Below are 140,428 nucleotides of genomic sequence, written 5' to 3' on the forward strand. Positions count from 1 at the left end.
CCCACGGCCCCGCTGCTTGCGGACACGGAGCAGAAGCAGTCGTTCCCCGATGGCACCTCCAAGGCAGTCCCTGGGAAAGCAAAACGGTGACCATTCTCATCTTGAGAAACAATTATCTCTGCTTCCTAACAGCGAAACACAGCCACCACTATTGTGCTGTTGGGATTGCGGTTACAAAGAACGCACCCCCTCTTCCATGGGCCTCTTTCCCTGCTGCAGGGCACAGTCCATGGCTGCAGTTGTTTTCAGGAGGGACGATGCATCCAATTAATCCAATCTGATTAAGGATAGAAGACAGAATTTGCGAATGACATTGACGAGGACTGTTTAAATTACCTGAGCCTTTACGTACACCCTGGTCTTACATCGTCCACAGCTGGCAGATTCGGGAACTGAGGCTCATAAGGGCTGGGAGGCAGCACAGGTGGGGTGTGACCCCACCACCTGGTCACAACGCCATGTTTCTTTCAGGGAGCTGGGAACGCAGGGACTGGTGGGTCAGCCCTGGGCAGCACCCGCAGCTCAGAGCCTCCCGGTGGGGGGGGGACCACAGTTGCAGGTCTGCCAGGTGACCTGGCGACACAGTGACCTGGGAATGCTTTGGTCCCTTTTAATTTGTTGTCTTACATTTATTTACACCTAAGAAGACGATGTCGACCCAAAACGAGACCTAGAGTCCAACGTGCTTGCAGTCCTTTCCAGAGCATCGTTCTGTCACTTGTACACACGCGTTTAACAAATACGAGCACAGACTAGAAGCCGCCCCACGCAGGGCGTCAGGCCATGCAGGTGGCAAGGCTGTGGTTCTGGGTGTCAGGCCAGTGGCAGGGTGTGGGCGGGGGCAGGGCCACAGAGCGTGAGGACGGAGTGGATGCCCCGCAGGCTGTGTGTCAGGAGCAGAAGGGGTGCAAGTGTGGATGACTGGGCCGGGGTTCATTCAGGAGGGGCTGGTGACGGAGAGGACGTGTGACCGAGGGCAGGGGTCACGGGCCTCCCAGGCCCTGGCTCCCAAGGTCAGGAAACCCTCTGGATGGGGGCGTGGGTGGGGTGGGGCCGAGGTGCACATGAGTGGCTGTGGATGGGGTCCTGGAGCTCATGTTCAGATGCAAGTTGTGGTCTCACGCTCCAGCCTTCTTGATCCAGGACGGTAAATAAAGCCATGAGTGTGTGGACCAGGTGGAGTGGACCAGGAATGGGTGGACCAGGCGTGGACCAGGCGTGGTGGGTTTTGACCAGAGCCCCCTCCACACCTTTGCGATGCTGAGAAGCGTGCATGCAGACCGTGTCTCTTTGTGTTGTGTGACCTGCACAACTGTGCTCTGTGCACTTATCCTGCCAATGATCCATCAGGCACTTCTGTGGCCACCAAGACCTCTAATGGAGGGAAATTGTCCTGTGTCTGCACTTGGACATACTCTCAACTCTGTGTCCCAGTCCCCAGCCTCACGCCAGGAGCCGTGAGCCTGTGCCTGCTTCCTCGCTGACCACACGGCCCCACCGGGGAGCCCGTGGGTGTAGAGACACAGACCTCTTGTCTGCACTGTGCCTGATCTGTGACCTTTGAATCTGCCTTAAAACTGAGAATCAGTATAAAACAAAACAAAACAAAACAAAACAAAACAAAACAAAACAAAACAAAACAAAACAAAACAAAACAGCAAAACAAGGCCTGGCAGCAAATGCCCAGCTGGATGGACAAAGAAGGAGAGAGAAGGTGACCCAGCCAAGTTTGGCCTCAGCCCAGCCCCCTTCCCTGGCTTGTTCTCCAGGAAGCTGGTTGCGGTCCTTCCCTGCGGAGGAGCACCGCCGGCCACGGGCAGGCCCGGCAGAGGGGTCCAGCTGAACCTCGTGTTGCTTGGCCGGTGGCCCCAGCAGGGAGCCCTGCTGTTCATCACCATTTGCAAGGAGATAAGCTGCCTTTTGTTAAGATGCAGGGGTGAGGATTTTGTTTAAAGGCGCGTTGTGAGAAATTGGTTTCGGTTTTCCTGCCAATGTTTGTCCATGGCCAGGGTGTGCCCCATGGCACAGAGGAGGCCCCGAGGAGCAGATCACAATTACGGCCATGAAATGAGCTAACCTCGGGTCACGATGTGTAAATAAATACCCAGGCCACGGGCTAGACCAGCCCTGAAGTGACTGAATTACATATAAAGACTTCATTCAAGACTTTCAGGGCGAGATTGCAAAACCCCCCTGTTTGCAGAGTCACTAAGGGAGTCCAGTAAACAAAACCCTAGGACGGCCTGGCCTCGGGCCCTCCACAGGCCTGACCACGGGCCTCAGGTTGTCCTCAGCCCAAGGCAATGTCCAGGGTGTAGAACAAGATGTTTTGGGGAAGAAAACGAAACACTGATTTTAGTCATCCTGGGGGAGGCAGACTTCTGGGGAAGAGCTGGGCTCCTGCAGCTTGTCCTGACGTGGGGGCCTTGGCTGTGCAGCCGCCACCGGGGTTCAGAGTCTGGACGTGCCTGTCTGCCCAGGACTCACAGTTTCTCTGAGAGTATGGGCGAATCTTAGAAATCAGGAGCGGACGTTCGAGGACTGGGCGGCAGGGAGAGGAAACCTGAAGATTTAAAGTATCTTGGGTTGAGTAGCTAAGTTTGCTTAGGATTTAGAGTCACCACCTTTAATCCTAAAAACAAGCTCTGTTCTGAGGACTTGGTCAGCGTTTGGTGTCCCAGGAATGACTTTTTAAAGGTCGAGGGGGTGGGAAAGAAGTGGTTCTGGAAAAAGGCCCATAAATGAGGCTGTCACTGGACGTAAGGTGCTCGCGGGGTCCATCCTGGGGACTCCTTGCGGGTGCTGACCCCTCCTCTCCCGGGCCTCTGCGGATGGTGCCCCCCCACCCCCCGCGCCCCTGCAGAACCCCGTCCTGCTCTGCTCCCACGGCCGAGGGGGCGGGGGTGGTGCCCTGGGCAGCAGCTCAGCCTCAGTGGGACTCAGGGTGCTTTCAGGCCCCGTCACCCTCGGGGGAGCAGCTCTGGACTCAGAGCCCAGTGGGCTGGTGACATTAACCGAGGGTCATGTCCTCGAAGTGAAGTTAGAGAGAGAATTAAGGACTTCTGATCCACGTTTGAAGAGTAAGAGATCATCCTTTCAGAAATCCATGCAGAACCTGTCACCACTCCGGGGCTTCCGCTTCCCAAAGGCTGTGATACAGGGCTTCTTGAAACACCGTTTTTGCATTTCTAGTTTACTTCTCCGCAGTAGATTTTTGTATGCTATATTTGAGATAGAAATTAAAATTGATGTACAGGATGGGAGAGTTTGTATTTGTGTCCCAAAATTTGTGATGTCACATGCATACACATTTAACTGAAATTTAAGACGTTATCTGTGTCTGTCTGGCCATTGGTCTGCCCAGCTGTTTGTCCATCTGGCTGGCTGTCTCATGTACACACACTCAAACATATTTGTAAAGTATAGTTTTCATCCTTTTAAATACAAAAAAACAATTTCACCAGCCACAGGCAAAAATGAGAAGAAGCAAAAGACATTTTTAGAATAAACTTTTTATTTAAGAACAATTTGGAACTTCCAGGAAACGCCAGAGTTGCACCAAGGCCCCGTGCAAATGAGTGCAGGTGTCACAACAGCTACCTTTGTGGGGAAAGGGTAGAACCCAGGCTGTGGCACCCTCCTTGTGGCTCTCCACCGCCTGTGATCTGTCTCCGTCTGTCCTTGACTTTTGTGACCTTGACATTTAAAAAATGATGGCTAATAATTTTGCAGACTATCCATCCATTTGGGGTGACCCAGAGTTTCCTCGTGATTAGACCTAATTTGTACGTATTTTGGCCCGAATATCAAAAGCAATGATTTTGTCAGGTGGCAACCAATGATGGTATTTCTCATTACTGGTGACACTGTCACCAGTCACAGAAGCTCTACACCAGCTTCCTCCACTGTGAAGTCTCTTCTGGTTCTCTTTGTAGCGATAAGTATTTGGTGTGGAGATGCCTTTGAAACTAAAGTCTCACCCCTCACCCATCGATGTTTCTTGCCGGAATAGCTGATGCCCGGGGTGTATTTTTAATTCTTCCTGCCTTTTTTAGCTGGCGTTCTTTCTGCTGCGAGGAAGTGCTTCCTCTTTCATGAATGTTTTTATTACTAAGGTGAGACCTCGTGGGTTCCTGTTTCAGTCCTTGGGCTGTAATTCATCACCATCACTTTTGTCCTGATGTTCAGACTGGCCCCCGTTTGGCCACTGAGAGCCCATCAAGGCAGCTTCCACATCCGTACAAAATGCTCCCACTTCCTGCTCACTTTGTGCTTTCCTGGCTCCGCCCCCAATCAGCCGGTTCTCCAGGGAGCCTGGTGCCTTTCAGGAGAAGAATTACACTTGGGGCCAAGAGCTGGGACTGGGTTTGGTCCTCACCACCGGGGGTCACAGTGTGTAGACCCTTTCTGTGGGCGGCATCATAGATCTGTGTCTACACACACACACACACACACACACACACACACACACACGTGCATATGCATGTCGTACCTTTCCTGCGTTTGTCAGCTTATATGGAAAACCATGAGCTATGCTGATGCCTCACCTTTCAGGTGTATAGCTGTGTCTACATTTACAAACTGTCTCAGTGAAAATTCTACACAGTGTGATGAAAACCTTGTTACCCAGTAAAGAAACTCTCTCATGGGTGTCATGGGTGGAAGGTTAAGAGGGAGAAGTTCATGACAGTGTTTTTCTCATTTTTTTGTTATATTTTGTACATTTTAAACCCCTCAACATTATTGCGTTTAGACAGTTAAGGGGCAGTTGCTGTGGGGAGAAGGGGAGGGTCTGGAGTCTGTGGGGCAGGTGACAGCAGTCAGGGCTGGACCTGAGGGGCCTCGGGGTCTGCTCGGATTGTCTATCGAAACACAACATTTTTCTCCATGGTCTTTATGGTTTTCGAGATTTTATGACCTAATTCACTAACACCATCGGGAGGTAGCACGTGTTATATACACACACACGAGAGCCTTTCCGAATCACAGGCACAGAAACGTACAACAGAGAGAGGGAGAGAGCTTAGAGCTTCAATTTGAAATTTAGTCTGAAACTGAGAGCAAACACAGAATTATAAAGCCAACTGGTCCACACTGAAGAGCTGTCGGTTCGCAGTGGGTGTGGGTCCTTCCTGGCCACCTTCAGCACAGCATTGGGTGCTAGACCCCCCTTTGTGTCCCTGGACACCTGTCAGGATGGACACAAAGCGCCCTGAAGCCCGTTACCTGGGGGTGGCGGGGCCCAGGGACAGGAGGGGTCAGATCCAGGTGGAGGGGCAGGGTCGTGGGCAGGCCGGGGTGGTGGGGAGGCGGAGGGGGCAGGCGTCTGTGGAGGCAGGGGGACAGGGCTGCTCATCCTGGCCTGGGGAGGGAGCAGGTCTTACCGAGTCCCTGAGGGAGCGAGGCGGTGAGGTGGCTGCAGTCAGGACATGGATGCGTTTGTGGAAACGTGCCCTGGAACACAAACGGGGAGGAATTTCTCAGGTGCCTCCAGGAGACAGCACCCGACCTTGTCATTATTTTCCAAACAGGGAAGATTTGTTAAAAACAGAAAACGTCTTCATCCTAAGTCGACTCAACATATTTTGTCCATTGATCCTTGAATTCTTTGCGATGCTGCAAACTACTTGTGATTAACTCTCTAATGTGAGAGTAGAAACAGAATTTGAAAAAGTCCTCACTGAATCTGGAGCAGCAGTCTCTCTGTTGAAATAATATTTTCACTTATTGAGAAATGTGTTGCCTCGAGTGAAAGGACCATAATTCGATGCAAAGCTGGAAGACTTGGAGGCAGCCCTTCTGCCAGGTAATGAAAGTCCGATCTGTTTTACATCATCCCCGATAGACCCCTCAAACCCCAGCACTCAGCACAGCTCAAGGTTCTTCAAAGAAAAACCACATCTCAGTGTATTTAAATTTCTGGGCCTACATTTAGCTATTCAGAAGTAAACCTGACTTCATAAGTAGCAAAGTCACATTTCCACAATATAACTTCCCTACCAGAAAGCTTTTCATCATTTTTCAAGGGATTTCATAACTAGATTAAATTATAGAAACTCTTGATTTTAGGCAGCTGAACTTTTTTTGGAAAAAGCTGCCAACTACTTTTACATTAGAGGAACTAGGAGCCAGACATGGAAGGATGAATTGGGAAAAGGATGATATGAGAGCAACTTCTAGTTTTAGAAAGGGAAAGCGTTTGTGAGCCATTCAACCTATGAGTGGCACTGACATCATTCAGGAATAATTTCTCATCTGCTGGCATTCGTGTGTCAACGAGAGGCAGTAGGTGCCCTCTCCCAGAGACCACCACCAGAGTTACGAATGGCCACTGTGGAGTGGGGGCAGCCCCGACCTGGCCAGCTTCATCCTGGTGGCCTCCCTGGAGGGCTGGCAAGATCTGCAGAGCCCTGTTGTTTCCATTGTGGAAGTAAGGATGCAGAGCCTCAGGGCTTGGAGGGGACCCGGCCCAAGTTCCTGGGCCCAGTGCAGGTATCAGGATGCAGCTTCTTACTCCCAGCTCAGAGCTCCTCCCACCCCTGGGAGTTTGCCTCTGGGAGGAAGACCCCTGACATTTGAAATGAGAAGATTTGTAACTGAAGATTTAAAGGAAAGTTTGAAGTAATGAAGGAAGAGATACCTGCCTTTCCCAGTGAGTGGGACAGACAGCAACTGTTACACTAGAGCAGAGAAGCAGGGATGGCGTTTCTTTATCTAGAACAAGGGCGATTCACGAATGCCCAAGAGGCGAAGTCTGCTGGCCAGCCTGGTGGCGGGGGTGGCAGGGGTGGTGGGTGGGAGAATGCAGACACTGTAGCCCCTGGGCTTCCTGCCCGTCTTAACCACAGGTCTCGGGTGAGGGTTGGGGAGGCCAGGTGCACATCAGTGGGAGGAGGTGGGGGTATACAGTCTGGAGGGAGCACCTGTATTGTGGTTTTGTGGGGACGACCTGTCTGGGCTGAGTAGCAGGCAGAGGACTGGCAGGTGCGATGACTGCAGTGGGCTCTGGGCGCAGGGGCTTCCCCAGCGTGTCTGGGCTGGCCCTGGAGGTCCAGGGCGGCCAGGGTGGCCCAGAGCGTGAGCCCCTTAGAGGAGGGGTTGGGGTGGATGTAACTGGGGAGATGACCTCAGAACTGGGGGCAGCAGTGTTGAGGACCCTGTCCTGTGTGGCCCTGGCTGCTCCTTCTGCAAGCACTCCCCGAGTGCAGCCTGGTCGCCGCCTCCTGCCTCCCTCCTGCTCCTCCTGGTGTGTCCAGAGCAGTCAGAACCCCCGCGGGGGGCCCGGCCTCCTTCTCACACAGAGCAGGCTTCACCCGGCTTGCAGCTGGCCTCCAGCATCTGTAATTGCAGGAAGGAGGTGGAGGTTTGGGTCTCAGCGAGGCTAAAGGAGATTGGCCAACTCTTACTTGCTTTGTCGTTCTCTCTTTTCCACTTTTACTACAAAATTGGCGGTGAATCTAGAGTGTGTAGGCAGAAGAGCCACCTTCCACAGGGCTGTGATGGGAATGGCAGCCAGGAATCCCAACGCCCCGGGGACCAGTGTGAGCGAGCCCACCATTGGTCTTGCAGGGAGTGTGGGGTGGACAGGAAGCACCCCCAGACTCTTCCAGGGGAGGAACTGGGCAGACAGCTGGACACCTGCCTGGGGCTGGGCAGCCCCCAGGTAACGGGAACAGAACCCCTCGTTTTCTCTTCTAGAGGCTTCCTTATAAAACCTGGTTACCGCTTGTTGGCTGACAGCTGATGGGCAGTTGGAGAAAAGATTCGCGGACACAACCAACCCAAGGTCGGCCCTGAGCTTTCAGGATTTTGGAACTTCCTGCAGAGCCCTTTCCAAGGGGTTCTCAGCAGAAAATTGACCTGACTGGTCAGTTATACTGACTTATTTGTGCATGAAATCACTCGCTCACCCACTTTTTATTTTCCTTTACATGTGCCCGGGGAGGGGGCAGGAGGCCAGGCCACGCAGGCGTGCCTCTCCCTCCCCATCCCCCCTCCAGCTGACACCTCCTCTTTCCTATGAACCTATTTTTCTTAGTACTATTTTCCACCTAGATCCTTCATTTTTAAAAAAAATTTCCCTTTTTCTTTCTTTCTTTCAAAAATGCATCTTTTCTTTGACTCTTCTGGAGTTCTTCACAGAGGAAAGCCAGGGAGACAGCAACATCTCTCAGCATGTCTTGAATTCTGGAGCGTTTCATTTTCTTTCTTTCCTAAAAATGTATTGAAAGGACAATAGCAAAGCTGATGATTTATTAGGAAAACGTACGAGTCACTTTTGGTGAAGGTTCCCACGGCTTCCTGTTTGATAAATCTGTGGGGTGAAGCGCTAGAGGAGAATGTTTTGTTAGTAATAGAGAGTCGGAATTAAAGGGCCGAGTTGATCCCGAGGAAATCCAGATTTATTTTTCCTCCTTCTCCCCACCCCCCACGAAGAGTTCGTTCATTATGGAAGTTCTTTGTAAAGTGATCTCTGTGTTCTTTTGAGCTTGAAATTATACTCAAATGTTCTTCTGGAATGTTTTCATTTTCCTTTAAAACAATAAATTTATTGACTCTCTGGAACTAACCTAAATTAGGCAGCATGGCTGGGGGGTGGGGGGGGCGGTGCAGGGGGAAGCTGCTTGGATGGGCTGTCATTTGCTTCAAACACCCCAAAGCTCCCTGGGCAGCTGTGACGTGGGCCAGTCCACCCTTTAAGTCTGAGGCTTTAGAGTTGTCCCTTGTGAAATGGGGGTAATGATGACATCGAATCCATAGGATTGTTGGATCTGTAATAAATGCCCAGCATCTAATGAGTGCTCAGAGCTCACAGCTGGTTATTAAGGTGGGGGGGAGGGAGGGGACCTACATGGTTCCCAAGGGAGGCATGCCTGTCACGGTGGGAAATACCGCCTGTCCCACTCCATTCCACTGTTAGGCTGTTTCCAAAAAACCAAAGTCTGGCTGAGATGAGATCTTTTGTCTTTATGTGAAGGTAGAAAACAGGGAAACTGGGACCAGGATTGTGATGAAGGGCGGGGCTGCCTTCAAAATCCTCTGCATTACCTCCACTGCCTGCATCACCTGCATCACCTCTGTTGCCTGCGACACCTGCGTCACCTGCATCACCTCCGTTGCCTGCGTCCCCAGCATAGCCTACATTGCCCGCATGGTCCCCTGGCAGCCTAGCTGGCCCCTGAGGGTGCGCACGCCCCACTGGGCGAATCTGTAAGCTGTAGCCTGGGCTTGGAGCTGCTTGACAGGAGGCCAGGTCCACGTGAAGAAGCTGAACTTCCTTTCCTCCTGCCGGAAGGATTAAAGTGCAGGATACATGCTGAAGTTCTCGAGACCACAAACCCATTCTCTGTTGCTAACATGATTCCATGTCTGAGCTTCCGGACAGTGTTCCCAACTTTGGCGGCCAATGGAACACATCATCAATACAGAAACCACGTTACGTGTTTTATTGTAATGAGAAAACCTTCTGTTTCCACAGAGACTCCTGGGGAAACTGGCAGGGATACGGCTTGTCTTTCCATTTGTGTGTCGTCTTCGTTTCCTTTCTTTAGTGTTTCATCAGTTTTCCTAGCACAGGTCTTTAACTTCCTTGTTAGATGTATTCCCAGGTATTTTATTCTTTTTGATGCAATTGTAAGTGGGATTATTTTCTTAATTTCTCTTTCTGATAGTTCATTGTTAGTGTATAGAAACACAACAGATTTCTGTATATTAATTTTGTATCCTGCAACTTTACCAAATTCATCGATGAGCTCTAGTAGTTTTTTGGTGGCATCTTTAGGATTTTCTGTATATAGTACCATGTCATCTGCAAATAGTGACAATTTTAATTCTCCTTTCCAATTTGGATTCCTATTATTTCTTTTTCTTGTCTGATTGCTGTGGCTAGGACTTGTAATACTAAGTTGAATAAAAGCGGTCCACTGTCACCACTTTTATTCCACAGTATTGGAAGTTCTAGCCACAGCAGCCAGACAAGAAAGGCTTTCTGTCAAGTTGTTTTCCAAAATGGTGCCACCATTTTACAACCCCACAAGCAATGTGTGAGGTCCAATTTCTCCACACCCTCACCTACACTTGTCATTGTCTGCCTTATTGTTTTACTATCTTTGTGGGTGTGAAATGGTATCTCACTATGATTTCAATTTAAATTGTTCTTATGACTAATGATGTTGAGCATCTTTTCATGTGCTTATTGGCTGTTCACTTGTTTTCTTTAGAGGCCGTCTATTCGAACTTGTCTTGTTACTATTTAGTTGCAAGATTTCCCAACTTCAGCTGCCAATGGACTGTCTCATCAACTCGGAAACCATGTTATGTAAGTAAATACATGTAAGTCCTTGATACAAGTTCCCTATCATATTCAGGATTTGCAAATATTTTTTCTCTCTGTGGGTTTTCACTTTTTGACGCACAAGTGCTTTTGAAGCACAAGAGTTTCCAGTTTTTATGAAGTTCAATGTACCTATTTTTTCTGTCACTCATGCTTTTGGGGTTATATCCAAATCACAGACGTCACAAGGAAAGAAAGGCACCACACGCTTAACCCAAGGTGCTATGTTTTATTCTAGGAGTTTTGTAGTGTTAGCTCTCACATGTGGGTCTGTGATCCATTCTGAGACAACTTTTGTATGTTGCATTGTAGAGATCCTAGTCTATTTTTTTCATGTGTGTATTCATTCAGTCCCAGCAGCAGTTGTTGAAAAGACTACTTATTCCCCCATTTAGTTGTCTTGGCACCATGTCAAAAACCAATTGACCATAGAGGTAAGGGTTAAATCCTGCATTTCTGTTCTATTCCATATTCTATATGTCTACTATGCCAATATCACACTTGCTTCCTTACTGTAGCTTTGCAGTACATTTTAAAATCAGAAAGTGTGATACCTCTAACTTTGTTCTATCAATACTTTTTCAACACTGTTTTGGCTATATTGGATCCCTTGCATTGACATATACATTTTATGGTGAACTTATCAATTTCTTAATTTCTTCAAAAATCAAGCTGGGATTTTGCTAAGTATTGCAGTGAGTCTATAGGTACATAATTTTACTTTAAATTTATTGGTATTTTTGAATTTTAAGTGTGTCCCTTGTAGACAGCATATAATTGGAATATTTTTTGTTTTTGATTCACTCTACCAATGACTTTCTTATGATTGGTGTGTTTAATCTATTTGTATTTAATGCAATTAATAATAAGGTAGACTTTACAGCTTCCATTTTGCTATTTATTCTCTTTATGTGTTATGTTTTTGTTCTTCTTTTTCTCCATTTGTTTTAATTATTAACATAATTTAAAACCATGTGGTCCAGAAATATACCAACTTAATTTCAATAGAATACAAAAACTTTGCTCCAGTATAGCTATATATCTTCCATTCTCCTTTGTGCTATTGCTGTCATATAAATTACATCTTTATACATTATAAGCCCATCAACACATTTTAGTAATTATTGCTTTATACAATTATCTTTTAAATCATCTAGTGAAGAAAAGATTTGCAAAATATATAGTTGCAAAAATATATTTACACTGTCTTTTATAGTTACCAATGTAGCTGACTTTTTTTTAATTTTTTTTTTTATTATTATTTTTATTTATTTTTTGGGGGGGTAGCTGACTTTTAATGTGCTCTTTTTTCTTAATATGCCTTTGAATTACTGTCTCATGTGTTTTCATTTCAGCTTGAAACACTTCTCTTAATATTTCTTGTAAGGCAGGAGTGCTAGTGACAAATTCTCTCAGTTATAGCTTATCTGGGAATGTCTTAATTTCTCCATTTGTAAAATTTTTTTTCATCTTTATTGGAGTATAACTTCTTTACAGTATTGTGTTAGTTTCTGCTGTACAACAAAGTGAATCAGCTATATGTATACATATATCCCCATATCCCCTCCCTCTTGAGCCTCCTTCCCACCCTCCCTATCCCACCCCTCTAGGTCGTCACAAAGCATCAAGCTGATCTCGCTGTGCTCTGTAGCAGCTTCCCACGAGCCATCTATTTTACATTTGATAGTGTGTATATGTCAGTGCTACTCTCTTACTTCATCCTAGCTTCCTCTTCCCCCACTGTGTCCTTAAATCTGCTCTCTATGTCTGCATCTCAGAAAGAGAAAAACAAATATATATGGAATATATATATATGGAAGTTTCCATATATGGAATCTTCTCCTTCACTTTTGAGGAATAGTTTTGCAGATGGAATTGAGTTTGCTAATTAGCTGATCTTAAAAGGGATTGTGAGCTGTCTGTGTGGGCCCTGTGGGATCACGTGAGGGGGTAAAGAAAAGGTGGTGTGCTGTGATGTAGGAAGGACTCCACCCTGCGCTGTGGGCCTCGAGGCAGCCTGGAGAGGCTGGAGCAGCCAACCACACCAATGGCCCCTAGGTCCTGTAGAGAGAAATGCAGTGCTGCCACCATCTTGGTTTTAGTCCAGTGAGACCCGTGTCAAGCTTCTGAACTACAGAAATGTAAGATGATAGATTTGTGCAGTTTTAAGGCACTGGTTATGTGGTGATTCATTATAGCAGCAATAGGAAACTAATACAATGGAGATGGGATAGGCCAAGTTAAAATGCCACAAAGCTCACTGTTTTTACTGAAATGTAGCCATTTTTCCTGAATAAACACTCCTTGGATTGTTGTAATCCTTTGGATAATTTCCAGAGTTCTGAAAAGGTTGAGTTTGCAATTTTTCCCAGTGTTCTTGCTGCTTTTATGAAAGAGTGGATCTTTGGAGGTTCCTGTTTGCCTTTCCAGAATTGCTCTTCTTAGGACAACGGTTTTAAAGTGGTGTTTGTTGAAGTGCTAGGAGGTCTGCAGGAAGTTTACAAAGGGCATTCATTACAGGACGCAGGACGGCCAAGAAAGACTCCAGGCCTTCATCCAAAAAGTTTAGCTTAAAGCAATTCTGTTTTTATCTGTTTAATACATTGGGCTTCCATTTAAATTTTGTTTGAAAAGTTTTTTTGTTTATTGAAAATAAACAATCAAATTTGAAAACTTGGTCCTGTCGCCCCAATTTTTCACTCACTTCTGGTAACCACAAATGAGATACATTAAAAACTAGTAGGAGGGTCACTTCCTCTGTGAGTCATTGGGTTGCTCTGAGCAGAGATGCCAACAGAAAGCTGGCTCCAGGTACGGGGACACAGACATGAGCAGGTCGCCCCGTGGAGCTGCCAGTCAGCCATGACCTGGAGACTAAACGAGGAGGTGCTAGGGCGACAAATAGTGACATGAATGGAAGAGGCGGGATGTCGGGAACAATGGTCGCATCCTACAAGGCTCTGAGATGAACAGAGTCACACGTGGAACATCAGGGGCGATGGGTCCACAGAGGTTTCGTGGTCCAGCCCCCAGCTTGCCCAGGCAGCTCTCTGTTTCTAAGTTCGTAGTGAGTGGCAGTTTAGCACAGCTCCACCAACTCCTGGAATGATCATGGAAAGCCAGACAGAGTCCATGGGGAGGCGGAGAACCTGCTGCTGAGGGGCTCGGGCAGGAGGGCTAAAGGCACCATCCTGGAAGCAGAGGTCTGTAGCCGTGAGAAATATAGGGCTGTGACATTGTGTTTCATCAATTTCACTCCCAGACCCATGTGAATTTCATTCTAATCAGTAGCTGTGTGACCTTGGGGCAACATAATTTAACGTCTCTGAACCTTGTTTCGTTATGCTGCAATACTTGCTTCTCAGGAGCAGGTGGGGTAACACACAAAAATCTGGGCCAGGCACACAGTAGGGCTTCCTTTTCCTATTGGATGATGTTTTGGTCAAAAATCCAATCACGGGAATTAGCTTCTGCTAGAAGTGATATAAAAATCCACAGACATAACGTGACATTATTTACGATCTCGCTCTATATCTAGCCATTCTGTTCAGATGACCATTTCTGGATGGATTTCAGGGTAGTCTTTTATTTTCATAAGAATTAGAGTTTGACCACCTGAAAATATCACTGAAATAAACCAACAATTCTTCTTCCCAGCGTGAGCCCAGGTGATGTTGGCTGGTTGAATGGTCCTGTGCTTACAAGGGGTCTCAACTGCGCCCCGCCCCACCCCAGGGACATCTGGCAACGTGTGCAGACACTTTTGGTTGTCACAGCAGGGTGGGGGGTGATCCCTCAGCGCTCAGGGCAGGAGTTCTTTGGTTGTGGGCGTCAGTAGTGCTGCTCTGAAGAAGCCCAACCCCAGGTCGTCTAAGTTAACGGAACCGGGCGCCTGTATCACTCGGCCCTCTTCGCTTCAGCCCCCAAAGCTTTCCACCTGCAGCGTCTCGAGCTCTCTGGACACCTGGGGAGTCTATCAAGTGCTCTGCCCCCTCCACTTTCCCGCAGCAGGTTGCTCAATTGGCACTAAGTCTCATTAATTGACTCTGTCTACACAGCAAAACACCTCCTCAGGCCAGATCCACGTGCCAGGTTACAACTGGGGGCAGGTCACCTTCCTGCCAGCTTCTCTGTCCTCAGCTGGTTTGAAATGGGTGTGGTTGAGGTAGAGAGAGACCAGAGTCCTTGTCTTCGGGGTCATAGGTCACAAGGAAGGGGTGGCGCTTATGATAAGGGTTACTTTCTTCCTTTCCTGTGATATCTTCTCCTCCCCCAGACGTGGACGGGTGAGGAACTGGGATCTTACAGCAGGTCTAGGACCTTCGTTCCGCCTCCCATCCGTGATGCGCCTGTCTGCGGGGAGAGGCTGGCGGAGGAGGGACCCTATCCCACATGGACACATGGACACGGAGGCCCAGCGGGGGCTGTGGGCAGTGAGGTGCCGACCTCGGGGAGCTGGGGGTGGGAGCTGAGGGGAGGGAGGTCAGACCGTGGCAGGAAGGCCCCCGGCGGGGGGTCGTGCGAGGACATCCCTCATGTCCCAGAGGGGCCCCGGGAAGGCAGGTGGGGGCCGTGGAAACAGAAGTGCAGGGGCACAGCCAGATGGCAGCCAGAACCTCGACCCGCTTCCCTAACCGCAGGAGGGGAGCAGAGGCGGGAGGGGGCCGCTCAGACCACACACGTGACCACAGCCTGCGGGTCAGGGTCCGAGCCTCCCGCGGCTGCGGTGAGGTGGTGGCCGGGGATGGGCCCCGAGGCTCGGCGGGGAGGGTGTGCCGGGCTGTGGGCACCACCCCGTCCTGCAGCCGCGGGCCCAGAGCTTCCGCTTCCTGTCGGCAGAGGCGGCCCAGCTCCTTGGGCCCTGAGACCCGCTGACGTCTCTAGGCTGGGTCTCAGCAGGATGGGGTCTCCTCACTGCAGAAGGAGCGTCCCACCACTTCCACATGTTCCGTCGGTTTGAAGGACGCTCCCGTCCCCCCACGTAGGGGAGGGGGCTGCACAGGGAGAGAAGGCTGGGGGCAGGGGCCCTGGGTCTGTCTACCACAGGGGATGAGGTTTTCAGGTCGGTCCTGCAAAACACTTATTGAATTGGATTAAATAGCAGCAAAGCGAGGGCTGAAGTACGCCCCACCCCCCACCTGCCTGGGGGGAAGCGGAGCGGGGACGGATGCCTTTCTGGGCAGAATCTCCTGCGCGGCCTCTTCCTGTCCCCTCCCCCCCCCCGCCCGTGTTCCCTGATGCAGGCTGGTGAGGAGCCCCCTCCAGGGCCTGGTTAGTCTTCCAGGGAATGTCCTGCTTTTGAAGGAATGTTAAGATTTCCTGTAATCCCATCCAGCTATGAACCTGCCTCCCCATGGAAACTACGGCACCAGAGAAAGCTTCTTTATCTGGACAACAGAAACACTCGGACTTCCCAGGGAACGTGGCTTCTCTTTGAGCTGTAGGGGATCAGAGGGGAGGTGAACTTGGTTAGAAACCACCACACAGAGAGAGGTTCTCTCAGGAGGAGACAGTCAGGGAGGACAGCTTCCGGTTCACAGCAAACACGTTCGCAAAATATTTTATCTGACACGAAACCGTTGGACCACTGCCCACATTGTCCGTGAAAGGTGTTTCTTTTTCAGTATTACTCATTAGAGTGGGGAGAAGGTCTATTAACACCTTGCGGAGTTACTAAAACCAAGGCAGACTGCGATTCCTCCTTCTAACCAAGAGGATGTGTCCCTGACTTTGGGCTTGCTCGTTCTGGGATGTGGGCTGGGGTGAGGGGTAAACCTTAGCTCTTCTGAAGAGCAGAGCAGACACTAGGGCGTTGGGAAGCATTTAAGCAGACCCTCACTCTGTCCCCAGATGCCAGTGCACAAGACCCACAGGGAAACTTGACGAAAACGTGGGTCCTGGGACCCCACCCCGAGACTCTGGGCCGCGTCATCTGCTGAGATGCTCTGGGATTTGTCTTTTGAACAAGTTCCCAGGCCTGTGTCTCGGGTGGTACAGAGCCATCCAGGGAGGAGGCTGGAAGGCTCACGGACGCGGCTGCGGGCAGGGAGGCTGGGTCGTCGCGAGGGGACAGCCCATCCTCAGACCTGTGTGCGGCTCATTGTTTCATCCTGACTCCCAGGAAGATTCCGTCTGATTTGTATTTTGAGGAGAAGAGGCTTAAAGTAGAATCTGAAGAAAGTTCCCAAGCTGATAGCTTTGCAAAGGAAAAGAATTTCTTAAATGTAACTATGATGCATTGATTCGAGGTCTGCATTGGTTCCTTGTGGGCTGGCAGGAGAGATGGGGCGGGGGGAGGGCGGGGATGGCACTGCTCCCCACCCCCCCCGGGTGGCCTTGGGGCCCCCTCAGAGGCTGCATCCTTGGACCCACTAGCCTGTCCAGCCAGCACAGGGCCCATGGGGGGCCGCCTTCCAGACCACCCCCCACCCCCCTCACCGAAGGCTTGTTGCTGAAGCGCTGGCAGCTGTGTGGGGCCGTCAGCGGGGGCCAAGACCCCCACTGGGCTTGGGCTGGGCTTTGTGTCCACCTTTATGTTCTGAAATGACTTTCTCCCCCCTCATTTGGTCTTAATTCTGAAAATCCAGATTTTTAACAGCAGAGAAGAAACTAGAAAGAACGAAATATAAATAATTACCATACTGGGTAAAGACATCATTCTGGTGAGAACTTAAATCAGAAGTTAGTTACCATTCTTAGGAAGCTGAAGAAAGCAGATTTGATGGGAGCAGGTATCTGAGCAATGCAAGTCGTTCCTTCCTGAAGCCTCAGTCAAAACGTGAAGGATGCTCCTGGCACCTGTTTGGACTGGACCGGCCCCACCAGAGATGGAGCAGGACCGGCGCAGGTCCCTGTTACCAGGTCTCCCTGCCTCCTCCACCAGGTCCCACAACCGCCCACCCCTCTTCTCATGGTGGGGGGAATCTTTCCAGAGTGACCACCTGCCAGGCTGGCCTCGCTCTTGGCCCCACCAGGCCCAGCTCAGGACGCAGGGCTGGACGAGGCTGTTCCTCTGATGTGGGCCCAGCACAGGGGACCATGCCTGCCCCCTCCTTTTGCTGCAATAATGCTTTGCTAGCTGCCAGCATCGCGGGCTGTTGCAGAGCCGAGATTCGAGCATGATTCCTAAAAAAGGATCCCAGGCTAGGCTGGGCGGTTCCTGCGGGATCCCAGGCTGTGTGGGAAAGTGTGGGTGCGGGACTGGCAGGGCCGTGAGGACCTGGCAGGCGGAAGCAAGGTCCAGACACGTCCTCGGCAGTCCCTGAATTGTATCAACAAAAAGGTTGGGGGATGTCCAGGCTGGGTGTATCCAATCTATATCACACATTCAATATGTGGCAAGACAGGCAAGCAGATGGGCTTTGAGAGTGAGATAACCTGCCCGTTCTTTAGAGAAAACTGTATGCTTTAAAAATAAGTTTTTATAGTTGCTATCAGCATGTGTCAGAAAACTGACGGTGGCGGAAATTTGTTTTATTTTGTATTACACACTTTTTATACTTAATAATATAGTTTAAATTCTAACTGTTTCCTTTTTAATGTGAGATTTGGAAACCTAGATGGTCGTTCTTTGTATAAAGATAATTTTTTGAGGCCCTCATTTCAGATTTGGTATGATTCTGTTGTAATGTGTGTGTTGGCAGAAATAATAGATGTTGATTAATTTTTATAAAAGAAATTAAACCGATTTTGCTTCCCTCTAAAAGGCTTAGGAGGATATTAAAGCAGGGCTTAAAATCCTCGACACTTAGATAATACTACTTCACTGTTAGTGGAAATCATTTCCTGCAGCTGTTGTGTGCGGCTGGCTTTTGTTTCAAATTAATGTTGATTATGAGCTATGTGGGAAAGATCTGGTGTTTTTTCTCTATCTACTGTTCTGAATCCTTCTTTCTGACACAACAAAATGGACTGGTGGCCAGTCCCAGTGGAACTGACGTGAAAGCGGCCACGGACTCTCAGATCTCCTCTTATCTTCACCTGGTTCCAGGGTAAATGTCCTGTCTCAGGCCCAAGTCTGATCACTTATTTTTGTGGAAACAGACTCTTCAGGTATAGATTTAAAGCATGAGGTATTTTTATGCTAAGGTTTTGGGGAGTGTGTGGACTTGGGGGTCCTACTTGCCCCGTGAGGGGTCCTTAGTGGAGCGGAGGCCCGGACGAGCCCACTGGCCAGCCTGCGGCTCTTGCCGTACAGCAGGTGCCCAGTAATATTTGTGCAACAACTAGCTGTAATGTTTGGTGGTTTCGTTCTGTGACCAGATGAAGAAGTTGAGAACTTTCGGAAAAGGGTGCAGTGAGCAGGCGCCCCGGGCTCAGGTCTCTGCCCCTGGCCCCACCCCTTCCTGGGCATCACCCTAGGGGAGGATTTCAAGGCATTATTGAAGCCAACCTTAGTGTCTTTTTCTTTAAATAACATACACATATATGTGTATGTATGCAGGTATGTCTATAACACATAAATGGTGAAACAGTTGTCGTATTTACATATTTCCTCCTGGAAAAGCCCACCGCAGGGACACGAGAGAAGTCAGGTGGCCCCAGCAGAAAAGGACTTGCCTCTTGTAGGCCTTGGAGGGTCACTAAAGAAATCCGAACGGATGACTTGGTTAGTTTAGAAATTTAACAAGGCTTATGTTCCCTGCTCCTATGACTCTACTTTCCAAAAGAACGCTTTAAAAAGAAATAGAATGGTGGACTTCCTAGGTGACGCAGTGGTTAAGAATCCGCCTGCCAATGCACAGGACACGGGTTTGAGCCCTGGGCCGGGAAGATTCCACATGCCGTGGAGCAACTAAGCCTGTGTGCCACAACTATTGAGCCCGTGTGCCACAACTATTGAGCCCGTGTGCCACAGCTATTGAGGCCCACACGCCTAGAGCCCGCGCTCCACAGCGGGAGAAGCCACTACAATGAGGAGCCCGCACCACAATGAAAAGTAGCCCCTGCTCGCAGCAACTAGAGGAAGCCTGTGTGCAGCAACGAAGACCCAACACAGCCAATAAATAAATAAAATAAATAAATTTATAAAAAAAAGAAATAGAATGGTCTAACCATCAAGTTTTTTTGTGCTTCTATATATTTTTTCATTTTATGAAACTATTAAATGTGATCGCTTTCATGCACTACAATTAATGAGGTATCTTGCCTCAATAAATGTTATTTCTCAGGATGGACTCAGGCTGCAAGGCTGGGCCAGCGTCCCAGCCTGTTGACAGCGTGAGAACGTTCCGGGGTGTTGGCTGGGACCAGGAGGAGCCTCACCTGCCGCGTCACCTGGCGGCGAGTCCCCAGCCCCTCGGCGGCTCCGGAGGCGGGGGAACCTGTTTATCGGGTGAGCTCCTGGGCAGGTGTGGACCATGCGTTTCCCACGAAGCCGGCCCGCTCTGTGCAGGTGGATAATTAGTTCACGGGGTTGAATTTGGCTCTGGCACCTGCCAGGCTTTGAACGCTCGATTCCCGAGGGCTGTGTGGTCACCGGGAAGGCTCTCGTCCTGGGATCACACGGGGTGGAGGCTCTGTTCCCTTTGAGTATGGAACAAACTCACAGATCCAAACTAGCGTGTTTCATGCCTTCCAGAAACACCCTGCGGAGGATGGACCCAGGATGGGACGAAGGCCCCCAGGCGTCTGTGCTGCTCCGAGGAGGGGCCCAGCCCGCCGTAGGGGTGGGGGTGCCGGGCGTGGCCCAGCCGTGCGCCTGCGCAGGGCTGTGCTTGCTTGTCTGACTGCACTGTGGCCTGTGGGGCATCCGTTGTCCTGTCAAAAGGCAGAAGAGTGTGTGGAAAACGCCCTGTTTGGGGAACGGTTTTTCCTTTCCTCCAAACTCGCGTCGCTCGGATGGTGGCTCAGCTCTGGGGGATGGGGGCCTCTGAACTGACCTGTGTTGGAGAGAACGTGCCCTTGCCTCGAGAATCCACGCGTCTGGGGCTTCCAGGAGGTCTCAGCAAGCAAGACGAGCCCTGCGTCAGCCAGAACGCCCGCCCCAGGCACACTCAGCCCCGGACGTGGGGCCCCGGCCGCCCTGGGCTGAGGGGTGCAGGTGGGGAGGGAAGGCCCTCTGGGGCCTCGCGGGCATGCGGGCTGCTAGGGTCTTTGGTTATTGTGTTCGAACGTGTGTTGGAGAGAAGGACCCAAGTGACATAATGTGATGCCTTTGCAGGCTGGCATCGGCTGAAACCCTTTCTGCTTGTAGGCTGTGAATTCCTTCGCTTCTCGGCGTTCCCGGGACGGCTGCATTATCTGTGTAAGCTGACCGGTCCCCACAAGCTGGCTGGGAAACAGCCTGGAGTAGAGCTCCTCCTCAAACCAGCCCCGCGTTTAGGGGCTTGGGCCCTTATCTTGTTTTGTTTTGGTTACACTGTGTTCTGTTTTTTAATAGCTGCGCTCTTGTGAGAAAAGCTGACATTTACTGAGATCCTGGGCTTCTACAGAGCGCCATTAAATGAATGACTTTGTTAAAATCTCATTAGGAAACCCGTGGAGTAAGTACTTTTTAATTTCCCTGTTCTAGGGATGAAGAAACCAAGGCTAAGAGACTTCGATGGCCCCAGGCCGCAGAGCCGGCTCGTCTGGGCCAGACCCCGCGTCTGGCTCCACTCCGAGCGGCTCAGGCTGGGCCAGGCCAGTGTGGGGGGGCTGCCCGCCGCCTGGGGACAACTCAGCCGCCTTTTCTATTCAAACAAAGCCGACTTCAAACAAACATATTCTGGGTGGATTTGATGCACATTTTTGATCCTCTCTGAATCTTTCTTCATTTCTTCATGAGACCCTGACGGAGGGGGCTCATTCCTGGTGGGGGAAGGGGCCCGTGCCCCGCCCAGCAGCTCCAGAAACCTCGGGGCTGGTTCTCCCGGGAGCGGGTGCAGAAGCTTTGCTCTGGGGCGGCTGCAGTGGCAGAACTGTGCCCCCCACCCCATTCCCCCCCTCCCCCCACCCAACGCACCTGTTGAAGCCTTAACTCCCAGAGATGGCGTGTGTGTGTGACTGCTCCTGGAGACGGTCTCTGCAGAGGCACCCCACAGGGGTGGGGCTTCAGCGGCGGGCTTGGAGGAGGGGCACACGTCCAGTCCACAGCGATGCTGTCCTTGGGCTCTAAGCAGGCGGTGTTGTGAGGATCTGGGTTGGGTTTAGTAAGTCTTGCTCAACAAACATGTACGAACCTCTCCACGTGCCAGGCGAGGTACCGGGTACCGGCAGACGAGGAGGGAAGGCTGGCCCTCCCCGAGCTCGTCCGCTGCGGCAGCCCCATCAGACCACGGTCAGACTCATCTCAGGCAGGTTAGTGACACCCGGGCCCCCCACGGCCCGCCTCCCTCTGGAGCCTGGTCCTCCGTCCCTTCATCAAATATGCGTGGGTGGTTTGGGTCCACGGGGCGGGGGGTGTTTCAGGCTGTCGTAAGGTCAGGGTCAGGGTCAGCGTCCTTTGACGAGTCCTGTAGTTTTGACCACAAGCCTCGTGTGGGGTGAGGGTCGGGGTTAGGGCTCCTTGGTGCAGAGCCAGGGGCCCGGGGTCCGACTGCTTGTCAGCTGTGATTCGGGCACGGACGGAACCCGCCCCAACACTTTTCCTCACATGTTAGGTGGGGACAAAGCACCTATCAGGAGGGTCATCATAATAAAATAACACACGAAAGTGCTGACATGAGGATGCTGGTGTGTGCAGTCACCGTCCCCGCAACAACCTCGTGAGTCAAGTGGGGCCTGGGCACCGGCCTGGTGGAATCCGACCACAGGGGTGGTGTTTGTGGGAGGAAGCGGGTGCAGGAAGAAAACGTTTGTTCTTGCTTTACCTTCCTGCTCTCACGATACACTGTTCACAGCTGGGGCGCTGGGGGCAGGGAGAACTTGGTGATACTCAGCACAGTTTGGCCAACCGCTAGAGGCTCAACAGAAATTCTGTGAAATACTTTCTTTTTCTGATTTCACTTTTCTTATTCAATCTTTTCCTTTTTTTTAATTTTTAAAATTTATTTATTGGCTGCATTGGGTCTTCACTGCTGCACTCAGGCTTTCTCTAGTTGTGACGAGAGGGGGCTGCTCTTGGATGTGGTGCGCGGGCTTTTCAGTGTGGTGGCTTCTCTTGTTGTGGAGCAGGGGCTCTAGAGCGCAGGCTCAGTAGTTGTGGTGCACGGGCTTAGTTGCTCTGCGGCATGTGGGATCTTCCCGGCCCAGGGATCAAACCCGTGTACCCTGCATTGGCAGGTGGATTCTTAACCGCTGCACCACCACGTTTTCTATTAAATCTTATGTAACTGAGAACTCAAACCAAAGTATGGAAAAGCCAGATGGGCTGTTTGAAATCCTTGTAGCTCAGAAATGCCTTTGTCCTCAAACTGAGGATTTTTCTAGACCGTTGGTTAATGGACAGAGTACCTCTGAGTATTTTGAACAGTTTGAAGGAAATCAGCCCCATACATTTACTTTCCTCAACAAAACAGACTTGCTAACTCAGTTTTCCATGTAAACCTATTCCCACAGGAGTTAACACCTTCTGTTTCTCCTGAATGCAAGCAATTCCACTATCAAGAAAGTAAAAACGAGATTTTCGCACGGAGTCAGCAGCTTGTACACATGGGCAAAAGGAGTCTCTCGTCCAGGGGCTGTGGGCACAGCTCCCCGATCCGCACTCCCAGGGCCTCGGGGGCAGGAAGGGCAGGGCTGCTGGCATCTGGGGCAAGAGGGGCAGGTTTGTGCCCTCAAGGCACATTTGGACAGTTGTGAAATGTCCAAAACTTGCCCTTGGCGTGTGCAGGGGAGATGCCAGCCCTGAGCAGGCCTGCTTGGGGTTCTGAGAACAGTGGCGAGAACAGACAAGATGGGCACCCTCTGTCCAAGTGTCAGCTGCACCAATGAACAGACAGAAGCGTGCAGGGCCGTGCTCTGGGGCTGAGACCCCCTGGGAGCCCCTGGGTTGGATCAGGGACCCCAGCCTCTTGGTCCAGCTGGGCCACGGTCACCGTCTCCTCTGGCACGTCCAGACTAGCGCGGCACAGCTGGCACCTCCTCAGTTTCTGACCATGTGTCCCCACCGGTGGCCCTGGAGTTGGCTGGGGCTTGTAGGGAAGGCTCCCTGGCAGACACCGGGGTGGCCTTTCAGCTGCTGTTTTGGGAGAGCCGGTTGGCAGGTGCCCGGCCCCCCGTGAGGGAGCCCCCGAGGGCTCCAGGCCTCAGGGCCCCTGGGGGGCCTGCTGGTCCGCTTCAGGCTCCCTGGACCAGTTACCCAGCTGCAGAGGGGGCTGTGGTGGTCCTGGGACCTGGGACAGCTGTGTTTGGGGGCGTCTACACCTCTGGCCCATGACCCCCGAGTTTCCCAGCCAGGGTCAGGGGCCTGGGTTGGGGTCAGGGAGGGATACACAGGGGAACCCCATCCCCATGCTCATCCTCCACCCTCAGTTCACACTGGGCCCCCCGGGGCCCAAGCCCCCACCTGTCTGGGGATGCAAGAATGCGGGGACACTAACTGTGGGGGCGGGGGGAGGCGCCCGGGAGAAACTAGAGGGAGTCTTCAGTTTAATTAAGAATCTGGAGGAAAGTTGGGCGTTTTCACCTTAAAGAGGCTTCGCCGGTGACCCTGAGGCCATGTCTCTCTCTCTTTCTTTCTCTCTCTCTCCTTCTCTATCTTTAACACGACAGGCTGCGGGGTCCCGACAGTCACCACATCTGTGTCTCAGTGTCTGTGTCCTTAGAGACCTGGACCTTGTTCAGGGCACCTCCTGGGGCCCAACCTGAGGGCAGCACCACAGTCCCCAGAGCCCCCTCTTTCAGGTGGTGTCTAAGGCTGTGGGGGGAAGAGGGGTGGGGAGGGGAGGAGGCCCTGGGAGGTGGCCCCGTGCCCCCCCAACCCCCAACCTGGCAGAGGTCTTCAAAGACACTGCCCAGCGGTGTACCCTCCCTCACAGCCTTACATTTCAAGAACAGCTGTGTTTTAATGAAACTTTAAACACATGGACTGAAAGTGAGGGGATGAAGCAGTGGGGAGGGTTTGAGTCCGGCGGTGGCGGGGGGCGGGGAGTGAAGGCCACCAGGATGCTCCTTGGAACCCAGTCCCAGAGGCCCCGCAGAGCAAGAGTCCTGCCCTCCCATAAAACCCCCCTTCCCGCAGGTTTCCAGCAGGTGGCTGTGACCTCGGGGTTACCTTGGGCTGCACCTGCTCCGTGAGGTGCCACGGGGTCAGGGCCAGGCTGGGGGTGGCAGCTTTGCAGGGCCCCTGGGGTCTGGGTGCTGGGCTCGTCCCTGGAGGTTCCGGGAGGCAGCGTCCTGACCTTCAGAGCCAGTGCGGTCCTCCACGTGGTCGAACTATCACTGAGGCCAAACTCTGCTGAGACACAGGAGTTTTCCTATTTTCCCTTGAATACACTCTCCAAAGTTTCAGTTGATGAGGCTCTGAATTGCCTAATGTGACTTACCTGACACTATTTTTCTATCATGTGACAAAAATGAGAGAGAATGAAGAATTCCAATTTGCAAATACAAACACAAAACATTTACATAATATGTTTTATAGTATATTAGACGTTATAGAAAACATACAATATAGAAACTCTTGATAAGAAAAAATGTAATGACTTGTTTTACCTTAGGGATTAAAAATTAGGGTTCTTTCAATCTGCTGTGGTTTGTCTAAAAGGCCTCATACCCAAGAGCACAAAAGACCCCAGATCTGAAGCCAACCCCTTGTGAAACTGCTGGGTGAGCTGTGTGTCTAAATCAGACACACCCAGGAGCCCCCGAGGAGGAACCAAAGATGAGAATCCCCTCAAGCCCCTCTTCCTCCTCCTCCTTTGTATTATGTCTCTTGTGAAACCATCAGCAGCTTTTCTGGGCAGCCAGTCAGCAGGAAGCAGAAGGAGTCGTTTGGGAACCAGGGAAGGAAAGTGTCCCTGTGATTCCTCCTTCGTTCTCACCCAAGAAGCGAGTCTGTGACGTGTCACTGTGTCACCGAGCCCCTCCCCACAAGCAGCCCATGGTCCAGCTCCCCAGACCCCCAGGGCCTGACCTTTGCTGGGAGCACGGGGCGGGGTGGGGGGGCCGGAGGTGTGGCCACAGGCCCTCCCGGCGCTGTGGAGGGACAGGGCAGCGGAGTCCGGGCCTCAGGGGCTGTGAGCGGCGTGGACGTGTCTCAGGGAGCGGCTGTTTTCAGCAGGCGTCGGTGGCCCTGCCTTGATGCCAGGGACAGTGTGCCTTTGTGAAGGGAAACACTGCACCGTTATGCAGACCGAGGGCCCAGAGGCCTGAGGATTTAAGCAAGCGAAAGAAGCTGCAGCCCCGGACCGGTGGCAGGTGGGGGGCAGGGAACACCCTGCTCCTCGTGGCCGGGAGGCCTGCCTCCTGGGGGTTGGCCCTTCTGAGGACCTCATCTGACCCTCTGTGTTGGGATGAAGACACAGCAAGGGCCAGGGCCTCACTTGGAAAGGACAGGCTGGCTGTCCAGAAGCAGAGCAGGGGCGCAGAGCCTTTGGGGGTCTTGAAGGGTTGTGTTTGGGTTGCAGCCACCCCTGGAGTCCACCCTCTGGGCCTGCGTCTCCCTGGGCCTCAGCCGGGCTTGACACAAAGGAAGGCCACCGGGTGCAGGGGACCTGGGTGATGGCTCCACCAGAGCTGCTCTGGCAGGTTGCTGGGCGCGGAGTCCGAGGCCCGGGTGTGGACACCAGCACCAGCTGTGCCACCCAGGTCAGGCACCTACCCTCTCTGTGCTTAGTTTCTCACCTCTCACCTGGCGTGGTGAGAGCGACTGCCTTGCCTGTTGCCGTGAGGAGGATGGAATGAGGAAATGTCGTAGCACAGCTGGAGAAGCGGGGCTGGGAGGGAGCTGGGGGGGGAAGGGAACTCCAGGCACCCGGCGTGTGTTGGGGGCAGTGGGGCTCGCCACCCCCGCCCCCCTGAATAGGGGGACGATTCAGACACTGAGCTCATCAGAGGAACACGTCTGCCAGGGCTAGGGCGCGCGAGACCGCAGTGTCATGGTGACACACGCCCAGGTTCCTGGAGGTGGTCATGGCGGGAAAGTCACGGCCACCTCGTGGCCCAGCTCGGCGCATGGTGTGCTCGCGGATGGATGTGGGGATAAGCAAAGCTCAGGAAATGAAAGCACTTTAATGTGATTGGTGGCTTCGGTAAATTGTTTCAAAATCACAGTAAAAGATTGAACCAGCCAAGTTCCCTATTGCACTGCACTGTCAACACCCCTCGTTCCAGCCCCGCTGGAGGGAAGAACATTTGCTGGAAACTGAGTTTTCTCTAAAAGCAAGTTCTAATGAAAAATGTACACAGGACACAGAAACAGCATTTATTCGTTTCCACTCTAGTTTCTAAATCCTGGACGAATGTTTTTGCTTAACTCAAAGGAATGTATACTATCTTGGAAAAAAATGTAAATGATGTCACTTTGCAGAAGTTTTCAAAAGACTGAAATTGAATGTGTGGTGATTTTAAGAGTTAGATGAGAGCAAATTAACAATGAAAGAGTTTAGATATTTGATGTTTCTTCAGCTCCTTATTAAAAAGGTAGTGCGTTCTGGTCAGGGGTCACGGTCCAGAGGAGAGGAGGGTCTGTCTGTGTCTCGTGTACGGAGGCCACGCGGGTCATCAGGTGCCATCATCATGTTTCCATGGCAACATGCACTTTCTAATCTCCCTGTGGCCATTCAGGACGGTCTAGTGTCTGTTGTCCCCGTGCGGCCCACCGGGCGGGGCTGCAAATATTGTGATGGTGCATAGCCTCGGCCTCTCGGCCCGCGTGGCTTCATGGACGGTAGGCCTGGGGACAGGGAAGCTGATGCGCTTGCTTGCCCGGTCCTGCGCCCCGTGGTGGGTGGCATGGCTCTTGGCGGGGGCTTGCATCCCTGCACACGTCTCCCCTTTTGTAGTGCTGTCACCATTTCAAGGCCCTGATTTGAGGTTTTAGGATGAAAACCCCAATTAAGGTTTTAGGATGAAACGTGTTTGGCGCTGAAGCTCTAGGATAAAGTGCTGTGTGCAGAGTGAACGCAGGTCCTGGTTCAGACTTGGTTTCTCTGCTGCAGGCCCCCCTGCCCCCAGGATGCCTTTGAGTCCACTCACCGTTTCCATCCATGTCACAGCAGCCAAGTGAGGCAGTGGACGGAGCCTCCGGGGCACAGCTCACAGGCACCTGAACCTGCACACAGGGTGGGCGGAAGTCCTCCACGGGGTGGGGAGCGGACACATGCTGTGTCAAGGACCCAGGGGGCCCGTGCTCATGTGCCCACGGCGCCCACATCCACCCGCTTTCCCAGATGCTCCGCGGGATCAGTCTGTCTGAGAGTCTGGGTCTCCTGTTTTCCTGCCCCTTTCTCCTACAACTCTGAGCACCGTTGGGAGCTCAAGTGACACCCTCCTGCAGACGGCTTTGTTCCAACACTTTTCACTATTTTCTTTGCATTGTGACCGCAGGAAGTAGGCTCTGGGCCTCCGTGTGCCGATGCCAGAAGGAAAGTTTGCTGAGCTATGTTTATAGGTCGTGTAATGGCTCTAGACGGGGAAGGGGAAGTGGCAGGAAGGTGGCACCGTTATAGATGGTATCTTTGTGGACTAAACCTCCGGGGGAAACCACAACACTGACCGCATGGGTGGGCCCGCGGACCACAGACCAAGAATAGACAGGCGACCGCTTCCTGACACAGAGGTTTGCCTGCTGGGGCCGTGCAGGGGGCAGCTGTGCACAGAGGTGCAGGCTCCACCTGGGCTTCTGTCTGTGCAGGACACCTGCTGACACCTGGGTTTCAGATTTCTCACGGGCGCTGCCGTGCACACACAGCAGGAAAGAAGACTTGGGGGCCCATCTCAACCCAGTGAAGGAGGAGGCAGCCTGGCTGCATCTAAAGAGCCCTCCAGGGACTTTCCCTTTGTCAGGAAACCAGGCCTTTTCTCCGTTCAGCCCCCGCCGCCCGTCAGTGTGTAGGATGCGTGCGCTGCTCCCTGGCTGGTGCTGACCCGCGTCCTGCCCGCGTGGAGGAGACACAGAGCGTCCCTTCCCTACGACCCGCCCGAGCCCGGACTCAGGGTCTCTATGCAGCCACCTTCGGCTGGAGGCGGGGACTCACTTCCCAGTAGGCTCACTCTGTGGATGACTTCCTCGTCTCTGCTCCTGGGGAGGGGTCCCTTCCGAGAAGCAGGAGTGCTCCCCCCCGGCAGACCCCAGTCCCCAGAGGAGGAGGAGGAAGTGAAGGTGTCCCTGGGCCTGGCTGCCAGGTCCATCTCCTTTTCAACTGTCTGCAGCACAGAAGAGTTAGGAGTAAAAACCTGAAGCTGGTTGCTTTCCAATAAAGAGATCAAACCACGTCGGCCGTGGAAATCCACGCCCGCTGCTCACTCATGAGCACAGTCTTCCCCTGCATCAGGCTTTCAAGCCCCACAGGGTGTGTCCCCGTGCTAAGAGTCTGAGCACCAGGCATTCTTTGTGAGTGAGACAGGAGGCATCGTCAAGAACATAACTGGGCTTACAAACACCTGCTCTCCTCCCCACATCCTGCGTGCAGGTACAAGTGAAATTTTCAGCAAGCACAGGTCTATTTCCCAACAGCCGCAACAGGTAAAAACTGGCAGAATTTCCTGGCATAACTTGCCCCCTAATTGTCCTTCTAGCTGATACCTGTTCTGAGTCGCTCCAGGTGGATTTAGGATAAAGCCCTCCTATGATCCTGCAACGACGAGGCATTCCAGTGGGCTTGCCTTTAAGCTTGGTGGTTACACAGACCATACAGAGGGAATCAGAGAATCACAGGCCAAGTCAGAGGAGGCTTCCCAGCACCCTGGGCAGAACAGGTGTATGCAAAGGTGACTCTGGCTCCCTGGAGACAGCGCCCGGGACCTGCAGGTCACAGCACGCAGCGAGGTTTTCGAGAGTGAGGTGTAAAATTCCAGAGGTTTGGGTTCAGTTCAGATAAGCACCCACACGTTTGTATCTTCAGTTGAAACCTGCCTGAAACATCTCAAACAGCCTGTTAAGTTGGGCTGGAAACCTTGCGGGACCTCCACTTCTCCTGAGACTTTTGGTGTTTCCTGTAAGAGTCAGCCCAGAATAGCCTTGCCAAGTCGGAGCCAAAGATGGAAAAGTAACGAAGCGGCGTCTCACTTTCTACCATCTCACTTTCCTCTGTGTTCAGAGGCTGTGCTCATTGGAGGGCTGGGGTGCTTTGTGCAGAGAGGAAGTCATAGCTCAGCCTGTAGGCTCCTGCTGGGCTGGGACTGGGCCCGCGCTTCCCCTAGGCCGATCCCCAAGTGGTTATTTTCATTCTGAGAGAGGGAAAATGTGGCAGGGCTATGTAGAGACCCCGATAGGTGCTGGGGGCCCTGTCTCTGGAAGTCGAGGGAATGACGGAGCCTGTTGGGAACTGGGTCAGTTTCCTGGAGACCCGGCACCTCCAGGCAGCTAGAAAGGACGGTGTCACCCATCAGGGCTGAGGACAGCAGGCCCTCGCCCAGCTCCTGGGTACTGTTAAAGGGAGGGAGAATTACAGCAGGGAAGCTGCTATCAGGTGCAAAGCTGGGTGATTGTCCTGGGAAGAGAGGCACCACGGTGCTTGGCCTGCGGCTCCTGAGACTGTCTCCGGGAGCAGAGATCCCGGGGGAAATGCCTGCCCGCACTCTCCTGCTTTCTCTGCGGAGAGTGTGGCCCTCCGTGCCTTGGTGGTGCATCTTGTCCATTCCTGGTCCCGACCCTCCCCTGGCCAGCAAGTCCTCCAGCCGTCGCGCCTTCTGTTACTCATTTTAATGCAGCATCCAAGTAATTTGGATAGACTTTCCTTGGAGGCCGTGTTGGACCACCACCCTGCCCCCTGGGCTTTCCCATCTGGTCTGGTCCTTCTGAGGCGCCCCTGGAGGGGCCCTGGTGGCCCCGTAGGGAGGCACGGTACTGCCGCGGAGGGCAGGCGGCACGTCCCTCCTGCGTGTGGGGAAACCTGCGGTCTGGGGAGACCTGGGTGGAGCCCAGGGTTGCAGGAGGAGCAGGTAGGGCTGCTGCTCTGCTTCAGAGACAGGGGTCTTCATCGCCTCCTGGGGGAATGCTGGCTTCCCTGTGGTCCTTAGCCCCTGGCTGTGGACAGATGGTGGACCTGAGAGGATGCCCTACCTGAGGACAGGGTTACAATGTCTGAAGTCAGGGATGTGGCACATTGAAAGTATCTGAAGAGAAGACACAGCCTGTGAGTTTAATTTCTGGCCCCCCACCCCGGGCTGCTGCCCAGCCACAGTCTCCCATGGGGACCCTGTGATGGGCTGGTGCCCCGTGGCCCCCCCACTCCAGGCAGCAGGATGTCAGAACTGTGCGTGTGAGAATCAACAGCAGTTTGCAGAGTGGAGGGTGGTTGGGGGCAGGGTGGCCGAGGAGGACAGGAGGGGCCGGGGGTGCAGGGACAGAGGCTCTCTCCAACGTGATGGGCTGGGGTGCACTTGTGAATGAAAGTCGTGATTTTTCAGATTTCAGAGACACCTGGTGGACCCACCGAGTCCTTCTGATGTACAAACCCCAGAGTTACAGACAGTGAAATCTCTCTTGTAAAGAGCGCTCCTCCTCTCGAGTTTCTCTGGGGCTGGACAGGGTGGGAGGGAGTCAGAGCCTCCCGGGGTCAGGGTCTGGGCAGCAGCGACCAGAGTTGGCTGGCATCCAGGCTCGGCTGTCGGGGATGCCCTGTGGCTGGACTCGGGGTCGTTCTTATCGATCACCTGGACTTGCCTTTCCCGTGGTGACGTTGACCCACCATGGGGCAGACATGAGTGTCCTGGGGTTGCCACGGGCACACCGAGTGCTTTACTGACAGTGGGAACACAGCCTCCGCCAGGAGGCCATGCGGGCCCTGAGGCCGGACTCCGGGAGGCGGAGAACGGGGACAAGTAAACAGACCCACAGAACGGCTCCTCTCTTGGTTTTGGTCCACGACCATCAGCGAGAGTAAGAGCCTTTCTGGTTTTTGTTGGTGTGGACCAGCTGTTCCAGAGATGCTAAGCCTGTGTCGTTTTGAGTCTCTGAACAAGATGGGTGAGCCAGGGCCTGCCTGTGATTCCCGTGTTGCTCTGGGTCCACAGGGCGGTGGCGGCCGGCTTGGCAAGGTAGTGCCCGACCCCCTAGCTTTCTAAAGCCCTATTTGTTTACCCTCCGTACATGGGTCTGTGCCCAGGCGGCTGGAGTGTGGTCTTGCCTCTTTTTGCTGGAGAGTAAAAAGGCTGATGTCGCGTGTTTATTATTGTGGAATTTTTCTCAGCGAAGCGGGAGAAATTCATCAAGATAGTTTGCTCTCAGGGGACAGAGTTCAGACGTTTCACAACATATAAATAATGGTCCTTCACGTGAGCCACTTATTCCATGTCTTCTTTGTTTATGGAGAATTTTCCTTATTGAATGATAAAATGACTAACGCTCAGTCTGTGGGCTCGATGTCCAACCCTAGATTCTTGACCTAACCTCCTGCGTCTTGGGGCTGAGAAAATTCCTTGGACGTGGTGACAAGATCTTTGCTGAGCCTCTGGTGCGCCCGCCCCACACCATGGGGCTCTGGTCAGGGCAGGCCAGGGATGCCCACCTTGGCCCGCCCTCAGCACGTCTGGCCCCTCATCTCAGGTAACAGCTATTCCACTGTGCACCTTGAATTTGAAACCTGAAGGGCCCCTGAGGAACACAATGCCATGAACTACTTTCTCCCGGAGAACCTTAATCCCAGGTCTTTTAAAACATACTGGCCGTTCAGTCCCTGACTTGGAGCTTCTGTTAGTTTTTCAAACATAACACCTCATACTTTCTGGAAAAGGGCTGTGCCGTGGCCACCCTCACCTCCCAGATTCCAGAGCCTGAAAAATCCCAGAGGTGCATCTGAACCAGCAGGGTCTCTCCCTGTCAGAGGCAGGCTGGTTCCCCCAGAATTTACATGTTCTCTCCAAAAATGTGTGGTATCTCTGTGAGTCAGCAGTTTTGCAAAAGTCATGATTTAATTTAACAATGTTGATTTTGTTTGCTCTGCCCACACAAGATGAACATTTTCTGAGCCCTAAAACAAAATTGGAGGCAATTTCCTCTTTGTCTTATTTCATTAACATTTCGGACTCAGATTTGGCATCAAGGAGGATGCCCCAAAAAGGCAGCGCTTTGGGCACAAGGAAACCCAGGAGGCATCACTAAGCATTTACATCTAAAGGCTCCGGATGTTAATTGACCTGTTATTTAAAAATGTTTTGGAGCCAATCAGATTTGGTCCCACTATTGCCAACTCCCAGTAGTGTCACTGGGCACCATCTTATCCTGGTGCCCTTACCCTGAAACACACAGCAAATCAGTCCACTCCCAGGGCTGGTCTGTAGCACCTTGGGGCACACAGTAGGCTCTCAGGGGGGGCACACAGTAGGCACCCAGCATTGGTGCACAGTAGGCACTCAGCGTGGGTGCACAGTAGGCTCTCAGCGTGGGTGCACAGTAGGTGCCCAGCGTGGGCAACCTGACCAGCTGTGGTGCCTGTTCCGCCCTCCCTGAGGTCACCAGATCTAGGAAATCATCCTCCAACATCAGCCCCAATGTGCTCACCATCAGTGGACTTTTCCTCAAGAAGGAAGGGAGGACGGGACAGCTGGATACTGAGCTTTGGGACGACACTCAGGGACCGGAGCTGGGCTGGGCTGGACTTGCTGACGGGCCATGGAGCAGAGGTCCCGCCCTAATCCACAGCCCGGGCGTTGGGGTGGGGGGCTCTGAGATCTGTCTACCTGGCTGGCTGACCTGGCACAGAAGCCGGCCGCGGAGACAGAATGGAAGGGCCCCTCCCCTCGTTTACCAGGAGGGAGGGGCTCAGAGGCTCAGGGCTGGAGGGTTGGGGGGATTTGTCCTGAGAGGCTCTGGGAGGGTCCAGAGACCTGCTTTCCCCACGATGGTGAGGAGGGGCCTGTGAGGAGAGTCCAGCGTCCTTGAAGGGCTCCCCCACCACAGCTCTGCTCTAAGGCCAGACCTCGCAGGGGGCACTGCAGCCTCTCAGCTGGGAAACCTAAAGGTGCAGGAGGTACGGGGCGCGTGGGGCGCGTGTGGATGCATTAGCCCGAACAGCGCTAACCCAGGCAGCAGAGCCCAGGAGGCGGAGGCAGAGGTGCCTGCGGTGCAGCAACGTGAACACATCAGTACTTAACGCGCTCTTGACAACTGTGAGTTTTGTGTGATGCGTGTTTCACCACCATTAGGAAGAAGTCATCTCGTGCCTGCATGGGAACCACAGGACTCGAGTGTAAGGAGTTCTGGCCACGGCCGCTGGGAAGCGGGTCCACACGGAGCCCCCACTCACGTGCCGCAGGGGGGCCGGGGCTGCTGGGCCTCAGCCGGTCTAAATAGAGCAGATTCACTCAAGGGAAAAAAATGAGCTGCAATTGCAGAAATTTTTCCTGAACACATGATTATTGTATTAAGTTCCCCCGAACCATGAGCTCTTATTACCGGAGTCCTTTGCCCATGTCTGGAACTCTATCTTGTGGTCAAAAGGGGAAAATTTTGTTAAAACGTTGAGGATATAGATTGCATACAGGGAAAAAGAGGCCAACTTTTAAGAAGTGTCTCAAGGCTCTGAAAAAGTCGCTACTCCTGACCCTCAGAGAGACCAGGCAGAAATCACCCTGTGGCCCTAGGCCCCCTCTTTCCCGGGGCCCCATTTTAAACTGCATGGCTTCAGGGCTGCAGAGGGGGCGGGGATTATAGCAGCATCCCGGGAATGCCTTTTCCCCTCTGCGATGATAACGCCAGGCCTGTTATTACGCTGGGCTCCGCCGGGGACTGGAAGGGCTGCTCAGAAGGGATGTGCCTCCAGCCAGGGGCCTTCGGAGCGCCATTCCCATGGACTTGCTGGAAACCTTCCGGAAACCGCATTCCTCTTCGGTTGGGCGGGTTGAGCAATGGGATCTCTCCCAGCCAGAGCGCTTCCCAGACCACCTCATCACAGCCTGGGAACGGAATGTGACCAGGACGGGTTAACTCTCTGGGCTCAGGGCTCTTTTCCAGGCTGGGTTTGCAAGAGAGGAAAGGAAGGATTTTTCTCCTGAGAATAGTGTGTCAGCCCCCGCGTAGTTCAAAAGATTCAGACTGTCTGATCTGGGGACGAGGGGCTGGACGTAGGCAGACAGTGACAGCAGCGCGCCCTCAAAGCAGCTGGAGCTGGCCTGGGTTTTAGGTAGGGCGGCGTTTGACAAGCGTCAGAAAAATCCACAGGACTCTGACCACCGCTTCCGGACACCGTCAGACCCCAGGAGAGTAACTGTGAGAAGAGTGAGGTGGTGACCCCTTGTTTTAAAATGCAACGGGAGAAAAAGGGATGGGGGAGAAAAAGAACAATTTTTGAAAAACAATGCAGGGATTTTGAATATTACATGATTTTGGATAAATGACTTTATTTTCAACAATGCAGTAAAGGGAGTCTCCACCCCACCCCATCCCACGCTGCTGCAGACGATGCCGGGAGGCCTGGGCACCGGGGGCGGGGGCTTGGTGGGCAGGCCTCCGATTCTATGTCGTTCTCATGCAATTGGGTGAGTGTCCCTGGGGGAGTTTGATAAGATGGAGGAGGAGCAGTTCGAAGCGGGGAGTCCCCAAAGGTCAGAGATGCCACAGGCTTTATTGCTTCAGGTGTGTATTGATCCAACTTCTATACAGTGTCAGTTACCGCTATTTCTCCCTGGAATGAAACTGTAAACTGAAATCATGTTAGGTGTCAAAGATTTCTGGCCCAGAAGTCACGGAGAAAGCCTCGTTAGGGCCTGACGTCCCCGCTGCTGTGGGCTTTTTGACTTTACCATCCGCTTCTTAGAGAAATAACCGGAGGTGGACCTTGTGTGGAGTGACCGAGTCCAGCACAAACTGGAAGGAAGGCGCAGAGGGTGGCTGCCTGTGTGTCCCCTGTCAGCTTCAGCCTCCAGCTTTGTCAGGTTCCGCAGGTCCTCCTCCATGTTCTGGAGTGAACGAGTACTTAGATTTACTCACATCTATCGATGTCTCGGTCAAGGATGCTTCCTGAATTTCTCTGGCTTCATTTCTCACCTTTTTTTTTTTTTTTTTTTTTTTTTTATTATTTTATTTTATTTTTTTTTTTGGGGGTACACCAGGTTCAATCAATTGTTTTTTTTACACATATCCCCATCATTTCTCACCTTTTTAACATGAGTCCTTTGGCGGTTATTTCAGCCGGGGCCTGTGACTTCACCTGAAAAAGCCTCTATTTGGCTCTCGCTCTCGAATAATAGTTTAGCTACTTATAGAACTCAGGCCAGTCATTTCCTCGCAATACCTTGAAGATGTGACTCTACTGACCATGGCGTCTTTCTTTTAAGGAATGTGCTCCCCATCGCAGCGACTCGGCTCTGTGGCGACTTTGGACAGTTTCTTCCTCTCCTTTGTCTTTTGAACATGGCTAAGCATGGTTCTTGTTAACCTTTCCAGATGGAAGTGGTGATATTCTTTTTTTTTTTTTTTTTGCTGTGTTGGGTCTTTGTTGTTGCACACGGCGCTTTCTCTAGTTGCAGTGAGCGGGGGCCACTCTTTTTTGCGGTGCGTGGGCTTCTCATTGCAGTGGCTTCTCTTGTTGCAGAGCACAGGCTCTAGGTGCATCAGCTTCAGTAGTTGTGGCACATGGGCTCAGTAGTTGTGGCTCTCAGGCTTAGTTGCTCTGCAGCATGTGGGATCTTCCCGGCCCAGGGCTTGAACCCGTGTCCCCTGCATTGGCAGGCGGATTCTGAGCCACTGCACCACCAGGGAAGTCCTGTGGTGAGATTCTTCCTCCTGAGTGTTTTCCTTTGGAGTTGAGAGCTCTCAGGGACTTTCTCTGTAAAATACTGTATTGCCTCCACTCTGCATGCCTTCCCTCCAGCTGCCTCTGATCTTGTTTTATCAGTGGAGAGATGACATCCGAATGCCTGAGATGAAACACAAACCGCCAGCGGCCCGGATGAATGAGAGGGAGATGTTCCTTCTCGCGTGACTGGGTATCTGGAGGAGGGCAGGACTGACCTGTTGGCTTTCTGCTTCATCCTCTGTGTGTTTGGAGATGCCAGCTCCGGCTGTGCCCGTGGCCACACGGGAGGAGCTGGGAGGAGCATCCTGGGAACTTCGGCTGGAAGTCCTGCTTCTGCCTTGTCAGAGAGATCTTGCCCCTTGGTCACACCTTCACTGAGGGGGGTTGGAGGGCATTTTCAGCCGGGCACATCGCAACCCCAACTAATGAGGACTCCGTGAGTGAGGACGGCAGAACAGGAACTGTGTCCTCGACAAGCACACCTATCCAGGCACGTTGGGGCCTGGGCTCCCGCTCATGGCAGACAGCACTGCTTTATGTGCCTCTCTCTACCTTGTTGTGTCTTCCTGTCCTGGGGGGCATCCTCAGACACACACGCATACTAGATCACTGATTCTTTCTTCACCTACATCTAGCATGGCTTAACCGTGAATTTTACATTTTAATAACTGCTTTCTTTTCCCTAAGAGTTCTGTTCTTTCAAGCTACCTATTCTTTTAAAGGATCTTGTTACCTCCCTGTGGATTCTAGTCTTTCTTTGAAATTTTTAAAATATTTTTAAAATTTTAAAATATTTATTCTATAGCTTACGTGAGAACATTGTTCTATTGCTTCAAGTCTGATGACTTGCTGTGGTAAATACTTTCTTGTGTGTTTTGAGCCCCTCTCACACTGAGGCGCTTCTGTCTCCTGCCACCCGTGTGGTCTCCACGGAAGGCATGTCCCTCCCAGCAGCCGTGTGCTCCTCAAGCCCTCGGGCTCCTGGACGTGAGGACGCCCGAGCACAAAGGCCCTGTCGTGCAGAGTCCAGGCCGTGCTGTGGGGCCGGGCGGGCTTGCAGCTCGTTTTGGCCCCTGTTTTGGGGCCCCCTTTCCCCCCACATCGCCCCCGGCCTGTGAGGATCTGAGCTGACTGGGGCACAGAGGCTGGGAGGCTCTCGGGGAGAAGAAGTGTCACAGAACATGGGTCCAGTGGGGTAATCTGGGGAACGAAGTAAGGATGAGGGACAGGAAGCTGTGAACCTAAGGGGTTCAGGACACCCTCTTGTTTAGGTCCTAAGTGCGGGGAAGCACGGGGAAGGATTAATGCCTGGAATTAAAAAGGAGCCACATTTCATCACTGTGACTCCCCGAGTCCCTCCGGGCCTGTGACGGTTCCCCATGCCCACCTCTGCTGTCCGACCGCCCCTGCGTCCGAGGAACCTGCTGGTGTGCAGACACGCAAGTCCGCAGGGCACGACCCCCTGCAGCAAGAGGCTTGGGGGCCTGGGAGGGGCCACAGCTTTCAGAAACCCCTTCACAGGGACGGTGCCCAGGCCAGGTCTGCAAAGACAAGCCCTGCCCCCACTGTGCTTCCTTGGTCCCTGCCCGGCCTTCAGCCTGGACATCTGCTGACTTCCTCTCCTTACAGAAATGAGATACACAATCTTTTTCTCTTAATGTTTACACGTACTATCTACAGAATTTATCCTATCTGTCTCGAGTGACTTAAAAAGCAAAGCAGCTGTTCCCTGGTGCCCTCTTGCGCTGCGTTACTCACTCTGGTTTTCTTCACCGTAAGAATCTCTAAGTCACTCAGCCTGTGTCCTTTTTGCCTCGTATTATGCAGATGTGGAATCATCTTAAAGTGAGAGAGAGGGAGAGAAAGGAAGAAAGAAAGGAAGGAAGAAAGAGAGAGAGGAAGAAAATAAGGAAGGAAAAAGAGAGGGAGGGAGGGAGAAAGTTTCCATATTCAAAACAGAATCCTTCCTGCTCCCCCGTCCCTGTGGGTCCATCACGTAACTAAGAAATGGGGTGACGCCTAGCTCTCTCTTCCTAGAAAACAAAGTGGGCGTCTGTGTTAAGGTTCCCCGCCCCCCGCTGCCAGGGTGGGGAGGGCGGGGGGGTGGCGGGGGAACAGCAGCCCTGAGGGCCTTGCTGGCAGTGAGTACTGACTTGCATGTGAGCAGGGTCTCACTCTGACGTCCGCACACGTGTCCTCAGGAGCTGCTGGGCCTGCGGGAGAGACGAGGGGGCTGAGCCTCGTATGGGTGACGCTCAGGAGGCCTGCGGCCGTTCAGAGGGGTGTGGCTCCAGCCATCTGTCCCCGAGAGCATCCTGGTTCCCCTTCATCTCCTCCCCACCTGTTCCACAACCCAACTAATTTCTTAAAAGAAAATTTGGGATTTCACGAAGGAAAACGTTTTACTTTGTATCCAGCTTACAATGTGCCTGCCACCTGCACCGGGAACATAACTTCAGAGCCATCTTTGTCTGACGTGCACGAGGTCGCGATGGGTCTTCTGAAGGACAGGAGGACGAGGGCTGTGTCGGCTGCTGGGAGAGGAAACAGCTCAGGCTCCTGCAGCGTCCTGGATGGACCTGGAGGCCATTGTGCTCAGAGAAGAAAGTCAGGCAGAAAGACAAGCACCTCACGTATACGTATACGTGGAAACCAAAACATACAGCAAACTAGTGACCATGAAACAGAAGCAGGCGCCTAGATACAGAGAACAGACCAGTGGTTCCCAGCAGGGAGGCGGGGCGGGCAGTAAGGGGTGGGGGAGTAAGAGGTACGAACTACTATGAGTAAAATAAACAAGCTATAAGGACGTATTGTACAACATGGGGAATACAGCCAGCATCTTATAACAACTATAAATGGAGTAAAATCTTTAAGAGTTGTGAATCACTATCTTGTACACCTGTAACCTATGTAACATTGTACATCAACCACACGTCAATAAAAACAACTCACACCCTCCAGCTCCTCGGCCTCGGGAGGGTGCAGAGCCCAGGCTTTGCGGGAGGAACATCTTGATATAAATGGAAGACTTCGGGCTGAGGAGACGCCGAGATGAAAGGAAAGTGAAACAGGAAATTCTAGCGCAAAGCTCTGTTCTCAAGTCCCATTGAAGGAAAACAGCTCAGTTAATGAGAGAGCTGAGCCCACTCCATCCAGTATTTATCTTGGCCGGACACCAGTCCTCCTCTCTGCAGAGATCGGAGGAATCTGGGGAACTCCAGTTACAGGCTGAGGCCCTACCTGATGGCTGCGACCACGCTGGGCACAGCCTCCGTTCACAGCTCATGAAGCAATTTCTTCCACATTCAATATTTTCATTTCGTGGTCCTTGAAAATGAAGCATGTTTTAATATCATTCTAGGCCTCACATCCAGCAGCTATGATCTCAGTCTACAATGAAGGGACTGGATTCTCTGTCGAGCTGATTGTAAACAAGAATGTCCTTCATTGCACTTTAAAAAAACATGACTTCTTTCTCCCCACGGGTAGGGACTAAGGCATCACTCCTAGGGATTCACTGAGCTGTCTTCTTTACCATGATTTTAAAGTGCTCAGAAGTACCGTATTGAACCAAAGGGAAAAATAATATTGTATCTTTGAAAAGTTTTTATACGCAATGAACCTCATTCCAACTGACCATCTGTAGCCTCCTGAAGTGCAGGTAGCAAACCGCAATCCTACGGTCCTGTGACATCCGGGGCTGTGAGTTAGAGTGACCGAAAGATTTTTCCCAAAGCTGCATAATGGGAGCTCTGCCACTAGAACCTCCTGTCTCATTTCACAGACCTCACGCCCAAGGGGAGCCCCAGCCCCCAGCACACAGCTGACATGAGTGGAGGAAGTTTCTCTATAAACACGATCCTTTAGAATTCTCCCCTCAGTTCTTGGTTTCTGTGTTTTTGTTACCAAACAATACAGAGATCAGTGGACAGAAAGTGTTGGTGACAAGAAGGCTGATTTTGACCGTGTGACGCGGCCCTACAAGTACCGGGACGTGGCCCAGGGCCAGTCCCCCTGTGCGGGCCCAAGTGGCCCGAGGATGAAGGCCAGCTCTTAGCAACGCAGGGATGTCCACACCTCCACCCTGGGGGTTGGGCTGGGGGGCTGCCCTCTGGCACCGCTGACAGCAGCTTGTCACCTGGAGGCCCCGGGGGGGCTGGTGTCAGAGACGCAGTGGGGGAGGAACTGAACAGGGTGCCCCTGCGCTTCCGGGGCCCTTCGTGTTGGGGGTGCTGGGCCCGTGCTGCTCCCGTCCCAGACGTCATCCCCTCGCGCGCGCAGAGGAGGGGCCGGCGACACTCAGGTGGAGCACCCGCCCCGGCCGCAGGGAGGCCCCTGCAGGACAGGAGGGCGGGGCAGGCTGGGCGGTGTCCTGGGAGGTGCCGGACGGTGGGGCCTGTGGGGAAGCCGGGTCCCCCAGCACTGTGGGTATTGCCCAAACCCCCCACCTCGGGGCAGGCCCTGGCTGCGGGGGGCGGGGGCGGCTGGCAGGAAATGGTGCAGCATTTTGGGGAGCGTGTGGGTGTGGACTTTGGCTGTTCTCAGTCCGGTCTCTGCTGCTGTGGACTGGCCTCTCTGGGTCTCATCTGTAGACGGGTGCGGCCCTCTTACACGTCACGCGCCATTCGTCCAGAGACGGCTGAGCCGCGCTCTTTCCGACTAATACGGAGGCTGAAGGTGCTGTGGCACCGCTCGAGCGCCGCACCTGCTCTGCTTACAGGGCCGGGGCCTCGGCTGCAGCCCCCGGGGAGGAGCGGGTGGGGGCCGGCCACCACGCCCACCTGTCATACGCCCCTGCAGCTCTCCTCCTCCCCGCGCAGTCTGCCGCATGTGGGTTTACTTACTTGCTGTCCCCTGACCCTGCTGGGCTGCGAGCTCTGCCCCACAACATAAGAGGTGTTTTGTCGGGATGCTCTGACGGGACCTTGTCCCAAGTAGGAGCTCGACAAGTACTTGCCGAATTTAAGTGGTTTGTGATGATCACTATACATGCAGAGGTGACGTGCAGCAAGGCATTGATTACCCAGACGTCTACGTTCAGGAACGAGTCCTCCGGAGAGGCCTCAGCACCTAGAAGTGAAAAGCGCTCAGGGTCTGAGGTTCAGGAAGAAGCTCCATGCATATAAAACTACTGCTTCTCCACCCAGCTTGATCGCAGGAGGCTGCTTCCAGGGGCAGGAACGTCCTGAAGCAGGTGTTGGGTCTGCTCCAGATGGGGGCACGTTGGCAGAGGGGTCTCCAATCACAGAGGACGTGGAGCGTTTCTGCTTGTGTCCTGGGCTCCTGGGTGGCATCTCGGCTGTGAGGGTCGGCTTGTCCCCCCCAGGTGCCACTCATCTGTTTCATTTTGTCCTGAAGAGGAAGAGTGTTGCCTTCAAAGTCCCACAGGAATATATTTCTTTTTAAATATTTTGATGTTACACTTTCACTAAATTCCTTAGATCACCTGTGTGGATTCTTTCCTGTTCATAGGTGGTTGCATTAGGAATACGGCTGTCTTTCCAAAGGAGACAAACACGTATTCATCCTGTAACAAGGCTCTGAGCCTCCGCCGTGCACGCAGCTGCTTTTGTGTGAGAAGACGAAGATACAGTGTTACCAGAGAACACGGTATTTTGGGGTCCGCTTCTCCTGTTACCTAGCACTGCACTCGCAGATCTCGTAAGTCAGCAGAAGGTGTCAGGGGCATCAGAAACGTACGTGATTCTGCTTTGTTTCTGGTGACCGAGAGCAAAGTTGGAAACACAGGTGACATTGGAGGAGACACCCGAGGTATGGCGGGAGCCGTCGTGGGCCGGGTGACAGCCCTGACCTGGTGCAGACGGGTTGGTTCGTTCTGCGCTGTCTCCTAATCGTCCCGTCCTGGTTTCCCCATTCCCCGCCCCGGGGAAACCGAGCGTCTGACTGTGACTCGGGGCGGCTGCTGTCAACCAGGACTGGACGGAGAGACCCGGGACCGGCCCGTCTGGGTTACGCATGTTTGTCTCATAGATTTTGACCCAAAGCACGTCCTCACCCTTGATGCAATTGTGGCCGCAACCCCGAGGGGGCCGCATCTCACTTCCAAGGCCAACTTGGTGGGATAGGGATTTGGAATCCGCCCCTCAGAGCCCTGAATTCTTTATTCTCGAGACACAGGCTTAAGGCGTAAATTAAATGCAGTGTGAGCCCAGGCTGTCCCTTCAGAAGGACATAACCGGGCTCTGCATCCGAAGAAGGCAAAGCCTAGGCCTCCCCACACTCTGACGACAGCAGTGTTAGAACAGGCCTGCTCAAGGGGTGGGCTTCTCCTCGGGGTGGGGGTACGGGCTTTGCCGGCCTCTCGCCCACAGCCCTCGGGGTGCACTGGGCTCCCGTCCTGGTCAGTGGGCCTGCCGGCTGTTTCCTCGGCTGTGCAGTTGTGGCCTTCCACACTGGTCTCGCCCTGGAAGCTATGAGGTTGGGGAAGGTCCAGGCGGGGCTCGGCCCTGTGCTGGGAGCACCCTGGGCTCTGCCCGCTGGGTCCCTGCAGCACCCCCAGCCCTGGTGGGGACCAGACGTCTGCAGGCTCTGCTAACATCCCTGGGGCAAAGTCACCCATGGCGGAGAGCCCTGTGTTCAGAGTGGGGGGTCCTCGGCCTCTCCGGGGAGACTGGGGTTGGGGCCCAGCCTGGCGTGCAGGGGTGGGGCGGGCGCGGCGTGTCTGTAACACAACCAGAATCCACAGTTGTTCACACTGTCTGGGAAGCAGTCAATGCAGTGGGTTTGCAGTGACCTTGTGCACCCGCAGGCGTGTGGGACGCTGTTCCCGCTTCGTGTGTACATGTGTCTCGTCCTTACCTGCCTCCCCCCACCCCCCGAAAGAAACTCCACAGAAGAGGATGCCGGTGGGGTAGGCGTGGAGGCGGCCACGGTGGGGTTTCCCTGAAGCCCGGGCATGTCTGCAGGGCCAGGCCCACCTCCCTCCCCAGCGCCACCCCCCTTCCAGGACGACCAACAGGCACGAGGCGGGAAGAGGAGGAGGGCAGGGCCCCCTGGGCTCCCTGTGCCTCTGCCAGTGCCCAGGTCTCTGGCGTGTGTGCCACGTGTCTGTCCACGGGTGCCTGTGCCCGTGTATCCTACCGTGTGCCCGTGTGTGTACACGCCTGTGCGTGGTTTGGGCTTGGCTCTGTTGGTTCCAGGCGGGCCTTCCCCAGCCCTGCGGGATCTGGACAGGAAAGTGCACTTGGGAACCACATGTAACTGCCGCTGGGAGACAGGGCTGCTTTGCAGAGCTCCTTTCAAATGGGTTTTGTTTTGAATCTACAAGTTCATTCAAATCCAATCACAGCAAACTCATAGATTGTGACATCATGCGGATTGAAACCGAGAAAGGGCTGTAGGGGAGGCGTTCTGCCAGACGTGCTCTGGCTCCAGGAGACCCTCCCCCAGCCTGCTCGGCTCTGCTCTTGGGCCGGGCTCCAGGCTGCACTGAGAGCCTCACTTCCCGGGACGGGTTTTCTCTATTTAACGGCGCTCAAGCCCAAGGCAGCCCTTTGTGACTACCTGTCACACTGACAGCACCATTTTATCTTCACACTAAAAAAGGAATGGTATCCTTCCAATTGTGGAGACACCTAAATTGTCTGCAGCAGAGCCGTGGCGGGGCGGGGTGGGGGGGGGGGAGGTGCGGGTAGAGCAGGAACTCAGGGACCGGCGCGTTGCTTATGGTTTTAAGTCTTTCTCAGCAACCAGTGAAGGTCTCAGCCTGCAGGGGCAGCCCCCACGCGCCCCCTGCACACCCCCCCGCAGGCGCTGACGTCCCCTGGCCCTCAGCAGACTGCAGGCCTCTTCTCGTCACCATGGGTGGGGAGGCGGCGAAAGGAAGGATGTACTTGAAGCCTATTCAGGGCAGGGTGGGGGGCATTCTGAGCCTCAGGCCATTTTGCTACAGGGAGGGCATGTTGAGGACATGAGGGCGTGAGCCCTGCTCCCCGAGGCTGCAGCGCTGCCTGGCATCCGAAGTGCCCTCTGTGGACAGGACCCCCTCCTCGCGGGCCTGCCTTGGGACTGGGGTCACATCTGACTTCTGGTGCGGAGTATTTTATGGCCAGAGAAAACCAGAACCCGCCTCCCGAAGGACACCAACTGTGGGTGTGTGAGCTCAGACCACCCGACGTGGTAGAATCGTGTGATCCCGTTAAAGGGTCAACAGAGAAGTGGCTTAGGAGTGGGACCCACTTTGCTTGTGCCTCAGTGTAGACACCGGTGAGCTGAGTTCCCAGGAGGCCCAGCTGCGCCCACTCCCCACACCGGGCCTCGCTGCCAGACCCCCAGCCGGCTGACCCCTGGTTGCAGGACAGCGGACACTCCCTGTGCTCCTGCTCCCACGCTGACCATCTGTGCTAAAGGGCTTGTCCCGTCCACATCCTCCTGATGTCAGGTTTCGGAAACCGACCTTCTCCTGGAAGACAGGCCGTCTCGAGATCTGCCTTCACGCTCAGCTCTCAGGTTGATGCCGAACGCGAGGACGTGCCAGTGAAAACCTGTTGGGAAAGGAATGAAGAAACAGGCGAGGATGAGTCCCGCCAGGGAGACAGCGTCCTGGCCGCTCCTGCCAGCGTCTCCGTTTGAAGAGGCGTGTCAGGATGAACCCAAGACTGGCCAGAAACCTGGGCACAGTAGAGACAGGGGTGGCGGGGGGAACACTTCCAAACACAAGGCACCAAACATTGGCACCATGGTCCAATCAGAGCACGTCGTCCGCTGCCTCCTCTTTCTCCCTGCTCCTGGTTTCCAGCTGCTTCCTGCAGAAGAGAAGATGCTCAGCCTTTCGAGAACTCAGCTTTACTTCACAGACAGTCACGGGGCTCCAGCCCTGCAAGGCACACACAACACACTCCATGAGAGACCCCGGACACCGTACAATCTGTTACAAAATTACACGAAGACTTGCGCCACAAACTCTGCAACCAACCACGCGATCACTCACGCCTCCGACGCCAGTGTCAGCTGCCCGCTGGGCCAAGGGTTGTCGTAGGCTGTGAGGACACACAGCTCCATGACTCGGGGCTCCGGTACCAGCTGTCCACCTGTTTTCCGGGTAGAAAGCCCTCTCCGTCTGGGAGGCCGAGCAGAGTCCAGCCAGGGCCGTGTGCAGGGCCGGGCCCGCTGGGAGAGCAGCAAGGGATGGCGGGTGGCCAGGGGGTTGGGGGCTTGGGTGACAGGGAACCCTCACCTGCAACCCCCAGCCAGTGGGAGGACAGGAGCTCAGCTCTGGGAGTGGAGAGGAGAGCGGGTGGAGCATTCGGATGTCCACCCTGGTCAAGGCCGTGGGGTCACTGGCCTGGGATGCACACTTGCTGGTGCGGCCCTGCCCTGGTGACCCTGGAGGCAGAGGAGGTGGGACTGGGCTGAGAGGACGTCCAAGTGGAGGACGGAGAATAATCTGCAGGGGCACTCATGTGCCTCATCTGGCTGAGAAGAGACCAAAAATAATGGGGAGACAAAAGGATGGAGAGACTTTGAGGGCAATCTCTTGAGTCTGAAGTGCCCTGAGACATCCGGAGCCACAGCAGCAGGAATGGGGCCTTGAGTTCTGGGAACGGAGACAAGCTGGAGACCAGCAGCTCCTTGACAACTGGCCATGGACTGGAGGTCCCTGGAGAGGCCATGGGGTCCCTGAGGAGGCCATGGAGTCCCTGGGGATGGTGTTAGACTTGCTTTGATTTTAAGGTTTGCCTAGAATTTACCTACCAGAGATCAGGGAGGAGTTTAAGCCTCCATCTAGGAGTCAGGATCAACAGAAGGACCATTGTCCAGAATGAGATCTCAGAGAGCTGTCCCCCAGGACACAGAGATCCCCGCAGGGCACAGAGATCCCCCCACAGGACACAGAGATTCCCCCCAAGGCACAGAGATCCCCCCAGAACACAAAGATTCCCCCTCCCAGAACACAGAGATTTCCCCCCCGCCAAGGCACAGAGATTTCCCTCCCAGGACACAGATCCCACCCCCCAGAGCACAGAGATTCCCCCCCCCAGGACACAGAGATGCCTCCAGAGCACAGAGATCCCCCACAGGACATGGAGATCTCCCCCAGGGCACAGAGATCTCCACCCCCCGCCCCAGGACACAGAGTCCTCCCCTAGGACACAGAGTCCCTCTAGGGCACAGAGTCCCCCCAAGGACACAAAGCCACCCCACCCCACCCCCCGGGCTCACAGAGCCCCCCCCACCCCCCCAGAGTGGGACCAGGCTGCAGGTGAGGCTGTGATAGGCAGGCCACGGCTCTGAGGCTGCTGTGGCCCTGTGTGTCTCAAGCGTGGGCAGGGCTGCCGCCCAGAGGTCTGTGATGGAAATCAGAGCAGACCCCTGAGAAGAGGAGGGCGTTAACCAACTCTGAGCCCTGGGCCTGAGTCCCATCCGGGGAGAGTGGTGTCAGCAGCCCCTGGAGGGTCAGCAGGGCTGAATGAGCTGAGCTTGGGGAAGAGGAGAATGTGTTTTCTTGTCAAGGTCCTGCATGTGCAATGACGACGAGAACGTCCCTCTGCAGCTGGGGTAAAGCACCTGAGGCCTGAGGAAACGTCAGGACCACAGCCTTAAGTTTAGTCTTCAGTGTTAGCTGTGCCACAGGATAACGGTGGAGGGGACAGTGTGAGGGGGCAGAGGCCAAGATCTTGCCTCAGGGTCTGACTGCCATCAGGCAGGAGGGGAGCTCGAAGCTTCAAAGGAAGGGCTGGGTCCACGGGAAGGGGTGTCCTTGGGCAGAGACAGAGGTGGGGTGATGGTGAGCTCCACACACAGGCTTGCTGGCCAAAGTGTGTGTTACGTTTGAGTCCTGAGTTCAGAGGAGACACAGTCATCCCTTGGGAGCCCTGGGCTGTGGGCGAAGCCAGCCGAGCTGTCAGGGCAGGTAGACACCAGCTCACAGGATTCTCCCGTGAGGCTCTCGGGTAACCTTTCCACTGATGGACGTCAAAGCTCTGTGTTAGGAAGGGAAAGTCCTGCTGCATAAAGAATTTTTACTCTTTTAGTTTCTATCTCAGAAGAAGGTGCAGATAGAAGTAAGTTTCTTTCTTTAACTTCCGGGGTGATCTCTGGGCGCCCCTGACGCACGCATGGGGGATGTTTTGGGCTGAGGGGGAGAGCATGTTCTTGATGAGTCTATGAGAATTCTTCATCTCTTGTCCAGTTTAATGTTATTTTAAAATAGTGTTTGTGTTTAATCGTTTTTTTTGAGATCTTGCTACCAGATTTTAAAAATCTACTGCTACAAGCCAAGATAATTTGCTCATATAATTGTTTTTGAAACAGATCTTATGCAAGACATTTTGTGCTGGTAGAGCTGAGCTGTGCATCTGCTGACTTGTGGCCAGACACCAAGAAGGACCCCAGCTGATTACAAAGTTGCACCCTTGCCAGGGACTGGATCTGAGGTCCATGTGGCTGTCCTCATGACTCAGAGGAGGTGGGACTCACTGCTCGTGGGCGGCGGGGCTGGCAGGGCGCCGGCTCTCTGCTGCTGAGATAAGCAGTTCCTCTCCAGCCAGCAACGTGTGCCCCCCAGTCCCCGGGGAGGGGCCCAGCTTCCTCTCCAGCACCCCCTCCCCGCCCCACTTCTTGGAGGCTCTTCCCTGGAAGAAGCACCATCCACCCTGGGCTTTTGTTGCAACCTTGCCGCTGGGGCCGCCCTAGCTCCTCACCATTGCGCTAAGTCTGGAGCAGGGACAATAAAGTTACTGAAAGCGGCCCGGGAGGCTCACCCAGACCCATCTCAGCTTGCGACGCTACACTTTCTTGGAGCCGTGAATCTGGCAAAAAGCAGGGAAAAAAGAGATTTTAATCAGAATTACCATCAAGTTAAAAAGAGTTTTCAGCAAGCCTGGCCACAGTCTGCTTCAAGCCGGTGGCTGGCAGGGACTTGTGAGAAAAAGAGCCTGGTTCCTGTCTTCTTTTCATTGTAACTCGTCAGCAAGGACTGTGCAGGCGGCCGGTGATCAGAAATACATGTTTAAGTTGGGTTTTGCACAATTACGTCCTGCTCCAAAGCACACTGCCTGCCCACTGGCCCAGCCCGGGTGCAGGCGCAGAAGTGGGGTGCAGGCACAGAAGTGGGGTGCAGTTTGGGGACTGGCCTCAGGGTCCCTGCAGGGCTGCGCTGGGAATCTGCCGCCCGCCCTGCTCCCTGTTCACTGTATTCTGGGAACACCACAAAAGCACATCTAGTTTCTTTAATTTTTTTCCTGGGGCATTTTATTCTTTTATTCCTTCTGCTCCCCCTCTTTCTCTTTCTCTTGTTTTTACAATCTCCCTGTAATGACTAATTGGCAGTGTTTCCCAGCTTTTTTTTATGTTTCTCTTGCTCTGGTTACAAGTCGTACTAACCCAGCGATATCCACAGGGACCAATAGACAGCCAACGTTCCCAGTGATATACTGCGCTCCCCTTTCTTTAAAGGGTAGCACATTTACAAGGAAACGCACACGGCACGGGGCCCACTCCCGGGGTCGCTGGCGCTGGGCGCCCGCAGTCCCTGTTCTGCGCCCCCTCAGCGCGCCGGCTCCTCGCGCGCCCGCCTCCGAGCTCCCCCTCCCCGTGCGCCCCCGCGCTCCCTCCTCCGCGCGCCCCTCCGCGCGCCCGCGGTTCCTCCTCCGCGCGCCCGCGGGGCCGCCTTGGTGCCCGTTTACTGCGCGCGGCAGCCACTCTGGAGCCGCCGCACATCTGGATGGAGTCAGGCCCAGCGCCCGGGCCGGCGCCCAGCCAGTCCCCACCCGCTGGATTTCCTGATGTAAACAGAGCAAGAACACAGCAACTCTGCTGAATGTGTCATGCAGCGCTCTTTATCTGCTTGGGGTCAAAACGGCGACTTAGAAAAACAGAAGCGTTGCTTTGAATTTAAACAGCTAAGAGCCAGAGCCGAGACTGGTCTGTAGGGGGGAGGGCGAACGCCTCCAGACCCACCTCCCGCTTTCGTGCCTACTTGTTCCACTTTATGGTAATTTGGGGGCTAATTTCATTATCTGCAGCCAAATTGGAAACAAGATGCCGTTTCTGGTAATGGTGCTAAAGGCATGTGTGAGTTTCTGTGCAGAGAGGAGAACGTTCCAACCGCGCGGCGCCTCCCCCGGTGCCCGGCGGCCCCCACCGCTCTGAAGGCGCCTGAAGACACTGATTTTCCCAGACGCAAGGCCCCTGCCCCGTTTCTGAGAGAACGGCGTTGCTCTCTGTCACTGAGCGCCGGCCAAGAATGCACTTCCTTCCTGGGTTCCCAGAAAGGCCCGGGGCTTGGGGCTGAAAGGACAGGTTGGGATGGAAGTGCTTCCTCTCCGGGTCCCCCGCGCCTTGCCCTGTGGTCCGCGCCAGGGCGTCTGGCTGGGGCCCGCATCTCTCCCCAGGGCTGTTGGTTTCTTCTCTCCTTGTCTGGCAGGCGAGGAGGGCTTCAGGATCTGGGGTCGTGAACGTTCATAAACTAGATATCAGCCAACTGTGAACCATGACAAAGTCATTTTGAAAAGATGGTAAAGAGGGAAGCTAGAAAATGATGCCAGAGCTTGTGTTGTCATCACCAACAATTAAAATGAAATGTAGCCGGTTTCCACCTCGGTTTCAGCTGCCGGGGCTGAAGATCTCCACGGGGGCGTCGTCCTCAGATCCTGGCCGCGCTTCCCTGGCCCCGAAGCAAGGACTCTCTTGCAAAAGTCTTCCAGTGAAGCCGAGGGGGAGCCTGTGCGCATGCCTGCGGGCCGGGCTGGCGGTGGGACCGCGGGCAGGCTGGGTGAGCCTGGGGGCTGTCCGGGTAGGATTCCGCGGGCAGCTTCGTGGGGAGGTTTGTCTCAACGTTTGAGGTCATCCGGCCCAGATGGTGGCTGGACGTCAGGGCGCTGGAATGTTGAAGGAGCCTCGGGTACATCGCTGTGCTTTGACTAGGCTACCAGGGCACTCCTTTTCCTCCCACAGACTGTATCTTGATGAATATGCCAGAAATTGGGCCAGAAACTGGACCTCGGGGAGAACCGAGGTCCAGTTTGGTAAGTTGGCTGTTAGTGGCTCTTTGGCAAGTTGACTGTTAGTGGCTCTGACTGGTGGTTTGGAAGGAGAAGGGGCCAAAACCCAGCGTGAAAATGAGGTTCCTTTAGAGCCTCCAAAGGCAAACGTAGGGTTTGCCCCACCCGTGCTCTCTTTACATGTGAAATACTGAGGGTAGGAATCTCCAGTGACCTCCTGTGATCACGGGGGTGTCCTGGCTCCCAGAGGTCTAGCCAGGAGCACAGGACCTCTTGGTTTAAAACAATTGCTTCGATGATATAAATGAATAATTATAGTTTGATGAAAGTTTGCTTCATTACTGTTTGTTCAATCTTGTAATGAACTTGAAGCAAACAAAATATTTTAACTTGAAAAGTTAATATTTTATGATTTTTTAATACATTTTATTGTTTACTGAAAAACACCCACTTTTTCTATGTCACTGCGCAATACTACTTATCTTGAAAATGTTGTAATAGAAAAGCTATTTTTCTATTTATAATCTTGATTTCTAATCTTACAACCTTACATATTAAAATGGGAAATCTAATAGTGACATGAAGATAATATAAATATTAAAAATCAGTCATGAAATGCAGTGCACATCGGGTTATTGAAATAAAGTGATTCAACTTAAAAAATTAAATAAAACAATTGTTTCTCCCTTTTCACACTGCTGGATTTTTACAGAAGAATCACAGGATAGGCAGCAGTTTCCAAAGAGAAGAGACCAGCACGGCCCCTCGTTTACTTGCCTGCTCCAGCCTCAGTTTGTTCATCTCTGATGTGGGATAACAAAATCTACTTCTCCAGGCTGGTAGACGTTAAACTAGGTCAGGTGTGTGATCAGTGCCTGTTAAGCAGGGTTACCACACAAGGGTTTGTTGGGAAGGCTTCTATCCTGCCATTCGACTTGGTGCTTCTGTCTTTTTAGTTCCTATCTATTATAGGCACAAGGACTTGGGGAGACATTTTGACCTCTTGTCCTTAAGGAGAGTTCTTCAGAATCTAAGGGAAACACCCACCTTGCAGTTTCTAGGGGCTCCTTGATCTCAAATACTTTGTTCCGTCATCAAACCCGTTGTGGACCGAGCATTCTGATTCTTAGAGTCAGGACTGGTTCACTGTAAGCGTGATCTCATCCGTGTGTTGGGCAGGAGGTCGTCACTGAGGCCGTGGCACCCCCTGATCACGCTTGTCACACCCTCCCACTGTGCACGGGGTGGGGGTGGGGCAGCAGGAATCTGTGTGTGTGTGTGTGTGTGTGTGTGTGTGTGTGTGTGTGCGCGCGCGTGCCCATCAGAGCCAAACACTCAGCACTGACCTCTCACAGCCAAAGCTTTTTGTCTTTAATTGGAATTTTCATTGAGATGGTTGCAGACTCACCTGTAGTTGAGGGAGCCCAAGTGCTCTTTACCCGTCTCCCCCAGTGCTAACATGTTGCAAAACCACAGAAGGATGCTCAGCTCGGACGTTGATATCTACACAACTCACTCACCTCACTTGTGTGACTGGCAGTCAGCATGTGTTTATTTGTCCTGCACATAGTGGACACCACTGCTGTCCCGACACCGAAACAGTTCCAGCAACATAGGGTCCCAGGTTGCCTTTTGTAGCCACATCCACTTCCCCTCCCCCTGCCCTCCCCCTCCTCCTGCCCCAGTCCTTGGCAACTGCTAATCTGCCCTCTATTTCTAAAATTCTACTGTGTGTATGACCCTTTTGGGGTTGCTTTTCTCACTCAGCATGATTCCTTGGAGATTCATCCAAGTTGTCAATAGTTTGTTCCTTTTTTTTGCTGAAAAATATTCTGTGGTATGACTATTCTGCAGTTTTTTTATCCATTCATCTGCTGAAAGACATCTGGGCTGGTCCTTGTTTTAGGCTATTAAAAATAAAACTGGTATGGACCTAGAGACTGTAATACAGAGCGAAGTAAGTCATAAAGAGAAAAACATATATCGTATGGTAACGCATATATGTGGACTATGGAAAAACAGTTCCGGTGAACTGGTTTGCAAGGCAGAGATAGAGACACAGATGTAGAGAACAAACATACGGACACCAAGGGGGGAAAGCAGGGGTGCTGGTGGTGGGATGAATTGGGAGATTGGGATTGACATATATATGCTAATATGTATAAAATAGGTAACTAGTAAAAAAAGAGGAAAAAAAATAAAACTGGTACAATATTTGTATACAGGTTTTTGTGTGAACGTAAGTTTTCATTTCCCTGAGATATATGTCGAAAAGTACCCTTGATGACTTGTATGTTAGTTTAGTGCTTAACTTCATGAGAAACTGCCAAATTGTCCTCAAGAGTGGCTGTACTATTTTACATTCCTACCAGCGGTGTATGAATCACACAGTTTCTCCACATCCTGGCCAACATTTTAGTGTAATGATAAGTGTGCAGTGACCTCATTGTAGTTTAAATGTTCATTTCCCTGATGGTTAGTGGTGTTGACGTCTTTTCACATGCTTGTTTGCCACGTGTATGTATATGCTCTTCAGTGAAATGTCTCTATGCTTTCTGCTTATTTTCTAATTGCATTTTTTTTTTTTTTTTTTTTTTTACTGTTAAGATTTGAAAGTCCTTTCTGTATTCCAGATACTGGTCCTTTGTTACATGCTGGGTTTGTCAATACCTCCTCCCCACCTATAGCTCATCTCTTCATCCTCTTCACATGGACTTTCACAGCGCAAAAGTTTTTAATTTTGATGAGGTCCAGTGTATCAAATTTTCCTTTTATGGGTGTGCTTTTGGTGACAAGTCTAAGAACTCATTGCCTAACCTTAGATCCTGAAAAGTTTTTCCTATGTTTTTTGTTTGTTTGTTTCTTAAGAACTTTTATTGAGATACAGTTAACAGACAATAAACTGCATATATTTAGGGTGTACAATTTGGGATCCCAATCTCCCAATTCATTCCCCTCTAACCCTCCCTGCTTTCCCCACTTGGTGTCCATATGTTTGTTCTCTACATCTGTGTCTCTATTTCTGCCTTGCAAACTGGTTGATTTGTACCATTTTTCTATATTCCGCATATATGCATTACTACACGATATTTGGTTTTCTCTTTCTGACTTATTTCACTCTGTATGACGGTCTCTAGGTCCATTCATGTCTCTACAAATGTTCCAATTTTGTTCCTTTTTACAGCTGAATAATATTCCATTGTATATATGTACCACATCTTCTTTATCCATTCATCCGTTGATGGATATTTAGGTTGCTTCCATGTCCTGGCTATTGTAAATAGTGCTGCAGTGAACACTGGAGTGCATGTGTCTTTTTGAATTATGGTGTTCTCTGGGTATATGCCCAGTAGTGGGATTGCTGGGTTATATGGTAACTCTATTTTCAGTCTTGCAAGGAACCTCCATACTGTTCTCCATAGTGGCTGTATCAATTTACATTCCCACCAACAGTGCAAGAGGGTTCCCTTTTCTCCACACCCTCTCCAGCATTTACTATATGTAGATTTTCTGATGATGCCCATTCTAATGGTATGAAGTGATACCTCATTGTAATTTTGATTTGCATTTCTCTAATAATTGGTGATGTTGAGCAGCTTTTCATGTGCCTCTTGGCCATCTGTATGTCTTCTTTGGAGAAATGCCTATTTAGGTCTTCTGCCCATTTTTTGATTGGGTTGTTTGTTTTTTTTGATATTGAGCTGGATGAACTGTTTACATATTTGGAGATTAATCCTTTGTCTGTTGATTCATTTGCAAATATTTTCTCCTTCTCCTATGTTTTTTTATGAAAGTTTTATATTTGTCCATTTTACACTTGTCTGTGATCCAGTTTGAATTAACTTCTATATGAGTCCCCTTCCCCTCCTGTCCAGTTTCATCAGTACCACTTCTTGAGAAGGCTAGCTTTCCTTCATGGAATTACTTGTGCACCTTTGTTAAAACTCAGCTGAGAATATTTTTCTGGCTATATTTCTGGGCTCTCTCTTCTGTTTCATTGATCCATGCATCTGTGATTTCTGATGAAACTTGATGCCAGGACTTCCCTGGTGGTGCAGTGGTTAAGAATCCACCTGCCAATGCAGGGGACTTGGGTTCAATCCCTGGGCTGGGAAGATCCCACATGCCGCAGAGCAACTAAGCCTGTGCACCACAAATACTGAGCCTGCACTCTAGAGCCTGTAAGCCACAACTATTGTGCCCATGTCCCACAACTACTGAAGCCTTCATGCCTAGACCCCGTGCTCTGCAACAAAAGAAGCCACAGCAATGAGAAGCCTGCACACCACAACAAAGAGTAGCCCCTACTTACCACAACTAGAGAAAGCCTGAGCACAGCAATGAAGACACAACACAGAGAATAAATAAATAAATAAATAAATTTATTAAAAAAATAGACAATGTCAAAGTGCTTCCTCCCACATTATTCTTTTTTAAGTTTATTTTACCTTTGCCTGTGCCTTTATATAACAATTTTAGAATAAGCTTGTCTATCTACAAAAAAGTCTTGCTAGATTTGGGTAGGGACTGCATTAAACTTATAGACTCACCTGGGGACTTGACATCTTTACTACATTGAATTTTCTAATCCATGAACATGGTATGTCTCTGCATTTATTTATGTCTTTTTTTCTTTCTTTCATTAACACTTTGTAAGTTTTAGCATACCCTCTCTGTACATGTTTTGTTAATTGTGTAAGTATTGTGTTTTCTTTGCAGTGATTACAAATGGTAATTTGTTTTAAATTTAGCTTTTTAATGCTCATTGCTAGTAGGTAGAGATGTGATTGATTTTTGTGGGCTGATCTTGTATCCTGTGACCTTGCTGAACTTACTTTTTACTTCTAGGAATTTTTGTGTAGATTCTTTTGGATTTCTATGACAGTCATGTCATACAGTTTAACTCCTCCTTCCTAATATGTATGTCTTTTATTTTTCTTGCTATTGCAGTGGCAGAACTTCCAGTGCCATGCTGAATAAAGGTGGTAGAGCCTGCCTTGTTCCTGATTTTATTGGGAACACATTCATTTTCCATCATTAAGAATGGTGTTAGCTGTAGATGCTAGAAGCTCTTTATCAAGTTGAGATAATTTCCCTCTATTTCTAATTTCCTCCTATTTTTGTCATAAACGAGTGTGATGTTTTATCAAATGCTTTCTCTGCATCAAGTAATATATTTTTTTCTTTTGCTTGTTGATATGGTGGAATATATTCATTGATTTTCAAATGCTGACTAGACTTGCATACTTGGAATAATCCCACTTGGTCATTTTGTGTCATTCTTTCTATACATTTTTGGATTTAATTTGCTGATATTTTAGTGAGGATTTTTGTGTCTAAGTTCATTAGATATATTGATCTATAGTCTTATTTAATTTTTGCTGTCTTTAGTTCTGGTTTCAGGATAATACTGGCATCAGAAAATGAGTTGGGAAGTGTTTCTTCATTTTTCATTATCTGGAAGAGATTGTGTAAGATTAGTTTTAATTTTTCTTTAAGCGTTTGGTAGAACTTTTCTGTATAGTGAAATCATTTGTCCTGGAGATTGCTTTTTTTGGAGGAGAGCAGCTTTTTAATTGTGAATTTAGTCTTTAATGGTTATAGGACTATTCAGGGTTTCCCTGGTGGTGCAGTGGTTAAGAATCTGCCTGCCAATGCAGGGGACATGGGTTCGATCCCTGGGCTGGGAAGATCCCACATGCTGTAGAGCAACTAAGCCTGTGAGCCACAACTACTGAGCCCATGTGCTACAACTACTGAAGCCCATGTGCCTAGAGCATGTGCTCTGCAACAAGAGAAGCCACCACAATGAGAAGCCCGTGTACCACAATGAAGAGTAGCCCCCACTCGCCACAACTAGAGAAAGCCCACGCACAGCAATGAAGACCCAACACAGTTAATAAATAAATAAATAAATAAATTTATCTAACAAGTGGTTATAGGATTATTCAGACTGCCTATTTTGTCTTGGATGACTTGGTGGTTTGTAGTTTTCAAGGCCTATTTCTTTAAAGTTATAGAATTTATTAATGTAAATTTATTTACAGTATTCCCTTATTATCTTTTAAATGACCACAGGATCTGTAGTAGTATCTCCTTCTTGTGATTTGTGTCTTCACTCTGTTTTTGTCAGTCTTGCCATAGGTTTGTCAATTTTATTAGTTTTTTCATCAAACTAACTTTTTATTTCATTGATTTTCTCTATTTTCCTATTTTCAATTTCATCGATTTCTGTTTTTATATTAATTCTTTCTTTCCTTCTGGTTTCTTTAGATTTTTTTTCTCTTGTTTCCCTAGATTCTTGAGGTAGAATCTTAGGGCTTTTCTAGTTTCTAATGTAAGTATTTAGTGCTATAAATTTCCCTGTCATCACTGCTTTAACTGCATCCTACTATTTTGAAATATTATGTTTTTGTTTTCATTCTATTCTACATTTTTAAATATAATTTCCTTTAAGACTTCCTTTTGACCCATGAATTGTATATATATATATATATATTTTTTTTTTTTTTTTTTTTTTTTTTTTTTTTTGAGATTTTCCTGCTGTCTTTTTGTTATTGATTTCTAGTTTGTTTCTGTTGGGTGAAAGAACAGACTTGGTGTGATTTTAATTCTTCTAAATTTGTTGATGCTTGTTTTTTTGCCCAGAATATGGGTTATCCTGGCGAATGGTCCATGCACATGGAATATCTTCCACTCTACTGCTGCTGTGCAATATGCTCTGTGGAAGCAGTCAGATCCTGGTGGACCTTACTGATCAGATCCAGGATATCTTTCAGAATTTCTGCCCAGTGTTACTACCATCTGCTGAAACTGTCACCCATGTCTCTGGTTTAGTGCATTTCCCCCATCAGGCCTGTCAGTTGTGGTTTCATATATTTTGAGGCTCTGTTGTTTGCTGCATACATAATTATGATTTTTTTCCCTGGCAGGTTGATTTTTTTTTTTTTATCAGTATAAAGTGTCTTTCTTTGTCTCTAGTAATTTTCTTTGCTCTGTGGTCTACATTATCAGATATTAATAGAGCTACTACTGCTTTTTTTAAAAATTAATGTTTATATATCCATTTCCATACTTTTTGCTTTCAATCTGCCTGTGTCATTAAATAAGAAGAGAGGTTTTTTGGTAAGCAGCATACAGTTGGAGCATGTTTATTTTTCCCAGTCTCTTAATCTACATCTTTTGATCAGTGTATCTGGACAATTTACATTTAAGATGGTTATTGGTATGTTAGTGCTTGAAATGACCATTTTATTATTTTTCTCCAGCTCTTGATCCTCTATTTCTTTCTTCCTTTTTTCTGGTACATTAGCACTATTTTAGTATCCCAACTTGATTTATCTTTATTATTTTAGTGCATCTCTCTGTACAGTCTTTGTAGTGGTTGTTCTGGGTATTCAAATATACACATGTGACTTATAACAGTTGACTGCTATCAATATTTTGCCATTTTCAGTAGTGGGAACCTCACTTCCTTTTAGTCCCTTTTTCCTTCCTTGCTTTTAAATATAGTTTTCTTATGAATGAGAATGTGTTATGATTTCTGTTTTATTGTTGAATATAATTTATAAAACTCACTAGGGAAAGGATAGTCTATTGTATGTACCCATTTCTGCTCCTCCTGTTGCTCCTTCTTCCTTCCTGATTCTTTCTTTTAGTCTTTCTTCTATCATTTCCTGTCTGCTTGAACTAACTTCTTTAGCCAGCCTTTAAAGGTAGTCCTCCTTAATGACAAATTATTTAGTTTTTCTGTATTTGTTTTTATTTCTCCTCCATTCCTGAAGGAAAGTTTTGCTGAATACAGCATTAATGGCTGACTTCTTTTCTTTCGCTCTTTATAAATAGGACAGATATGTGAAGTTTTCAGTGATTATTTCTTTAAATAATCTTGCAGCCACCTCCTGCCCTCCCAGTCTTTTTTTCCTACTGGGACTTTGATGATACAGAACTTAAGGCCCTGTTCATTGTTTTTTTTAAAATTAATTAATTAGTTAATTTTATTGGCTGTGTTGGGTCTTTTTTTTGCTGTGCATGGGCTTTCTTTTTTTTTTTAGTTGTGGTGAGTGGGGGCTACTCTTCGTTGTGGTGCACCGGCTCCTCACTGCCGTGGCTTCTCTTGTTTTGGAGCATGGGCTCTAGGCGCATGGGCTTCAGTAGTTGCAGCACACAGGCTCAATAGTTGTGGCTCATGGGCTCTAAAGTGCAGGCTCAATAGTGGCGCACGGGCTTAGTTACTCTGCGGCATGTGGGATCTTCCTGGAGCAGGGATCGAACCCATGTCCCCTGCGTTGGCAGGCGGATTCTCAACCACTGCGCCACCTAGGAAGCCCCATTGTTTTGTTTTTAAATCTGTTTTCTCTCTGTTGTTCATTTTGGGTGAATTCTATTGTTCTGTCCTAAAGGTCACTCATTCAGTCCTCTTTATCCTTGTTTTACTATTGAGTGCATTGAGCTAATTTTAATTTCTATTATTCTGTTTTTCAGTTGTATCATTTCCATTTGGCTCTTTTTTTATAATCTTTTTTTTTCTTTTCTGAGATTTGTTTGTTCATTTCTTTCAAGAGAATTGTCATTGATTACTGAAGCAATCTGATGACTCCTCCAGAGTCCTCATCAGATGAGTCCATTTCTGATCAATACCATCGTCAGCATCAGCACACTGACTTTCCCTTTGGAGTTGAGTTTTCCTAGTTCCTGGTGTGACAGGTGAATTGCAGGTGCATCCTGGACATTTTATCTGTTACACAAGGAATCTCCGGGCACCACTTAAGTCTTAGTTGCAGCAGGCAGTCGTGCTTTCAGGCTTGGCACAGAGTTTTACGTTGCTTTTGTGGACTGAGGCTCCAATGGCATTTCATTTTTGGAGCCTTCACAGTGTTGCTCCTGTCTGCTTGGTTTTTCTGTTCCACTGGTCCCTGCAGCGGCTGCTTGAGGAGAGGAAGACACCTCCCCAGCAGCTGCTGGGGGTCCCCTGGGGGGAGAGGGGTGTGCTGGGACCCCTGCACCTGTGCCCCCAGCTGCCCAGGTGTGTCTGAGGGGACGGCCATAGGCCTCCCGTGATATGTACTCCCAGATGGCCCTTGCTGTGGGGGGGGGGGGGTCACCTCTGGCTCCCTTCCCCCACCCAGGTGTGTCTCAGCAGGAAAGGGGGCGTCTTGGCCTGGCAGGAACGGGGGCTCCAGTGGGGGCTTCCTGAGGCCCACCTGGGCGCAGCTGCTGAGGGAAGGGGCAAGGACAGGGCCGTGGCCGCTGCTCCTCCAGCCCCAGGCCCGGCCACCTGCCTTCCCCTGCCTCTTGTGGGGTCTCTAGGGTTGCCGTGTGGGTCCTCCCAGGGTGCCGGGCTGTGCTGCTGCACCTCGTCCCCCTCTGTGGCTTTCGTTTCAGCCCCTCATCACTCAAATCATCCCGTGGTGGGGAGTCCAGCCTGGGCCCCACACCTGTGCCTGTGGCCTTGGTGTGGACCACGGGTGCAGATCTAGGTGCACCGGGACCTATCGGCCGGGCTGCAGTCAGGGGTGAGGGCGCCCACCCACACTGAAGCCTCAGGATGTGGCACCTATTGTCATTATTGTGTGAATTTTTCTTCCAAAGTGTAACGTTATACATTTCCTGCATTCAACCACCTATTAGATATTAAGAAAGCTGTCTTTACTCATCTTATTTAGTAAAAAGAAATATAAATAAAAGTGCTAATCCTTCCTTCCACACCCGAGGGGACTGTCTAGTAGGAGAACTCCCCGGGCCGGCCCTGAGGGTGGGCGGCAGGGGTCTGAGGCTGACTTAGAGCAGGGCCGCCCAGGGGTGAATGGACAACTGAAGATAACGTAACAGGAAAACACAGGGCGTGGGGTCCACCCCTGCCCCGTTAACTCCTCACCGTGGTGGTCGTCCGGATGCTTTTGGATAAGGGGGAGCCAGGTGCACTGGGCTTGGTCTGGGACTCAGCTCAGGTACCTGGATGTTGGAGAAAGTTGGGAGAAGCCTGGTGGGTGAGCTGTGGAGAGGGGAGAATTTGGTCTGTGAGGGGCACCAGGAGAGAGACCCAGGAGGCTGTAGCTTGCCGGATGGGTGATGTTCTCTAAGTAAGGTGGCTTCATGCTTTATGAAACAATAGAGCACCGAGGTCCAGCTCTGTTCTGGGAGCACGCAGTTTGGAAAAAAAAAGATTCCATGCAATTAGTTGGTTCATGAATGTTTCCGTTTTTGCAAAGTTTGTTCGAACTTTGTCCCATGCTTGCTGGTGTAGCACCCAGGCATCTTTAATAGCAGCAGAAACATGCTCTGGGTGGCTTCCTTTGCTTCTAGATTGCGGCTTTTTTTAGGTGGACGATGCACCACTAAGGGAGTCAACTGTGGCGCCTGGGTCTCCTGTCAGGTTGGATGCCTGGAGGGGATGTGCTGGAAATCTGCTGTGAGTTTTAATCCATTGCTTCAAAGGAGATTCATGTTTACAGCAGATTGTTTTTAAAAAGTCAGGGATGAAACTCCTCTTTGCTGTTCAGGGAAAGAACTGAAGAAAAATTAGTAGATTGTGTTAAGAATTACCCTTTGTGGTGTCTGCTGTACAGTTTTTAGGATAGAATTAATTTTCCTTCTCCAATTTTTACTTTAGTATTAATTTTCAGTTAAACAAGAGTCAAGTGAAGTAAATGATGTTCTTGGTTAAGCAATGCAGGGCTCAGTGACCTGTCAAGTCACTTATTTCTGAATCTTCAGTTACGTCAGCAACATCCCATCTGTTCTGTAAGAGGCCTTTGAAACCAATTAGCTCTTCTCCGAAACACCAGACTTAAAGTTGCTCTAAATGAAAGGTGCTTTCTATCCATGTGAACTGAACCTGCCTCAAAACCCTGCAACAGTGTGACATCCTAAGTGTGGTCACAAGACCCCAGACGTTATCTCTATAAACATGTTTTATTTTAAAAAGCATTAGAGACTTTATCACTTATGGAGTTATTTCAATGTTATTATTGAAAGAACATTCAGGGTAAGACATTTCCTGAAAGCCTAATGCTGGAACGTGGTTTACTGATCTAGACAACTTCCCAAATAACTCAAAATATTTTCTAATATTTCTTTACCTGCTTTTTCTCCCACTAGAAAAACCAAGGCCATTGATTCTGTACAGACACACCGCAGAGATACCGTGGGTTTGGTTCCAGGCACTGCAGTGCAGGACACACCACAATCAGGTGAGGCACACGAATGTTGGGTTTCCCAGGGTGTATGCAAGTTAAACGTTTACGCTACGCTGGAGTCTGTTAGGTGAGCAACAGCATTACGTCTAAAAAAATGCACTCAGCTTAATTTAAAAATACCTTCTTGCTAAAAAAATGCCAGCCATCAGCTGACAACACACAGTTGCCACAAACCTTCAATTTGTAAAAAAACACAGACACAGTAAAGGTCCTCCCGACTGTACCTGCGACATTCCATCCTGATGGCGCCAACACACTGCCTTAAGTTTCAGAAGGACGCAAGAAAAGTGACTTACAAATAGACATCGAATGATACCAGGTGGGGGGTGCTCTGAGAGGCTTAGTCCGCCAGACAAGAGGTCGGATTAGGGATGGAGACGCCATGTTAGCTTTGACTTCAGGCCCTGGACAAGTAGGAGACGGTCTGATGGGCCAATTTCTGGGTGAATCTCTGTCAAAAGATAGTTTTCAGAAAAATGGGATAGTGTGATTCTCATATAGATATAAAGATGAGCACATGCTGAAGATTTTTCTCTTACTCTTTAGTCAATAAGGGAACCCAACAGATGGTAAAACTGGTCCAAAGGAAAGTCAAAAAGCACAAATTTACTCAGAGTAAATTTGTGGAGGCAAAATTGATTTTTCCACAGTAACAGTGAATTCTGCTGAAATTCCACAGACCCACCCAAATTTGCACATTCATCCTTCCTTGCAGTTTGCTGAGAGGTGGAAAAGAGCTTGATGACAATAAACAGGGTGAAAAATCAGACCGTCTGGAGGGAGGGGTGTGCTGTGGACCACGTGGCATCGTTCACGGGAGGACGTTGTCTTCTCTGTGTCCATGCTCATTCTGCTGCATTCCCTCCCCCCCACCGCCAGGAGCTCGAGAAAAGAATCACGCTTCTGCAATCCTTCAGCTCGCTGGAACGAAGCAAACAAACACGCACCATACGTCAGAACAGGAGTTATAGGGGGATGGGCATCGCTCTCAGTTGTGCCGCCTTACCTGCCAGGGAGACGCGGAGGCTGTCACCCTGCTCATCCTGGTTCTACGTCTAGAGAATCACTGCACGATCATGCCTGCTGCACAAAGATCAGAAACCACCGGATCAGCAAGTAACAAAGTTTAATAGACGTGGGGGGAGAATAGGTAAGAGTAACAACTTCACACCCTGCCTAAGAGAAGTCCTGACCGCAGCACCTTTTCACACGAGCGCTGAGTCCTCCCGCCTCCTCTCAGAACCGTGCCTGCTGGGCCCAGTGGACGGACGGGGCTCGTCCTCGGGGGCGTGGGTGTGGGCGTGGGCATGGAGGAAGGGGCCTCACACCCCAGCTTTGCCACCAACAAGTCACAAGTGTGGGCAACTGGCCACAGGCAGGACAGGTGGGCCATCTCTGAAAGGGGGTGGACTCTGCTGCGCTGGTGAGGATTCAAAATTTCTTAGTAAGTATTAGTAAGACCTAAACGAGGCCGCAGACGTAAAGCTTGGACACGAGATGCTCAGCAGATGATGTAAGGTCCTCACTGGTACTGTTTTTACTGGTGACTCAACTGCTTCCCATGAGGCCCGCGGCCGGGAGGAAGGAGGGGAGTTCACCCTGGCCCTCCCGTGTGTGCTCTGCTGCAGGGGACGAGGAAGGGCCCTTGGGCATCTGTGTGTGATCACGGACCAGAGGAAGACACTTCCTGCCCTGTTGGTGACTGAAGCCTGGTAAACACTCCTGCAGCCTGAGAGGGGAGGCTCACGTGTCATCACGTAAGATGACATGTAGGTTTCAGATTCTTCTGAAAGAGTCCGACCTGAGCCTTCGGGCGCTGTGACCTCTTGGGAGGGTGAGTGGGGCGACCCCAGCTTCCACGTGTCCCCCACGGCTCAGGCTAGAGTCACTTGGGTGTGTGGGTCTGCCAAGCACGGACAGGCCGGCTCAGATCCAGCTCGAAAACTCAGGAGAAGGCAGAAGGCACAGCTTGTCCTCGGGGCGTCCTGGGGGAGCTGGCGACCCTCTTCTCCCTGAATCCCCCTGAGGCTCCCGGGGTCAAACCTACGGAGGGGGTGCTTCTGCTCCTGGGCCGCAGCCGGGCAGGCGGCCCCGAGGTGCTGAGGCCGCTGGGCTGGAGCCGCTGGCCCTGGGTCGAGGGTGTCGTCGGTGGGGTGGGGGTGCCCGTGTTGGCGGGGCTGGCAGAGCGCCTTCGGCAGCCCCGCGACCACCTGGGGGAGGAAGGCGGGGGCAGCGGGGCAGCCTGGGCCTGGGGCTGGGCTGACCTGCCGGGAATCCTGCCTGCGCTCTTGGGGCCGTTCCCTTCGCGGGCGCTTTGTATTTGGAGGTGGTCCTGGGACAGTGAACAGAGCCGGGCTCAGAGCACGAGTCTTGAGTCCTGGGTGTGGATCGAGGCCCCTCACGCCTAACGGCCCCACCTCGGAAACTCCAGCCTCAGCCTCCAAAACGAGGAATTTGTGAAACTGTCAGTCATGAGCAAGTGCTCAGTGAAAGTGAATTAACTCTTTGACTTTGCCAACCCCAGTGCTGATATGAGTTTTTCTAGAATTTTAATTCTGAATTCCTATTAAATGGTATGTTTGTCATCTTGACCATTTGTCACATTATTTGTACATTATTGACAACAGTTTCTTAGTGGAGAACCTCGGCCCACGCTCTGCCCAGACACAGCACTGAAGCCAGCATGATTTTGTGCCATTCCTCTGATTTCAGAGCATAATTTTATTTTTCCAGGAATCTCTTGCCCAAGCAAATGGCTTGACTGCTCTTCCAGGGAACTTCCATGGAAAGGGCCACAGTCACGCCTCCCCCACTGAAAGGCCTTGTCCTGTGGGCTGTGGGGTCAGGGCCCCACCGGGTCCTGCTCTCCCAGCCTTGGCTCCGTCTGGTCAGCGAGTTGTATCGGGAGCACTTGGAGCAGATTTGGCACAGTCTCCACGTGCTGGATGTGTCAGGGACGTTGCAAAACCTAGAATTTGGAAAGTGTCTATTCTTTACATTTTACATCTTACACTATTGCTACAATTCTGAATTACGATTTGTATGTTTAAAATATTTCAGCTTCTTGAATTCCTTCTAAAGTAGGTGCAGTATTTATTTTTCAAAGTTCAACATACATCTACTTGATTTTCTAAAAAGTAATCTCTGGCCATTGACTGGCCATTTATGGACAAATCCCACGTGGTCACAGCCCCTGACCTGGGGGGTGTCGTCTTCATTCACACCTGGAGACCCGGCCCTCGGGCCACAGGACTCAGCTGGACAGCCTGGCCAGCTCTCCTGTCACCCTCTGCCTCCTTCTCAGACGCCTCCCGGGCTTGGGTCTCTATGGGCTGTGGGCTGCCCGCCCTGGACGGTCAGGACGCTCTGTCAGCCAGGCTGGGGGCCCAACCTGAGTTTGACTCTGGGTCCGAGCTGAGGTGGAGCCTCTAGTCCTGGGGTCTCCTCTCTGGGGCCTTCAGCAGCCCCCCTGTGGGTGTCCTGTCTTCCTGGTGATGGTCAGAGGCTGTGGCTGTGACCCCAGAGCCCCCGAATCGAGGAAAGGCATCCTCCGGGCTGCTGCTTTATGCTTCAGCCCCTTCTCAGGCTGGTGGCTTCAGGGCAGGTGTCCTGCAGGTGCCCGAGTGTCCCGTCCCCACCAGCCTGCTGTCAGGAACTTTTTCTTCTATCAGGAGGGACATGCTCGCCCCATAGAGGTTGCCCAGGCTTTCTCCTCATGGCTTCTCCCAGGGAAACGCCACGTCTTCCTGCCGGCTCGTCGGGGCTCCTCTGCGTCCTCGAGGGGAGGTGTGGGTTGGGCTGGGATGCTTGGTGCCCTCCTGGCATGACCTGATTCCCTGAAAAGCGTTCAGTTCTTCCTTGGGGTGGCCTTTCTTACCACTGTGAAAGCGTCCCCTCTGTCCTTCCTGTCTCCTCCGTCTGTCTCTGTCTCCCTGTCCCTCTCTTTTTCTGTATTTTTCCGAGTCAAGTGCCATCAGGTAGCTATTAGGAAATCTGCTTGAGGACATTTGAGTTTTAGGAAAGCAGGCCCTTCTCAACTGTCATGAGTTTTATTTGGGTTACATAACTTTTAGTTGGGTCTTGGCCAAAGATCGCTTTTATTGGGAATAAGTTATTACTGCTAAGTACTACTTTCCTAATCCTTTTGGCTATTTAAAAATCTTTATCAGAAACAAGTGGGACACCAGTCACTTTTGGTCCTTTCCAAATAAAATAACTTTGTCCAATTGTAACAAGAACTTATTTCAATGTTAGGACAAATTTTAATTGTATTATTTATAATTCACTTATCTGTCCCTCAGAGGAGGTGATGGCCTGCAAGGACATGTCACTACATCAGACGTGGAATATGTCCCCAGGTTTGGGGACAAAGGCGTTTCCCACCCTGCTGGCCGCAGCACCAAGGTGGGGATTTGAAGATGGGGTGACTCCAGGGAGGCCCTCGTGGGGCTCCAGGGGGTGCAGATAAGGGCCTGTGAGGAAAGCAGCTGTGACTCAACAATGTTACAAACATTGCACGTCCCCCCTCCCCCCCCAAAACGAAAGCAGATCTCTGCTTTTGGAAACATCCTAAGTTACAGAAGCCCCGCGACGTCGAAAGAGAGTAAAAGTTCTTTAAAAAATGCAGAGGGAAATCTTTTTTTTTCAAATAATATCTCACGTGATTTCACCTAAACATTTTGAGTTGGGACGTTCTCTTTTGTGATGGAATTAATTTTATTTTTTAAAATTCGTGGTGTCTCTCTGGATCCCCTGCTTCCAGCTTGGGGTGTCATCCTTTTGATTTCTACAGAGTTTCTAAGATTCTTCATTTCAGATTCCAGGAGCTCTGGTTTTGTTGTTGTAGAACAGAATAGCATTTGATAGATTTTAAAAAAATCTTTGACTCACAATCAATTCTTTATGCTCACGAGCACATGCCTGCTACTTTGAGAGAAATGGCTGGGACTCTCTGAGGCGGAGGAAGCAGGGAGCCCGGGCCAGCCGTGCCAGGGGTCGCTCCCTCGGGGCAGGTCAGACGCCTGTGTGCTTGGCCTCTGCACCCCTGCACCCCCGCCCCGCCCTGCCCCAGGAGATTAGATGTGTGTCTGGCCAGATCCGCGACTAGAAGTCTTCAACAACGGAGCCCTTGCTCTCCCCGCTGAGCGAGTGGTCATGCCAGAAAGTTTAAATTGACTTCCATGATGGTCACACACCAGGCATATTGCTGAGAGCAAAGTCTGGTTCCTCAGCAGACGCGTGGAGTCAGAGGTGTTTTCTTGGCTGCTTTTAACAGTTGCTTCAAAGGCAGCATGACCGAGCAGCATTGAGAGGTGTAACTCCAAACAGCCGACTTGGAAGTTGGAAAGTACTGTCCCCGCTACCTGGTGCCTGTTCGGACACAGGCGCTCGCTCCGTGGCTCCGTGACTGTTTGTGGTCAGTGTCGGGGGCCCGTACGCATGGCTTTGTCGGGCACAAGCTGAAGTCATCTCCCCCTGCAACTGCAGTTCCGTCTTTCCTGCCCCAGTGGGGGTGCAAATTTGGCCACTCTGCCACCAAAGCTCCCCTGGAGGCGGACACGGACAGGAACACGCTGCAGCACAGCCCGACGTCCCGATTCCAGCAGGAGTGACCGACAGAGGCCGGTGCACTCGGGCACCTGCTGGGGCTGTGCCCGCCCGGCTGTGGGTCGGGGACGCGCCTCTGCTAGGGCCTTTGCCCAGCGAGAGGCCCACAGGACTCCGTGTCTCTCCCCGGGGGCCGCGGACTCGCCATCGCCTGGTCGCCTGCTGGCTGTGCCCTGGGTCCAGGGAAGGAAGCTCGAGAGATGGCCGACCCGGCCACACCCAGGCCACTGTCCCCCGCTGGTGGCCATGGGGTCTCTGGGCGGGGCTGGCGGCCCGGCAGCCCCAGAGGCAGCCAGGTGGGTGCGGCCGGTGGCTTCTGTCTGGGAGGACACTGCATCACTGCAGCAGAGGGAGGAACGGCTGGAGGGGTGAAGCATGCGATGGAGAGGATGGGCTTATCACACACCTTCGCAGCCTCGACTGTGTCCCCAGGTCTGAGCTGGGGGCTGACAAACGCCCCATTGTGCGGGAATCTGGGTTAAGTCACCGTGGGCAGCTGACTTGGCTTCAGGACTTGGAAATGGCATTTCTCACCTCTTCCACACTAGTCTTTTCAGTTGCTTGCCAAGTTTAAGGGGGAAAAAAATCCCCTCATTCTGGTTAGAAGTGTTTCAAGCCTTACATAAAGAGGTGCTTGGCTGGTTAACTGGCTAACTTCTGCCTAAGCATCGTCCCAGGAAGCATTTACGCGCGCTCCCTAGGACAGGGCCGCTAGTAAACACCGTGATTTAAGGCCCCTCTGCACACTCGGGCCTCGGCTGGCCTGCTTTATGGCCTCATTATTCTGCCTAAGAACCACCAGTACGTAAAAATCACAAACACATTGTGTTTGCTGAGATATTCTGCTCTACGTTTGAAAAGGTGTGATAAATTCCAACTTGAAAAATAAAGTTCTCTGAAGAAGATGTTTCTTTTCCTGTGTTTTAGGTCCCACACTTTGGCCTCAAGGGAAGCTCAGAGTCACGTCGGCACGTGGGAAAGGAGACACATCTGACCCGAATACGTGAACTGCTTTCATCTGTCAGTGAAATTAGGAAAGGCCGTGACACTTGCTAATGTTATCACGAGCTCCCTTTTTTTTTTTTTTTTTTTTTTTGCTTCATATTTATAATTGTGTAGACAGACAGAACACATTCCGGTCTCCACTAACCATCTAGAGAGGATGCTGAGATTGTAAGCTATGGAAGTAGCTTTCAGCTTAGCCTGGTACTTGCACTTTGGGGGAAGAGTTGTGTGTCTGGTTCTGGTGAGTCCAGTGGGTGCCCAAGGCGGCGGGGTCTCAGGGCCTTGTGGGTGGGAACACGATTCCACGACCGCTTGCAGAGCACACATGGGAAACATCTCCCTATAACGAGGGTGGTCCCGTGGAGGATGCCCTGTGGCTGCTTCAGGCCGCAGGGTAGCCCGCCAGGTGCTGGGGTGACTGCCGTGCTCTCCAGCTGCCGGCGCTTCATGCTCGAGGAGGAACCTGTTCCCGGGTGATGGCGTGGCAGCACTCGTTGGCTGTGACAGACCCAGCTCCTTCCGATGCTCCTGGGTGGGAGGAGGCTGCCGTGCGTACACGTGGGGCACCTGTCTCTCCCGGACCCGCCCAGTAGTGCCCACAGGTGCTCCTCTGAGCCACAGCCTCCGGGGGGCACTGACTGTGGGGCTGGAGTGGGATGGTTGCCTGCCCCCTCCCCCTCCCCCACCCTCCCCTCCTCTCCCCTCCATTCACCTTCCCAGTCTGGAGTTCAGTCCCTCTAACTCACTTTCTTGCCCTTTTGTTTAAAGCGTGATTTGTCTTGTGAAGAATTCCTCCTGTGACTCTTGGAGGTTTGCGGATGAGCGTCCGTCAGCAACTGCCGTGCGGAAAACGAGCAAAGGTAATTAAAGACCCACAAGTTTGTGTTCTTCCCTTAGAAAGACCACATTATCCAGGCCCCGCTTAGATTCCCTGCATTTTGCCGTGAAGCAGAATGTTACACTGCATCTCTGCAGGGTGTTCCGGTGAGTCGGGCCGGGACCAGGGCCGGGGTGGGTGGATGGACCCCCGGGCACCAGCCTCCTGTCAGTTCAGATAAACTGCTGAGTCCTGGTCCCAGATCCTGGATCTTCAAAGCTCGGTGTCGGGTTACATTTTATAAGTAGAAAGTCAGATTCAAAGACTCGCAGAAGATAATCTAGTCTTAACTCAGAGACATTTAAAGACGTGCTTTTGATATTTATATGCTTTATTTTCACAGGCGCTTTCTGTAGGTCAGGGATTTAAACCTGGGAGGGTTCCCGCCTGAGCCAGCCTGGCTTCTAGCTGGGATCACGGCCTCGCCGCCCTCAGGGGCTCTGGGTGGCCCCGGGGACCCCGTGACTGGGCGCCCATCCCCTCGTGGGAGCCGCTGCAGGGCCTTTGGGGTGAGCACTTCTAAGCAGCGGCCCCTTTAGTGAAGCCCCGTTTCACCCCAGCCCCCACCGACCTCTCCACCTCGCTCGGTTCTGTGGTCCAAGGGTCTCCCAGGGCGGACTTTGCTCACTGGACGGGTCGGACTCCAGCCGGGTCCCTGCTATTGGATCCTTGAGCGTGGTGATGGGATGGGATTACCTGGTCCACCCCCTTCCAGAGAACCATGAGGCATTTCCCAGAACACTTGCTGAGATGAGCCGCCCTACTTAACTGCTGCGGTGGGCTAGGGACAGGACCGGGTGGGGGTGCCCAGCCCACCCCCCGCCCCGCACCCCCCCCCACCTTTAGGGAAATAACGTGTTTTCTTTGCCTTCCACGCCTCCCCCCTTGTTCGTTTGGAAATCTGTCTGGACTGTGGCAGATGGGGCTGAGGGCTGTGAGGGGAAGAAAAAGTTAAGGCAGTAAGTAAGTGTCAAGGAATTCATTGTCTGCTCTCCACCTGTTGTTATTCTGGTCCCAATCAACCTGCTCGCCAGGCTGGAGCCAGCGGCCATCTGGAAACACTGCTCTGTTTATACACTTGGCACGGAGCAGCACTCCCGGGCCTGACCTCCCACACGAATCTGGAAACAATTAGAGCAAGATGATAGGCAGGCGGGGACGGTCCAGGGAGGGAGGTGGACGGCCGGGAGGCGGCGGAGGAGCCTGCAGGGGAGGGGGCGGCCCGGGGGGAGCCGGGTGGGGGTGGGGCGCGGGGTCCTGGGGCGCGAGGAGCCAGGGTCGGAGGGAGGCCTGGGTGGGGGAAGGGACCCGGGCGGGGGTGGGGAGCCGGGGTGGGCGAGGGAGACAGAGACGTGCTGGGGGGGGGGTGGGCTACGGAGGGAAGTGAGGGTTGGGGGGGCCTGCCCGCCCCTCCCGGGGTGGGGGGTTGGGAACTGGCAGCGGCTGTTTGCGGCTCCCTTGCCCCCCAGCCCGCCCCTCACTGTGAGCTCGGAACCAGCCCCTCGAGGACACAGAGAATCAGGCCTTTCTGGTCCCTGTTAAGAAAAACACTGCATAGTCTCAGGTCATTTTTTTAGTTTCGGAAACGCATTCTTGAAAAGCACTTTTAACCACAGGAAGTTTAAGCAATGCGCCACTTTGCCGCAGAAGAACTAAGAGATGCTTGCAGCGCAGGGGGCGGTCCTTGCAGAGGCGCCGGGCCCGCGTGGGGTCCTCTGTCCGGAGCGGGCCCGGCCTCGCGAGATGGACGCGTCTCTTCACTTAGGAAACACTTTTTTTCTCTCTTTCCCCGCAGTTCTGAAACGTGACTCCCAGCCCCCAGTGGAGCTGGGGTTCTCACTCCGGAGACATTCATCGGTGGGGCTTGCTGGCAAAGCAGCCATCTGCGAGATAAATAAGCTCCGGGTGGGCCACGCGGCCTTGAGGAGGGGCGTCCCAGCTGGGGGGCTCGGCGGGCTGGGGGGGCTTGGCTGGCAGGGCACCGGGGAGGCCGCCTCTCCCGCCGCCCGGTCCAGCTTCCGCAGCACAGCATCGCCCGGGTTCCCTGCATCGTGGGCCCGAGGGCATCTGCTAAGATCTCTGAAAGTCAACCCACCTCCGCGGTGGGGTCAGATCGCATGCGGCGCCCTCTCCTCTCCGTGTGCAGACCTGCCCCGCCCTGCCTGGCCCCCACCATACACCGCGCTGCACTTCCTTCTGTGCCTAAACGTGTTGCTTCACATCCTTGCTTCTGAAGCACCGTGGGACGTGCGCCCTCCCCTGAAGTGGAAAGACCATCCCAGGAGGCCCTGAGCAGAGGGTCCTGCTGCCCTGGGGCCGGCCCTCCCCGCAGGCTCTGCAAGGCCCTGGAGACGGCCAATCTCATAAGCCAATTTTAGACTCTGAGTCTTGCTGCAAGTTGATTCATTTGAACTATAATATAAAATATTGTGTTTATTTAACCCCTGTAAGCCGATCTCCTTGGTCTTTGTGAACTGGCTGGGCAGCTAAGGGCCCACATTCCTTCCACAGTTAATAAAACTTCATATTTTTCTCTGTATTCATAAATTTAATTACACTCAGACCCACTTAATCTACGTTAGTTTTTGAAATGTTACCTAGATTAAAAAAACACAGACCCCCCCCCACCCCAGCATGCAACATAATCATCTTTAAGTTAAAAGACATAAATTGGAAATTTTGCCACTTTTGTCCTCCAGAGATCACGTTGTATGTTTACGATTTTCTGACCCGACCATAGTAGAGATGTAAATTGACTACAATTCTTCTCAAGGTAATACAGTTACACTTTAAATGCCTATATTTGTTTAACTTCATTAAAACAAAACGAAACACCCCCACCCAACCAAAAAAAAAAAAGCAAAAACCCACCAGGCCAGCTCTACTGACTTCATGCAGGACCCTTTGTAAATTCTTGGCGATGCTAGCAGGCCCTTGGGGTGAGCTGCCTTCTCAGAGACTGGGGGCTGTCCACGTTGCTGTCTCAGCCACCGAGATGCTTCTCTCTGCCTTCCCTCCCCTCTCAGGGTGGGTTCTGAAAATTAATGACATCTCTGTAAAACGGTTTGCTCTTTTTGAGAGAAATAAATGCGACTTCTCAGCATCCAGGCACCCGCATTGGAGACAAGAGCCTGTCACCCAGCTGGTGGCTGACACCCCCTCCACCGTGACGGCTCTTTGTCCAGAATCTTCTCCAAACAACAGCTATTCAAATGGTGCTTTAAAACCATCTTCCTGCTTCTAATGAGAGACGCCAAGTGCCCTCTCCGTTAAAACGTTTATTTTCATTTCGAAGCGTGGCCATTGGTCCTTACGGTCCTTGTCCTTTGGGAGCCCGCATCGACCCCTCTGTGCGGACGTCTGCCGGCAGCCCTCCTGGCTATATCCTCCTGCACCGCTTGGCTTCATCCTGATCTCGCTTCTGAGAGAGCTGTCTTTGTTCCTGCCAAAATGAATAAAAAACGAACCAAACAAAATGAAAGTCGGACATGCTCTAGAGGATTACTTTTTTTCTATTTGATTGTTTCTTGAAGTTTTACGATATATTCTTACAGTAATACTTTCCTCGAATGTTTAGTCCAAAGAAGACGTTAAGAAAGAGTGTTTTTGCAGCTTTCTCCCCTGGAATCAGTGGGTTTTCCCTCTGCTGGATCTGTAGAGGGAAGTGGCTCTGAAGCCTCCCCTTTCCCAGATGCGCAGGTGCGCAGCAGGGACTAAAGTTCTAAAGCTGCGACCAAGCTTCAGTCCAGAACCTGGACCACAGTCTCGGCCATTGCATTTTCCCAGAGGCGTTAGAGGGAGACAGGTGGGTCCCATGCCCTGTGTGTCTGCGTGGTCTCTAGGGGCCGTTTAGTCTTGCAGTCATTTGACGGAGGATGATTTAAAGCAAATGTTCTGGAAGTGGGGCGTTCGTTCCTCAGCTGGGCTGTGAAGCGGTGACCAGGCCTCTCCCCGGAGGGACTGGGTGTGCAGCCCCCTTAGACTCACCTGGGATACTGATGAGAACATCCAGGGGCTCGTGTGAGGGTGGGGGGGTGGGGCCCGGCCGGCACCGAGCAATAGCGACACCCCAGATGAGAGGGGGGCCTGGTGGTTAGAAGAGGCCGAGCTGCGTGGAGATGCTAACACGACGACTAGTGTATCTCCTTGTCTGCCTTCTGCATGGTCCGTGTCACGTGTCACATTTGCACTGCGTGTCTGGGTCCCAGCACAAGACCTGGGGAACTGCAGGCACTCACTAGGCATATGCTGCATGGACAAATGGATGGACGGTCAGGTAAGAGAAACTGGGGGAATTTACAGCAAAAACGTCAGGGGAAGCCTAAGACCATCCTCCAGGAACTGTGTGTTCAAATAATCCCCCTGCCCCCCTCCCCAGCCCCCAACAAAGGGCTGAAACACAGTCACGGGTGCTACTTTCATGGGAAGCAGAGTCAGGCCCACTGCTAGTTGTGGGGACGCAGCAGAGTTTTGTAACTGGGGCGTGTTTCCCAGACATACTGTCATCTCTACAAGCTTTACAACCTTGGAAGACGCTGGCTTTATTTAGATTCTGCAGGAAAAAAGTACACCCTGGACAAACGAGAAGACGTCTTGTTTTTGACAGTCAAATCCAAATTTTATTTGACAACTTAATTTGCTGAAAGCCAAGCTTTGTGGAGAGCATGGGGGGACGCCCTACATTCTAACTGCCCCAGCTGTGTTGTGTGGATGGCTCGGAGCTGAGGGGGGGTGCCCGCAGGAAGGACGGCCAGGGTGACACAGCTCGCGGGAAGTGAGGGACCTTGCCCAGAGGGGAGGCAGCCTGCAGGTCGTGGGGTGGGTCTTCATCGGAGCCCAGGGCCTCCCTCCCGTCGGCGGCTTTGGACATACCCCTGTGAGCGGATGCCCTCACAGCACGTCCACAGGGACACGGGTGCTGTCCGCAGCCTGGCCCGGCCTTGCTGACTGCTGGAGGAGGGAGTGGGGTGCATAAGACGAGAAGGACGGAGCCTCCCTCTCTGAGCCCAAGTCATCTGAGTGGGAATATTTGAATCATCGGTCATGGCCAGTTCTGTCCGCACTTCCCTGCTCACCGCTCCAGCTTTGGTACCTTCTCCCCCAGAGGGCGGGGCTCGCAGTCAGGGACAGGCCGCCACGGAGTGGCTGCTCAGAGAACGGAGGCCACGTCCGAGCTCCTGGAGAAATGCTGGACGCGTCTCCGTGGGAATGAGTGAGGCTGGGACAGCCCAGTGATGCCCTTGGTTGGGTGTCCTCCTCAGGGCCGCACCCTCCCAGTGTCCCCGTGCATTTCCAGTCTGTTCTCCCCACTCCTTTATCAGGCCGATCATGGCTTCAGTTTCTTGTGTTTGAACTTCTGGAGTCAGGTGGGGTGGTCGCTGCAGTGCTTCTAATTTTGTTTGTTTCTGATTTTCAACTTGCTGCTTCTGCACGGTGCACTCAGCAGCGCGCCGCCTCCTGCCACCCGTGCCCTGCGCTTCTCTTCTCCTCTGGGTCCCTTTCCTCCCCTCACCTGGTCCCTGCAGAGACACCGCAGGTAACGACCAGGTTTCCTCGTGAGCCCAGGGCCTCTGCTCAGAGCCACCTCTCTCACGAGCTCCATACCCCGCCCTCCCTGAGAAGGGGGCTAGGTCGTTGGCCCTGTGATTGGGGCAGGGGGGTCTGATTCCCCACCCTCTGCCCCTGCGTCCTGGCCGTCTGGTGATCTGCTTTGGCCGATAAGATGTGCACAGAGTCCCCAACCCAGGCCCAGCCCTGAGGGTCTTGTGTGCACCCCATCTTCGTCTTGGGACCCTGGCCCTGCTGTGGGGAAGAGTCCAGGCTGGCCCAGTGGACCCTCAGCTGACCAGTGTCGACAATGGAATTACGAGCCCAATTGAATCAGCTGAAGCTCTGCCCGTGGTGGCAGCAGCCAGCCACGCCATACACCCGTGACAAACATGTATCATTGCTTTTGTAAAGCACCACATTTTGGGGTGATTTGTCAAGCAGTGATAGCTGACTGATACAGTCAGTAAGTGTCTTTGTTGCTAAATCAAAAGGACCTCTTTCCAGTCTTGTAGCAGAGACCGTATGAGTGTCCTTTTCATCACGAGGGTACGGCAGACTGTTTCCTCAGCTCCTGAGCCATGTGACTGTCCCGGCTCGTGGATGCGGGCAGGAGGAGCGTGGGCTCGCCCGTCCTTTCCGGTTCCTGGGCTGTGTGGAGCAAACCACAGCGTGGGAGACGTGCACCCCGAGGGGCCACGCTGAGGACAGCTGCTCCCTGAGCGTCTGCTGAGGACTTGGTGTGAGCAGGACACTGACCTCAATTGTGTCAAGTCAGTGAGCTCTGGTGTCTGTCGAACAGCTGGAGCTGCTCCCCCCGCCCCTCCCCCACCACCTGGCCTTGACCTCCTGCAGCCTTGGGAGGTGCCAACCCTGCCTCCTTGGTCACACCTCTCCCCTTGTTTCCTGGACCCCGTGTGCTGTGGTTGCCCCACGTGTGTCCATGGGTCTCCGTTACTCTCAAGGAGATAAAGTCCAGAGGCCTTTGCACACCTTCCTGGACCCTTTCCTGACTGCCTTCCTACCCCACCGACCACCGCAGCCCTCAGACCCCGTACATTTACAGAAATGCTCTCTTCACTCTGAGGGTTTACAATGACTGTCCTCTCTGCTTGAAATGCTCTTCCCACTTCTGCCACCACTTCAGGTCGGATCTATCACCCATTTCGAGAACCCTGGCTCCGAGGTCGGGTGAAGAGCTGCCCACGGACTCCCATGTGTTGGGACTTCCTGCTGTCCTGGCCCCCATCATTCACCAGCCCACCCCGAGCTCCGCCATGCATCCAAGGGCACACACGGGCGCTGGTCCTGCAGCCACGAGAATCGTGTCGGGGAGAGGGTGCATCAGTGAGTGAGCCTTGTGAGCCAGGGAGCGAGAGTGCGTGATGTCCAGAAACCAGACTCACGCTCAGACTCACGCTCAGTACCAGTAACTGATGAGGAAGGGACCAGAAAGGTGACCTCACTTGGTCCTCTGTGGGGATTCTCTGCCCTTGGTCCCTCTGATGATTACGAGGCTGTTCTGGTCATGGTTATAGGTACAGAACAGCCTCCTTCCCAGTGGTGTTTCCTTTTATTGGATTTATTTCACATATTACAGTGCAGGATTTGATGCTGTTTTTATGTGAACATAACTGCTCTGTAAAACCTCAAGCATTTTTCTCTACTAGAATTGGCAGATGAGAGGTTATGTAAACTTGTGGCCAGCGGAGAGGTTCCCAAAACATTGCAATGGAAGCACAGGGAACAGAGGGCAGGAACGCAGGAGTCCAAATTCCTTCTGCAGACAGAGTCGGCCCGCTTGTGTCTGGTCTTCATTACGGGGCTGCTCTCCACCTGCAGGACAGCCCAGGAAGGTCAGATGTTCTGCCCAAGGTCACACAGCAGTTTGGGCCTGATTCTGTGTCTGGGAGCAGGTGTGGTTCTCTTTGCAGGGAGCACCCCCACCCTGGACCCCCTGTGCTCCTGAATGTGGGGACAGACTCTGCTCAGCCTGGTGGTGACCACACCGGAGGGTCCCAGGGATGGCATTGGCACCTGCCCTGTGGTGGGGGCCATCCCGGCACCTGCTTCCCTTAGTGAGCCTGTGCGCTCATCTCTGATCTTGCGGGGAGTGTCCGGGGACAGGGAAAGGGTCGGGGCTTTTGGGGGGGGGGTGTCCTGCCATCACCCATGACAATGAGAGCAGTGGAGACTGACCAAGGGCTTCCTGTGTTTCCAACGCATCACCTGGATGGCCTCATCTAATCCCTGGGGGCACCACCTGGCAGGGCCATGTGATGTGGGGGCTCCAGGACCCCCCAGAGCACCTGGCCTCCCACTCCTCTCCGGGTACCGTCCTCGGTGGGCTCTGCCCCCTGGACCAGGTGCTGACCCCCACGAGGGTCCTGTGCATGGAGCCTGGCCTCTCAGCAGCCCCCACCCCCCACCCTGGCTGTCTCAGCTTCCTCCGGGAAACACGTCTCACGCCCCGAGGGGGGTGTGTTGGCTGGAAGACAGAGGCGGGAGGTGGAAGTGATGGCATGTGGAGTAAAGGACATGCCCTCGGGACCACAGAGGTGTGTGCTGGCATCCCGTCGTTGGCTTTGACACCTAAATTCCTCGCTGTGTATCTGTGTTAACTTGACCGTGTCAGTCACAGACAGCCAAGGGTTCGGGAAGCGGGGGTCAGCAGGAAGGGCCGCCCCCGACCACATCCCACCCCCACAGGGAGGGCGTGACCCCGACTCCATCCTTCCACTCAGCACGGGCAGCACCCCCCACGCATCCTGTTCAGAGTCGGCTCAGATCCTGCAGGGTTTTCCTTCTGTTTTTCAGCCACAGAACATGAGGTGAAGGCCCGGGGCTGCCCGTCTGTCTGCGGGGCTAGAGGAGGCCCTGGCTGCTGTCCGCAGAGCAGGGAGGAGGCCAGGCCGGCCCGTGGGCCCGCCGGTCAGTGGCCAGGGCCCCACCTCCCCGGCCACCCATCTGCCCTGTGTGTGTGGCCACGGCCCCGATTCCCCCGGAGAACCTGTCCCTCCGCCGCCTGGGTCAGGGTGGGTACCAGGGTCACACTAAGCGTCACCGCGGCCGGGAGCCTGGACAGGACAGGTCCTGTGGGAGACGCGGAGCTGACCACCCGCCCCCACACATGCACATCAGGGCCCAGGGCCGCTCACCGTCCTTCCGCGCTAGAGTCCAGGCTTTACGGCTTGGGTAGGCCGTCTCCGCCCGTGTGGAGCCCCTGTCCTGCGGGGATGTACGTGGTCTGCAGAGGCGCACAGACCCTCCCCACCATGGTTACCGGGGACACAGCCTGAGAGGTAGAGCAGGAGCAGGGCCTGTGGGGATGGTGCTGTCCAGGACCGTATCTCTGGGGAGGTGGCCCTGGAGGGGTCAGGAGGAGGCCAGGCCCCATCTACACACACGATGGCCGCAGAGCTGTCTTAGGCCCGGGGGCCACGCCGTTCTTGGAGACAGGGCCACAGCAGCCCCCAAGTCCCTGTGAGTAAAGCAAAGGCCTCAGGGGTCTCTACCCGCTGCCGGCCCCCGGCCCAATGCACCCCCGTGGGGACCACCTGCCCCTGTGCTGACAGTGACCAGGGGGCCGAGGGCGGAAGGGGAGACCTGGCCTCAGGGCCGTCCACGGCTGTGGTTCACGATCCAGGGGTCGGCGTGTGAGTGGCTGGGGCTGCGGCCCCGCAAGCACCTGGGCACCAGTCACGCCCCTCGGGCCCGGCTGGCCAGGCAGCTCTGCTCCTGGATGGGGCTGGTGTCCCCTGGGGACAGGACCCGCGTGGGCTCTCTCCTCACCCGGCAGGACAGTCCAGCGGCTGCTCACACGGGCTCAGGGTCTCCAGGCACCAAGCTGGCGACCTCGAGGAGCCGTGCTTTCCAAGGCTTGTCTTAGTCCAAGCGTCCACGCTGGCTGTTGGCTGCCGTGGGGGCGGCGGGGAGAGCAGGGGCCACGGCTGCGAGGAACCCAGACATGCTGGGCCTGACTCAGCCCCAAGAGGCCGCTGTGAGGGTCCGGGCGCGCACCGTGGCCCCGTGCACAGGGCTGTCGCTGGAGACGGTGAGGGGCCGGACGGTGGGCGCCTCCGGCCAAAGAGGATTTTCTTTTGACTGCTCTGCGCTGACACTGTCCTAGAATGCCCTCAGTGTAAAAGAGTCAAGTTAGCACCTAAGAAAACAGTTCCTGTCTTTCCTGTGGCTCAAAATTGTGAAATGTATCAGTTTTAAAATTTCAACCGGTTACTTTGAAAACGTAAAAGGTTGGGGACATGGCCTTTTGGATTCTGCTATATTTGTAACAAAAGAGTCATGCGATTTTATTAGTAAATTATTTTGTAGCCACACCTGATACAAAGCATCCTTCCCTTCCCTGACGACGGCGTTCACGTGAAATGGTCCTTATTGCTTCTCAGACCATGAGGTGAGTATTGGCCTGATTCGCATTTCACAGGTGAGATGCAGTCAGGTTCAGAGCCACAGAGCCGGGGCAGGTGGAGGGGAGCCGGACCTGGGCGGCTTGAGGACAGTCCAGGGGAATCTTCCGTCTGTGTGACGCCAGCGCAGACGTGCCTTTCGGATCTGCTTGTGTAGACGCGCCAGGTGGCTTGTGTGCACCCAGCGTTAGCGTCAGCCCCTCCTGCTTCAGGACCACGGTCACTCTCAGCCGCCGTCCTGAAAGCACAGCTACTTAAATATACACGACGCACACAGCTCTGTGTCCGCCGAAAGGATATGAAAGTCAAAATACTTTTCCTGCAGCTATTTGGGGGGTCAGCGTGGAGCACATTGTGTTTCAGGACACGGTTCAGAGCTGCTTCCTCTCCCTCTCACCCCGTGCTGACTGCACACCTTCCTCCTCACTCACAGGAGGCACTTCCGGTGCGAACCCGCTCCCCGCCCCCGTGAGCACAGGCATCCCTACCTGGACGCCCCCCGAGGGGAGTCCCAGCCCCCCGCCCCCACTGTGAAGTGGACTTTTTTTCTTAGAGATGGTTTCAACCATGACTCTTGTTTCCCAGTCACTCTGTTGTGACAAGAGGACAGCGAGGTGAGCCCTGGAAGGGGGGTGTGCTCTTTGGCCACTTGACAGCCTCAGTGCTAAAGACTCTGGGTTTTTCCTCATCTGTTTGGGGCAAGTACCTCTGTCCTGACCCGCCTTACGATGGGCAGCCACAGGTCAGCACTTGCGGGGACCCTCCAGTCCCCAAACCCGGGGACGCACATGGTCTGAGAGATTTGGTGGCTGCAGAGCACACCCGTGGCCTTTCCACACGGCTCAGCCACGTCCCTTCCTCCTGCCCCTCACGCTGGACACTTTCACCCCTGATGTCTGCTCAGAGGTGAGTAAATGGTCTGTGAGTGTTTGTCGGTCGGAATTAGCTGTTTTCCACCTTGAGATGTGGACTCAGGAGAATAAATATCCTTTATTTCCAAATCGTAAGAGAACAGGTCCCTCCTGTGTGGGAGGGAGGCCCGGGCGGCAGCTGACCCCATGCTCCTGTTCACACACGTCCTTGGAGGCTCGTTTATCCCCAACTGTCCCGGGTGTGTCAGCGCTGAGCCTGCACGTGGCGCTAACTCTGAGAACATGAGAAAAAAAAAGTTCTTGGCCCGATTAGCTTCTCAAATCCCTCTCTCCATGGCTGAGAGTAGCTGTGCTCTCACAAGCATCCTTTGCTCATGGCTCGGCTTCTCCTCTGGCCCAGCCTCCTATGAAGTCAGCACTGTGACAGGGCAGCGGTTACCAAGATGGAAATGATTACACTATCACGGGAGCCAGCCCGGGGACGAGCAAGCGAGCCGACAGAGCAGGGCCACCGCACCCCGGCCGCATCCCTCCCGCCTTCCGGAGCAGCTCGGGAAAGGCGCCCCGCCTCCCTCAATTCAATCCCTGCAGTTTGTCGGTTGTGGCCTCCAAAGTTTGGCCGAGGGTTTGCGGACCAGCTGTTATCTGCCGTCTCTGGGGATTCTGGGCTCCCCCGGGAACGGGGTGGAGCAGCCTTTCTGGGACACCTTTCAAGCAGGGAAACTGGAGCACAAGCTCTGAGGGGAGGCAGCTGCAGGAACTCTGGCGGAGGCGGCTGCGTGCTTTGCTGAGAACAGGAACGGAGCCTGGCCGCGCACTCGGATGAGCTGGAAAGGAAGGATGGCCAGGGAGAGTGGAGAAGGGCGTTTCTATATTTAAGATGAACCTTGGGGCACAGGCTGCAGAGGAAGAAGACTATGGCCACCAGACATTCAAGTTATGAGACTTTTTAGGAGATAGTTTAGCTCAACACATTTAACCTGTTGGACGACCCTCCTTAAAAGAAAACAAAAGGTGAGGTTTTCGCAGTGAAGTAACAAGCAATGTGTGACTTTGCTGCTCTCACTGTTCTGACCTGGGGAGTTCCCAGTTCTCATCATTGCCCTGGGTGACCGAAAACCAAACCAGGCTGCTCTTCTCTTGGCCTGGGGGTCTCCCTCCTGCCTCCTGGACCAGGGTGCTGGGAGCCCACTGCTGCTTGGGCTCAGCCAGAGAGGCTGGCGTCCCCGCTGTCGGGAGACCTGCTAAGGCCCTTTCACCTGAGGCTGTCGCCCTGCACACACGCTGCAGCTGTCTGCGACTTTCACAGAAATATCCAACTTGTCACCTACCCCCTGCCGTTGGATGCGAGCGGGTTTGGGGCCCTGTGGACACACCTTTGCTTCTAGGTGTCCACTGAAGAGAACATATAATCTGAAAGTCTGAGTTGTGTTTTGTTCGGAGACCTTACCTAAGACTGTAGCCCAGGAGGCAGGCTCTCAGTAGCTCAGAGGGATGGTTCCAGAGAGGTCAGGGTGGAGACAGGTTGTATAGGAGCTTTTTGCTGAAAAAAAATCTAGCCAAACAGCAAAAGACTTCTGCTAATCATGGACACAGACATCTCCAGTTAATGATTTTAGTGCTTTTCTAGGCATGGAAGGTGCAAGAGTCTGGGCTCGTCGGAATTGGTCCTTGACATGCACCCGCCCTCGCTTCCTGGGCCAGTATCCAGAGTGCAGAATGCTGCCTGCTTTTCTCTGTCCTGAATTCCCCTCGGGGCTTGGCATTGTTGGGGACCCCAAGGCAGGAGACATCCTTCGTCCACACAGGGAAAGGACGTCCACAAGACTGCAGGACAGGAGTTCGGGGGGCGTCGGGCCTGGTTCGGGGTGTTTGGTGGCTGTCCCATGGAGGAGTCTTTCAGCCACCTGCGCAGGCACGAGGGGAACGTTACATGGATTTCACCCTCACGTAAGAATCAGTGGGGAGAAAATAACAGCCCTGGTGTGAGAAAATAGTTTGGAGGCGTGAGAAAACCGGAACCTTGTTCAAGGACATGGCTGATCTGTTTTCTGCATTTTCCTGTTGGCATATTTTGGTTTGCCTAGGAGGGGGGTTGCCATGGGCTGGCGTTTAGTGAGCCCACTGTCCTGGCGTCGGGGGCCTCGCGCAGTGAAGGATGTGGGTGTCTGGCGCTTGTGAATTAGGAAACCTACTGCGTGCTGACGGGTCATTTATGGCCTCTGCAGAGAGGACTCAGGCTCCTCACTACGGCGCACGTTGCACTTGGGCAGGAGATGCTCCCACGGAAACCAGCTCCCGGCGAGGATCACGGCCATGAGCTGCCCCTTGTGGGCGGGCCGTCTCGGCCCTGGGGCTGCCGGGGTCTGTGTGCTGAGGGAGGCTGACGGCTGTTGTGGCTCAGGTGCTTGGTGTCTTCCTGAATATCCATCTGCAATGAGCACATGGATTTGGTTTCTACTTTGCAAAAACACTCCTTGTGTCAAAAATCACTGTTGCTCCCCATTCAGTGGTCCCAAGGGTCAAGCTGGATTTCTCCCGGGGGGCTGGGGGGTGGCCTTGAACCATCTGAGGATTTTCTGCCCTATGGTCAGGAAGTCTTCAAGTTCAGGGACGCTGTGACCAAGGTCAGCCTGTCCTTCCCAAGGCTTGTTGACGGGTGGATGGAGGTGGCGGGTGGTTGTGGAAAAGCCTCAAAAGGCAGAAATGCAGCCTCAGAAGGGGTCTGATCATCTCGACGGGAGGCGCTCACCGTGGCCGGCCTTTCTCGCTCAGCCCTGCCCATGGCCGCGGGGACACTTGGCGGGTACGTGACGCGGGCTAGGCTGGGGCTCAGCTCTTCCTAAGTGAACAGAGACAGCGAGTGGATTTTGCTTTGACGTCAGCCCAGAGTGGGGGCTGGGCTGACGGGCTGGCCCGTCTCTGGGGCAGAGGTCCGGGGTGTTGGCCGCGTCTGTCTGGCGGGTGAGGGTGGACCTGCGTTCCTGCCACGTGGGGCCTCCCAAGGGCCACCCTGCACCCTGGGGGGGAGCGAGAAAGACGCCCCGTCCGTTCAAACCTGCCTCGTGCCTGCAGTGGGCGTAGAGGTCGCGTGGGTAGATGGGGCAGCCCGCCACCCCCTGCCCCCGCCCCAGGCGCTGCGGCTGACATGGAGGAAATACGATTACAGTCAGTAACTGAAGTGCAGCCTGAGAAGAATCTCTCACAATTCCAGTAAAACTCTGCACGCTCCTCCCAGAGAGTGCATCTCTGAACGTGGATCTGCAGGTTCTCTGGGATTTCAAGGCCTTGGCCAGGGCCTGAGGGACGTCCAGGCACCTCGGGGCTGAGACATCCCACTTTAATTCACGCTCCAAAGGCGCGGAGTGGCCCCGGGGCTCAGAGGCTCGAGGGGCAGAGGGGAGAACGGCTCAGAACGACCCAATGACCAGCCAGGCCAGCGTGCGCCTGGGGACAGGCCAGGAGCTCCCCGGGGGTGGAGATACTGGTGCGTCGAGGGGAAATGGCTTCGTGGCTGGGGTCCCGCCGCCCACGAAGGCCGCCTCAGCAGAGGGCCGTCTGCCACGTCCACCTGGTTCTCGGGTCCGCTCACCCGCGGTCTCCCCATCCGGGCGCCCGGCGGCTCCCTGGAGACCCGGGGGCAGCATCTCAGACCCGGCGCGCCCTCGCTGCCCCCGCTCAGCCTGCCATCCCAGCCTGGCTCAAGTACCCCTACGTGGAGGGTCCCATCCAGGCCCGGTCCTGATTTCACGGAGAAGTCCCTGTTCGTCCCCAGCCTGTCCACAGAGCCCCACCCACAGTCCACCTGCCCTCTTGGGGTGTCCACTAGGGCACCTGACGGGAATCTCAGAGGTGGCTCCCCCCGCCCCAAGAATTCCTGTTTCAGGAAATGAGGCCACTGCCCACTCAGTCCACTCAAATAGAGACAATAGTGGCAGCTGTTGTCCCCCTCCACATGCCCAGTTGCTGACCAGCCCATTTCCCCTCCCTGCGGGTCCCCCGGCGTCCTCACCAGCCGCCCCACTGACATCCATGGGCTCACCCTGCCTGGCCTGGCTGCCTGCCCTCCTAGGGTCTCCCTGCTTCCCTCCGGCCATCCACAACCTCATGTCCACACCCTGCAGAAGGACCTTCCAAAATCCTCTGGATCACAGAGCCTGCGGTCGGCCCATGAGTCCTGACAACTCACAGCATCCTTGTTCTGTTTTGTCCCGCTTCCCAAGCTCTGAGCAGCCCCAGCCCCCCTGCCCGACTGCACGCCCGTGTCCTTTCCCTGGAGCACCAGCTGGTCTCCGCCTCACCCCGATGGCCCTGCTCTGCACAGCCCTTCACGTCCCCAGGGGCTGCCTCCTGGGAGCACGGCTCTGAGCCTCCAGGCCCCCGTCCGGCTCCTGCACACCTGCCTCCACGTTCACCCTCTGTCCCACCGTCTTCATGAGCCCAGGCAAATCCCTGATGCTTTGTCTATGGCCTCCTCTCCTTTTCCATGGGCTTTACTTGATTTTATTAATCACATTCTAGAATGTGATTTACAGTAAATCATTGACTCAGATTTTATCAAACATGAAACAGTCTCACTTCACAGATTCTGCAAGGTGATAGTATAAGAAAGTGCAGTTTAGAGCCCGTGAGACGGGGTGGGTCTGGGGTGGAGACTGGGGGCTTCCTACTCTCTCTGACCTGGTGGTGAAGCTTCCAGGGTGGGGTCCGCCAGCACTGATGGGCAGACCTAGAGTCTCGTGGGCGAAGGCTTTGCCCCCAGTGGGTTCTTTAGAATGTCTACTGAGTAGGAGAAGATTCTGGGGGCTCCCAGATGTTCCAAGCAAGGTCAGACTCACACCGTGTTCTCCAGCGTTTTTGCAAAGCAACTTCCCATCCATGCAGACCTCGTGCAGTCTGACCGCAGAGCCACCCCCGGTGCCCAGCCAAGTTGTAGACTCAGCCGTTTCTCCTGGAGGTGGTAGTCAAGACTGAGGTCTGGGGGCCACCGGGGTGCCTCTGCTTCTAACCGCTCAGGCCCCAGAGCAGGGAGAGGCGAGTGCGGTGACCCCTTTAAGTGCACTTGTCTGTAGACGTGTCTGTGTGTGAGCAGAACGGGCCCGTGCGGACCCGTCCAGCTCCCACCCCCGTCCCCTGCAGCCTCCTGTTCCAACACTGGGAACCGGAACCCCTGTCTCCACCGGCTCCTTCGCTGTGCACCGCCCCCCCTGCCCCCTGCCCACGGGACCCACCAAACTCCTGCAGAAGTTTTGGCCTCAGGGTTTGTCTTCCCAGCTCTGCTTCCTTCTCCATGGCCCAGATTCCCGCCACCTTCAAATCGAGCTGGACCCTGCAAGCACCGACCCCCACGTGTGTCCCCATTTCCCGTGACTCACTCATGAGAGTCTTCCCTTCTCCAGCACATCTGGCACTCCCCCCACCCCGAGCTTGCAGCCCTGGGCTCTCTGTCCAGTGCGGACACCCGGCCACGGCGGCTGCGAAGCCCTGACACGCGGCTGATCTCGCGGGAGTTGCTTGGTGGGTGTGAAGATGGTAAAATGCCTCGCTTGTAAGTTTTCTATCCGTTACGAGTTGAAGTGGTAATATTTTAGATCTGTGGGGTGAATAACATTTAAAGCTGATTTCTCCTATTTCTTCTTAGCCTTTTGGTGTGGCTACAGGAAAACATAGCTGACACCGCGCTCGTGTCGCGGCTCAGGTGAGAGGTTGCTGGGTGGCACTGCCCTCTATGGGAAGGCCTCCATCAGGCTGGACACATCAGTTCTTGGTACCCGCTCTGCGTGAAACACACTCCCATCCTTTATATTTATTTATTTATTTATTGTGTAAATCGCTCATCTTTCAAGGTTGAGACAACGAACCCCCGTTTGCGTTTCCAGAGATCGTGTGCTAACCATCATCATAGCACGAATAGCACAAGATATTTTACCATGTTTGTCTTTCCTGCAAACAGGAACCGGGATGGTTTCATTTCTTTTTACCCCAAAACCCTGCTGCACGTACGCGACAGGTGGGCCCCACGTGTGGCAGAGCCCCCAGTCTTAAGTGGGAAGGGGGCAGCCTGCTATCGCTTTGAAGGTCGTAAAAGTTAAACACCGCTGCAATTGAACTTTACAGTCATGTTAGCTCTAACGTGTAAATACATACTCACTGACTCATGAAAAATCAGTAAGAGTTGATGACCCAGTGAAAGGACCAAGGTGCAGTCAGCAAGTCCGGCACCAGCGTTTGCTGAGCGTCTACATCGTCCGCAGGGCACTTGCTGGCGGATTTCACTAATTTTGAAATCCTTCTTCTTAGGGCTGCCGTAGAGTGTGTGGGCTGATTATTCCTTAGGCTAATCTTAATCCCTTTATGATGTAAAGCTTAGCTGCTATTATTTAATAACTATGTAATAAAGTTTGGAATTCTTGATAAAGTAAATGTCCAAAGGCATGAAAGATATTTAAAAATACAAAGCTGGTGCTTTGTTCAAAGTCCCAGCCTGCTGGGTGTGCTCGGGAGTCGGCCATGAGCTGGGCCTCACTGCAGTCAAGTCTTCTGTGACGAACCTTTGCTTCCCTTTTGCCCGTCCCTTCCTGCTCAGCCTTTGACCTTTGACGAGCGCCCTCCAGCCTTCCCCACCTCCGCCCTTTTGGAGATGGCCTCGATTTGGGGAGACCGTCCCCAATGTCGCAGGCCACCGACCTTCTGTCACCACATGTAGCTGGGGATGGGCAGAGGGCCCAAGGCTGCCCCATGCACATCCACCCCCGAACTGGCGTCGCACACACGCAGGGCTGGCTTGAGGTGTCTGCAGCTGCTGTTCTTGCTGTTTACGCTGGTTTGAGGTGTGTTTCCGTCACCTGCATTCAGAGAAGGCCCGCGTCCGTCAAGCACGGGGACAGGGTGGCAGGCCGACAGCCGAGCAGTCAGGTCTCAGGCTTGCAAACGTGAGCAGTTTCCTGGCCTCCGAGAAGCACTCTCCTCATCTCTAAACAGGGAGACATCACAGAAGCTGCCTCACAGGCTTTCCATGGGGCTTAAAGGAGCTGATGCTTGTAAGCACTCAGCGCTGCGGCTGCAAAGGTGACATCGGTGTGATGTCCTGGTCTCTCCTAAGGCTGTTTCTAGGCTCTCTGAAGACCCTGAATTTCCTGGTCTAAGGTGGACAGTGTTCAAGGTTCGGGCACGCCTTGTGGTTTTTTGTCCCCAAGTCCCTGTATGCTGAGTCTCACGGCTGACGGCCCATCAGCACTTAGGTCCGGAAATTCACCCACCCCGTGGGTCAAGAGTCAGAGGGTTAACAGCACAATCTTTAAAGATCCTACAATGACTCTTTGCAATATGCAAGCCCAAAGCAATATTTTTGTCAAATGGACCCCCTTCTGAAGATACGGTGCTAAAATCTCACCAGTGACCAATGTTCTAGCCTCTGCAGTGAAGGGTTTATATGTAAACTGTGAGGCGGGATGGAGACGGGAAGCCCAGGCCGTCCTCGTTTGCAGGGCCCCACCCTAGACAGGCAGCCGCGCCCTGCCTGTGGATGTGATGGAGGTTTGCATCCTCCCTGGGTGTGAGGTGTCAGCAGTGCAGAGGGCCAGTGGAGCACAGGAATGGAGGACATTTTCACTTCAAACTTCCATAATTAGACAACAGCTGCCTTATCGCAGGGGAAGGCCAGTGACTGACTGTAGGCGAGGTGCTGTGAATCGTGCCCTGTGGAGACAGGACCGCTGCACGGGCCCTGCCGACGGCAGCCTGAAAGAAAGCTCCAGAACCACTCTGCTTGAGAAAGACCAGCCCCCTTCCCGGAGTTGCTGAACTGCCTCTTTGTCTTAAGTCCGTCGTCTTGATAAAGTTAAGCAGGAATTCAGACTTTTCGAGAGTTTCATGTTTTTATCTTTCCAGTGACTGGGAACCTTCTGGAGTGTGTGCCTGGCCTGCTCTTTGAAGCCTCCACGAAGCCTTTCCTTTGCTTATCTCCCTGGGAAATGTCAGCTGGATTTCTCTGGGCTCTGGGATCCCTCAGTGTCCACCAGGCACCGGGCAGAATGTCCAGCATTGCAGGCTCTGGGCTCTGTTCTTAATCCCACAGGGCTGGGAGTGCCGCCACGAGGGGCCGCGGCAGCGTCACGTGGCTCTGGGCTCGGACCTGGGATAACGCAGCAGCACCGTCCTGTGACCTCCTCATCCCTTGGCCCCAGGTGGGCACGCGGCAGACACGGGACGCAGCTCCCGATGGCAGGGCCAGCCCGCTCCCCAGACGAGGTTTCAGGGACAGTTGCTGATGGGCAGAAACAAAGGGGGACAGAAAGAAAACACACCAGGGGCTGAGACTTTGGCAAAGGACACTTGCTTTTCTCAGAATGGGCAGACGTCGTCCCCTCTCGTCTCTGCAGTGACGCAGACCCTGGTGCACCTTTCACGTTCCAGACCGGGGGTGCGTTCCCCCCAGGGAATGTGTGCAGAGAGCCCGGGGCCGGCGGGCAGGAGTCGCCGGGTGGGTGCACACTCGTGTCTGTGTGCAGAACATGGGTTATCTCACTCCTGTAAAAGTCATACTAAAGGTTAACTCACTCTATCAGATTCTGTTTTCTGTGTTGTGTGTTCTTTTTCATACAACTGTTGGGACAGAAATTACATTTGCTCAAGCTCTGAATTCATGCAAACTTCGTAAAGAAAGTCTAGAACTAAAGTGAGAAAAAAATTATACAGTTCTTAGGACAGGATGGTAGAGCAAATGGGGGGTCTCCTGAAAGCTGGGACCCTGGTTTCTGAGACAGAAACCAGCTTAGGGAAGAAAGAATGAGACCACTTTGACATGATACGGATGCGTGACCCTGGTGTGAGAAGTCTGATGAGTGAACCTTGATTTTAGTGAGTGCTTAAGGCATGAATGAGGCCTGCGGGGTGAAGCCCTGAGAAGAGGGGCTTTCAGGTGCAGAGGGAAGGCTGCTGCTGTGTGTTTTATACTTGATTCTGCCCTGGTTTTCTTCTCTTTTTTTTCCAAGCCAGATTACTTTTGCATCTTTGCTTGACTCCTGGTTACAATAACAATGTTTGCAAAAATACAATTTTCATTTTATAGATGACTTCCATATAGATTATTCACTTAATTCTCATAGGGATTGTAGGTAGCTTTAATCTTACTTTACAGACTAAAAGCCAGATTCAAAGGGAAGCACAGGTTAAGAGCCCAGGACACAGAATGGAAGACTCTTCGTTTTCCAGGCTGGTCAGGTGATGCAGTCGTTCAAAACCTCTGTCTCCTCATCTGTAGGGTGTGAATTGCAGTGGGCTTTGGTCCCGGGCAGCTTAGGAGCTGTGAACGTGACAAGGGCGTCCACGCGCATCACCGTCCTTTAAAAAGAGGCCCTGCACAGCCGCCAGGTCCAAGGCTGTGCTCCTTCTGGCGAGGTGCTCCCCCCTCAGCCCCTGGCACCCGGTTCCCCATCCTGGACCCTGGGGACCCCCTTCCTCTTCCTCTGCCTCCGAGAAAGGGCATGTGTGTCTGTGATGGTCACACCCCTTGGAGACTTTTGCTGCAAATAACTTGCTGGCCCACAGGCAGCAAGGCAGGGTTTTTTTGTTTTTTTTTTTTAAGAACTTTTATTGAGATACAGTTGACATACAATAAACTGTATATATTTAAAGTGTACAATTTCATATTTTTCTTATTAGTAATGTATATATGGCAATCCCAATCTCCCAGTTCATTCCCCCACAACCCTCCCCAAGCAAGGCAGGGTTTTGAACACGGGCGGGGGTCTTAGGACTCGGGGTCCCTGTGGGGGGCTCGGCCCACTGTCCCTCTACCCACCTGGGGACCCCCGGGGCCTGTCTCCCCTCGTGGGTGGGCGGGCTTCCTGGCTCATCCGTGTCCTGGCCCCAGGGGCCCTGGGCCTGGGTGGGGGCAGAGAGCATCCCCTGTACGTGTTTAGGTGGGATGGATTTCAGCTCCTGTCCGGAGCTTATTTCCTTGTAGACGCGGACAGAGCCCAGGGACACCTTCAGGATCTGCTTTCAAAAGGGATCCATGGCCTCCGACGGCAGGGGGGGAGTCAGGGAAACGGGGGCCCTGGACGCACCCCTCCCCCGTCCGCCCCTCAGGGTCCCCTCCTGGATCACAGGAGGCTGCTGCCGGCCAGAAGGAGCCCGTTCCCTTCTCTGAAATCTGCCTCCTCCCGGCCCGCTGCTCTCAGAGCATGGCTCCGCGCACGGGTGCTGTTTGTGCAAGCTGCCTGCCTTGCACATGAGCCACGTGCATAAAAGCAGTGCCGTCCCCACAGAGCGGAGGAGAGAGGCTGTCTGACCTTCCTGATGCCCAAGGAGAACGGCGCGAGGTCCTCCGGACATGGCTCGGGCCCGTTCAGCCCCCGAGTAGGGTGGGTGGCCGCAGGTGGGGGCGTCTGTGCTCAGGTTGATTGTGGGGTGACACGCCCCAGGGCCCCTTCTCCTGCCAAGCCCTTGCCCTGGCCAGGAACCCTTAGGCAGCGATGGCGGTCCTCTGACTGTCTGTCCCTGCATCTGTCCATCTAGGCTCCAAGCCTGGGGAGGGCAGCTTTGAGAGGCCGGCTTTCTGCACGGTGCCCGGCCCACAGCTTGTCCTGGAATCTGTGGACAGAAGGAGTGCGTCCAGTGGGTGAGGGGCCGTGTGTGGTGGCCCGGGGGGTGAGGGCGCCTGGCTGATGTGTGGGGACCCTGGGGGCAGTAGGAAGGAGCCGGCACAGGTGTGGCTGTGCCTCTGGGGACCCTGGGGGTCTCTTCCTTGGGGAGGTGAGAAGAGGAAGGTGGAGAGATGCCAGTCATCGGGGCTGTCCCTCTCCCCTCGCGGGGCCCACCACTAATCCTCACACAAACTCCCGGGAGCTTTGGTGGCACCCTGGCATCCTTAGGACCACGCCTGGGCCATGGGGTGTGCGTGTGTGTGTACGTGCAGGGGTGTGTACACAGGGTGAGGCCACGGGACAAGGGGAAAGTTGCAAAGCCGGTGAGTTTTCACTTCTCTTCTGAGTCCTCCACTTTCCTCCTACCCTGGGAAGGCCGTTTGTGGGGGAGCAGCTGTCCCTCTGCCCTGGTGGGACTGTGGCCCCTGGAGCCTCGGGCCAGGCAGGTTCGCAGCCACTCCCGGCTCTGACCCGCCTGGTGCCTGGGGGCCTGTGCAGGAACCCGGCCCGCTGGGTGAGCAGTTCCCCCGATTTTCCCTCCACCAGGGTTGGCGTGTCCACCACATGTGTGATTCCGAGAGCTCGGTCCTTCTCTCTGTAAACAGCCGACATGTGGTGCACATTTACACAGAGAATTCACACAAAGGCTTGGATGATGAGGCTTTGGTTTTGCATGTGAATTGCTTTTCTGATCTTGCAGGCATGTGGCTCATGCATCTGCCGTTATATTTAGAAGGTGATGTCATGTTTGCCGACCCTCTGCAATCTCGAGGCTGCACGGAGGCGCGTCCGTGGGGGAGGTGGCGGGGTCTCAGGATGTGAGTGAGGACGAGGGACGCACGGGCTGCGGTCCCGGGTCCTGGGGAAGCACCACAGCTGCTCCCCCCGCCCCATCCCTGACAGGACGCCCGTATCGTCTTGGCTCTAAGTTCATTTCCCTCCATTTTCAGCTTCCTCTCTTGCTTGCTGGTTTCAGGTGGTCAATAGCAGATCCACAATTCATCCCAAAAATGCCGGGAAAGAAAAGCTGTGGGGGCCCCCTGCCCAGTTCATTGTAGGCTGGTCATGGCAAGAATGTGGATGAGGCGTGCCGTTCCAGGACGTTTTCAGACTTCAGGATTCATTAAAAATGTAACATCACGTGAGAAGGATGCTTATGGGAAAAGCCCGTCTCACGCTGATGCCCGTTCAAGCTGGGGTGGGGGGGCGCTTCCCAGGAACAGTGACCTTGTTGCTGAGAGGGGTGGGGGGGCTGTTCCTCTGCACTTCAGTCACTGCTCACACACACTCGGGGAGCCACGATGGGGCGGGGCGTGTCCTGGACGCTCTGCTTCCGAGAACAGACACAGGAAGCAGGGCGGGAGCTGTGCTGCTGTGGTTTTGGAAGGAATTGGGGATGCCGTGTCGCCTGCTAGGCCTGTCGACCGCGGGTCGTACAGGCGGGAGGACAGTCTGTATCCCCGGGTGGGGGAGTCCGCCCCTCATGATGATGGACTGAGCTGAGTGCAAAGGGTTCCATCCCCTCCGGGAGCCCAGGGGGTGGGTGGCTGGAGCGGGAGGCCTGGGGCTGCAGGTGGTGGGACTTTATCTGCTTCCTGAGTCAAGGACAGCAGGTGGTCTCCTCCTGCACAGATACCGGAATCCAAATATTTCTTTTTAAGGAAAACTTTCAAAGCCAAGCAGAGCTGCCTCTGTCCCCTCTGAAGGCCGGTGCCCCGTGTGCCGTTTGTTACAGACTTAATCCCACAACCTCATGACGGCAGCTCAGTCGCTCCATTTGTTTGGGCTCAAACTTCCCCCTCAGTCCATGGTCTGAATCTTGGCAAAGAAAAGGGGGCGGGAGTCCAAGCCCTACGACTTGGAGTCTGCCACGAGAGATGTGAGGTCTGTGTGCACATGTGTGCAAGCGTATGCGTGTGTGTGCGCGTGTCCGCGTGTGCCTGCCCACGTACCGCCTTTCGAACAGCTCTGGAAACTGGGTTAGAAAATGTTTACTTTGAATATCTTGGGGGGGATGGGGGGGGCAGGATGATGAAGGACCAAGTGTCCACACTGGCTGCAGCGGGAGGGACTCTTGCATCAGGCTGATGGGACCAGGCCACCCGGAGCAGGGGACTGAGGCGTCGAGGGGAGAGTGGGTCCACACCCTCTGGGTCCTTCCCTCCTGCCGTCAGCCCGCCAAGTCCCGCCATCACCTGCCGACCTCTGCAGGTCAGACGCTGACAGGGACACGATTGCAGCCCGTACCGGAGTGGTTCCCTGAGCCCTGGATTTGTGCGACATGATGGAAGTTGGGGACACGCTTGCCGCTGGGATGGAAGTCGGGGGTGCTGGCTGACCACAGCGGCTCAGCTGGGCTCAGGAGCGGAGGCCGCACAGAAAGGCGTTTGGTGGGTATTGACAGTGACGATTATGAAGGGCTTTGCTTTTTAGTGACTCAAGTTACCAGCATGACTTTATTATCTGGACGGTCTGCACATTCCAAAATATGTTTGGGGAACAAAACTTCCAAAGAGCTGAGGTTTGGTGCCAAATTACTAAGAGGGAAAAATGCTTGGGAATTTTAGAAAGCGGTCCTGTAACAGCTGGTTTCATAAACTACATTTGACCAGAAAGAAATAAGTGTACAGAAATCCCAACAATAAACTCATTGTGTTGAAATAATTTAAGGTCTCCATACCTACTTCTAAAATGTATCCAAAGACAGGAAACCATGTCCTTCAGCGAGCTGACTGGGTCAGGAAGGCTGAGTAGACCCACTAAAATCAAAGCATAAAGTGAACAATAAAGTTACTAATATTTGCATTCTGCTTTACAGTTAAAATTCTTTAACATGCAAATAGACTTGAGTCCAGAAACCAAAATTAAATGGCGGACAAACTTCTCTTCCTTTCTGTGGCAATTTTTGTGGGTGCTTAACTTTTTTTTGATTGTGAAAGTAACATATACTATTAGGAAAAGCAGCATCAAAAATAAATTCAAGTTCCGGTCATGATATTGAGAAAATGCACATTATTCACCCTCGGGGATGTTGACTGTGGTCACACGCACACACATGCATGCACACATGCACAGGCAAGCACGCACATGCCAAAGCGTGAACAAGCGTGTGTATGTCTAATTACAGAATAGGAGTCATGCTTTTTCCACTACATCACGACACAGTGTTTCCCGGGTCACCAGATCCTCTTCTCGGTTGGGAGTGGGAGGCGGGGAGGCCAGGACTCTGGTTTGTGGTCAGATGGAGGTCAAGCCCCATCCTCCCAGCTGCTCTGCATCCCCTGCATCCCAGTGTCCCTGGGACGTGGGGCCTTCTCTGCGGTGGTTGTGAAGGTGTGGGCGTGAGATACTTAGACCAAGCCCTGGACACTGTCGGCTACAGCAGCGGTCCCCAAGCTTTCTGGCACCAGGGACTGGTTTCATGGAAGACAATTTTTCTACAGATGGCGGGGCAGGGGTGGTGGTGGGGGATGGTTCAGGCAGTAATGCCAGTGATGGGGGGTGATGGGGGCGATAAGGAATGATGGGGATGTTGGAGGGCGAGGGGGGGTGATGGGAAGGGTGGGGGGATGAGGGCGATGGGGGGTGAAGGGGGTGATGGAGGGCGAGGGGGGTGATGGGAAGGGTGGGGGGATGAGGGCGATGGGGGGTGAAGGGGGTGATGGAGGGCGAGGGGGGTGATGGGAGGGGTGGGGGGATGAGGGTGGCAAATGAAGCTTTGCTCGCGCCCGATCACCTCCTGCTGTGCGGCCCGGTTCCTCGCAGGCCATGGACCCGGACCAGGGGACCCTGGACCTGTGAGACAGCCCAAGCAGAAAGTGAAGGTGCAGAAATACACCTGCAGGGGGCAGAGGCCAGGCCCTCAGTCAAGGGCAGACACCCCCGCAGACAGAGCGGGAGAGGCCAGGCTGGGAGCAGCGGCCCCGGGTCTGAGCCTCCCTTCTCTCTGCGAGGTCAGCGGCCCGAGGGCATCCGGATGGAGTGTGACAGCCATGTGAGTCTTGGTGTCCGCGCCCGCAGTGAGGACGGAGGACCGGGGACCCAGGTGCCCACACTCTGTGGGAGCCTCTGGGCTTCAGCTTTCTTTCCTCATGGGTGGCACCGCAACGCACGATGTGGACAGCCACACCATCAACTGGGCCCCCTTGCCCGAAGAAAAACAAACCTTCGCCACTCATCTGAGGAAGGCAGGGAAAAAGGAGGAAAGGAAAGATTCATGAGGAAAGAAAACAGAAATATCTCAAATCTAGGATTCAGTGAATATTATTCAGTTGTGTACCATTTTGTATTCTACATCCCTAGAATTCTGAACAAACATGCTTTTGAGATGTACGTTATTTTCTGGGAGGAGAGGGTTTTAAACCTTCCTCTGAAGAGTGTCTTGTAATTTCCCTCAAATGGACACACCTTGTTGTTCATGAAGGTGTTTTAGGTCCTGGGAAGTGCTGGGTTGAGGTATTGGTTTATACAACATGAAAAAGAGCTCCAGCATTTACATACCATTCCTCTGAAACTACAGGAAACTGAACCTCTGAGACACAGTCACAGGGAATTTATCAGCGGGGGGAGGGAATATACACATACGTGAACTTATCTTTAGATCTATAAGTACATTTATTATCTCTCTACATTTCCCTGATATTTCTCTTCGGTGATCATTCTCTGGACACTTATTACCTAAATGAACTGCTCGGTGGGCCCCAGAGGGATTGAGCTGGGTGGTGGGTAAACTCAGGTGTTCAGGGCTGCTGCCACTGCGTAGGGCCTTGCTGTCAGACCCTCACCTGTAAATGAGCGATTCTCAGATTTTGGTAAACACAGAATGGCAAAGGCACACAGCCAATCAGTCAGAATCAATCAGAAGCCCAGGCTGGGACCTGTCTGTTTGTTGTAGTTCCCAGATGATTCTGCTGCACTAGCGAATTTTAGCCATCACTGCTGACTGTGGTCGGTGACTAACTTCAGAATCTGAACAGACCTTACGCTCCCTCACCTTTTCCTTCTTCTGCCTAAATACCCCACCCCCCCACCCCAGCCAACACCTCCCCTCCCGAGGGTGTTGAAGCACCGTCGGTGCGGGGCAGGGGTCCAAGCACGGGCAGCAGCGGAGGCAGAGGGCGGAGACGTGCCCGGGTGTGTCCGGACTGCGCTCAGGGCCAGCGCGGCCCTGGGACCCAGCCGGGCTTCCGTGGATGTACAGAGACCACAGGAGAGTCCCCCCACCCTGGGGACACACGTCACAGCCCCGAGGGGGCCCGGTGCGCCGGGGACCCCGCGGCCTGGAGGACGACCGTGTGGGAATAGGCCCGTCCCTTCTCCGCCGGAACCTTCCAGGCGGGGGGCTGGGCACGGGGGTGGGTCTTTAACTGGAGAAGTTCTGGGGGAATTCTTGAGGGTGGACACGCTCTTCTCTGGCTCTGCCTCCTGGGCCTGGTTCTCACTCTGGGGGCGGGTGGGCGACCTCTGAGCCGGCCCCCACCCCGTGGTGAGGACAGTGGTCGCAGCCCTGGGCTCAAGCCGCACGCGTGGGGGGCGTGCACATGACCCACAGGAGAAAGGCCAACAAGTACTAACCTTTTGAAGGCAAGCTGAAGAAAGAGGCTTTAGGTATATCTGAAAGAAAAAAAACATGTGATTTGCTGTGAGCGCTCAGTGGTGCCTCGGGGTGACTGGCTTTAGCTCAGCATCCAGGACGTGGAAGGCACGCGTATCCTGGTCCTCCCCGGCTCCTGGCTCCAGCTGACAAACGAGACCAGATTCGTCCACCCTGTGCTCCTGGCCTCGCCCCCTCTGGACAGGGGCCACGCGTGGGGGGCTGGGGGCCCACCTCGTCCTCCTACGTGGCTCGAGCCCTGATGAGATGTGACAGCACCCCGGGGTGGACGGCATATTCTGGGGGCCAGGGCTCCCTGACCGCGGAGAGAAGCGGAGAAGAGACGCCGGGGAGCTTACCTGGGCAGTGAAAGTGAATAGATTTGCCGTAGGCTTGGGGAGAAAGAGCTGAAGGCAGAGCAGGGGAGGAGTCTGGGGTGGCCCTGCCGACCGACACCCAGCAAACCGGGGTGAGGGCCGGCCCCCCGAGGGGGTGGGGAAGCCCCGGGGCTCACGCAGGCAGGGGCGCTGAAGCCCGCCACGCCTGCCGCTCGGCCCACAGCTCTGGGGACGCTGCCTGCTGCGGGCTCCAGGCGCAGGTCATGTCCTGCCAGCCTCTCGGGGGCCCTGTGTCCCCGGCCCCCCCCCCCCCCCCCCCCCCCCGCCCAGAGCCCACACGCGAGATGCTTCCTGCGAGGGAGGGGGCGTATAACCCTTGGAGCGACCCCTCCGACTGTCAGGTGCTGGGATTCTGATGCAAGCCCGCCGCAGGCGCAGGGAACCACGTTGGCGGAGGGTCCAGGGTCCTCAGGTGCCCACGTGGACGGCTCCTGGGTGATGACGGAGGCGGACGAGCGAGCCGCTCCTCGGAGGCCCCTGACCCTGCCTTTCAGCCGCGCCGTTCCTCGTGCGCGGGGCCTGGGGGTGCTAGGGCTGCACCCCGCCATCCACGCTCAGCTTCAGAAGTAGCCGGTGACCTTCCGAGCCCTGGGGACTCAGCGGCGAGCTGGGGTCCGGGATCCTCGTGTGGGTCTGTCCTGAGGGGAGCGCTGCGACCCTGTGGAGTGGGCGCTGCAGTCGTGCGGGAGACGTTTAGAGGCCTGAACCGGAGTTTGCATGTAGCCCTGCACTTGACTTTCAAAACGAGGATTTCCTGGGTGAAGGACTTACAGGTCCCTTGCAGCGGGTATCTGCCCTGACTCGACTCTTGGAACTGCGTTATCTAAAGAGATTCAAGTCTACTGTGAGATTCTTGCTGACGGAGAAACAAATGCTGAAGCAAACAGATGCTTAATAAAATTAACCAATTGATTATTATGAAGAATATTGATAAATGTTAAATAATAAATACAGATTAATCGATATTGGTAATAAATAAGACACTAAGCACTGTTCTTTTGAAAATGATTATTCTTTTCATAAACTTTTTATGTTAGGAAGATCTAGTCTTAAGTTTACAGAAAAGCTGCCAGCTTGGTCCCAATGATCCCGCAGACCCTGCACCCAGCGGCTCATCAATAACACTGAGCTGATACTGACATGTTACTCAAGTTAGGTCATACTTTATTTAGCTTCCCTTAGTTTTTGGCTAACGCCCTCCTGGGGAGAAGACGCCAGTTTCTCAGACTCCCCTTCTTTGGTGACAGTGACAGGTCTGAGGAGGCTGGTCAGGTGTTTTTGTGGACCGTCCCTCTTTCTGCATTTGCTGGGTGTCTTTCTCATGATTAGGCTGGTGCTGTGAATTTTGGGAGGAAGACACAGCCAGTCCCGTCCCGTAACACTGAGGGCACACCTGCGGGATGACGGCCCCCCCGAAGGTTGAGCTGACTGCCTGGCTGGGGGGGTCTTTGTGGGGTGACTCCCCCAGCTGCTCACTTTCCATCCAGTGCTCTCTGGAGGGAACTCAGGATGCAAAGCCCACCTGGAAAGGATGGGGAGCTACCTCACCCCACCGAGGGGGAGGTACCTGCAGAAACTACTGGGAATTCATGTGTATCAGAGATCCATCTGTTCTCCACTTATTTAGACCTGCAATCACTTGTTCACATCATGAGGGGGTTGTGGAATTGTTCTGGCTACTGGGACTCTCCCCAGGCTCCTGCATCTCTTTCTTTGGAGCCTGTCATCGTGTGCTGTGTTGTTGGCTGTCGTTTTCTCATTTCTTGCGTCCTCACTCTCTGGGGCGCAAGAAGCTCATGGTCTCGAGGCAGCGTTTCTGATAAGCTCTGGCTCTTTTGCTGGGATGGTAGAAACCAAGGTCTGGGCTCTAGGTGTGCCCGGTGCTCCTGGGAGGTAACTGCTTCCAAAGCCTCAGCTGCGGAGTAAGGAAGTGCGAGTGTTTAGTAACCCCTGCCTACACACACGTAAATATTTCTCTGTGAAACCATCTGCAGCTTATTAAGCTAAACATGTGCCCATACTTAGGTCTCCATCCGTCATCCTTTACCGTACAGAACGTTCTAGGCTTCTCCCCTTGCTTGTCTGGCGGTGAGAAACCCACCCCCCGTCTGCCACCCACGCTGTTCAGCTCCAGGCTCCGTGTGTGGTGGTTTCAGGGCTGTTAACCCCTCTGGGCTTCACTTTATCAACCAGAGCTCAGTTCTGTAACCAGAGTGTCTTTTATGTTTGTCTCCGCTCATTTCTTAGCTGAATTAGGTCAGCAGCACTTTTTCCTCTGGTCCCTCCACTGAAGTTGTTTTACATGTTCATAAAACACTTAGGTTTTTGGGGTCACATTCTGTGTTTTGCCCTGAGGTTCCCTGACCTCCTAAATAGATTTTGTAAAATTCGCATGAACATTGCAACCTGAACGTTCACTTTTTGTGCTGTAAAACTCTGTCGGTTTTGATAGGCAGAGAGGGTCATGTACCTGCAAACACGGTACGATGTGGAATTCATTCTCCACCTCGCAGCCGCCCTCCGGGATCCATAGACTTACCTTTCTGCTCTTCCTCTCCCAGACGGCCGGGGTGACTGATTGCCTTCCAGGTGTGTACGATTGCCTTTTCCAGAATGTCATGGAAATGGAATTCCGAAGTCTGTAGCCTTTTCAAGCTGGCTTTTTTCACTTAGAAACTCAGGTTTCATGCATGTTGTTGTGGGGGTTGATAACGCGTTTCTTTTTGTGTGTGCACCACCGTTTGTTTATCCACTTACCTTTGGGGAACATCTTGGCTGCTTCCATTGTTGGTGATTATGTGTAAGCTGCTCTACATGTTTGGGCGCAGGTTTTTGTGGGCAGTTTTCAGTTCAGTAGGAGCACAGTTGCTGGACTGTATGAAAGACTGAGTTTACTTTTATAGGAAGTTGCCAGCTCTCTGCCGACATGGCCGTGTGGCTGGCGCCCGGCATCCTGTGACCTGGAGTTCTTGGTGCTCTGCATCTGACCCCAAGCTGCTACTGTCAGGTTTTTGAATTTTAACCATTTAAATATGTGTGTAGTGGTGTTTTGTTCTTGCTTTAATTTTCGGTTTCCTAATGAAAAAGGATATAGAACATCTTTCCAGTGCTTACTTGCCATTTGTGTATCTTCTTTAGTGAAGCGTTCAGTTGCTTTTTGGTTTATCGTTGAATTTTAAAGCTTCTTTGTGTACTTTGGATACAGTCCTCTATCAGGTGTGCGTTGTGCAAAGATTTTCTCCTAGTCTGTGGCTTCAATTTTTATTCCCTTAACAGTGTATTTTGCAGAGGAAAGGTATTTAATGTTAATAAAGTCCAATTTATCAAATTTTTCTTTCACGAGTCATCTTGCAGTTCTCTTGGGTTTTGTCTCATGTATGGTGCAGACCTTTTACAAAATTCATTGATATCTGGGACTGCAGTGTTCCCTCGATGAACTGAGAACCCAAAGAACATTCTTCATCATTTCTTGTGATGTAAGTTGGCTGGGGAGGAGTTCTTTCAGCTTTTGTGGGTCTTAAAAGTCTTCATGTAGCCTTTATTTTTGAAAGGTTCCCCTTTCCTCCCCTGAATAGAATTCTACTTCGACAATTTTTGTTTCAGTATCTTAAAAATGCTCTTCACTGTCTTTTCCTTGCATTGCTTTTGGCTAGAAATCTGCTCTCATACTTATCTTTGGTCCTCAATGCCTTTTGTTTTCTTTCTCGGTGCTTTGAAGATCCTCTCTTTCTTAGGCAGCGAGGGGGCGGGGGTGGCTGGGCCTTGGTCCTGACGGCCAGGTGAGGCCATGGCAGCCGGGCATCTTACGACTGTGGCTTGTTAAACGAAGTGAGACGTGGTGCGTGCAGGGCATGTGGCGCCTCAGCGGCTCTCCCTGCTCAGTCTCAAGGAGGAAATGCTCGCTCCGCCTGGGACTGCGGAGAAGCCCAAGGGTGCAGAGCTGTGCGTTTTCTCCCCGTTACTTCGTGCTGCCTCCGGAACACCAACTTTATTTAACTGTATGATTTTGGAAACGTAACAGCCCACATAAAATTGCAGTCTCTTTTTATCATTTTGAAAGTATTGAGTTTTGACCCCCTTGCGTGCAGTCTGTGATCTGTAAATACTATCTCCTAACAAAGGAGACCAGAGCTTCTTGGACAGTTGACTGATTCGCGACCTGGGGCAGGAAGAGCACAAGATGAGGCCAGAACCCAGAACACCTTGTCACCGAGGAAATCAAGAACACAAAGTCCCCTGGGATTGTGTCGAGGGGCCCAGGATCCAGCCTGAATCTGGGGGATCCGTGGGTGGTTTGGGGTAGTATCTGTGACAGATTGGAGCAGACCAGGTACTGCTCACGCCTCCTCCCAACACTTTGGCTGCGGCAGAAATTCCTATCTGCCTGCTCAGGGCTGAACTTCTTCCCCAGCTTCTCCAGCCACCTGTGTCCCCAGATTAGCCTGAGAGCCCTGACGGTGGGGAGCCATCACTGCACCCTAGCTCAGCAAACATTAGCTGAATGATGGCTAGGTGCACAGAATGAGCCAGCAAGCCCTGAGATGGTGACACTGCAGGGTCGAGGGGCTCTCAGTTGTCCTTCGGGTCAGGGGACCCCTAGAGAGTGTAAAGGAAGGAGCAGTCCTTTCCCTGCAGAAACCTTCCTGTGTTTACAGCACAAACACAGAGCTCCCTCTGCACCCACGCGAGGGTCAGGACTCACTGTGATCCGTCCCCAGCAAGGACACACCAGGCACTTTCATAAAATGAGGTTCAGAGTGTGACAGAGCTTTCCTGCCTAAGTAAGCTGACACATTAAAAAATCACCACAAGAGAAAGAACCTTTGCCACCGAATCTTTTATGGTATGATTAGGAAGCACTTCATAAACGTGTGGTACTTTATCTTCTGTAGCCCATATTTCTATCACATTTTGATGGATAGTTTAAAACTTGGAGTCTATTTAAGTAACCAAAAAATCCCACTGATCTAGTGTCTTTATTTTTTTGCAAAAAGATTTACTGTAATTAAGCCTAAAGTTAAAGTTCAAATGCTTGTCCAGAACCTTTTAGCAAGTTTCGTTTCAGAGAGATTTTGTTTCTAATCTACAAAACAATCATGTCTTAAGTACGCTTGTGGCCATCTTTTCAACACACACTTAGAAAAAGGATGCAGTGTGACCCTCCAAGCAAAGCAGACTCATTCAGCCTAGATACACCCCGTTTCTACACTTTCCCCCGCATCTTGCTCAGCTTTTTCCTTTTTCTTTTGCGTTATGGTTTATTGCTTAATTTTGATCTTGAGATTTCAGCTGTGTGACAGCTGAGCCTTTCCATGTGTGAAACTGAAAGTGTCCCTCATTGCCAGGTTTGTACTCACAGAACTTTATCTATTGAGCACATTCTAGTTGCTGTTAACGGCTGTGGAAGTGACATCAGAGAGAAGGGGCTTATTCGCAACCCGCAGACTCGCAGCAGGGTGATTACACGAAGCCGGATGACCCTTCGGGTGTCTGTCTGTGCGGCACCCAGCATCGGGCCCTGGGTTTACATTGTGTTTACATCAAAGGCACAGGCGAACCCAGCGAGCTGCTCTCGGTGGATGGCTGTCCCTCGACATGGGTGTGTGGGGCGTGCCCTGGGCTGTTACAGAGGTCATGTGGGGTTTCGGTGTGGTTTTACGTGAGGAAAAATTATGTTAGAACTTAGAGAAAGTGGTTTCGAGTCACGTTAGAAGATTGTAACGTTTCCGGTTGAAGCTGGTGAATGCCTCGGGGCACCCTGAGCTGGGGGGCAGGGGTAGGGGCCGCTTCCGTGGCCGTTCACCACATGACAGTGACCGTGACCTTCCCCCACTCGCTGTCCAGGTCACTTCTGTCCTAGTGTCACCTACAGACAGTCCTGGGAAGATGCGCTGTGTGCTGAAGAAGAAAACCCAGCACAATGAGGTCCTGTTGCTCTTTTGTTCGGGGGGGACGGGGGTCCAATCAGTGAGACCCCCCCCCAGGGTCTGAGGCTGGTGTGTGTTGGGGGAGGATGGAAGCCAGTACGAGACACCTAGGCGTGGCTGCCTTTGGCAGAGGGGGAGGGTCTCCTGAGCTCACAGCTGCGCCTGGGCCAGGCGATTATCCTCCTCCCCACCCTGCCCCAGCTGGTCCTTTCTGCTCTTAGAGGTGAACTTTGAATGTGGTTAATGATGGCAGAGATTATGGACGTTCAGACGAGCGCTGAACTGTCTGTCTGTCCACGAGGGCTGTTTCCTGGCTGTTTCTTGCTGTGTGTTTCCCGGCCGGACAGGACGGCCCGCAGCCCGGGGGGCTTCAGTGGGAGGCCCCGAGCTCCGTTGGGTCGGCCACTGACCAAATGCCTGATTTCACTCCAGGATGGATGGAGTTTGTGATGTGTTGTGATTCAGTCTGTGTAGGCACGAGTGGGACTTCGTGTGCAGTGTTCTTGCTGGGCGGCTGTCATCGGGGCTGGGCGCCCTCGGGTGAGGGGAGCTGGGCCTGTGGGCCTGGACGGGGGGTGGGGGTCCTGCCTTGGAGCCCCCGCGTGGAGGTGCGGCCCCTCACATAGCACTTCTGCCCTCCGGCCCTGAGATGCTGCAGGGAAGAACCAGGCTTCTCTCTGTTATTTTACTTTTCTCTTTCACCTTCAGTGTGATTCTATCAGCTTTCGTTTCAACTCTGCAAGATGAGCCGCTCTGTTTTTCTTCAAGGAAGATGTCTTACAGTTGGAAGTACACTGGTTTCCCGCCATGTCACCTTTCTCTCCAGAGTGGGGGCTGTGGGATCTTTCAGTTATTTACTTGTTTGAGCAACTTTCAATCTTTCCTCTTCCCCATGTCTCCCACAGAGAAGGCTGACAAACTACAGGGAAAAGACACATAATACTTAAACATTAAATTTCTAACTTTCTGTCCCTACACTTAAAAATCTTAGGGTTGTTATCCTCCGTGGGTTGTTGGCCAAATAGTTCTTTAAAATTATAGCCTTTACTTCCTGTTTTCCATGGTTATCTGAAATCAACTCCTCAAATATAGACCAGTTGCAAAACACGGGCTTAAATTAGTTGGCCGGGGGCCCAGGGACAGTACTGTCCCAGGCAGGTGGCCTCGCTCATATGCGGACGCAGCTGCCGGACCGTGCGGTCCTGCCCGTGCCCTGCCCAGTGCCGCGTCTCTGGATCTGAAGCCTGGAAGAGGGTACATCCCCGCCCCCCGCCCCCCGCCCATCATCCTGTCTGCATATAAAGGAGGAGGACGTGTTGGTGTCCCTTCCACGTGCTCCCTGTGACACGACCCTCCCTGGGCTGGCTGCGTCTCGGGGGTCCCCTCTGTGCTGCGTGTTCGTGGGGCCTCCCCGCTGTGCTGGTGCCGTGGGCAGGACACGTTTCTATGTCACTAGATCCCCTCATACACCGTCGCAGTCACCGTCCAAATACAGTCGCTGAAGAAGTTCCTGTGCTGCTGATGCCAGAGGTCTGGGGGAAGAGGCGGCCGTGGGGAGGGGAAGCCCGGGGACGCAGCTGAGAGGGAATCTGGTGCTTCGACCTGTCTTTACAGCCAAGCACGGAGGAGCCAGCCGGCCACCTTCCTTCATGTGACACAGGCTCCCGGCGGGCTGGCGGGGAGGACCAGCCCACACCTCTCGCGGCAGCTCCCTTCCCTGGTCGTGGGGCCCTGGTCCTGCTGCAGAAGCACAGCACTGGCCTGGGATGGAGAGGCACCTGCGGCCTCAGGGCTCCTCGCTGGCCGGTGCCCAGGGCTCGGCTCCTCCGCTTCAAGCACTGTGTGTGCCCAGGCCGGGGTGGTCCTCACACCAGACCCCCTGCCTGCCCAGCACCACGCTCAGGGCTCGGCCAGGGCTGTGTGGAGGGTCCACCGCGCTGCTGGCTTCCCGGCCTGGACGTCTGCATCTCGCGCGGTCACAGGGCTGTGCGTTGTCATGATGAGCTGTCCACAACGGGGCTCTCGTCTGACTCTGGGAGATGGCGCTCGGCTGAGGACTGTTCAGGTGGCCCGATGGCCGTGCCGGTGGTGAGGTGCCCTTGACTCTGCCTCTCGGTGCCCAGTGGTGACACCTTCACTTATGTTCATGATCTTGGAATCTAGCAACGAAACACTTGTGTCCAAGGCTTTGCTTCCAACCCCTGGTTCGTTTCTGGCTGGAAGTCGTAGGCCAGGAGGCCGGCAATAAACTCACACTGCTTTGGGGCTGCTCGGCTGTGGTTGCACCGGCCCCACCCACCCTGCCGGCCCCACCAGGCAGAGTGGACGCCCGGCCACCGGAGCCAGGAGGAGCCAGCTGCCCAGGAGCATTTCCTTTTCTCTGTCCCCATCTCACCTGCGGGCCTACGTGCCATCTCTCAGATCCCAGCTTGGTGGGACTCCGGGCCCAGGTAGCGAGGTGGGGAGGATCTCAGAGAAGAATTAGGAAGTCCTTGTCCGTCCTCATCACTATTAAGTGATCCATTTCCCTGGAAACTCACTTGTGTTGCACCAGATAAGCTGTCAACCTCTGAGGGCCTTTCACTGATGTGCACAGCCTCTCTCCTGTGTACTTAGACCCTACCTGATGGTCAGATTCTGTCCGACCCAGTGGTTCACGGGTTGTCTGCACATCCCAGGCACTCACCCTCAGGTGCATCATCAGAAGAAATAATGGTGAGGAAACACTCAAGGATGTACAGGTTGACGGACCCCCCAGTCGGGAGGAAAGGAGGCTTTGCCGTCCAGGCTGGAGCTGTGGGGGCGGTGGGCGGTAGGGAAAGGGGTGAGAGCTCCCTGCTTCCCTGGGGCCGGCCTTCTTCTGAAGATGGAGGGGGGCATCCAGTGTCTGGGAGCGGAAGCAGGCCGGCTGCTGTGTTTACAGGGAGAAGGGAGGCCCACGTAAGGAGCACGTGTGTTTGGAAAGAGAAAAAGGTGCTTATAAGTATCACAGCGGTGTCGCTGCAGTTAAAGGTCTGGCAGTGTTTCCATTATAAACGCATTGTCAGGGGGTTAAAACTCTGCTGTGAAGGCTCCAGGCTAGAGCTTGGCATCCCAGGTGCGTCTGGGAACAAAGCTCTCTCCCTGCCGTGCCCTTGCAGCCCGGCTCCTGCTCGGTCCCCATCCTTCTGCTGCTGGGAGCCAGGGGCAGGGCAGAGCCCCCAGGGCAGGGATAGTGCTCTGGTCCCTGGGGAGGGCAGTCCAGCCAGCAGCCCTTTACTGGACGTGAAGCTTGGTCTGCGTACGACGCTTTCTCGGCTGGTGTAGGTGGCTCCTGGCATCCCAGGGACTGAGGTCCAGATGCCACCGGACACGGGCGGAGGTGGGAAAGTGCAGCGAGCACCGAAGGCTGGCGTCTGGGGAGCCGACATGGCCCGTGCCCAGCAAGGCTGCCGTCCCGGGCGGCCACGCTGGCCAAGCAGAGTGCGGTGCTTTGTCCTTGGTCCAGAAATTGAACGATCAAACCAAATTGATCGGCACATTCGGCACAGGTCACAGGAAGAAAACCAAAACATAGGCAGCGCAGAGTTTCCAGTCCTACTCTGCACACAGTCTTAGGCTAACAAAGCAACTTCCAAGGGAAATGTTTTCCTCTCATTTTATGATAGCAGCATGTGGAGAGTTTAATAAAAAAATGCTCCGTCTTTGACGGGCATCAGCCTGAACCAAGGACACATCTGAAGGTGAAAAGCCTCGGCCCGTCTCTAGGACCAGCCCCGTCTCCGGTGGGGCTCCCGGGCCCTGCAGGTCACCCGCAGGGACCCCTGAGGTTGTGCGAGTGTGTGAGAGCTCATCTCCTCTGGTCCCAACAACTGCTCTTCCATCATTAAATCATCCTCACTTCTGTCACGTTCCTGCACCAGCTACAGATGAACGCCTTTCTCTTGAGTAACAGTCCGTCAGCAGAGACATCCTGAATAGTTACGAAGAAGAAAGGTTCTTCAGACAATAGATCAGGAAGCTTAACAGAGCCTAGAAAATGTGCCAAGCAGCTTGCAGAGCTTAGAACTTTTAAATTAAAAAAGACAGGCCACGATGAGAAAGAGAAAAACAAATATTGTATGCTAACTCATATATATACGGAATCTAAAAAAGAAAAAAAAAATGGTACTGATGAACCCAGTGACAAGGCAAGAATAAAGATGCAGATGCAGAGAATGGACTGGAGGACATGGGCTTGGGGGGGTGGGGGGGCAAAGGGGAAGCTGGGACCAAGTGACGGAGTAGCATAGACATATATATGCTACCAACTGTAAGATAGATAGCTAGTGGGAAGTTGCTGTATAACAAAGGGAGATCAACTCAATGATGGGTGATGCCTTAGAGGGCCGGGACAGGGACGGCGGGGGGGCGGGGGAGTCGCGGGGGGGAGGGGATATGGGGATATATGTATAAATACAGCTGATTTACCATGGTGTACCTCAAAAACTGGTAAAAGAGTGTAAAGCAATTATATTCCAATAAAGAGCCTAAAAAAAAAAAAAAAAGGCCATGATGAACCGAAGGTCACGCCCAGCCAGACGGGTGCTCTGCTGGGATCCTGGCCGTCCATGCACTCGGCGCCGCCGTGAGTGGTCAAGAGCGAGTCCCAAGGTTAAGGAGAGGCCTCCAGGCCTCAGTCGTGGATGGTATTGGTCTCGAGCTAGCGTCCCTCAGAGTCTCTGTGTCGTCTCCACACCAGCCGATTCAATCTGATCCAAGGGAGAATGACCGGCGGTCACCACTCATTCAATCTCGTCAGAAACGAGCTTGCCTGGTGGGTGGGAGGTGGCCTCAGCTCCCTACCAAGGGAGGTGCTGGAAACACTGGCCTTTCAGTCTCAGCTGAGCCCAGAACTGGGAAAATAAGAAACAAGTGGTGGGCCTCCTCTCCAAGGCCCTGGCCACAGTGCGTCCCAGGCAGCCATGGGGACTAGGGATTCTGTTTTGATTCGTGTTTACCTTCCTCCCAGGGGCATGCCTGAGTGTGTAAAGCAGGCGAGGTCCAAAACCTTGCGGTGAAATGCACAGTTCCCTTCCGGCCAGGGTGTGATGGTGGGATGAATCATAATATTTTAAAAGAAAAATAAGTGCGTTGAAACACCCTCCTTATCTCAGCAGGCACAAGGCCTTCTGGAGCAGTGAGACGCCGGTGGAGACAAGCGGACCCAAGGGGGCCCTGGGGGCTGGCGGGACCCTTCCCTCCAACGGCGCCCCCTGCGTGGGGGCGGCTTCCTGGCCCCTTTGCTCTGCCCCGCAGCCCCTTCATCCCACCGCAGCAGCAAGACCCACACACACACGTTAACTATCACTTACAGGTGGAAAGCAAACCAACAAACAAGGCAATGGCAGCCCTCACAGGCTGCACACGGGGCTGGCACTTCACAGTTTGCACTGTGTGCTCCTGCGGTGTCAGAGGCCTGGGCCTTGGAGAGACCCAGGACTCTGCAGACACTGCACTGACTGGAGAAGGCATCACTGCACTTCCTTGACAATTAGCGCTTGGTTGTGAAGCTTGCAGATCTCTCTGAATGAATTCTCTTCCAGAGGAACACGTGAAATCTTTTATTTCATCTTGATGGCTCACAGATGTGTATCAGCTCCTTGTGGCCAATAATCCTTTTCTCCCACATTAAACGGGACACGCGCATCTCTCAGCTGAGCCCCCGAGAACCCATGGTGTGCCTCCTCTGCGCGGGAGAGCATCGCGCCTTTCACGCAGCGCCTGCCCTGGCATTTCCTCAGGTTGATGTTGCTGGTTGGTTTCTGTTTCTGTTCGGCTTTAATCCTGAGGTGCCCAGGGCCTCAGGCCATCCACGGCAGGCAAGATACACTTAGGATGGCTTTTAAATACGTTTTTCTTGGTAAGTCCCTGAGCTGGGCACGGCGGGTAGTGTTTTAGCAGTTACACATCTGTGCAGTCATGAGCAGTAACTTCTCTCCAAGTAGGAAGATAGGGATTGGGGGAGGAGAGCCCGCTTACTTTCAGGTAGAACCGACTGACCTGGGGGATGGGTAAGACTCCACACTCCACCCAAGAGCTGGGAGGGTGAGGAGGGGCGGGTGGGAGGGACATCCCGGTGCTCGACCAGAGGGGGCTTGTGGGTGGCAAGTTCCCAAGGCGTTTTCTTTTCAATTTTAAGAATTCTTATTTCTATCACACCATACATCTGTGTTTTACTTTAATCGAGAGCTGACCCACAATTCTGTAAGAAACTGAAGCCCTGTCCCGGGAAGGCGGCCTTGCTTCCCAGAGCACCCCCAGGCCTCAGGGGGTGCATCCCCTGCTCGGGACGCTGGCCTGTAACACGGGGGTCCCCGGCTCGGCCGGCGTGACTCAGCGCCCCCCGGATCCTCCTCGTGACCCCCGGCCGCTCTGGTACCCCCGGGTCACGTGGCCTTGCCGCCCACCAGCTCCCTGGCGGCCCCCAAGCCCTTCTCTCCAGGGCAGGTCCTGGGGCCGAGGGCACAGTTCTCACAGTCGTGCCAGCTTCTCTGTGTGTCTGTCTGGAGGTGACTGTCTGCCACTGGTGTCCTCTATCCCAGCCCTGACCGTGGCCCTGTCACCTGTCTACCTGTCTCTCTCTGACACACAGGATCCTAGGCACTGACCGCACCTCAGGCGTCACCCGCCCCCCTGCCCGGAGTTAATTTCGTGGGGGTCCCTGTCCAACACTGCCACACAGCCATCCTGTCCCCTAATACTCTGTGGTCACTGTCACCTGCACAGGACACAGTGCACATTTGTGGATCAGGTGCAGAGCGGACTTCTGGGTGGAGCCAGGTCCCGTGTCAGTGATGTGGGGCTGGACCTGGAAGCTTGGTTCAGCTGCTCGGGCCCTGAGGAGCTCTGGGCTGTGTCACGTGGACGTTGTCGTTAAGTGCTTGAGCAGAGTGGCCAGGCCCGTGACCTTTGGTTTCTCCTTTCCTCAGACCCAGGCCGAAGACGGGCAGATGCTCAGTCAGTTCAGCTGCATCTCTAGGAAGAACTAGTCCACCCACAGCTGCATAAAATTATAACAAACGCTTTAATTGTTCAGATATAAAATATAAATCGTCTCCCTGGGAATCAGAGTTGAGATTAAGGATTACATGGTGCTAAAACAGTCCGTGTTGTACCAGGAATGTTTAATAATAGCTGACAGCAGTTATTTACTTAGCCCCCTTTTGTTGGTGGGGTGGGACTTTTTATCTCATTTTTGCATGAGAAAATTGAGGCTTTTTCTGGGTAGAAACTGCCTAATTAACTCTGTACAGAATGGTGCTTGGCTTATATAAGATGCTCAGTAAGGCAGTTAAGCAAAGGATGGACTTTTCATCACTGCTGATCCTGATGTATGGTACACACTGAAATTTGTTTCCCTGAAGTCTGTCCTGTATCTCCAGATGCACGGACTCTTTGTAACTTTCCAGGGCCTGGTTCTTAGACTAGAATTCCAGCATTGATCTTCAAGTTTTACGAATGATACGCAAAAAGTAGAGAAGATTATAAAAGAAAATCGTAAGGTGATTTGAATATTAGTAATCCGAATATCGGAATGCAGGTTGAGCTAATTGGAGTTGTTTTAACCTAAAGAAGGAAAGGCTAAGCTTGCTTTGAAATATATGGATAACAAAGTAATTTACATTTTTGCAGAAAACAGATGAAAAGAGAGACGAACAGGTCAAAAATTAAACAGATTGTTTCAGAAAATCTGGTGGAGTCTTCACCTCGGGCGATAAAAAAAAAATCTGTGACGGTTTGTCTTTCCAATGAGGCCTTTCCAAGGTCTGTTCCGGCACTAGAATTTGAAGATAGTGTTTGGTTAAATATTTTTTCCGAAAGAACAAATGCAATTTTCTTACACAAGGGTCACAGGCGATGATATGTATTTGGTGGTTTGAAGACACAACCATGGTCACATCAATAACAGTAGAAAAGTACACTTTTCTTACCAAAGTCACGAAAGCTGGAAAACTGCCAAGTACCTGTTAGCTGAGGAGGGAAGCTGATCTTCCCTCCTCACTTCCTGCCGGCGGTGCTGTTTCCGCTGCCCGCCGCGAGGCTCCTGGGCTGTCTGTTGATTTCTCTCCATCTTCAAATGGCCAGTGGCCAGAAGGCGGCCCTGGCAACGCACAAGGTGTAGGAATACTCCCCTTCCCGACCCTGTTGTGACAAAAGCACTGGCTGGGTTACGATGGAGACGCTCAGATGAACAAGGTGTGTGGCTGACCCGCTCTGGGTTTGTCCAAGGAGTCCCGCAAAAGTATTGATAAATTCTTGTTTACTTTCTAAACATCTTAAAAATTGATAACAAAATTTAAAACAAAATACCTACCTTAAAATATACAGCAATCCTCCATAATTTCAACATCCCATAACATTTTCTTTTTTTTTAACTTTACTGTCAGATATTAAGTTCTGAAGACAAAGAGATGGTAAAATAGCTCGATGTTGGAGGAAGATTGCATAGACATTCGAGGGGCAGGGATGTAGAAGATTCAGGATACGAGAGACTCTGGCCGGCGTTGGGTCCAGCTCCTCACCGGCTTCCCGGGGCCGGGACAGAACGTGGGTAAACGTGGAGTCCTCAGGGGACGGAGAGTCGTCCAGATCCAGAGTGGCCTGAGGTTACACTGAGGCTGCACAGCTGGCCCTTGGCGTCTGCCCCAGGGGATCCACAGACCCTCTCGGACTAAAGAAGCGGGGACAAGACAGAGCATGTGACACGTGGTTCTGGGGAGTGACTTACACAGAGTGTGATGTGTGTGGAGGAAAACTTACTGTCTCATGCAAACACCTTCCCATCTAGGCTCAATTACTTTACATGATTACCTTTCTTGTTGGGGCATGTGAAGAAGTCACCATTTTCCTTTACTGATTAGCGAGCTGAAGTTACAATGAGTTGATAGATTTTAGGGACAAGTATATTTTCTTGTGCTTCCTCCTCTTCCTTCTTCCCTAAAAGCCAAAGCCCTCAAACAGATGTTACTAAGATTTTTTCAAAATGTAAATAAGTGACCCCTGGAGAAAGAGAAAATCATAGCATGGAAAGTTTTCAGGGAAAATGCTGTGTTTTCCAGAAAATTATACATGAAGGAAAATGAGATAAATGGGATTTAGGGTGAAAACATTTGTGCAACTTTAACATTCTCTTCCCTGCAGTACCGTAAGAATGCCCATTTATCCTTTTGCAGTTTTTGCTTTTGTGATTTTGGTCATCAGAAACTAGCCTGTGCTCGTTTGTTTCTGACTTGAAACTCTGCTTTACTTTGTATTAAAAGACTTGAAAAAGTCTCTTTCTTCTCACCATATTCCTATTTCCATGACTACATAAGATGTTTTTTAAAAAGTACCAGTACTTCTGAGAGTTGTACAGGGTTTTCGACTGTTGTTTGGGGAGGTGACTTGAAGCTCAAAGTACCTTAATGTTTGCCAGTAGGTTTTAAAATCTATTAATTCACTAAAGCCTTAGATTTTATTTCCTCCATCGTGAACATATAATTTTATTTTATTTTATTATTTTTAAAATACGTTTATTTATCTGTCTGTGCCAGGGGGTCTTCATTGTGGCATGCATGTGGGATCTAGTTCCCTGACCAGGGATTGAACCTGGGCCCCCTGCATTGGGTGCACAGAATCTTAACCACTGGACCGCCAGGGAAGTCCCCTGAACATATAATTTTAAAATGTAGTCAAGATCATGTCCTCCACAACCTGCCAATGAACTTGTGTGTCAGCATCTTGCCTGTGGAGAGATGCCTGCTTGTAAGAAAGCCCGAGGGAAGCAGGAACTCGAAAAGACAGCAGTGGTGAGGGAACTTGTGATGGATTTGCAGGGAGGTGAGTCTGATGATTGACGCTCACTTGCAACTCCAGAGAGAGTCGGGCCACCAGGAGATGAAGAGAGTGGGTCCAATTAGGAGGCAGGCACTCAGCCCTGGACCCTGGCCACGCCGCCCTCGCCTTGGGGGGTGTGCACCCCTCAGGGGGTGAAGCTGGAGGGACCCAGGGGAAGAGATACAAGAAGGGAGGAACCAGTACAAACGAGCAAGACGAACAGACTCTGCTCGGAGCACGCTGGCCGCCCCGGGGCTCGCTGACCTTGGCAGCCTCCGAGGTCGTATTTTATGTGGACGAACCTCTTAACTCCTCCTGGGTCTCTGCAGCAGGCAACTGTTTTTCTTCCATGCTTGGTCACGACATTCTTTATATTCCTTAAACTTTTATTGTGTTAATAGATGCTTTGTGGTGTGTTTATCTGAATGCAGCCTGACACCGTATTTTTCATTATTAAAGAAAAATGCATCTTTTGTTTTTGTCCAAATGTTTGAACCTCTGGACTCTGATGCTGAAGCTCTCCTGACACAGTCGCAGCCCCGCCGTAGTTTAGAAGTAGAATAACGTAATTAACTGAGCTTATGAGACACTGAAGTCAGCCTCATCAAATATCATTATTAAACCGGATGGAGAGCCCTGGGTGCCATTTCACTGGTGGATTCACGTTGGGGTCACCCTGGTGGTGAGTCCACATCTGTACCAGGCAAGCAGATGTCCTGACCTCACTTCCCCATTCCTTATTGACGGTTTTATTGACTTAGAAAAGTACAGTCCGATGGAGTTAAAGATAAAGCTGGGGGTGGAAACCGGCTCAGAACTTCCCTCGTGCGTGCGGGTGGGATGGCACAGCTCCCCACGTGTTGGGCGGCCTTGGGCCCTCGTCCCCCCTGTGCGGCCCCGGTCACCTGCCTTTCAGGCTGAGAGCACTTGGCCTGATAGTAACAGGCAACACTCCTTATCACAAATCCACTTGACTCTCGAGTATGGCTTTTGCTGACTTTTGCTGGAATCTTGCATCTGTGGACAGATGTGACATCTATGAACAGATGTGACTGTCAGCTGGTCTTTTCCTACTTATGCCAGTGCGCGAGGCTGAGGGGGGCGACGGGGATGGAGCCAGACTTCGCTTGTTCTTGGACGGCGACATGGCTTCTATCCAGACTGGACAGCAGGTGGACGTGGGGGGAGGGACCCTCCACGTGCCGCGCTGTATCACGGTGTAACGGCCGCAAACACGCACCTTCAGTTCTCGTTTGTGTCACAAACGCTTTCTCCTCCTTTTCTTTACCTGGAACGCAAGCCCTGATCCGTGATGTTCGCTGCTGTTGTGGTGTGGACACCCCAGCTCGGTACAGCTTGGTCCCCGAGACGTGAGTGAGCTCGGGGCTGGACTCCGCACCCAGGAGCCCCTGACCTGCCACCCGCCACCCGCCACCCGCTTTGACCCACACTCTGCCTCAGGGACGCCCAACATGGTGAAACGGAGTAAAAGATTTAGGAAGTGGTGATTTTTGAGTTCTTAATATTTTTGCATTGAATATAATGTATTCGGGTGTATAATGTATAATGTATTGGATACTACAATGTAATAGTATCCAATCCCGGTAAAACTTAACAAGCAGCTAAAACGTTCCTGAAGATCCAGCACGAGGCTCCCTGAGCTCCCCTATCCCCCTCTGCTCTCGGCAAAGGGAGCACTTCCACGGGTACTGGTGCTCACTCAGCTGAGCCAGGCGACCGGCTCAACAATGAAAATTAAGTATAAGTACGGGTTTAGAGAAGCCATTTAGAACGGAAATATGTTATTTGCAGTGGCTCCTGACAAAATCATTTACATTCCTTTCATGGAATCACCTTTGAAACCCATGATGGATGTGGTGACTTTTACTGAAATATAGCAAAACAGGTATACGTGCTGCAATAGTGAGTCAATTAACTGAGTGAGTTATTGGTGTTAGATATTGTGAATTCACATTGACAGTGAGGTTGGAATTGCTCAAAACGTGGACGCTGAATCCATGGGTGCGGGGACCCAGTGGCCCCTCTAAATCCTTGTAAAGTAACAGGTATTATTCTGATCCTTTGTGTTTAAAGTTATCATACTTTATCATTGTGAGAATGTGTCACCCAGATTTAAACTATGTAACAAGGGTAAAACCAAACTGTGTAACAAAGGTAAAACCGTGTATATATATACATGGTAGATATGAGGTTAATACAGAAGGCAGAACTTGGACCCACATAGCAATTACTGAATAAATACCAACCCCTGGATGAATTCGGATACGAAGGCAACACAGAAAATGTTATTAGTATAAAATCTTTGAGTCTCTAGGTTACTTTTAAAACTTGCTAGGTGATTCTCCAACTAATTATTCAAGTGAAGCCAACACAAAATAGTTCTTTCAGTATCTGTTTTTTGTTCCAGGCTCTTACAGAACGTTGCTCCCTGATCCTGACTTGGGGCCCGTGTGCTGTCGTGCAGATGCCCCTGTCAGTGGCACCGCTGGCTGGCACACGTCTGTGTCTGTGTGGCTTTCCCAAAGACAGGAAGTACAGCATGAATAAATACAGTGTACACAGTGGATGAACCCCAGTAGGTGCGGCTGGGAGGAGAGACAAAGGGGAGCCTGCATCTGGGGCACAGACCCCCACAAGCCTGGTAGGGCCCCTGCAGACTCCTTCCAGGGCTGGGCAGGGTCTGTGCCCTGGGGAGCCCGCTCCTGGAGCCTGGATGGGACATCGTGGCCTCAACACTTGGCCACCCACCTGGTCAGCTGTGCAAGGGTCCTCCATGGTGGGACTTAAATACCTACCTGACGTTTTTAAGCAAAGAATTTTCTCCCTAACTTAAATCTCCTTTTGCCCCACACAATCCACTTGTATTTATAAAATTGGGTCTCACCTTTACCAGCAGTGTGGAAAGCAGTGGGCAGGTCTTCCCTCGGCTGATTGGCCTGTCGGAAGAGCTGGGACCTGGGGACCTGGGGACCGGCGGCTCTGTCACCGAGGTGCTCCCACTCATCCTTTATGATCCGGGGCCTCAGAGACATAGGAGAAGACGTGCACCGCGGACAGTTCTGGAGTCTGCGGCACCATCCCCCTGCAGCTCCATCACCGAGAAGCCCGACCACCCTGTCCCCACGCTGCAGCGGGTCCCCGTCCCTCTGCATGGGAATCTCAGCTTCCTCTCCTGGGCCTGCACCTGCGCACAGCCCAGTGCCTGTCAGGGGAGGGAAACGTGGAACCTTTGCAGCAATGGGGTCCGGTTCCAGAGCGAGCAACACCCGGACAATGGTCCCGACCGCAAACCTCCCCTCCAGCTTGAGACAAAACCCACAAAATGTAACACTGCACCGAAGCCCAGGCACCTGGCACACACAGGTCCCCGAGACCCTACAGGGTTACCTCGTGGGGCGGTGGCCACATGCCAGCGCATTGCATTCAATGACTGTGGTTTTAAGTGAGACTAATAAAAGGAAAGTCTGATTACTTAAACTCAGGCCAAACATAGAATCAACAGCCTTCCCGTGAAAACAACGTAAAGGTATAGAAACAGTGTCAGAGGCGCCAAAACAGAGCAGGGAAAAGCTATTAGGAAACGACATGCTGATAACATCAGTGGTAACACGGACTAGAGCCAACAGCAAGTGCTGTGCTGAGGACGCACCAACCACGGGAATCACTGACTCTTCCCTCAAAACAACCCTGCCGCTCACTCCATCTTCCCCACACTGGAGACCCACATGAGTGTCAGGCTCTGTAACATCCCACCGCACCAGTAAACCACATGTCCTCTCTTTGTTGATTGGTATGAGGCTGTTTCCACAATTAGAAACGAGATCCAGCAGGCCCCACCGGGGTCTTTACACACAAGAACTGATGTTGGGTCCAAGGCGAGACCACGACCTGGGCCCCCAGAGCCTGGGGGGGCCGATACTTTCTGTCTCTCTTCCTCGAGGTCCCACCATGGCTGTCCGGCCATGAAAGCGGCCGCTTCTGCTCGGGGTTTACTCAGAAGACGCTCAGGGAGCCCAGGGCCAGCCCTGCAGGCGGGACTGGAATGGACTCTTCTCAGCACAGGGGCATCCGTGTCCCCCGCCCCCCTGCCACCACCCCAGGATGGCAGCATCCCTCATCTGAGCCCTGCACCCAGGCTCCGCGTGCTGGATTTGACCTTCAGTTTCCTCACCTGCAAAAAGGAGTGATGACAGGACCCCCTCTTTACTTTCAGGCCTATGGGCATCAGCCACCTGGAGCCTGGGCCCTGCCCTCCTGACCTCCCAGACGGCCCTTGGTGACGTCTTAGTGACCGTAACACATGTGGAAGTGCCATTTTGAGGTTCTTCCCTGGTGTGTCACCTTCTTTCTGTCCCTGGGAAGAGGCTGCAACAGACCGTCCTCTGTTTCAGCCAGTGCAAGACGGCCCCGCCAATGTGCTGTTGTTCACATTTGGACTGTTTTTAATTTTTTTGACTGCTTATTTTTTCATTGATGTACTTGCAGAGCCTGCTTGAGTTCTGCAGTTTTCCTCAAGTTCCTGTCCCTCCTCCTGAGCTAAGAACCAGGTCCTTGGAATCCACTCCTGCCTAGATTTTCTTTTACGTCTCCATATGGAAAAAAGAGCAAAGTGTGGAAGCCAGGAACCCCTCGCCAAGCTGGATTCTCCACGCTGTGCTGCTGTGGGGCGAGCCCCACCCCCCCCCGTCCACTTCTGGGAGCCCTACATGGTGGCGGGTCTCAGCTCTGTTCACACAGAGTCTCTGCTCCCCTTGTGATTATGGCAGGGTTTTTTTCACTTAAAAGAATCCGAGGGGCTTCCCTGGTGGCGCAGTGGTTAAGAATCCGCCTGCCAATGCAGGGGACACAGGTTAGAGCCCTGATCTGGGAAGATCCCACATGCCACGGAGCAACTAAACCCGCGTGCCACAACTACTGAAACCTGCGCTTTAGAGCCTGTGATCTGCAACGAGAGAAGCCATTGCACTGAGAACCCTGCCCACCACAATGAAGCGTAGCCCCTGCTCGCCACAATTAGAGAAAGCCCATGCACAGCAATGAAGACCCAATGCAGCCAATGAATAAATGAATAAACTAAAAAAAAAAAAAAAAGAAAAGAACCTGAGGACGTTCACTGCAGTTTTTATGGGAGACGTTCTTTCTGTGTTGGTGGATGTGAGAAGAGAAGCCAGAGAAGCTGCTCAGAAGAAGCAGGCAGGAGACTTCACCAGGAGGACAGTTTCCACAGGGAAGCCTTGTCTTTCCAGGTGTCTCTTTCCAGCAGGTTGCTCATTAAAGAGACAGGTGTGTGCGTGCGTGTGCACCTGGACAGGCATGTGCTCGGTGCGTGCATGGGTGTGCACGTATACAGGAAACAAACCGAGCCTTGGAGACCCCACTTCCAGTAAGCCTCCTTGCTGTGCCTGATGCAGAGAGAAAGTGACCCCTGATCGCGTCTCCCGTGGACTTTCCCAGCTCCCAGGGTCTAAGCGCTGGTGGTCATGACGCAGCCAGTTTCTCAGCCTTTGAACACTCCACAGCCCTTTGTGCTCTCCTGGCTCTTCCTCTGCGGGCGGGAGGGAGAGAAGAATTTGGGCAGGCTGGTGCCTGCTCCCAGCACTCAGGTCTGAGCAATGGTAACCACGCCGTCCAGCTCCTGCTCTGTGTTTTTCCTGGTGGTGGCAGCAAGAAGTTGGACGGGTTTCTGGGTACATCTTGTTCTCTAGTCAAATGAATGATTTCCTTTCAGTCCTGTAGGTTTGCAGCGAGTTCCTGACACAGGCTGTGGGTCTGGACGGGAGCTGTCGTGTGTGCGCGGCCGGGCAGCCCATCCCTCTGTCCACCTGGGAGCTGGAGTGGGGGGTCTCTCTGCCCCGCCCCAGACATCTCCAGTCACCTCGGCTCTGATGTCCTAGGACATGTGGGGGACACCACTGGCAGGAGCTGCTGCCACTTCTGACACGTCCTTGTGGCCGGGCTGGTGGGCCAATGGCTGAGAGATGCGACTTGATAACATCTGGTGCTGTCTCTGCCGGGTGGGAACTAATGGCTGCGTTGGAGCAATTAGGCCTTTGCACCGGAGCACGGGCGAATCCAGTAAAACAAAGGCAATTATCCAGTGCACATTTCAAAGCCCCTCTCAGCCCAGAAGCCGCAGCGCTCGCGAAGTTCCGTGTCCCTTGCCCTTGAGCCAGACTCTCCCTGTGGTTGTCCACGCTCCCATACGGTTGCCCATGGATTTTGTGGACCCTACGAAGCTGCAGTGACTCCGGGCCAGTGCTGGGACCCTGTGCACCTCCCCGTGCGGACCTTGCAGCCGAGGTCTGACCTCTCCGTGCCTCGGTTTACTCAGCATTAATCATACCGTCTGTCCGGCCACTTCCAGGGCGGCTGTAAGATCACATGAAGTCATGGGTATAAAAGTAATTTGCAGAGTATAAAAATGCCACTCAAATACTAAAGATCCCGCAGGTGCCAGGGTCAGGGCACAGACACCAGGGAACCGGCCCCACCAGCCATGACTCAGCGAGCGGCTCCTCACTGAACACTGTGGGGAGCAGGCTCTGTGTCCTGGTGGCCGGGGGACCAGTGTGAGGAGCGAGGGTCCTGTGTACTGGGGACTTCAGCATCCTCAGACCAGGGGTTGGTGCACTCTCCTCACTAGGATCCATGGGACTCCTGCAACCAGGAGGGTGGGTGACTATCGGTGCTGACACCGGGGAACCCCAGCCGCCCATGGCCCTACATCCCCAGGACGGTGCCAGGTTGATGGTCAGGACAGAGGTGGTGTCGGGATTCAAAGGATGGAGAAGGGAATTCCTGCCCGTCTCACTTTCAGTTTTGGTTCTTCCCAACGATCTAGGGTCGGGGCTGGGCTTGACGCACACCCTGGAGGACGGCTCGGCCCCGTCCACAGAGGGAAGGTGGGTGCGCTCGGAGGCGCTCTGCGGCAGGGCTGACGTGACTCACTGGGGGTGTGCCCAGGCCACCCTATGGCTTTGCGGGCGCTCTGCTCCCGGAACCCGGGCCGCACATGCGTGTTGCCTGTTGTTGCAGGAAAACCCGGGATCGGCCTGAGCCGCATCGGGGTCTGCACTGAGCTGGTGGCCGCCGGGTGCGGGGGTGGCGGCGACCCCTCCCAGGCACCAGCTCCTGCGTGGAGACGCGCTGCCCTCCCGTGCGGAGTTCGCAGCCTCTAGGGCAGGACCCAGACGGATTTGCTTCTCTTCAGATCGTGGCGATACTCCAGGACTCTGACTTCCCCAGGATCCGCACGGCTCTCTATCCTCTGCGCACCCCTTGGCTGTTCTGCCCCGGCTGCTTCTAGAATCTTCACACCAGGTGAGAGAGTAACTAACAGCCACTTACTGGCCTGGGGTTGCCGGTGAACGAGGTGCGTGTTGTCCTCGGGGAGCCTGTCTTTTGCTGAGTGAGGACACAAACCCGCAGGAACTGGAGCTCTGACCGGCTGGGGGGACGGGGCGACGGGAGGGTGTGCTTCCCTCCCTAGGGGACCCCGGAGGGAGGTTCCTGAGAGACCCGGCCAGAAGCAGGTCTGGGGCGTGCGTCGGAGGGACTCAGGTAGACACAAGGGCCTGGAGCAGCGGAAAGAGGGAAGAGAGCAAGGTCACAGGCAGCTGGTGACTTGGGAGAGAGGCAGGGAGTAGGATGGGGCGGTGGGGTGGGGCGGCGTGGAGGGTGACGCGCGGCGAGACGGGGTCTGAGAGGCAGACCCTCGGGAGGCTGTGTGTGCGGCTTAGAGCGGTCGAGGTGAAGACCCCGGAGGGGGGTCCCACGGCCAGGCCTGCGTTGAGAGGCTGGCAGAGACAGCAGGCCACGCGGACATCTGTCATCCTCGGGGCAGGAGATCTGGATTCTGGGTCTTTTGGGGAAACGTTAGCGTCCCCCGAGTCCGCGAGTTTGGTCTGAGAAGGGTCTTCATGCATCTGTCACGTGACGGGGGGGTGGTCACCCTCCAGACAAGGGCACCACTGGGAGCTACGGGCCCAGGGCACTCAGCTGACAGATGAGGGCAGAGCTGGGGAGGGGGTGGGCAGGAACGCAGGGCCGACCCCTCGGCAGAGACGGGGGAGATCTGCGGGGAGGTGGATCCCCTCCCGGCGGGAAGGGAGGGGAGGAGGCGTGAGGCCCCGCAGGCTGGCAGGGGTGCCCGCTCCAGGGCCCCGCATCCTGGCAACGTCCTGCCCGACGTGCCAGGCAGCCGGGCAGCCTCTTGGAGGCACCGTGTTGGCAGAGCACCTGCTAACCGGCTGCACGGTGCCCGTTTCCGAGAGTGTGACTCACGCCTGCCGAGGAGGGGAGGCTTTTCTCAGGACATGGGAGTTTTCCCACGTAATTTCTTATCTTGTTGACCTGCACATACTCTGTCTTTAAAAGTCAAGATTTTGTGCCTAGCCATGTGCGGAAAACCTGTGAGTTCTGAAACCCCAGCCTTATAACTTTCCCTGGGGCCTGAAGACGGGGGGCTCGTCACCGGGGGGGTGTCCTGTGGCGCCCCTCACCCGCCAGGGGCTCGGCGCTTCATTTCTGTTCCTAAGGGAGTCTGTGTCTTAGCAGATGGTCGTAGCTCGTTCTAGCCTTAGCCACAGAACAATCTTTATTGAGCTCAAACTATACTTACCACGTACTTCAGTTGGAGTCTATTTACTTTTTGCTCCATTTTTGAAGACATATTCCCGGTAGTAAACTTACACCATGAACGTCAAGTAAAGGCACTGAAGCAGCTCATATTCTTCTCTGGGCAAAGACATACCCCTCCTGGTGAATTTTCCAGGTACCCCAGTGTCCCTGGTTTACTGCTTTTTGTCTTCATGTTAGATTTTGTTTGCTGACCAACATAGAAGGTCACCACTTCTGCCCCTGAAATCGTGGGCAGAATAACCTCTGAGCCCTGCCCCTGACCTCACAGGGTGAGTCGTGGGCCGTCGGGGCTGCCTCGGACCTCGGGGAGATAATTCCACTCCCCTTTACGCTGTTGGGTACGTACTGGTGTCCCAGCGGCTTTCTCGGAAAGCAGCGTTGCTCTGGGCACACGAACTCATGCAAAAGGAGGGTTTCCAACAACACGGGCCTTGGGATTCGGTCACTGACGTTCAGCCAATATTTGTTAAGTGCTGACTCTGTGCCAAGCCAGGAGGACAAGAGAGAATAAGACTGGCGAGATCTATGTATTTGCGGACCTACATTCTTGTAGGATGAAAAAACCATACGATTTAATAGAAAATTAGGAAAAAGCAGAGACTGGCAGCAGGCGAGGTGAGGCTGCGCTGAGACCCGGCTTCCCTCTCGGGGCTGGAGGGGGTGGTAACTCATGCAGCTGCAGCGATGGGATGGCTAATGGGACATCGTCTTCTGGGTTTTCGTCCCTTAATTTAGCGCTACGTCTCCCATTTTCTCACGACCTAACTGATAGAAATAGGAAACCCTGTCTGAGGATCAAGGCCTTTGGAGGAAGCAGAGGGCTGGATGAGCACGTGCATCAGGAACAGGGGTCCCTGTCTGGTTTCTGACAGCACATCAGGGAGAAGAAAGCCCTCCCAGGGGGCTGAGCGGTCCTTCAACAAAGCATCATGAGTCCCCCCGCCCTCAGCGTTGTGAACCCACAGTGGCTCCCGGACCCGCCAAGGGGACTCAGGTGGCAGCTGGAGGCTCTGGGGCTTTCGAGCTCAGGGCTGGGGTGCTCGGGGAGCCGTGTGCCCAGGGGACAGAAAGGGTGCCGGTGTGGGGACCAGGGGGGCAGCATGGAGTGTCTGGCGGGGCTCTGCAGAGGGGAGCCTCGGGGACCCCCGTGGCCTGCACCCCCTCCCAGAGCTGCCCGTCGGCGTCACCCAAGCCACCAGAGCTGCAGGTTCCCCCGGCCCCACCCACCACTGCACCCCGGGACCTGCAGGCAGAGGGCGCTCAGCTCTCCGGGCAGCCACGGGGCTCTGCAGACTCGGGACGTGTCCCGACTGCACCTGCAGGGCTCCTGCCCCGGGGCCGCGGGCACTGGCTGCGGCTGCACCTGCCGTGGGCGCGCCTGCCTCGGGGTTGCATACCTGGCGCAGAGCTGCAGGCCCCGGCCTGCTCCACATCCTGGTCTGCCCATGGTGGCGAGACTCTGCAGGGCCAGCATTTCCTACCTGACATGGGGGGGGCCCCCTCTCCTCCTCCCTGTCCCTCTCAGCTCACCGTGACCTTGTCCTCCTCCTCCGGCTGCCGTCAGCTCCTCTGCTTATTAAGGTTTCTCAGGAGCAAACTGATGACGATGGCCTTGGGCCGTAACTGCGCAGACCCCGGGGGTGACCTTGGAGGAGGGAGACGGTGCGTCAGGGAAACAGGGCTGGGCTGAGGCTGGAAGGCTCTTTGGAGGTGCTGGCCCGTTGTGCTTTCCTATGAGAACCAACACACGAGCTTTATGTAAAGTCAAGTGCTGTTTTCTCCTGGACCTTGAACATTTTGGTAATTTTCCGAGCTCTGAGAGACATCTGCAGGGATGGCTTGTTCAGGGCGACCAGGAGAGGGATGCTGAGAGGCGAGGAGCAGCACACACCTGTGGCAGCGGCAGGGACAGGGGTGGGGGGCTCTGTCCAGGCTCCGAGGCCGCTCTGAGCACCATCGACTCGGGTTTGACTGCAGGGTTTTCCATCCTCCTGTGTCTGTGACGTGTCACCAGTGACAGAGCGGCGGGAAGGCTTTCTGCTGATGACAGAGCACACGCCACTTGCTCTTCTGGCCACAGCAGTGACGGACGTGTGCGGAGTGGTTACCAGTGGTGGGAGTTTAACATCTTTCTTGCTTTACTGAAACTTTTCATGTAGGCATTTGTATTTCCTTCAAGCTCTGTGGATTTGTTCGGGCTGTGGGGTGCTGGACCCTGCAGGGATGACGGGCAGCTGGGGCATCAGGGGCGGGGCTGTGGAAGAAGCATCCTGTTTCACCCCTTTCTCCAAACGTCCTCTTGCCGGGAACCCCTCATGCAGGGACCGTGTGTGTGTGTGTGTTGGGGGGGGCGGGGGCTGGACCATGTGGTGGGGGCCTTGGGGGCTGACCAGGAGGGAGGGGGTGAAGGTCAACACCTTGATGTGTGTCTGTGGGGAGGAGCATTTTCTTGCGGGATTAAATGGAGGCTGAAGGACACGGCAAGCCCAAGGCCCTGCTGCTCAGCTCCCCGGGGAGGTCGGGACGCTGTGGGGATGTGAGGACACACAAGGGGTTTCTGGGGTGTCTCCGTGCTCACCTGTGGCTGCACCGACAGGTGAGTGGCCTCTGGGAGACCTGGTCCACACGGTGCTCTATTGGGTGAAACCTCCCAGTTTCGGGCTTACTGGCAGCCCCTCCCTGCCCCCGAGGGTACAAGCACGCCGCCCCCCACCCTCCAGTCTATCAAGACTGTACACTTCGCTGTGTCTTAACAAATAATTTCTGGCTGCAATTAAGGCCGTTTCGCTTCTTCAAAAATGCCTTCAGGTGCGAGTAAAATCAGGTCAGTACCTGGATGCCCACCCCCCAGCCCCCCACACCCCCTGCCATTTTCTCGTGGCTGTTCTTTCAGAGCTCCTGCAATTGAATCAAACCTCAGTTTTCACTTCTCCAGGTCAAATATGTGGTTTCTTTTGCCGCCTGTGATGTGTTGTAAAGTCCCCACTGTGCCCTGCTGGTCTCAGGCGCGACGCTGGGCCCTGCACACCCTCCGGGTTCCGTGGGGCCAGCCCGATGCAGGCGGCCGGACTCTGCATCCTAAGCCACTCCCTGGGCTGGGGCACCTCCAGCGGCCGGGCAGACCTCTGCAGCCACCGTGCCCCCAGATTCCCCTTCCAGGCAGAGAAGCCGCCTCCCTCGGACCCGCGCACGCTGGAGCCCGAGGAGCCTCTGGGCCCCACACGCGGCTCCACCCGAGCCTGAGGGGCTCCGTCCGCTTCCCTGGGCCACCACCTGTCCCTCCTGCTGTCGCTGGAGGGAGGGATGAGTCCACCCTGAGAGCTCTGTGCCACCTGCCCCAGGTTCCGAGCTGTGTGCCCAGAGCTGGGGGTCTCGGGACCCCACTGAGCCGTCCTGCCCCCCGGAGCCTGTGCCGGGCTGTCCCCTCACATCCGCCAGGATCAGCCTCTCCCTGAGGTGACACGCGCATCCTCACCTGCCTGGCCAGTGGCTCCTGCCATCCTTCCCGCTGCTCTCAGTCTCAGTTCTTTCCCTCCTACCTCCCCCTCCCCCTTCATCCAACTGGATGCTCCTCCTGGGCTCTGGGGGGACAGCTGTGCCCCACCCCCACCTGTTCCTGCTTAGCAGGGCTGAAGATTCTTCCAAGCACAGAGGGGTTTAAGGGATCAGCTCAGGTGGCCTTGCTGTCCACGAGCTTCACGCACAGGGCTGGCTTCTCCGTCCTCTCAGGGAGCAGAGCCGCTGCCATGGGGCGGCCTCGAGGCTGGGGGGCTGTGCCGCAGCCCCCAAGGCTGCGTGCCCCTCGCCTGCACCTCTCCTGAGAGGGGACAGGGAGAGAGGCAGGAGGGGACACCTGTGCTTCCACCTGGAGGCGCCTCCAGGACGGCAGGTGAGGGCACCGCAGGTGGACCGAAGGTGAGGGTGCCAGAGTCAGAGGGAGGAGGCCCGCTGGTGAGTGCAAGTTCGTGTGTGTGAACAGACGTACCTACACACAGACACACACACACACACACACACCCCCACAGCTCATGTCGGGACCAAAGCACTCTGACCACACGGCAGTGACGGGGTTGAAGATCAGTGGCAGGTGCAGAAGGTTGTCCCTGGAGGTCACCAGTCACCTGTGTATTCCTGGGACACAATGGTGCTGAGGAGGGAGCCGGGGAAGGAGAGTCGCTGAGTCACTGTGTCACTGAGTCACCGTGAGCTGCCCCGTTTGCGGGGAAGGCGCTTTCCCTCCTGTCCAAGGACACTAACACCCACCCACCCCAGCTCCTCCAGGGACCCCCGCCCCAGACGCCCATCCCTGGAGGGGCCCCCGCGAGTGCGTCTGCCTGCTGAGGGCATCTGAGGAGCCCGGCCTCACCGGCCTCCCAAGAGCCTGGCGGGTCCAAGTCCCTGAAACGCAGCCTACGCACCAGGCCTTCCTTCATGGGAAATCGTCTACATGACTGAGTCCAGGGCTGACCTGGACAACTGTCCTGTGCCTGGCGCCCTCCAGGTACCCCCCATCTGCCCCCTCCCTGTGTCCCCACACCCTGCAGGCGGGCGTCCAGGCACGCAGAGAAGCCCACCCTGCTCAAGGGCCCCTGGGGGCTGGGCGTGCAGAGGGGCTCCTGCCCGGGCCCTGACCCTGGGGAGGCAGGGCAGGGGCTCAGGGCCCCTCCAGCTCACCGGCTCCCCACCCCCAGGCCCGGACCAGGAGCCGCAGCACCTGCTGCTCCGTGAACCCCAGCAGCAAAGCCTCAGATCACAAGCTCTGGCTCCGGATCCTTGGGTCCTGGGATCGTCCTGCGTATGGTTTTCTGTGACTCCTCCCCCGCCGCCGTCACACCTGAGGGACGCGACCGCCCGGCATTCCTCCCCTGCAGCAGCTGCCCCGGGGGCACCGTGGGCGCCGAGAACGCGGGCGGTGTGCGGGGCAGCCAGGACTCAGTCACCCGAGGGGGGCAGCCCATCACCCTCGCCCTCCGTGGGTGCCCCTCTGCCCACCTGCCCGGTGCAGCCTGCCTGCCAGGAGCTGCAGGGAGGCCCCGGAGTCAGAGGAGAGACCACGACAAGTGCAGGGCCTGGGACGCCCACCGCTCTCCTGCTGACCCTGATCTGCTCACCCCGCTCTGCTCACCCCTCATCACCCTGCCCCTCTCCTGGGCCTCTCCTGGGGTGGTGGGCCCAGGGCTCCAGGCCCCAAGCTGTGCTGCTCTGGGCGGTTGGAAGGCCCGGCCGTTCCTGCTGCCCTGTCCTCGTCGCTGTTCGGCACCTTCTCTGAGCCCACACCTCCTTCCCTGGCCCCTCCGTCTTGCCCCGGCCCTGTGTCCAGCCCTGGAGCAATTCCTCACACTTAGAGCCATGTGACATCTCTGGCGGTATAAAGTACCCCTGTCATCTGCACATCCTGTCCCTGGAGTCTAACAGCCCCTCCCCAAGAGCTGCGTGTGAGTTCCCCTTCAGCAAGTGTTGGGAGCTTGACAAAGTCACGCGACTCCATTTCTGCCTGTTTCCAGCTGAACTCGATAGTTGCTTATTTGCAAAACTGCCTCTGATTACAGGTCAGGAGAGGGCTGAGCGGTCCTTCAGCAAAGCAGCACGAGTCCCGTCCCCCACCCCCACTGCCCCCAGCGTTGTGAACCCACAGCGGCTCCCGGACCCGCCAAGGGGACTCGGGTGGCAGCTGGAGGCTCTGGGGCTTTTGAGCACGGGGCTGGGATGCACGGGGAGCCGTGTGCCCAGGGGACAGAAAGGGTGCTGGTGGGGGGGCCGGGGGGGAGCAGCACGGAGTGTCTGGCGGGGCTCTGCAGAGGGGAGCCCCGGGGACCCCCTCGGCCTGCACCCCTTCCCAGAGCTGCCTGTGGGCGTCACCCAAGCCACCAGAGCTGCGGGCTCCTCGGGCCCCACCCACCACTGCACCCCGGGACCTGCAGGCGGAGGGCGCTCAGCTCTCCGGGCAGCCACGGGGCTCTGCAGACTCGGGACGTGTCCCGACCGCACCTGCAGGGCTCCTGCCCCGGGGCCGCGGGCACTGGCTGCGCTGCACCTGCTGTGGGCGCGCCTGCCTCGGGGCCGCATACCTGGCACGGGGCTGCAGGCCCCGGCCTGCTCCACATCCTGGCCTGCCCGTGGCAGAGAGACTCTGCAGGGCCAGCATTTCCTACCTGACATGGGGGGGGCGGGGGGGGGGGGCGGGTAGCGCCGCGCCTTAACTCTCCATCTTACCTGTTTTCTTGAAAAAAAATCCATGCTGTGAAATTGGTGCCCCCTGTGTCAGGGAATCTTTCTCCCCCCTCTTCCCTTTTCCTCCTGGTCCTCCTTTCCCTCCATCGCCCCCTCTCTGTCCTCCTTCTTTCTAAGACAACAGCAACTCTGGTTTCCTGGCCTGTGTGCTCCTTGCGGGAGGGACAGTGGGCCTCTTGTCACCTGGGCTGCGGTTTGCAGACACCAGACGTGGGGTTGCCCTGCACAAATCCAAGCAGGACAGTTTTCAGGGTCCTTGGCAAGAAGGAGGTGCACCCCCTTCCTGGCTGATGACCGACTCTAGTTCCTAGGGCTGCTGTGTTCTTTCCTGCTTTTACATGAATCAAAATCAGCACCAAGTCATATTTAGAAATTCAAAGAGGCAAGAAGCCTGTCCTGCACTTAGTCAAATTTACACTGTCCGATTTAGGAACACGGCAAGCAGACCCCGTACGAACTTGGCTGCTTGGAACTCACAGAACTTGGATGCAGCTCATGTTTACTCAGTGGCTCTCAGACGCCTGTGCTTTCACGCAAACCCTGCACCCTGTTAATTCCTCTGCAATATGCTGGCACCTTAGAGCCGGCACAACAAGCACATTGAGCCGAAGTTCATCAGGAACAGCAACGTTAGGGGGACGGCGCCGACGGCTTCTGGGTTCGTGGTGTCTTGGGGGTGAGAGGGAAGTTCAAGGAACTCGAAGGAGCCTCTTAAAGGGAATACACGGTGTTCCTGTGAGTCTGTGATGAGGTTGGGGTGTGTGTGTGTGTGTGTGTGTGTGTGTGTGTGTGTGTGTGTGTAACGGGAAGGCAATTTCACTACAGCAGACTCCAAGAGTGTCATATTCATGAAAATCCTAGCAATGCTTCCATTGGAGTTTTATCCTGGCTTCATAAGACTCATTTCTCTAAATACATTAGATTAATGAAGGTATGTCTACAGCCATCCTTCATCTTCCTTTGGCTCTATCACTGCAGCGATGCCCCACGTTTGTCCACAGGGAGGACCCAGAGCCGAGTTCCTCACGTCAAGGCCGCCTGTGTTCTTCCTTATCCATCACCTATGAGCTCCTGGTGAGAATACCGGCCGCCCCAAGACCCTCACGTCTACAAGCATCTGCATTAATCTCGTATTTACATCACACTTTAAAGTTCACAAGACAGCGTCACAGGCTTCCTCTCACTCCCTCCGACTCATTCTCCAAGGCCCTAGGAATGGAGGCAGAGAGGGGAGGTGTTTCTCCTGTTTTACATGAGAAGTACTTTGTGGAGCAGTCTACAGCCTGTGAACAGGGTGACCATAGGCCAGCTTTGCTGGGACAGCCCCAATCCCCCGTCCTGATGTGGCCACATCTTCCCCTGTCTCAGTGGACAGTGCATGCTCTGGTCCCCGCCATCCACAAATCACTTTTCAATTATGTCAGACTTTCAAGTCCACGTGGCCCTTGTGAGGCCATCAAAGCTGGACAGCGGTCGGGTCCTGGCACAAACCCACCCTCCTCCCACAGTGGGGGTCCTTGGGCCGGGCCCGGCACCTGGCAAGAGCCACTCATCACTTCTGTGGTTGTTGCGGCATCCATGGGCTCTGCTCCTTGGCATCTACTTCTCCCGGTGGAAGTCCTTCTCTGATGCCACCTGTCCTCTGTGTGAGGGGTCCAGCCCTCCCTGTCCCAGGGGACTCCTGCCAGTCCCCCCACCAGTCCGCAGTGGCCCCACCTCTCCTCATGCCCCACTTCACTCATGGCTGCTCTCATGGCTGAACAGGGCCCAGCCTAGTGTCCTGACTCCTCTCGGTACTGGACACAGGTGCCTTTACATGCAAATTGGAAACTTCAACTAAAAAAAGAACATTCCCAGGTGCTTCCGATGAGAAGAACCCTGGAGAGGGTCAGTGGTCCCCTCCGTGCTTGTACACGGCGTGGTGGCCCAGCCGCTATGAAGGGGAAACAGGAAGCCTCTGCAAGGAGCTGCCCTCGGTCACCCTTGGCCGCGGGAAGTCCGCAAGGCAAGAAGAGGAGGTGCTGCCCCGTGAGGAAAGGCCTTTCCTGTTAGAACCAGGAGAGGGCTGAGTGTGCCTGGCTCTGTACCACTTTGGGATGTGGAAGAAGTTTCTTGATTTTCCTAAACCCTGACTTCCTCCATCAGTGGACGACAGATCTGGGATGAGACGGGAGGTCAAGCTCACGGTTGCCCCAGGACCGCGTAGGAAGTGCATGGGGTGATCGTGTAGTGTTTGGCGTGACACCTGGAGTGACAGCACTTGTTGAACGTTTGTATGATGTGTCCCTGAGGTCACAGGGAATGTCTTACTGCTGTTCTGACTCCTCTGTACTCTCAAGGATTACTAAAGACAGGATGGTTTTCATTAGTCTCTGGACGGCCCTGAGCTCCCGGCTGATGGCTCACACCAGGAGGCAGTGGCTCAGCCGCAGGTGCCACTCGAGGGTGGACGTGCCCATCCCTCTGCCTGCAGGTGCCCTGTTCTGTGCCCGGCTCACTGCCCGGGGCTCTGAGCCATTGCGCCCCCATCCACGCCGAGACTTGGGGGTGGGGACAGGAGGTGGTGCATGAGGCCAAGGGCGGGACGGCCTGCACTTCGTTCGGTTTTGTCAAATGCCCTCTGGGTGGACAGCCTCTCCTGCAGGGATGCTGTGTCCGGCAGGGCAGCAGGATGTGGAGACAGATGAGGGGATGCGTGTCTGGAGGGAGAAGTGTTTTCCTGGTGGCACAGGAAGCCACACGTGGGACGCGGGGACCTCGAGTGGTGAACCCCCTTGGGGGTGGGACATGGAGTCTCCAGACTGTCCCCACCGAAACTGCTCTTCCTCCTGCCGGGAAGCGGGCGTCACCTGGCCGGTTCTGAGGGGTGTTCGGGGCTGGCTCCTCCTTCAGTGGTGACTGAGACCAGAGACACTGCAGGAGGTCGTGCGCTCCCCCAGGCAGAGGGGTGGTCCTTGAGGCGGGAGACACACGGGACTTCTGCCCTTTCTGGGTGTGGCCAGGCGACCGCACAGCTAGAGCATCGTAACCAGTGCAGGCCTGGGGGATCATCTAGGGACGCTTTATAGCAGCTCCATGTGAACCCAGAGACTGGGAGTGTCAGCCGGATGAGACAATGCGTCAGGAAAGATGGACTTGGAGGAACCTTCTCTAGACAGTTACAGTTTCCCAGTGCCTGCGGTGGGGATTCCCTTAAACATTCAGAATGACACAGCTCTTGCTGGGGTGAGGTGAGGGGCTGTCGTGGGGATTTTGAGAGGTGTGGGGGGGTGGGGGGGGGCAGGGGCCACGCGGCGAGGAGCCATTACCCACCCAGCGAGGGCAGGGGACTGACCTGGGCTGGGTTACCCCCGCCCCCCCCTTCCTGGCTTAGCCCGCGGTGGGACTCCTGAATGTTTTGGATGACTTTATGATGCAGGCAATTGCAGGCTTGGCTTCTCACAAGTGCAATCTTGTTCCCAAAGATATTTGCAGGTTAAGAATGCAGGACTACCAGTTTTCAGTGGGAGCTTTTAAATCCTGTAGTTGAAAAAAAAAAAGGACTTGTTTCCCAAACAGAACCTCTCTGTGCTGCTTGGGGGCCGCGCAGCCCTCCCAGAGGGGCCTCCCAGGGCGCAGGGGTGGGGCGGGGGTGGACGGTAGAGGGGGAAGCCCTGCTTTGAGGAGCCAGTGGGAGGGAGGCTCTGTTTGATCCTCCAGGTTGTAACTGCTCCCCAAAGGCCCGGCCCCGCAGTCCCCCCGCTGCCCCAGTCAGGAGCAGTGCTGAGCGGATGGGCTGAGCTGCGAGGACGCGGGGGCACGCCCCGCGGAGGGCCCAGTGCGGAACAAGAGCACAGACTGGTCCTCAGAGGGACACGGGCCTTGGAGGCCCTGCCGTGAAGGCTCGTGAATCCTCAGCGCTAATATCATTTATGAGGCGCCACAGCAGTGACAGTAAGAGAATCCGGAAAGCTCGAGAAAGTCGCAGGAGGAAACGACGGGGGCAGCGTGTGATGAGGAGGACACGGGACGTGTCCTGAGCTATCGGGGAGGCTCTGACTTCTCCACTCGGGTGCCAGCATCCTCTTCAGTTCCACCAAAATTATTCGGAATTGCTTTAAATGTTTTTAGTTTTAAGTAAAGTGAAGTAATAGAACAGTTTATTCATGTGGAAGTCAATCTGTACTCAACCTACAATAAAACGTTTAGGGACAGATGTATAAAATTAGTTTTTTGCATGATAAATTAAAATCAGTCATTTATGGTCTGAAATGTTGGCAAAGAAGTTAAAAGACGGGCAGCACAGGGAAGGGGTCTGCCCTCAGGCATTAGCCCAGCCGGGCTTCCCGGAGGGTGTGTGGTCACGTGTGCTAGAAATCTCATCCTGCAGCAGGCTGTGAGCCAGCGTTCCCACTTTCACAACGTTACCCCCGTAGGGAAGCGATGGTGCGAGCGGAAGGATTTATCTACAGGGACAGCTCATTTCGGGAATTATTTGTAACAGCAAAAGTGTGGGCACGTCCGAATGGGAACAGCAGGGAAAGAGCCTCACAAGCCCGTCTCTCTCATGCTGCCACCCGATGTCCACGGGCACCGCCGCAGAGAGGTGGGGGGCGGGGGAAGGCAGGGCCGTCTTCAGGGTCCCTGGCCAGTGGGCACAGGGTGACGTGACCCTGATGGGGGGCTGCACAGGGGAACCCCAGGTTGGGGGGATGCACTGAAGGGCAGGGTGGGGGGTGGGAACACCGAGGAGCCAGAACAGAGGGGGCTTCGCATCCAACGGACCAAAGGGGGGCACCGGGCTGACTCCAGGGAGAAGCTGAGAGCTGTGCTCCGGCTCACCCCCCAGATGCAGGGGCGAGCACCGCCTGCCTCTGCCTCCTGCACGGTCTCCTGGCACTGTCCACCCCGGGTGCGGACTCCGGGCCCGTCTGGGCAGCGGGCTGTGCTCTCAGACGCTTACCCTGCAGTCAGCTGTCACCGCGAAGCCTCACACGGCGACACACAGCGTGTGAAAACAGGCTCCGCGTCTCTGAATCTCCCTCCGTGCCCAGCAGAAAGGCGTCCCAATGCTAAATGCCAGAATCACTGTGCTCCGGGTGCCATCTCGATTATCTCATGTACCAGAGGAAATTCGGTAATTTCCGTGACTTTTAAATGTACACCCGGCATCTTTCTGACGTGAAGAAAATAACTCGTGATGATACAATCTCTCTACTCATTTTATTCATGCAGACATTTTACAATGGCTGTTTGTCAACAGATAGTCGAGGGGACAACTTCTCTCTGCTGTGTTAACTCGACCGGCCAAACCCAACCACAGCTAATGAGGATCTCCTTGTCTTTGTCTATCTTGCTTTCATCCTACACGGAAGTTGAATGATATGTTAGTCAACCCGGACCCCTCCCACCAAGCACACAGTTCGCCATCACCGTCTGAGCTAAGCAGGAAAAGAACACAACACGGAGTCTCCTTTTTTACTCACTTGAGACAAGAAGACATGTAGGGATTCACACCTCATTGAATTCATTTGGATCTTTGAATACCTGGGCTTCAAATTCTTTCTGGCTCTGTAAAATGAAAGTGCTCGAATCAGTACAGACTTCCAAAAAATAAACGAGACGTGTTCTGTATGTCTGTGTACCGTCCGAAGGGGCGGGCAGTGACCGCGGAGGAGTGAGGGTCCGGGACCTGGGGCAGCCTTCGTGTTCACTCGCAGGAGCTGACTCTGCTGCAGCCCAGTTTTGGGGGGAGATGAACAGTTTACTGACATCATCTACTCCACGTGTTAAGGAGGCAGCTGGAGATATGGACTAGAGATGGGGGTGGGGTACAGGGTAATATTTACATATCATATCACTCCACCTGCCTAAAATTTTCCAACAAATCCTCGTGACCTTTGAGACAAAGTCCAAGCTCCGAGCTCCGTGGACTTGGCCTTCAGTGCCCTCCAGCCTCATCATCGGCCTCATGACCCCCCAGACTCTCTTCTAATACATGTTCCTTTGTACCACGTCCCCCCCATGATGTCATTATCTCTGCTGGGGCCCTTCTCCCCCCTTGTGCATCTGGCTGACCACCGTGTCCGCAAACACCCAGGGACCCTTCCTTGTCCCTCCAGCCATACCCCCACCTCCCTACAGTGACCGAGGGGTTTCTGTGCCCCTTCTCGACTACACACACCCCTCTGGGCTCCACCCCCAGGTGCCCCAGAGGACTCCATAATTGGAGGACAGTGAACTGGGACGAGTTGCCTAAACGCTCCAAGGCTCGGCTTCCCCATCCGTAAAATGAGGTCAATTGTACTACCTACTTCCCAGGGTTGTCAGGGGCCGGAGGGAGCCCACACGGGCACAGGGCGGCCGGCATCACCAGGAGACACAGTTGCAGCAGTGCCCCAGGTACTGCCTGGCGTTGTAACAATGGTCACCACACTGCCGTGCGAGTAGCTCCGTGTTGGCTTTCCCTGCCCTGGAGCTTTCCATCTGGGTTCCTGGCCCCCATTATGCCTTGATAATCGTTTCCTATAGGAATGAGTGAGTTTGCGAATGAGCGAGTCGCACTGGGCCACACTTGTACCATGACACGAACCAGCCCCTCTCCGCGCCGCCCTTTCTCTTTTTAGAAGCTGTTCTCCGTGGGCGAGCGTGAGCCATCTGGTCCTGGGTTGTGGTTCCTACGTGAGGACACGTTGGTTGCTGTTCTGTGAACGTAGTGCTGTTACCTTTGGGTCAGGGAGACATGGTCCAAACGCTTCCAGCAGAAGGGTCTCCTCTCTCACAGCCTCTTCGTAGTCTGCGAAGGACAGCTTCCCGTCGTGGTCGTGGTCCTGGGAGCGACCGGCCATGCAGCGGTTAACGTGGGACACACTTGTCACAAAGACACACTGTCTCCTCATGGCCCAGTGTTCAAAGATGTTCGAAAAGTAAGAGATGAAGTACTGAACTGAGAGGAACCTTCACATCATGATAACAGAGCGCAACCCGAGTGCTCTCTTTCACCCGAAGGAAACGCACAGTTACTCTCATTTGAACTCCTACTCCGCCTCCCCATCTGCGGATTTCCCTAGAAAGCGCTAAGCACTGTCTCACCATCTTCTTCAGTGTGATCTCCACCAGGTCTTTGATGCCTTCGTCGGGGTCCTCCTCGGACGGCTGCTTCAGGAGGCTGTTCTTCAGCATGTGGAACATCTCCTCCTTGGAGATGAAGCCGTCCCCGTTCAAGTCAAACACTTCGAAGCAATCTTAAAGGAAGAAGCGAGACGGGAGCGCTGCCGTCATCGGGAAGAAGGCCTCGGCTCCGAGGGTTTCGAGGCCCAGGGCTACCGTGTGACGCTCTCCTTGTTAAGCCTCGGGCCTCAGGGCAGCCAATTCCCACAATAAGCTCTTAATGTCCACTTACTGAATACACTCAGCCATCCTTGGGAAGTTTCCTTATACTTAGCTACAAAGAGCAGGCCAAGGAACAACCACTTAACATTTTCATTGTGAAAACCTTGGGAAACTGATTGAAATGTGCCTTTTCAACAGAGTCCCTGGGGATGAATTAGGAATTAAGTAAGAACCGGAAACCCGAATCCGTGTTCTCCACTCTTATGATTACAGTTCAAGTAACGAACTATGTGAAATGCTTAATACCTTCCTACCTAAACGCATGTATACTACATGCCTGTGTGGTGTGGCTTGGCAGGGATTCCCCCTCAGAATCTCTTGACTTGACTTTTTATTAATTTTTTCCACTCTCATTAGTGACTTGAATTTGCTCCCTGCAAGAGGTGAATGGGTGTTCAAACCAGGCAAACAACAGACAACACCCCCTCCTGGCTGGGCTGGAAGACACTGGCTTACCTTCTTCAGATCTACTATCATAAAGTACAAACCAGGAGGATCACATGAAATCTTACATTTCATTTTTTCTTCCAGAGTTCCTCGAAGAAACACTGATAATCCGTAAACCCACTCGGATACATTTATGCAACCATCGCTGTCCTTGTCAAACCCCCGGAATACTAAAAAAAGAGAGGAGGACAGCGTGACACTCACGCTGCGTTTCCGCTCCCAGTGACGGGCCCGCAGGCACCACGCGCTTCTGAAGTTTACAAAAAACATCATGACCGTACGGTCCCACGTTCTCATTCGACAAAGGAAGAAACTAAGATGTCATAACACTGGAAAACTCCTTTCCTTAAGCTTTTACATTTCCCTTCATACTTTGTGAGAACAAGCAAACTGAATATCTAAATACGTGAATCAACAATTAACATACAAACATATTGGTATATTAAATATGTTGATATAGTAACATAAAACATGTAATTTTACATTTTTGTTACCTGAGAAATGTACTGCTATTACATGATAGGTAAGATTATATCTTAATTTTTATTGAAATACTCTCGATGATGTAGGAACTTTAAATGTCCTTTAAAAACTATTCTTTATTATTCTATTTACTAAGTAGAAATATAAATATTTTGGGTCTGCTGATATAAAGTAAAGGAAAACTAGTTGTTCAAGTTGACTTCGTGATCTTCTTCAACACACAAGAGAGTGGTGGCTATCTTCTTCCCTACCATGCTGCCCTACGAATATAAAAACCACAGCTTTATGTTCCAATGGAATTGGGAACACAGAGCATGGTGCTTTCTACCCAGAGTCTGTCCACACTCCACACCGTTCTTCCCAGTTACTAGCGGATTTGGCCCGTGTGGCCGCCGCCGTCTGCTCACCTCTGTCCATGATCATGTCGTCCGTCATCCCAAACGTCACGTGCAGGATGTTCCGAAAGGCATTGCGGTCCAGCCCGACGGCCACACCCTGCCGCTCCGTCACATCGCCCACCAAGTTGTAGAAAAGATTGATGAGGCATTTCACTTCAAACTTATCAACTGTTAAAGAATGACATTAAGATATAACAAAAATGCCTTTCAGCCTTTCATGTCCAACTTCAGCCCTGCACGAATGAGCTTGCGGACCACACTCAAGTCATCTCTAGGCAGCTGCCGACAGGAGACGCCCTGTTTTGAGGTTCGTGACCCTCCGGTTAACAAAGGACAGTCACTACCCAGGAGTCCCCACTAAAGTAAGAGCAGCAGCTTCCCCTCCGAACGGATGTAAGTGCTGTCACGCTTAGGAAAAAAGAAGGTAATAACAGCCAGGTCACTGGAATAGCGATCGTGGGGTCTGATGCTCACCTTTACCAGGGAGTAGAGGTGTGAGTCAAAGCGAGCCTGTCGCTGTTAGGAACAGTGAATTTCGTTTTGATTACAGGCATTCGTGAGAGTCACAGTTTAACTTTCCCCGGGAAATAGACACCAGCGTCCCCAAACCAGGCAACAACTTTCAACTCTCATTAGCCTTCGCGAAGCCATGAGCCAGATTATGGAAATCAGAATCACCTATTTTCCAATAAAGAAGGATTTAAGCGTATCCTAGCACCCAGTGAGGTTCGTGCTGTGGGTGATGGGAAAATTAACAGGCAGCCGTGCAGCAGCTGCCTTCCTTTGGAGGAAGGACGTTTTTGTCTAAAGGGTGTGTGCACACGTGCTGCGTGCACACAGTTGTGTGAGAGGTGATGCTGTAAACACTGAGTTAAGTGTGTCCCAGTCGCCACCTGAGGTGTGTAGGTGGAAGGATAAGTGTCCGGCATTAAAAACATAAAAGTGAGTTTAAGTATGAGGTACAGGTGGGACATGGGGAAGATTTTATTTCCAAACAAGACAAAATTAAGGTTGAGTATTTTTAAAAACAAGGACGAAAGCTGTGTGTACGTAAAAGAAAACAGCACAAAAAAATGGGTAAACCCTGCCTCCTCTTGCAGGCCAGGACAGGCTTGAGTGCCGTGTCTGGTTTGGGGCAGCACAATTTGAGAAGCACTGAAAACTTTGGAAAATAAATGATTTAGTAAATAAACTGATAAATTAGTAGAAGAGAATTTATGGTTATAATTTCACACAATGGTGTGAATGGTATGTCACTTCCTCAAAAGAATTAAACATAGAAATACCACAGAGGCCAGTGATTCCACTTCTGGGTATTTGCCCCAAAGGACTGAAAGCAGGGACTCTGACACTCGTACATGATTGTTCATAGCAGCTGTAGTCACAACAGCCAAAGGGTGGAAGCAACCCAGGTGTCTGTGGAAGGCTGAGTCCCTGGATGAGATGCGGGGCGTCCGTACAATGGACTGTGACTCAGCTTCAGAAAGGAAGGAAATTGTGACTCACGCTGCAGCACGGATGACTCTTGACTACATCACACCGAGTGAAATAAGCCAGGCAAAAAAGCACACACATTATAGGATTTCACTTACATGATGTACCCAAAGTGGTGAAATTCACAGAGACCAAAAGTAGATGGTGGGCACCAGGGGCTGGGGGAGGGGGAAGAGGGGAGCAACTGTTTCATGGGGCAGAGTTTCAGTTGGAAAGATGAGAGAGTTCTGGAGATGATGGTGGTGACGGCTGTGCAACAATGTGAGTGTACTTAGTGCCACACAGCTGTGCACGTAAGATAATGAAAATGGTAAATTTTATGTTATGTATATTTAACTGCAATAAAAAACTCTGAAAATAAAAGGAGATGTTAATGGTTGGGGAAGAAAAACTTGCATGAAGAATGGGGTGGTCTGTTCACGTATGAAATGCTAGCTGAGGTATGTTGATTAGTCATGTTTCCATCTCAGCTGAAATAAAAATGAAAGAATATTAGCTTAATTTATTTCCCAAAGGATCCAAGATGGGTACTTTTTCCATAGGAAAAATTCTCTTGCTGAAATATTTCTTATATTCCAGAATACAATGAATGAAACTAAGGAAATTTGAGAATGGAATTTCATCTTTTTGGATTGGAGATCACATCTGCAGAATGGTGCACTAACTAGACCACCATTTCAGATACTTCTTTGATTCTACAAGATCTATCCATTTCATCCTGGTGGGATTATCACCTGGCAACTAAAAGGAAATCTGACTTTAGAAGAAAGGTCCTCCTGTTTAAAGAAACTCAAAATTCTTATAATGTCCATGATTAGTCACTATTTCTATAGAATTTAACTAGTAATCATCAAGGTTCTTAAGGCTCACTTTAAAAATTTTATGTAAGGATAAAAATCAAAAGCGTTGACTGGTTTTCTTGCTATTTTCACTTATCTTTTAATATGTTCACACAATGTCGGCAATGCATTGCAAACTCACTCAAATGGGAACCAAATCAAAGTCAGTGTTCATTGGGGACAGCAGTTGTTGCACTGCTTATTCAAAACGTTTCCTGGATATTTTAAGAAGATCTGGTCTTTTCCCAGAAATGCAAGAAAAACAACAGGACAAAACTCTCCTCAAATTATAATAACCATATTTAAATTATAGGATGACTTTTTTTAGAAATTTAAGATGCTTATACACACCACAACTTTTATTTCCAGCACCATCCTGACAGGATTTCCTACCACTCATTATATAAGATACTACGTATGATTAGAAGGTGCCAGATCCCCTGATCTCTAGAACGACATCGAAACACGTCTGTTCTTCTCTCTTTGCACAATGGGGGTTGTCTTGGGATTATGGCTGCTTCTATTTTTCTCAAGGGGCCAGTAGTTTTGCAGTCAGCACTCCACTTCTAAGCTCGCTCATCAGCCTTATCTTCCTCATCTAAACCATATCCACAGCGTCCTGGCCCAAGCACAGTTCTGTTTTTCAGTCTGAATATAATTCTAAAGTTACCTGTGAAACTCTACGACCACTTTTCAGGATATGGGTGAGATAGAAGCAGATGTCTTCAATAGGTGTTCATCTTGCCACCTGCCAGGTCTCCTTTACTTTGCTGGAAAGTGGAGTCTAGACCACCACCTTGCAGGAAAGTGGGGTCTAGACCACCACCTTGCAGCAAAGTGGTGGTCTAGACCATCACCTCCAGGAAAGTAGGGTCTAGAGTTGGGAACAGAGTCTTTATCATGTGTTCAGCCTTGTTGAGCTCCTTGGTTTCCAGGCACATTCCCTTGCTCTGAGATACAGGTTTCTGTGCCACTTCAACTCATCTTTCCTGAGGGTGCTCAACCATTGATAACCATTTTCCCTTATGGACCTCATGGTAATTTCCAGAACTTGGACCTTGCCAGTTGATTTGCTCTAAGAAGAGCTGTTGGTTGTGCTACTTTTCTTGAGTCCACTGGTTCCGGTGGTTTTCAGTGCTTGTTTTCCATTTGTGTCTGAGGCTAAAGCCATATGTGTTCCCCAGGGTATATAAACCACGTTTCTATAACGTAAAGGGAAGTTAAGGGAAGGTTTCAGAAGCAAGTACGTGCACGTGTGGGAGTGTATAACTAGATGCTGCGATACCTGAAAATGCTCCTTAAAATCACGGGTGCTGTGCGTGCCTGCCCCAAGGAGCTGAGGCTGGTGTCCCCTTCCAGACTTCTCTTTAGGGTCGGGCGTGGAGGGGGCTCCGCCTGCACTCGGGCTCTGCAGGCGGGACAGGAGCACCGGGCAGGACAGGACCTGGCCCAGGAGCCTCTGCCCGCCCAGCACTTGATTCTTACTTACAGTGCTTGCAATTTTTAGTTAAGGAGTCCGTCAGCTTCTGAAGCTTCTTGCGGTTCATGCCGGGCGCTCAGGGAACCGGGCCACGGCTGGTGTCCAGGGGGCGGCTGCCGGGACCCTCCCGAGCCCTGGGCCTGGGGCTGCCGGAGGGTCTCCCCTGTGCGCGTGCGCGGTCCTAACACGCGACGCGGCCATGGCAACGGCTGGGAGGCCGCTGATTGGCTGTCGGGCCGGGGCGAGCCTGGTCCTAACACCAGGCGTGGTCATGGCAACGCCTGGGCGGCCGGTTGATTGGCTCCCGGGCCGGCGCGGTCTCCCTCGGGGGCGGGGTGGGGGATAGGGGAGGGCGGCCAGGCGCCCTGGGACAGTGTTCTGACTGTGACGTCAACGGGTGACCTTCCAGGCGTGGCTGGCTCGGGTTCACAGCCCCTTTACTGAGCTGCACCGTGAGTCCTCAAGGTCTGAATTCTGTGGAACGCGCCATGTGGGGGTGTCTTGGGTGGTGAGAGCGACACCAAGGAGGCTTCAGGTCCTCAGGGAGGTCTGGGAACCCATGGGTCGCAGGAATGAGCAGGTTTGGATCCAGACGATGGCTTTGCTGGTGCGGGCGGGTGAGGGGCTTGCTCTCAGATCGCCAGTCCTTTTGCTCTGATACCAGGAGGGAGTCTGCAACAGGATATCTTCAAGTTTTGGGTGATGTTACTGAAAGCAAGAGGAACTTGGAATCCTTATCCCCCTCCCCATTCATTCCTGAGGTGGGGGTGGAGGCTTTCAGTGGAATCTGGGAAGAGCCCCTGGCAATTTTTAAGCTGGTTAAAGGGGCAACCTCTCAAATAAAGACAAGCTGACAACTGACACCAGCTCTGGGGTACAGCCTGACCTTGCTTTTCGGGAAAATATCCTAGTAAAATGGATCCTTTACTTATTTGAAAGACAAGTTCTTTGACTGCAAACAACATAGTCTTTACATCTTTACTCTGAGAGGACTTTCTGCTCTGAACACAGGTGAGACACTGTC

At 53.4% G+C, this 140,428-nt stretch overlaps 2 protein-coding genes and 1 long non-coding RNA gene across 13 annotated transcripts; 1 reads left to right on the forward strand and 2 right to left on the reverse strand.

The window, feature by feature from the left end:
• Positions 1-21,397: 21,397 nt before the first annotated feature.
• Positions 21,398-71,248, forward strand: LOC130854432 (uncharacterized). 9 transcript variants are annotated; one of them, XR_009054011.1, is made up of 6 exons: positions 21,398-21,613; positions 61,164-61,255; positions 67,796-68,114; positions 68,642-68,857; positions 69,094-69,259; positions 69,670-69,690. XR_009054011.1 is itself a non-coding variant. In XM_057737233.1 (3 exons), exons 1-3 carry the CDS (start codon positions 68,396-68,398, stop codon positions 71,040-71,042), a joined length of 669 nt encoding a protein of 222 aa, XP_057593216.1. In that variant the 5' UTR covers positions 68,245-68,395; the 3' UTR covers positions 71,043-71,248. The 9 variants fall into 9 exon arrangements, 1 of the variants encoding a protein (XP_057593216.1); XR_009054010.1 differs by having other exon boundaries at positions 21,402-21,613; positions 68,642-68,733; XR_009054007.1 differs by lacking the exons at positions 69,094-69,259; positions 69,670-69,690 and adding exons at positions 62,141-62,411; positions 70,546-71,248 and having other exon boundaries at positions 21,407-21,613; positions 68,642-68,733.
• On the reverse strand, positions 34,744-40,168 carry LOC130854433 (uncharacterized). The gene is made up of 4 exons (XR_009054014.1): positions 39,052-40,168; positions 38,519-38,630; positions 35,456-38,309; positions 34,744-35,345 (listed from the first exon to the last, which is right to left on the reverse strand). It is a non-coding gene; the product is annotated as an uncharacterized LOC130854433 (long non-coding RNA).
• Positions 71,249-132,089: 60,841 nt separating the features above from the next.
• Positions 132,090-139,563, reverse strand: CLXN (calaxin). 3 transcript variants are annotated; one of them, XM_057735994.1, is made up of 7 exons: positions 139,414-139,553; positions 135,601-135,759; positions 134,776-134,880; positions 133,964-134,115; positions 133,597-133,701; positions 132,358-132,442; positions 132,090-132,235 (listed from the first exon to the last, which is right to left on the reverse strand). In XM_057735994.1, the coding sequence occupies exons 1-6, from the start codon at positions 139,469-139,471 to the stop codon at positions 132,383-132,385; spliced, it is 639 nt and encodes a 212-aa protein (XP_057591977.1). In that variant the 5' UTR covers positions 139,472-139,553; the 3' UTR covers positions 132,090-132,235; positions 132,358-132,382. The 3 variants fall into 3 exon arrangements, with proteins under 3 accessions (XP_057591977.1, XP_057591979.1, XP_057591978.1); XM_057735996.1 differs by lacking the exon at positions 134,776-134,880; XM_057735995.1 differs by lacking the exon at positions 132,090-132,235 and having other exon boundaries at positions 132,338-132,442; positions 139,414-139,563.
• Between the last annotated feature and the right edge of the window lie 865 nt (positions 139,564-140,428).

This window comes from Hippopotamus amphibius, chromosome 5 (assembly GCF_030028045.1).
Source record: "Hippopotamus amphibius kiboko isolate mHipAmp2 chromosome 5, mHipAmp2.hap2, whole genome shotgun sequence".
NCBI classification, from domain to species: Eukaryota; Metazoa; Chordata; class Mammalia; order Artiodactyla; family Hippopotamidae; genus Hippopotamus; species Hippopotamus amphibius.

What these genes read in the sequence shown, in the direction of transcription:
- LOC130854432 (XM_057737233.1), top strand. Translation starts at nt 68,396, where the DNA reads ATGCTCCTGGGTGGGAGGAGGCTGCCGTGCGTACACGTGGGGCACCTG. An exon ending in CCGCCCAGTAGTGCCCACAG is followed by an intron (nt 68,476 to 68,641) that starts GTGCTCCTCTGA and finishes TTTTGTTTAAAG; the next exon opens with CGTGATTTGTCTTGTGAAGA. An exon ending in CGTGCGGAAAACGAGCAAAG is followed by an intron (nt 68,734 to 70,545) that starts GTAATTAAAGAC and finishes CTTTCCCCGCAG; the next exon opens with TTCTGAAACGTGACTCCCAG.
- CLXN (XM_057735994.1), bottom strand. Translation starts at nt 139,471, where the DNA reads ATGAACCGCAAGAAGCTTCAGAAGCTGACGGACTCCTTAACTAAAAAT. An exon ending in AACTAAAAATTGCAAGCACT is followed by an intron (nt 135,760 to 139,413) that starts GTAAGTAAGAAT and finishes ATTCTTTAACAG; the next exon opens with TTGATAAGTTTGAAGTGAAA. An exon ending in CATGTCTCCCTGACCCAAAG is followed by an intron (nt 132,443 to 133,596) that starts GTAACAGCACTA and finishes TTCATTTTACAG; the next exon opens with AGCCAGAAAGAATTTGAAGC.